Source organism: Amblyomma americanum, chromosome 1 (genome assembly GCF_052857255.1).
Source record: "Amblyomma americanum isolate KBUSLIRL-KWMA chromosome 1, ASM5285725v1, whole genome shotgun sequence".
Classification (NCBI taxonomy): domain Eukaryota; kingdom Metazoa; phylum Arthropoda; class Arachnida; order Ixodida; family Ixodidae; genus Amblyomma; species Amblyomma americanum.
Genome location: NC_135497.1, coordinates 49,061,743 through 49,205,307, shown reverse-complemented (window position 1 = coordinate 49,205,307; position 143,565 = coordinate 49,061,743). Strand labels below are relative to the sequence as shown.

The window sequence follows — 143,565 nt, the reverse complement described above, 5'->3', positions numbered from 1 at the left end:
AGGCGCTTGGCAGTGAAGGTTTCATGTTCCAGGTCAACCTGCAACTTGTCCGCCACTGCTGTGACTTCACGTAGCTCCTCGCACGCTGTCTGACTGTTTTGTTTCTCCTCTTTGAGCGCTTCTTCGGCAGCATGCAAGATGCACTCTAGCTTACGTTCTTTTTTCTGAAGAAACCTAAGCATGCAGGAAGCAGAGGACGCCACATTTCTAAGCTCATCACGTTCTGCTTCGGCAGTGCGACGGGAGCGTTCAGTTGACTTTAGGTCTTCGATGCCACGCAGTAACTGATTTTCAAGATCCTCGAAGATCATTGTAGTCTGCCCAGACTTCTTTTCTGACTGTGGTGAGAAGGTTCGAGTTTCTTTAATATCACGCTGCCGGTCCCAGGTTTCATCTGGCACCGGCTGTCCTTGCTCAGTATGGTGTCTTGCACTTGCTGCCATCTTGAGAACAGCTATTCGCCGCCAGGCTTCCTTTAAATCTTCTTCGAGCGCTTCACATTTTGCAGTGAGGTTCATTCGCTTGATTCTCTCGTCTGACATCTTCTCCATAATCGCTGCGAGAGGCATCCCCCACTCCCCACAGTCTTTTCTCACCTGTTGAGCCCTAATTTTCAGGTCTATGTACCACTTTGTTCGGCTATCAGTGGAATCAGCAGACTGTGGCTGAGTTCCATCACGGGTGCCGTCTGTGGCAGAAGCCTCATTCAGAGGCGGCACGAGCAAGTCTATGCGCGAAGTGATTTGTATGTGCTTGGAGCCCTCAAGATGCCGGTCGACTGGAACTTCTCTGTCGAAGAGCAGTGAGCCTGTCCTAATGCGGCCTCCAGCCTCGTCGACACCCATGTTAAGCAGCTCAGGGCCCTCGAACTCACGGGCAGAGCTCAGCCACGTTGGCGTTTGAGGGGAGGTGTCATTGAGGTCCCTCTCGTTGACTTCTGTGTGCTGTTTGTCGCCCTCCTCTCGTGGGTCCCGACTCGCGTTCCCACACTCACTCATTCTCGGCGAAAATGCTGAGCGCGGCTTGATGTCGTGTTCTCAAGAACGCGGGGCTGAGGTCAAGGAGGTCTGAGAGGGCACCGTGTCGACGGCGAAGAAAGGTTGACTTGTCGCCGTAGGTAGACGAAACACCAGCTTGTCTCTCGAAGCTGGCAACAATAGCAACTTTAATGGTCACATGACGGATACTTGCTGTTATCGCTTCCCTTGAAAAGGCACACACCTACCGGGGAGCGGTAGCATATTATTTTACTTTTTCGTCGTTTGCATTCAATGCATCTGTTCAAAGTTATCAACTCCAACTATTTCATCACTAATGATCTCTTCATTCCAGCAACTTAAAAAACTTATCAAGGAAAAATATTGTTACTTCCTAATTCCATTTACTTAATTTTGACCCTTCCTGAATGTCTAAGAACAATAAAACTCAGGAAAAATACGCAGGCGCAGAGAGTAGTCAAGGGCAAAACTGACTGCCGTATTTTGGCAGCAGTGAGTTTAGGCTGTTTTGGCTCTGGAATTATATTTTGCATGTGTTTATCTATCTTTCAGCAATGTTTTGAATTTGTGAGGCAGGTAATTCTGATTGTCCCTCAGGGCAGCATCTTACGACCTCTTCTTTTTAACATATATAATAATGTTACTGGAGCGAAAAAAATATATTTACAAGCATTTACAGCAACAAAGATGACGGCACCCGAGATAGCTGCGAGCGGCGCCGAGCGCACCGGGAGACCTTCGACGTCGTTGACGGAGCGAGTGGCCGATTGCGAGGACACATGGAGAGCGATATCATAGCTGACGTAAGACTCTCTAGGCAGGTCACGGTTCGCCACAGAAGTCGGAAAGAAGACAGGCGGGAAACGGCGCACAATAAACGAGGACGGGAAGAAGGTGACACGGAATCGCGCTGACTAACGGCTGATAATTGTTATTGGAGCACTTGGAAACAAATATCAGGATGGAAAGAAAGATGGCGCGAAAAATACATGACCGACACTAAGATCACATCACATAATGACAAGTTCTTGCCTGCATAACAGAGTGGCTGATTGTGACGAGTGAAATGAATAAAAACAAGACAAAGGACAGCATGAAGCACTCCTAGCCTCCAAGGTATTTCACTTTTTCTTTTCGGAGCGACATAGTAGGTGCGCTGACGCAGGTTAGGTTAGGTTAGGTTAGGTTCTGGTGGGATTTTGATTTTAATGCGAGAGCTTTACTACACCAGCCAGCGAGCCATTTCGGCTCGTCGCGCCCTGTGCGGTGGCGGACGAACGACCTTGAGCCACCATCGCCTAGCAACGCTGCAGCCGCGCTCCAACAGATGGCGCCGCCGTCGACGATGCTGCCGTCGCCGCTCGCTCCACCAGGTGTGCTCCGCTGGGGTAGAGGGAGATGAGGTGTCGCCTCGCGGGGATTATATATATATATATATATATATATATATATATATATATATATATATATATATATATATATATATATATATATATATATTTATATATATATATATATATATATATATATATATATATATATATATATATATATGCGCGCTTTCAGTGTATTGTAGCCGTTATGGAGAGCGCGAAAGAGACGCACCAACGACAGAATAAACCGAGGAAGAGAGAACGCGCTCAAGAGATGCCAGAAGAACGCGCCGCGCGACTCGAGAAGCGTCGTAATGAAGATGCGGCTAGAAGAAGTCGTGCCACGTCCCGGAGTGACCCTTCAATTGCGGGAGACCGGTTTGAGTTCTAGCATCGGAATGAGACGCTGTGTAGACGACGTTCAGAGGAAACGAAACTTTCGCAATTCAGCTAGGGTTAACCAGAGCTAAATCACAGTCAAATTTTTGTTCCTTATGTCTGTTGGGAAACGTCTGTTTGTTCCTTATGTCTGTGTCCGAGCTTCGCTCGAGGTTCGAAGCCTAACTTTTCTAGTATTTATAGCCCCGATTGGCTACGCAGGAGTCCTTGTTTTTGTGCTACTCTGGTGGTCTAATGAGCTCGTCTAGTATGTTTGAAATCCCCATGTTAAGAATTTTCTGGGTGGATGTGTACGGTGCGAGGCCCAGGGCAGTTTTGATGCCTTTCGATGGGCTCCGGACAAACTTCGACCACCTGGAGATCTTTAACGTGCACTGACAACGCATAGCCCCCGGCCGCGGCGGCCGCGTTTCGATGGAGTCGAAACGCAATGGAAACCAAATTGAAAATTGTTTTTTTTTAGGAAAGAAAATGGCACAGTAACTGTCACCACTCCGCGGACACCTTAACCGCTACGTAAGGAACGGGATAATGGAGGGACTGAAAGAAGGAAGGAAGCAAAAGGCGCCGTAGTGGAGGGCTCCGGAATAATTTCGACCACCCGAGGATCTTTTACGTGACTGGCAACGCACAGCACCCGGCCGTGTTTGGATGAAGGCGAAACGCAAAGGGAAAAAAAATGAAAATTGGTTTTTGGGAAAGGAAATGGCGCAGTATCTCTCACATCTCGGCGGACACCTGAACCGCACCTCAAGGGAACGGTTAAAGGAGAGGCTGAGAGAAGAAAGAGATGCCGTAGTGGAGGGCTCCGGAATAATTTCGACCATCTGGGGACCTTTAACGTGCACTGACTTCGCAGGACACACGGGCGCCTTTTGCGTTTCGCCTCCATAGAAACGCGGCCGCTACGGTCGGCGGGCAGTGGACGCCGCAATCGCACTTTGAGGTAGTACATTTAAAGATTACTCAAAGGCTTTTTATTCCATTATTCTTCAGACAATGCTTGCTAAACTGAATTTCTATGGCTTCCGTGGCGTTTTTCTGTATATATTGAAGTCGTACCTATCATTTCGTAAACAACAAATCATAATGAACAATAAACTATCCGACATAAAATCCGCTCCAGCTGGAGTTCCACAGGGAAGTGTACTGGGACCATTACGTTTTATCGTCTACATGAATGAAATCGTTCTCATTGGCCTGCTACCAACTTTCTTATTACATGCTGATGACTCCAGCCTATATTCTCCTCTACCAGCAAAAACGCTTGACCGAAGAAGCAAACAGGTTCTTCAACCTTTTAAATACCTGGCCCATGCATAACTCATCAACTGCCGACATAAACAAAACAAAAGAAATAAATTAGTGTGCGATACTGAGCTTTTACTTAAAATTGGGCCAGCGACTTTGGAAGTTGTCCCTGTTGTGAAAAGACTTGGAGTCTTATTTGAAAAGCATTTATCGTGATTATCACATGTGGATAGCACTGCTGACAAGTTATCAAAAATATCTGGTATTTTAAGCAAAGTACGCTCTCTTCTTCTGCAAAAGGTAAAACTAATTTTTTTTATAATTCAATGTTTGCTTCTGTCCTAAAATATTATTCTGCTATCTGGGGAAATACTTTACACCCTAAACTAAGCAGGCTGCATATAATACAAAAAAGAGCAAGATGAAGTATTGCTAACCTTACACGAGAAGTCACAACTAGACCTTCTTTTAATCCCTTAGAATAACTCCAATACCTCAACAATACAGTACCAGTCTAGTAAAGCGGTAAAAAAGCATTATCTACCAACATTTCCTTATGAATATGGTTCAGCCAGAACTTTGAGAACACACTCATGCCATACGAATTCCCGAAGAATGGCTCATATGCACTGGTATGTTTTTCCATCATTACTAAACTCATTTTCTTAATCTCATCAATTTTTATGTCTGAATATTGCTGTGCATTTTTCCTTTTCTTTTTATGTAAACAGTGTCTAGCTGATTATCTCCTCAAGTGAAATTAATTTTTTTTATGTTGTTGCCAATGTATATGCTAAGGCTAAGTACCAATACTTGAAACCTTGTACTGGGGGCAGGCGCACAATCAAGCTGCAGTTTGAGCTTTATGTGTATACGCCCCTAACATCTGAATGATGTAAACAAAGATTTGAATTTGTTATGCATGATGAAAAAATGAAAGCAAAATGTGCCGGCACTGAAAATCGGAGAGAGCAATCGAATATCTAGTTTTTCGGGGAGCATAGTTTCTCATGACCGCTTTTGCTGTCTGCTTGGACATGGCGAGTTTGACAGTTTAGATGCAGAGACTGACAGAGCACTCCGTTCACAAACTGAACGTTAGGGAGACAATAGCGAGCTACGTGACCGAAACGAATCAACATGTGATCATTGCAACGTTTGTTTGCTACAGTACGAACGATGACATTGAAATTCAGTTCTCTGCTGCTCGTGTAGGTCTGTTCACACTACGAGTGGCGCAAGCCAGTTCACTCAAAGCACCACGCATTCCTACTTACTCCACCCCCGCCAGTACTCACTGGTTTATTAATGCCAGAAAATGTGTAATTACACGAACTGATAGGTTGGTACGCTAATGAAATGCTATTACCACTTACTGGCAGGCAGGCCGAATAGCTGCATCTGCATTGAGAATTCCAACCTCAGTCGGAGAGGGGCACTCCTTAAGTCCTAGCGTTTGTTCTATCTCTGGCACAGTTATGCATCACTTAAATAAGTTGACTTTTTTACAGTGCATTGGAAGTGATTTCAGTGGTGCGATTTTCTACAATGCATGCCCAAGTTTACAGTCCCGTGCATGAGGTGCGTTCTTTCTTCTTACAGTGCTCTGGCTGCATCTTTGCTCGCTTTGCAGTTGGGTAAAAGTCTGTCTTGCCGCTTTAATTCGTGCCGTGCAAATAAGATTCGTATTTTTGTACTAACGGCATGTTTTTTTTTCAGGTTGTGATGCCTACACGCTCCCAATATTGCTGAACCTGTGGGGTGGCGAAACAAAGTTGTGGCCAAATTTGTGAAGTCCTGCACCGTGTGTTCCCCAATTAAAACAAATTTGCCAAAACAATTCAACAGCTTAATCTCTTAAAATTATTTGGAGAGTATAGTTTGTAAACCAGGTGCCGTGCTTCATTCCACATTGCAATTAAGCATAGGTAGTAGGCTTCTTTCTGTCTGCATTTCATTTACAAAGTGCGTTGACGCATAAGATTGTTGTTGGCGCAAGTATTTTCTGTTCACCAAATAAGCAAACTGCTAATGCAACTCGGAGCCGGCAATGAGGTGGAGAAATAGACATCGCAGACGCACTGAGACCTTCGCAGAACATGGTGTGCGTACATACCTGTGCCGTTTTTATCTACTTTCGTCGACTACTGCCGCAACCGGCAATACAACATTGATGTCTAGAGGACGCTGGCATTGCTTACAATATTGCAGCTTGTGTTATGCACACACAAACACGGACTTCAGCGGTGGCTAAGCAGCCGGACATTGTTCCACGCGTGGGGTTAACAGTCCAGGGGAGGGTGCCAACAGTGGAGTGTCGTGCAGTGCACGTGTGTGAGAGTATTTCACCCTCTCCTGCGTGCTCTTCGTAGAATGGTGTGTACGTCAGGTTGCATTTCATTGCGCACGTTCTTGCGGCGAGGCGGGTACACACGGGCGGCGACGAACCACCTTAATTCGTGTCGTTTGACGTGGCTTTTGTCCCATGTCTGTGACGTCTTTGCTCAAAACATAGGGTGTCTATGACGGAGCTCGTTGATAGCCTACAACGCGCTCAACAAGACATTGCCCCGCTAGCAGCAGATATGAAGAATGACTGCTCGTTAGCAGGAGTCAACCTCAGCTCACGGGCACAGGGAAGGAACATGCGAGCAGTGCTTTGTACAAGAGATGCTCTCCATGCGTCCATTGTACATGATGACAGTATATGTGAGGGAAAGTGCCTAACAGATGGGCCTTGAAGGTTGCGTTTCTTCAAAACTGAGTTTACTAGAGGTTGAAGCAACCTGCACCCATGGGAAAGCAAGAGCGTTCGCAAAGCTCGAGGGAGGAAAAAGAATCCTCTGAAATCTTGATGGTGAAGAGTGCACATACTTGTACAGTGCTTGTCGATATTACTTATCTTCTTTTCTCAACCATTGATTGGCTGTATTTTCCTTTCCCCAATCGTTCACTGGTTATGTTTTCCGTTCCCCAATAATTTATTGGGTGGGCGTTTGTGAATTTACCTAAGTGGTTATTGTCCCCACCGAGGGTGGAGACATAAGGTTCAAAACCAGGTGTTTCGGTGGGAATAAAGGGCAGGTTTCTTCAGGTAACACTACGAGTCAGTCCAATGAAACAACTTTTCTCCTTGCTTGCTTCTTTCTTTGTTTATTAATAAAAAGTTAACCTTTCCAGAAGTGTCCTTGAACAATGTGATTGAGCAATATCGAATCTTCAAGATTACAAGCCTCCTTTAACCATAATCAAAAACTCCCTTTCCCTCTATACGATCGAGAGGGAAAACCAACTGCCACGGTCAAGACAGGATTTGCTACGTCTTTCTGCTCGAGACATCCGACGGAGAGCGGAAAGATTTCTTTGTACATCGGTTGTGGCGGTTCCTTTTGTTGTTTTTGTGTTTTGTCACGCCTATAAAGCTTCATTTCAGTGAATAAAAGTTCAGTTGATAGTCTGCGCTTGTGTTGTGTCTCCTCGTTCGCTGTTGTCCTCGGTTTTTTGCGCAGCCAAGTATGAATCCACACCAACTAGCCCAACTTTCTGTTCTTATTGACGCAGGAAAGCTTCGGAGAATGCTGGCCGAGACCAACCGGACGCAGGAGGCTCAAGTCAGCGAGCAGCTGAAGAAGACAGGTGACCTGTGAGTCGTGGAGGTGCTAAGTCAGTGAGCAACGGAAGGAACTAGGTGTCCAAGTTGAGGAGGTTAAAGGCGAGAACCAAGCAACCAACAAATCAAAAGAGGCAGAAGTTAGCAAGCTGCTGAAGGAACCAGCCTGTTGCATCGAGAAAGTTCAAGTTAAAGAACTACTGGAAAAACAAGGCGGCACCATCGGGGAGGTTCAAATGAGAGACCTGCTGGGAGGCAGGGCTTAATTCACCCACATCGAGAAGCCTGTCGTTGTCACTCAGGACGGCGAGATCGCCATGGCGGAGGAGAGCAACCAGTGAGGTACGAGACCTGTCTGCTTTCTAAAATTCACCATGTCAGGGTAACAGTTACATGCTAGAAACAATAGCATGGAAAACGGAGATGACTGCCGCACGATGATCAGGAGGAAAGATACGACGTGTAAAGATACAGCAGAAGGAGGCAGAAAAGCTCCTTGAAATCGAGAATTTGAAATTCCTAATTCAGCTGGAAAAGATAAAGCTTACACAGATGCAACTGAAATTAAACCAGGGAACAAAAGCTGATGGCAAGATCCTGTTTGCGGCCGTTCAATGTTCTGACTGCATGAGATTTGGTCATTTGATGATTCAATGTCCGAACACAAAGCAAGCACAAGATGTTCCCATGATTGTCATTTTAAACATGGCAGGGCCAACAAGCTTGGCCATTCTTTGGCCAAAGACCACTAAGCATGCATCTTGCTACTGCTGCAGCCAAGTCCAGTTTATTCTAAGGGCACACGTTTGCCAAAGTAAACAATTTGTTCTTTAATGCATCTGCATGCCCCTTGACTTAATGCCATCTATGCTGTATGAAAATATCACTTGACAGAGTCGCCTTTGCCTTGTCTCTAACTGCTTGATGTCGAAATGAAGACGGTGCATTAAGTTTTCATACTTTCCTAGCCTGCTATCGAGTAGCAACCACATATGTAAGTGATCGCAAATATTGGGCTGTTTCCCCAGATTGTGCCAGCCACCCAGAGATGTTGCACAAATGCGGGTTTGATCCTGTGCCAGACTTCCTTCTGCCTGACAAGAAAGTGAGGTCCAAGACTAGACCTGATTGTTCCAGACTGGTCAAAGAAACAACTAGAAAGAAACCCCTTCACACAGAGCAAGCTTGCCTCATGGTTGCATCTCTTTCTCATCCTTTCAAAACAAAGAAACTAACATTTACCAGGCATGGCTGGTGTGGCATAGACACCGCACCGCCAGACAGTGGCCACCGAGAAGTGGTAGTGGTGGTGCTTGCGGCTCCGGTAAATAACCATCGATCAGCCCTTGTGAGTGTGGCGTACTGCATCACAAGGATGACCACATGTAGGAGCTAGTGGCATTAGATAATGAGCCCCTTTACAACACCCATTATTTTCGGGCTTTTACTGGAACTTTACTCTTGACAATGACTACAGAGCACACAGCCAGTACTACAGTGGCTTCTTAACGTTCCAAAGAAGCACATGAGAGGAAATCGCTAACGGTGTTTGCTCAATAATAATAATAATAATAATAATAATAATAATAATAATAATAATAATAATAATAATAATAATAATAATAGGTTTTGGGGAAAGGAAATGGCGCAGTATCTGTCTTATACATGGTTGGACACCTGAACCGCGCCGTAAGGGAAGGGATAAAGGAGGGAGTGAAAGAAGAAATGAAGAAGAGGTGCCGTAGTAGAGGCCTCTGGAATAATTTCGACCACCTGGGGATCTTTAACGTGCACTGACATCGCACAGCACACGGGCGTCTTAGCGTTTTTCCTCCATAAAAACGCAGCCGCTGCGGTCGGGTTCGAACCTGGGAACTCCGGATGAGTAGTCGAGCCCCCTAACCACTATTGCTCAAGGCTTCTGGAGGCAGATTCAGTACAAACCACAGCCGAGGCGCCGCGGAAATGAAACTACTGTTGCACAGACACCACGCATAGTGCTTCATGCTGGTGTTTGTAGCGGTAAGGGTAAAACATTCTAGTGGCAGCCATTCTCACCTCCACTCTTTTCTTCATCAGAAGAAGGCACACTGCAGCAGCTGACACTTCTCAATTTAGTGAGCTCATTGCTGAAGAACTGCGAAGCCAGCATATAATCATTTCAATAATGATTGCAAGGCGCCTGAACGGCTTTTTTGTAAAAGACCTCACCATTTGCAAAAGAGTTAATTCAAAACTTCCAGGGTAATAGTGCCACACAATTTGTCTTTATTGACTGCTATTTACAAAGTACCATCCAACTCTAAGCATTCCTTAGGTTGGCAAACATTAAAAACGAAGAATGCACACAAGGTTAGAACTTCTCATGAAATCTACCTTAATTTTTCCAGTATTAACAAACTGTACCCTCTCTGCTAAAATTAACCAGGAAGCTGTGGCCATGGAAGCAGCTGGCTACCAGCGGATACTCCCTGCAGCGGTCGTCAGCCCTTGGCATCTGCGAGGATAACCTGCGTGACGTGAACTTGTGCTGCCACTATTCTGCTCTCAATAAAACTAGCCTCCTGATAAAATGAGAGGTGGTAAAGACAGCTTGCTTACTTTGGGCAAAGAAGGTACATCCTAAAACTTCGCTTTGCCTCTGAGAAGAGTGGTTGTGCATTGAAGAATAATGCAAATCTGGGCAAGTTCCTTCTGCTTAGAGAACATAGCACAGAAGAAAGAGGGTAACACAAATTAAGGTAGAATGGGCGCTAACTTTTAGCAGAACATTTACCCATAAGAGAAAGAATAATATTTAAACCTCGATTTATCAAAGTGGGTAAAACTGGCAGTTTACATCGTAGTACTGAAATTTCGCTACATCGAAATTAGTCACTTAGCATGCTAAGAATCTGCCAAAAACGCGCTGAGGATAGCTCACGGGAAAACAACTATTTGTGATTAAAATGGTCCTTTATTTCTGCCATTTCTTCACCAGGAACAACAGCGTTATGCGCGTCTTGCTTATGTTGCGAGTCCCCAAGCCGTCTCAGCACGTCTATCTCGCCTACCATCGTAGCATGGCCAAAGAGGGCGACGCACCCGTCTTGAGTTTTGGTTATAAGACAATAGCCTTTAGTGGCGCATACTGCGGTGACCGTCCGTCCATTACATCGCCACCTGGGCCACGTGACTTATTTGCTGTTACCGTTCGTTCGTTACATCGCCGCCTAGGTCACGTGAGAGAGCGCCAGCTGCTCATCTCCTCTGTCGTGAAATGAATTCAAGCACGGCAAATTCAAACCAGCGCGATGAGTCGCAAACAGCTTTCGCCTTCCCGCACTTAAGCTATATCTAAGTGCCTCCAACAAATTTTGCTCTTATCACCATCTTGTAAGTGCTCCGACCACACCACGGACACAGTGACGTCTTCAGTCGCTGCCGGGGACGGGAGCGTTGCGGCAGGCCAAGTCGACTACCCCCACCGCTCCTTACTCTCCTTTTTTCTCCATGTCGCCAAGAGCGAGAAGACTGTCCTTGAATCACCAACAATTGAAATAAAATCAGGCTGATCCTGCTCCTTATGTTTTCCTCCGTAACCGCGTGTGTGTGTCTTCTTGCACATACGCACATCGTGTGAGTGAGCAGCGAGGTTGGCAGGTGTGAAGCACACAACTGGCTTTACAGCTGACGGGTGTGCCAAGCACTAACCGTTCCAGTCCTTTTTCCCAAGCTTTGGGCAGCTGTAAACGCGATAAACGCAGTGCGCTCCCATTGAGCACCGGCAGCGTTTTGTTGCATTCGGTGCCAGTTTTGGGGTGAAACATCGTAACTAGCGTTAAAAAATACAAAGGCAACGAAAAGATACTGATGGGGCACATGCTAGACATCAACGTGATGATAGAGTTGATGTCCAGCATGTCTCATTTTTATTTTTTTCTTGTCCCTTGCATTTTCTAGCGCTATTTACCATGTTTCAGCCAGTGAATCAATAGCGCCAATTAGCCAGTCTTTCTTCTTTATTCAATTTTGGGTGAGACAGTGACGGCCACAGGCTGATCTGTCAGACTGCCGAGGTTGCGGAGATGCTCGGCCAGCCTTGCTCCGGCTACCCCAGATGCCGTGGCCAGCAGTGCGTCTGCCTATGCACTCTGTATGGGAAATCCGGGCATGCAGGTCTCATATATTGCGTACACGCTCTGATGATTCGCGCTTCACCACAGGCTCCGCTCAACCACGAGCGCCTGCGATAATTTTTCGGCAGGTTCGTTTTCAGCCAGCAATGAAATTTCGTCACATTGAAAGTGCAGTACAATCTACATTGTTATACTGAATCTGAATATACATGACGTTCTATGAATGCGAAGTTAAGAAAACGAGAATATTTCGTTATATCGAGATTTAACAGTATATACAGGCTACAATGATGATGTCATATGTGGCTATGCTCATAAAATGCTCACCTAGGGCACAATCCCATGCTCCTGCAGCGCGATGGATAGCTCACTAATGCACGCGGTGTAAGCCTCATAAACATGAAAGGCTTCCACTAGTTCCCTTAAAGCGCTTACTGTGCCGGGAACACAAATGTAAACAGATCATCATCATCATTATTTATTATACCCTTAACTCGGGTGTGGTATTAGATAAAGAGGGGGGAGGTTACGAATGAAAAGAACACAAAAATTGATGACCAAAATAGAAGCACAAAACTCAAAAGGCTCAAGTACAAAACCACACTTCGAATGATGCAGGCGCTGCAATCAAAACGAAGAGGAAGCAACAATTTATGACTTCAGATGACACATCAGGCATTGTTTAAATCTAACAGGAACACGTTCGATTACAACATGTTCAGGAAACTCTTTCCATGTCCCAATTTCTCCTGGTAAAAAAATATTTGTTAAATGCGTGTGTAGATCCATGTAAGCGCCGGATGCTGATAAAGTTGAACAGACGAGATGATGTACGTGTGCACTGGTGGCACTAGTAAAGAATCACAGAGATTGGGGCAGTTGTGGTAAAGTTTATGAAACAGACAGAGGCAGGAAATTTGCATCTAAGGGCTAGTGGGCTGATACCGAGAGATGACTTAAATTAATACTGTTGATGCTGTAGCGAATGTCATAGTTTGAAGATTTAAAACAGACAGCGCGATTCTGGATGGATTCAATTTCGTTAATGAGGTGCGCCTGATTAGGAGACCAGATTGTCAATGCGTATTGGAGCTTCGGGCGAATGAAAGTTTCGTACGCAAGTTTACCTATGGATGGCGGTGATTGTGAAAGTGACCTTCTTATGAAGCCCGGCGTGTCAGCAGTGTCAGCAGCTAGTTTTGTGACATGCTCATTCCATGTTAGTTTATTGACGATCAGGTCGCCTAGACTCAAGTTGTGATATGATAGCTGAGTTAAGTGAATATGCATAGGAAACGTTGGAACCTTTACCTGAGACGTGCATAAATTTTAATTTATAGTTACGTCCAGTTCTGTCATCCAATCTGAGCACCAATTTTCAATTTTACGTAAGTTGTTCTAGCTGGTCATCGTGAAAAGAAATGTGGCGGTACAACATGCAGTTAACGGCGAACAGACCAATGGATGATGCTATATATGCCATAGGAGGGGTCATTTACGAAGATTAGAAAAAGCAACGGCCCGACGTTACTTCGTCAGTGGCGGAATGATACTCTCCGAAGACTGTGCATTGGAAGCGGTTTGTGGGGAAACAGTTAATCCAGGATAAGATTAGTGGACCAATACACAGGCATTCAAAGAATACGCAGGCAATTTAAACATTAGCCTTTAGTGGGAGACATCATCGAGTGTTTTCGAAAACTACAGAAAAATTACTTCGGTTTGGAAAGACGAGTCAAGGTTAAAGTTAAGGTCAGAAGTGAATTAACAAAGTTGGGTCTCGCATGAAAGGCCTGTGCGGAAACCGTGCTGACTTGCAAAAAAAAGAGAGTTATTTTCAAGGTGGTTAGCAACATTGGAGTAAACGATGTGTTCCATGATCTTACAGGCAGTTAATGAAATACGGCGATGATTGGATGGATTCCCGATTTGAACACAGAAGCTTCTCTGCTTAGTTTCCAGTAGTCCGGAATCGAATTGCTAGCTAAGGACTGGATGAATATGATCTTTAAGATAATGCTGGAAATAATTTTAGTAGACTGAAGTACCTTTGCAGGGATATTGTCGGGGCCGGGGCTACTTGAGAGTTAAGGCTGTCAATACGTTTTACGACTCCTTCGGAACTGATATGAATGGAGGGCATCTGGGCGAAGTTTAAAGGGGGCAGGGTAGGTCTGCTGAGGGCAGGTTCAGGTGTGAAAATAGAAGAGAACTATGAATTCATAGCATCAGAACGATGATCGTTTGGTACAGGGAAGCTGTCATGATTAAATAAGGAAATGTTGTGGCTTTTACTTCGTGAGGAGTAAGTATATTCCAAAACTTTAGGGGGTTGGTACGGAGGACGCAGAGTAGGTCCTGCTGATGAAACTTTTCCTTTGAGCGTCTTAAAAGTTTTGTGTACTGCCTCACGCAAGTATTTTTCCCATTTGGGCTTACAATGTGATGTCCTGGCTGCAAGAAAAAAGCGTTCTTTTCTTTCGGGATAGCTTTCTCAAAGCGTTCGCATACCAGGCTTTTCCTGTATTGCTATCAATATAAGCGAGAGGGACGTACTTGTGAATCAGAGATAAAAGTTTGTGCTTGTATAACAAGCAGTTTTTGTTCACAGATTTTAGTGGCAGGTTCGCGAAAAGAATGAGAAAATATTTCTGTTAGTTGATACCAGAAATGTCTGCCCATTTGTAGTCGCGCATGTATTTCGGACAGACGGTTGTCGGACAGGGTTGGGGAAGGATAAGTCGAATAACAGCATTTTGTGATCGCTCACACCACTGACACATTGCACTGACTGTACCAAATCTGGAGTGGTGGACAAGACTAGATCCAATGTGTTATTATTGCGAGTTAGCGTGCTGACTTTTCAGGAAAAGTTAAAAGTAAAAGCGGGGCAAAAAATTCTTTGGACCGGCAGGGGGATGCAGATAAGCTGATCAATTCAATATCAGGAAAGCTAAATTCGCCACAAAGTATATAATTGTCGTGAGGAAAGCGAAAATTAAATTCAAGAAAGACCTAGTGCAGATCGCTGGTGAAAGAGGCATCAAAATTCGGTGGGCGGTAAGAGGCAATCAGTATATTTGTGCTTCCAGGAGGCGAAATATTTACACAGAGGACTTCACTGCGGTAGCCAATATCAACAAGTGAAGGAAGGTGAACCCGATTTTACCAGCACGAGAAACCCACCGCCCCTACGACCAGCCCCATCGAGCCTATGAATGGCGAAAGATGACATGTCTTCAAGCAGTTCGTCATTACTGCTGTCCGGAGTCAGCCATGTTTCGGTGAATACCGCAATATCACTCTGATTGTTTTTTTAAAAAAGCTTCCACAGTTTCCTTCTTTGGGATGAAACCGCGAACGTCAGCGAGCACTACAGGCATTGTTCAATAGATACGCGGACGCACTGATGGGAGCTTGGACTTGTGTATACAACGCCAGGACCGGGCGCCGGTTCGTTCGCGGTGACTGCTATGCTTTTAATTCTTGCACGGACTCGGAGACACCGTCATAAATGTACACCTTGTTGCCAATACCGAGCTTGTCAAAATGCATCTTGAAGTTGGGACACCTCTGCTGGTTGGCAGCTTTCAACGAGCGCTAAAAACGCGACGAACGCTTCGCGTCATCTGCCACTTCGCTTCGATGCGCGGCCGTGTCGGACGCGGTGGCCCTCCAGAGAGCGCAACCATGCGCTCGAGTTACAAGAGAAGAAAGTTGCTAGTGACGCGTCAACAGGACCAGATGGTATTCCGATTATATTAATAAAAAAGCTTGGACCAAAACCCAAGCAAACATTAATAGAGGTAGTGAACAAAATGGTAGTGGATGGCAAAGCCCCCAATGAATGGCGATCAAGTAGAATGAACATGATATACAAGGGAAAAGGGCACAAAGCGGACGTATGCAAATACCGTCCTTCAGAAACGCACTGCGATGAGTCTCGGTTAGCCTGAGCAGCTGTCTGTGGAAGGAATTTAGCAATGAAAGGGGAGCATGCCTCTAGCGTGCGAAGATGCGGTACGCGCGCGAGCTTCTTCGCTGCTATCGCGGTGGCCTCATTAATCCCATAGAATCATCGCTGTATTTGAATCTAGAAATTGTGTATTTTAAGGTGCAGGCGACAAGAATAAAGCGGATGGCAGAAACAAAATTGTTGGAGCGAACCCACGCAAGCGCATTTCGTACAGCGCTGTTTGTGCCGTCTGCCCCGGCATGGTTTCGTTTTTGTGCTATCGTTCGCGCAAGCGTCGATGTAACTCTGCCAACACACGCACAAAAAATCAAGTGGTTTGTAAGTCTGTTGGCGTTGGCCTGGGTGCTTCCAGAAGTCGCCGAACGCAGCTGCGAACAAGTGCCTATATAGAGTACGTGTATAGTCTCGCTTTTTCTGGTCGGCGTCGCCATTACGCGCGCATTGAACGAATTCCGGGAGGGTGTAAACTACCATCGTGAGATGACTATCGCGACGTACGACCAGGGAATTATGCAACAATTGCAGTATGCAACAGATATAGGCGATCGAGTTTCAGTTGTAGGGGCTTCTGTGGCAGCTGGACTATCTGGCTCATATGAAAAAAAAAAACGTACCGGGAAAAACGGAGCAACCGCGAACGTAACAGCGGGTTCTACGGAATGCTTGTTCTGCAAAGGGAAAATTAATCCTGCCTCTTTTCATTGCGAGGGCTAGAAGCGCCAGATGCGGAATTCCATCTCATATCGATATCACTGTTTCGCTGTGCCGCATGCAAGCACTATGATCAGTGCATTTGGTGACAAAACCTTTTATGCGCGATCCTTCCTCGAACACACGCTCACACAGTGAATTCTCGTTGCTTCGTACTCGCTTTTATAGCTCAAACTTTCGGTCAGTCTATTAGAACTGCATTAAGAGCGCGAAGAGTGAGCGCGTGTGTACGGCGGTGGTTTTGTAGCCGTGCTCCCTTTGAGCAGTCTTATATATAAATTTGTCGTTATAATAAACTTTTGAGATTCGCGACAAGTATATTGAAGATGAAGACAATATATCCAACGGTTATTACGTTTAGGGACAAATTGTGCGCGCGCAAAGGGTGGGAAATATATACACTATTGTGCGTTTTTATCGCTGACACTTTCAAAAATTTCCCCGCCTCAACCGCTGGCTCGTTTGCGGTGAAACTGCACACAGATCTTGCGTATTATGGTAACTTTTGTATCGTAGCAAGTTTGACAATGGTACTTACTTAGTTGAGCCGTGCATGATGCGAAAACGTAATCGTCTACGTAGAGATCGGCAACCAAAACCCGCAAACGACGCTTTTTCGCTGAATGGCCGCAGTGGCGCCATCTGTTTTGGGCACTGGAAGCCGTCACGACTAGGCCGCCGAGGCGAGCATTGCAAACAATATTCTTTAAAAGGTAAAGCCTCGTTAAATCATTTGTTCTGATATTTTTCCGCTTAATTAGTCGAAAATGTTGTAAGCGCTTCAGTAGAAGCAGACGAAACGACAGGAACGGCATATTCAAACGGCCCGCGCTCCTTGCAACGCTTTCCTCGACGGCCTTGTCGTGACGCTTTGCGCTACCGCGAACAGATGGCGCCACTGCCGCCCTTCAGCGAAAAAGCGTCGTTTGCGGGTTTTGGTTGCCGATCTCTACGTAGACGCTTACGTTTTCGCATCATGTGCGCCTGAACTAAGTAAGTACCATTGTCAAACTTGCTACGATACAAAAGTTACCATAATACGCAAGCTCTGTGTGCAGTTTCACCGCAAACGAGCCAGCGGTTGAGGCGGGGAAATTTTTAAAAGTGTCAGCGATAAAAACGCACAATACTGTATATGGCCACGTACCAATGCTCAGGTATTGGTTTGGTTTATGGGGGTTTAACGTCCCAAAGCGACTCAGGCTACGAGAGACGCCGTAGTGAAGGGCTCCGGGAATTTCGACCTGGGGTTATTTAATGTGCGCTGACATCGCACAGTCCACGGGCCTCTAGAATTTCGCCTCCATCGAAATTCGACCTCCGCGGCCGGGATGGCACCCGCGTCTTTCGGGCCAGCAGCCGAGCGCCATAACCACTCAGACACCGCGGCGGCTCTGGTCAGGCATTCGACGTCTCGATACTTCAAACTATTAAGTGACCGAAAATTTGTTCAAACTATGCTGATTAGAAACAAAGGGTAAAGGCGCAGCTTTGTCGCACTGAAATACGCGATTTTGACGGAAGCGAAGTGCCAGTTTGTAAATACCGCAGGTTGGAATTAAGAGATTTCCCTGTCTGTGTACAGTACACACCTTACATACCCCTCTGGCAATAATGGCCCTCAGCAGCTGTGATAAGTTAGAAGAAAAAAATTAATCTGACATTAACAGGTGATGCAACTTCACTCAACCACATAGCTCAAGCCACTGTTCTGCTTGAGGAAAGATAGGACACAACAGTAAGAGAAGACCATAAATCTATAATAAGAGAAGACTATAATATAAAAAAGACTATAAAAGCTTGATATTACCCAGTTTGTGCACCCGAAGCACAAATCATGAAAATCAGGTCAAGTCCAGTTCCTGCTCAAAAAGTGCCTTCAAGAGGATGTAATTTTCCAGTCCAACAGTCTGAAGCTACCGTATAGAAACTGGCAGACGTCTTGAACCTGAAGGCAATAAATTAACTGGCCGTGTGATGGTTTCCATGTCATGTTGCATGGCATGAATTACTGCGGAAGACATCGTTTTCTTTATGCTCTTTTACAGTGCAGTTTCGGGTAATGCCAATTTCACAAACTGCCAGCAAGAGCCCAGCACTACAGAATCCGCCTCGTTTGCAGCGAGTTGCAATCCCAGTAGCACTGCTAGGGCTGTTATCTTTGTAAAATACCTACGATGAACATTCAATTCAAAGGGCCTAGATTATAATGCTCAGCAAGAGCTTCTCTAGCACTGTCATCGCTCAAGTGCTGAATGAGGTGGTGGTATGGGTACAAGCATCCCACTCAGTGATGATGCAATTAGAAAAGTCACTACCCTCCTGTAATAAAGTTGAAACTGGCCCCTCCTATGCAATAAAAGTAGGCACATGCAGTGCCCACAATCATCCTGTTCATTCCCTGATTTACATTTTCAGTGGGCTTCAGCAGCCGTTTAAGTTGTCTCAAAGCAGTATGTTAGTGAAATTTCTTTGTTTTCATTAGCTTTGTGGAGCATTTTCTGCTGCAATGGCATAAACAGGAAGGCACTATGCGGTTCTGCAGGAACACTTCAGACTGTGATGCGACACACGGCAAGCACTTACCTCAAATATGAGTAGGTTACTCAGAGGAAACAATGTGGTGGTTGGGTATATTCTTAAAAAAATAAAATTACTTTGTAACACGGTTTTTCCATACGGCCAACGAAGTTGTTACTCATTTATTCATACACTTCATTAATTACTAACAAGGCGTGTCAGTAGGAATACTTTATTTGGCAAGGAAGTCCTGGCCGACGTGGGCCTAATGCGACTGCCTGTACGCCAAGGTGCAGACTTGTGGGCACATTCTTGAGCCAGTAGCCTGGAACGGGGAATAGGAGCCTTGGACCAGAGAATGCCGCGCCATGCAAGGTCGGCTGCTGCAGTCCCTCCACTAGTATCAGTCATACACAGGGTTGGATGCCATGAAAAGAGAAAAAGTATGCAAGCTCAGAACAATAAAATGCAACTAATAAACCACTAAGAGAAACCCACAAACAAATACACAAGTAATGGAATGCATATGAAGGAAAAAAGATAAAGACATCTCCCAACAGGCTACAGCAGCAGCCCACGCACTCCTGTAGTGGCTTTGCGTATGGACACTAGAAAGATCCTAAAAAAAAAGGATAAAAGGAACATTGTTCAAGATGTGCCAGAGAAACCACACACAAAAAGAAGTGTGTACAATGCAGAGACCAAGAATGAATAAAAATAGTCAAGACAAACAATGAAAGAGTTTCTGAAAGGCTTCTGAAGCTGGCACACAGGAGGTCACAAGCTCCATATGTTAAACCCAAAACCTTAAAGGGGCGAAGACATCAAATTTTTGGTTGGAGTGTTCTTAGTTTCAAACATTGCATACTCCCACCCAGCATGTGATACGTGCTCTGCTATTCAAATATGCACATTAAATATTATCGCATTATTTATACTGAGCGATTTCGGTTTCTGAGTGTCGGGGTGCATTATGACGTCACTCCCAAGGAAGAGCAGCAACCCTGGTCATGTGGGCTCCAAAAGTAGTGACACAGGAACCGCTGCATCATCTGGTCTCGTACACATGCTGTGCATATCAGGGCCTTTCGAAATGCCGGCCAGTACTGCGATATGCTTTATTTTCGACTAGTTCAAATTATAAAACAGATATTTGAAATTACAACGCAAACATGTTTCCACAAAATGCAGTGATGAAAAGACACATGTCATTCCTCTTCATAATTTATCGCATCCTAAAGCTTATTGAGCATCTCAATGAATGAGGAAAAATCATGTAGAATGGTACAATTAGTCTGAGCCATAACTGTGTTCAGGAAAAAACATGACAGCTTGACTTTGTAAGTCGCTGAACAACAATCTTTCGACTGTTCATTTCTCGGCCTTTTGGCAAAGATCATAGCACTGAAGCGCGGCCTCGTGGTAGAGCATCCGCCTCACATTCGGGAGGTGCTGTGTTTGATTCCCAGTGCCGCCGGGTACCCACCGGTTTTATTTTATTTTTTTATTTTTATTTATTGATACTGTCAGCCGTAGGCCGTTACAGGGTGAAAACAGATACATATGTAAGTTATGTCACACAGCCACAAGTATGAACAGTGCACAATTCAAAATAGTCAAATTGAAAACGACAGTCATCGCAACACAGCTGTCCTGCACTGCAGATACAGACCTAAAGCACAAACGCTAGCGGGTAAATATTTTAGCTTACAACCATAAAATAGCAGTAGGGAAACAAAACGTATGAAAAGAAAAACAAAATTACAAGGATGTCTATTCAGGTAAGTGACGGTACAAGCAATTTTCAAATTGGGGGAGATTGTCTATTTGCAGAAAGGTCTGAGGCAGGGAATTCCACTCTCTTATTGTTCTGGGGAAAAAGGAGTATTTAAAACAGTTAATACGGGCCATCATGGGTGTAATCTGGTAACTGTGGGAGCTTCTCACAGGGCGACACGAACGCTGTTGCAAATAGCAGCTTGTGTTTAAGTTGAAGTGATTATTGCGCAAAAGATAAAGAAATTTTAGCCTGGCGATCTTCCTTCGTTTCGACAGTGAAGGAAGTTGTAATTCTTGCAGCATGTCAGTCACGGAATCAGTATATCTATATTTTGACAGAATGAACCTGGCGGCCCTTCTCTGAACTTTTTCAATCTTATACGTTTGATTTGACTGATACGGATCCCATATGACGCTTGCATATTCCAGTGTCGGACGTACCAGCGCGAGATAGGCAGTTAGTTTTGCTTTTGTGGATGCAAGTTTCAGTTTTCTTCTAAGGTACCACAACTTAGTTTCAGCTTTTGAACATATGTTGTCAATATGTAAATTCCAACTTAGATTAGATGATATAGTGACACCTAAATACTTAAAGGAGTTGACACATGTTATATTCCGCCCATCTATTTCATAACCAAATGAAAAAATATTTTTGGTTTTGTTTGTCAGTGTAATATATGATGTTTTCGTATAATTAATTTTCATTCTAGAAGCTGCGCACCATTGATTAATGGAGTTCAACACCAAATTTAATGTGAGCTGGTCTTCTGGCTTTGATATGATTGAGTATATTAAACAGTCATCCGCAAATAGCCGGACTGTTATTTGAGGAGGAAGTGAGACTGCGATGTTGTTAACATAGCATAAAAATAATATGGGCCCCAGCACAGACCCCTGAGGGACACCTGAGGGTACACCCAGGACGTCAGATTTCGCACCGTCTACCTCCACATACTGGGTTCTATTAGTAAGGTAAGCTTTAATCCAGTACACAATATCTGTGTTTATGCCTAAGTCAATGAGCCTGTTAAGAAGTTCATCATGGGGTACACGGTCGAATGCTTTAGACATGTCTAGGCAAACTGCATCCACTTGGTCTCTGTTGTTTAAGGCTTTTGAAAAATCATGCAGTGTTTCAACAAGTTGGGTAACAGTAGAGAGCTTCCGCCTGAAACCATGTTGATTGGTATTTAGTTTGTTCGTGTCCTCAAGATATTTGGATAAGCAGTTTGCCACGACGTGCTCAAGCATCTTGCAACAGGAGCAGGTGATAGAAATAGGTCTGTAATTGTCGGGAACATGCTTGCTTCCAGATTTGTGTACTGGAACTATCCTAGCCTGCAGCCAGTCATTTGGCAAGGAATGTTGCTTCAGTGATGCATTGAATATGATAATTAAATATTTTGCGATCCATTCCGCGTATCTTCTTAGGAACTCATTAGGAATAGAATCAGGACCGGAAGACTTTTTTGTATCTAAATTAAGGAGGAGGGAAAATATTCCTTCATGGGACAATGTAATAGCGGGTGTGTCAGACGGTTTGGAGCATAATCCGCTTATTGAATTCTGGGGCATAGAGTTAGAAGGGCTAAATACAGAATGAAAATAGGCATTACATCTGTTAGCGATTTCTGATTTATCAGTAACAACACAACCATCCACTGTAAGAAACTCCATTTTTTCCCTCGAGGGTGAAAGGTGACGCCAAAAACGCTGTGGGGAGGTTTTCATAAATTGGGTGAGCTTTTCGGAAAAATACCTATCTTTTGCTGTCAATAACTTCTCTTTAAGTATCGAAGATAGGTGCGAAATTTCATTTTGATTCCTTACTCTGTTGCGTTTTCTCCGCTTTATCCTTCGCTTTAGCTGGATTATCTCACGATTTATCCAAGGGTTACGTTTCTTTATCGTTTTTTGACGTTGCGGAACAAACTTTTGCAGGCAGTACCTGATTATATTTTTAAACCTCTCCCACAAAGTGTTGACGTCATCCTCCCCGTGGTAAGAATCCAAGGTCATTTCCAAGTAGTCTATGATGCTGACATCATCAGCATTCGAAAAATCGTTAACAGAAATAGTTAGCCTTTTCGTTTTTTCCGGTGGTCTAAGCCGTTTGAAAGAAACTAAAACAAGGTTATGGTCAGAAAGCCCTTCCTTAACGGACACATCATATTCAGTTATTTTGCTGTTTACAAAAACCAAGTCCAGTATTGATTCCGTACTTGCTCCAATCCTTGTTGTGCGTTTGACAATTTGCGTGAGATCATTATTAAAAGCAATGTCTAATATGACCTCACAGTGTTTAGCATCAGTTGTGCCTGCATCAAGTGACTCCCAAGATATACTAGGCAAATTGAAATCACCGGCAATGATCACACTTGCGTTTCTAGGTACATTATTTGAAACGTATTCTTGTAACGATTCAAGAAATGTAATAGGGGCACTGGGGGGTCGATATACTGCGGCAATAACACAAGAAGAAACACCAACTTTTATCCGGCACCAGATGCTCTCCGTGTTAGGGCAATCCTTCATAAGAACAAATTCGATTCCTTCTTTAAAAATAAGCGCCACACCACCACCGCGCGTGTCACGATCCTTACGTATCATTCGATACGTAGGTGGTACTATCTCACTATCAGTTATTTCAGGACGCAACCATGTTTCTGTTACTGCAATGACATCTGGCTGGTAAAGCATGATAATGTGTTCTAGCTCAGTAGTTTTATTCAGGAGACTGCGTGCATTCAAATTTATCAATGTAAAATTTCTTTCTTTTGTCCCAAACTGTCATTCGTTTTTATTAACAGTAGCAAGCGTGCGTTCTACCCTCACGCGGCAGTGGTTGTCGTCATCCCAGACAAATTCCTCTTTATCAATAAAAAGCCTGTCATGCTCGAGCCGAATCTTTGCGCCATTGTCCTTCTCATGCTGTGCACTTGCCCACAGTTTCTTACGCTTATGTAAAGTCGCCTGGGAATAATCATGTGATAAAGAAGTATTGCTGCCCTTTAGTTTCTTGCAGTTCCTAAATAAATTCATTTTTTCATTGTAGTCGAAGAAACGAACGATCACTGGGCGCACCTTGTCCACACCCCTCTTTCCGAGCCTGTGTATCCGTTCTACCGTGTTAACTCTGACACCAAGGCGTTCGTGGAACACATCGTCCAATACTTTCTTCTTAAGTTCGACGCTAGTTTCACTATCAGTTTCCGATATTCCGAATACGAGAAGATTATTTCGTCGGCCTCGGTCTTCCATCTCGACTATTTTCTGTTGCTGTGAACGGATAGTTACTCCCAGGTCATGCACCAATGCTTCTAGTTTTTCTTCTTTTTTGCGCATATTCAATAAATTGCTCTCAATTTCTAGCATCTTCTCATTCACTTTATCAAATTGCTGGGAAAGCAAACTCTGGTTTTCTTTAACTTGCCTCATATCCTCAATGAGCGCTTTCTGTCCTTTCAAGAGCTCACTGAACATTTTTTCGACAGTATCAGGCCCAGGATTTTGCTCAACATCACCAGCAAGTATCAACAACAATGAGATACATTCCAGTACAAGATCAACACACACTGTGGGGCACGGCAGAACAATAATGAACCTATCATCACTTCTAAAACATTTTTGTTGTTTACTAACCTGTAAGAACAGGACAAAAGGTTCAGCTGGCTTCATTCTGAAGGCCTCGCCGTGCCCACACGAATGCTCGATGAAGACTGAGCTTAAATAGCCAGTGCGGTCCGTTATCATCGACGAAGTTGTAGTCCCAGGGAGCGCATGCGCCAGTCCGTTCCATGCGGTAGCTTTCCACGCAGGCAGCCGCAAAAGATGACCATCGTAGCTGTCGGCAACATAGCACGTACTTGAGGCGTCATGAGATTTCGCCGCCATGGTGCTCAGCTCATCTAGGGTGAGATGCTTGGGAGAAGGATCTTCGACCAAACCGTTGCCTTGACGGATCAGAGATAAGTTCCGGCGTCAAACAACCCTAAATCCATCTGGTGCGGTAGAAGTCCCATCTTTTTTTTTTAAACCAGTCATGCACACCTGCCGATGCGTGTGAGCCAGCCACAACGGTAGCAAGAAAATACCGCTGCACTTTGCTCGAAGGAGGTTTGTGAGCGGAGAGAGCTATGGCACATCTGTCTTGAGGCTAGAGAAGTGAACGTTAAGTTTTGTAACTGGCACAAGGCGAGAGATTTGGACTGCGGGTTTTAACCACGTGGTGACATTTTTGTGTCCGCATTTGACGGGAATTTTGAGGCGCAGGCTATCCTTCCTACACAGTGCACCCCTGCAGAGCTGAGCACTAGGCCGGGAGCCGCCTGTTCCCATTGGATTAATTGGCTGGTGGACCGGAGGCCGCGGGAATCGTACCCACGACCTCCCATAGTCGAGGCGAGCACTCAAGCACGAGCCCACGGCTGCGGTGGAGATGCTCTTGTCACAGTTCAGACACTGAAAAGGCGTATGACGTGATTTGGCATTGTTGAGAAACATTAATGACACAAAAAATCGATGAACAGCAGCTTAAAGGGACACTGAGCAGAAATTGAAGTTGGCTTGTATCGATAAAATACCAGCTCCTGATCACAAGAACGCCACTCTTACTGAAAACAAAGCTCTTGTAAGGTAGAAAATAGCAAGAACCAAAATACAGGTATCGCCGCCACAGGTCGATCTCGCAAGTACAAGCGTGCTGACGTCATAGGACAAGAGACGCCACCTTGGAGGAATTGTCCTGCCTAGATGGAGGTCGCGAATCTTTGAGGCTATCGAAGGAAGGTTGCACGGTTCAATATTAAAGTAAGTTTTGTTTTAAAACCAACAGTGCACTTTTATCACACAAGGAAGACAGACAAAAGGCAACCTGAATGTTGGAAGCAAAGAAAACTGATGCTTGGCGGCGCCACAGGCAGCCAGGAGAGTTTCGATTTGATATGGGGCTTTGCGTCTATGCGCTTTGCGTGCCCCGAGGCTTTGTTTTTGACGTGCCTCGATTTACGAGCGCCGAACAGCAGAGGAACTCCAAGTGCTAGTTAACCTTTGAAGGAGCTTGTTAAGGCTGGTCAGGTGATCGCCACAGCCGATGAAAAACTATGATGGCACGATGGTCGGTGATCGTAGGAGGCCGTTCACAGTATAAAGAGCACTTGTGCTCTTCGCACGCTCGCTCGGCGAAACATTCCCGGCTGTGCCAGGCAACTTCAAACTACTTAACGGAAATCGTTTATTAGGGACGGGAGATAAGGTACAAGGCAGTTAAGAAAAATTGCTGACGGCCTAGTGCTGTTAGATTTTGCTATCAGATTTTGCTAACAAAAAAAATTGATAGAGCTCTTCTCAGTGTCCCTTTAAGCTACAACAAGAGTGAGAGCATTAACAAGACGACCTCTTCCACTCTCCCTTGTGACACCTCCAGCTGTGGAATGCTGCCCCAGATGCAGCATTCTTGATGGGACATGGCCCACTTAACTCTTGTGCATGGGTTTCACCACACTGGAATCCCTGGCCGTAACGGACCCAGAGATGCTGACACATTTCAACTAGGAATCCGTGCAGGAATTTCAGCAGCTGTTTCCCTTCTCACTAGATGAAAAGTGCCCGGGCGATCCGGAGTCCTAGATTTGGAAGTCTGTTAAAATTATGCTCACAAGTTCTTGCTTTCTTTTAATGGTTCATAAGAGTGGTGGCCATATGTGCTGACATTACATGTGCTTTCACAAAAGAAACAAACAACTCTACTTTGAAAAAATTCTGGAAAATTTCTAAACGGAACACACTGCATGCTTTCAGGGGCTCCATACACTGCTGATTGTACTGCAAAAGAATACTTCAGGCTTTCAAGAAGGAACCCTTGAACAAGAGGGCTGAAAGGTTGGTTTGCTCATCACTGAGAAGCACTGCCTTTTACTGCCTTTTCAATGAAGGCACACTCTGGCATCCCTTTCGATAGCAGCAATGCCACAGGACAAGCATCAAGCGATTTCCACAAAAAGAAACAGCTTTTTACGACCTCGTCATCACAGCTCGAACCGCAGAGAAACTAGCCTCTATTTGTTTCTGCAACAGCCTACAAGATTGACGGGGCCTGAGAGCAAGATTTACAGATCGATTTTGATGCCACACTGGAGTGGCGTGGCACCTCGCATCAGTATACTGAAAGTGCATGAATTCTGCACATTACTATGACTACGGCTTATTCCACAGAAAATACTTTTGAATGTAGCTGTGTCTATTCATATGCACCAGACCAAATTTAATGAGCAGTGTGGCAACCTGTACAGAGCGAACCAGTATACACAATGCTCACTTAATTGAAGACAAGAAAAAGACAGCTAGAACAGACAGGCTGCCATGCCTAATACTCATTAGAAGCAAAAATATGTCATGCCAATAAGAACGGACCGTGTGCTGGACACTCGCAGTATCGTTAAAACTCGCAGCAGACCTCTGCGTTAATTTCAGCCTGTCCTTTTCCGAGACTTGACCACTTTCTTGATGGTATCCCTCACAACTCGCCGATTTTTCCAGGTAAACGAAATTCCTCTTGACAATTGTAGGTTGCTAGACACCCTTTAAAACCGTCACAGCCCTTCAAAGAAATACAGTAGAACCTTGCTGTTCTGTTCTTGGTTCGTGTAATCTGCAGTATCACAAAACGAAAAATTATGCGTGTTGTGCTATTTTTATTCACAATACAAATTCTGGATAACTTTTCGAAGCGATTCCCTGGTATACATGTCCATAATTTTGCCAAATTGTGACCATATGATGCATTCAGAGACCAAGAGAAAATACCAGCCAAGCTAGTCATCATTTTTGGATGCTTTGCCCACACGCACCTGAGCACTGCGGAAGACGCCGCTGCTGCCCTGCACAAAGGCAAGGACACAAAGCATCTTAAGAGCAGCTGCGGCTCTTCCACAATGCTCAAGTGTAAGGGGACAAAGTATCTGAGAACGGTAAGAAATAGTTGACGGACTGGACATGCCATGAAACTTCACCCCCATGGAAAACAAAAATATGGAAACAACTTGCAAACGCTAGATAGCAAGAACAAATTACTCACGTGCAACACGATCGCACACTCCTCCCGCCGACCGGCCGTAGTGCTACTAAAGCAATGCTCAACTCGGCTCAAACATGAACAGGAAAAAAAAAAAAAGCCGATGTGAAGTTTTTTGGTCAAACCAGATTCGACGTCATGGGTTGAAATAATGCTTGCGTTATTTCGACCTGGTTGTAAGCGAGGCAGGATTGGCTGTGAGCGCCCGTACGTCATGTTCGGCGATGTGTCGCGTTTGTCAAGAAAACTTAGCGAATGTTGCAGATTGTTGTTACAAGTGATGTTTTCTACGAGAAAAAAATAATTTCGAAGCACAGACATTGAAGTACAGCACTTGTTGTCATGACAACGATGGGACGCCTGCACAGGCGCCTGCTTGCAAATGGTGCCTCTCTGCCAAGGGTCAATGCGCGCCGCTCGGTTGACTTGCACCTTGTGCACGGTCTTTTTACTTCGCTAGCTCGGCAGACACAAACGGTAAGTGCAGTTCCATTCATAAGGTCTGTGGCGCGCTCCTTTTCTTTCGCGAGGAGGGAACGGTGCATTGGAAAGGTGCTCAGTGAGAGTTGCACGACTCAGGATGCCGTTTCGCAGGTTGCTCGTTCACCACGAGAGGCCACAAGAGAATAGGTTCGAGAGCCCAATTATCCCAGCCCGCAGGAAGCACGGTCGCTCAGCTCGCCGAGAGTAGTTCTCATCTAAGAACAAAAGGCCTGATCCAAGTATTATGTAAAGCACGCGCAATACAGCAGCATAGCACTAAGGTGGGTTAATTTCTGTATATTTTGTTCCATGCCTATGTATGCATAGTAAGCTGATTCTTGGATGCACGCTGGCTTCGGCAGTGTGGTCACTAGGGTGCACGGCCAAGATTTAAAGTTGTCTCTTTGAGGCATAACCCTCTTGATTGCGCTATGCGAAATGCATCGAAATGTAGCGAAATGTAGTAGCAGGTCTGAGCATAGCTAGAAAAAGGTGGGGGGGTGGATATGGCAGACATGTATGACAATAAACCTGTATGTATATTGTGTGGCATCTGTCGCCGTCCATTCTGTGATGTGCGACGTTATAGGAAGTTTACGCTTAGTCAGGCATGTTATTGTCTTTTCGTCAACTTCCTTGACAACTATTTTGTTTTGAAAATAAAAACTCAACTTCGGCTTCGCGTGTGCCTTCTTCACGCGACACCACTGCTCTATGGTGAAGCCACCCTACCAAGTTATAAAGCCATCATGTTGCAGCGTCAAGAAAATGGTTCTGAAATTTTGAAAGAGGTCAGAAGTGCCCGTTTTTGTAGCGTCCGCATGTGGGATATGGGTGCGCCGGACCGGGGACCACCACTGTCCACACCGGTTCGTAAACATAGGCCCTGAAGTTTAATTTCATAACAAAAATGAGTATGGCTGCAAAAACAAAAATCTGCGTGGATTTGGAAGGATTGCAAGCACACCTTTGCAGAAGAACTGAGGATTGGGCGAGTTGGTGGTTATCCATCGCATTAAAAACCAGCGTTAAAACACACACAAGAGGACGAGACGAGAGACACGGAAGGCGCTGAACTTACAACTGAATTTTATTCGACAGTAAGAAGTCAATTTATACAATACACACACACATGTAAGATTGTCCCGTCAAACGCAGATGTACTGTAATCACCCAAATGCGATAAACCCCCCCCCCCCCCTAAAAAAAAAATTAAACAAATTTCCAAGGCACATGCGCTATCATCAACCCTGCTACCCACAATGAAGACACCAAAAAAAACATTAAACAAATTTCTAAGGCAGGTGCGCTATCATCAATCCCGCTACCCACAATGAAGGCACTTCATTGTGGGTAGCGGGGTATATATGTAGCCTTCAGCATCTGTCATAATGTGTTTCGGTATATATATGACAAAGCGTGCCTGGAGTCCTGTTCATTCTGTCAGGAATTGTTAGGATGCTCAAATACCCGAGATGCAGTGCGTGCAGTGAAATAGTCTCTGCTTTAATGCCTGTAATGACTTGACCCGAGTTTATTTGGTTCTGTATGAGTCCGACAATTTCTTGCATTTATTCTTTGCTGTGAACTTCTTTGTTCAGAGTCTAACCATGCGGAATACCCTTCAAACCGGTCTTGGTTGCTTCGGTTGTGTCTTTGCATTGTTGTTTTATCATTTCTCAGGGCAAAGTTCTCAACAGGCTTCTTGAGTGACGCACTGCGCTCCACTGCTCCACACCCAAGGCATCTTACATTCTTAATGACTTCATCATTAAATGCTGTAATGCTTCTGTGTCGCCAATGAACAGAATGGTTGCTAGCCATAGCAGGTGAGTTGTGATCATTTAGAGCAAGTTCTTTTCTCCTAGACTGCTCATTAACTAGGTCAGGTGCACTGTGGTCATTTTCTTCAGTAAAGGAAAGACTCCTCATATCTCCTGCTTTTCCAGTGCAGTAGCTTTTTTATGACTTTTGATAGAGCTTCATTGCTATGTATTGAAGCTTCATACTGATCCCAGGAGCTATAGTCATGAGCATAGTTCCATCAAACCTGCTGATTTCTGGTCTAAAAAGTTTGCCTATTGGCCTCGCTTCTCTCTGATGCATCCTGAGAGCTTCAATAGCGAACTGATGCACGTGGATTTTAGTTGGTAGCATGTTGCAGTTCCGCATTCCTTCGCATCACATTAATCTATAACAGATGGAGGCGCAGCTTCCAGCTGCTTTTGGAGCTTGGCTCCTAGCTCCCAGTCATCAGGCGCTCTTTGTTTTCATATTCCGCATTGGGTGGGGATGCCTCTATCAAAAGAATGGTCAGATTAACATGCAGCTCAACTACGGATTTGGATAGGGAGGATGGCGGGTTGCCAAGATTTCAATTACTGTTGCAATGCCAGCTGAGTGCCGTGCACGACAAAGCTTTTCAAGTTGAAGAGAAAAGTGCACAGGTAATGCTGGTACGAAATACCGTCAGTGCTCGGTGTTTCTGTCGCTCCAGTGCAGAAACTGGTTGTCTTCTTCTTCAAGGACGTCGGGTCCTGGCTGCAGGCAGTGTAAAGTTCTACACTTTCAGTGTTCTCGGTAGCAGCTTCTGTAGTGGTCTTCAGCTCTCCATTCATGCCTGCAGAGTTCTGGGTTTTTGGTACCATCCTTCTGGGAAGTGACCATAGTTCAAGACCCACAAGGGACACCAAGGCAGAGCTATTGACTGGAACCTTAAATGGCTACTGAAGAGAGATGATAGGGTACGTTAGAAGTGCTAGCTGCAACGAGAGCTTCACCTCTTCTGTGATGTTCAGTTCATCGGTACCAATTTCCAACTAAGCTCTCTGCAGTGAGTGCCTTTGCAACTGGGGCCATGTGTCGTACTATTTTCTGCCTTGTCGGCGCTGTGCCCACCTCTCTTCCTCTCTCGGTGCTTCTCTGTTCTCTCCAACAATTGTTTCTTTTGTCAATTAAATTAGTCTGCACAGATCCTTCGATTTGTCAGCAAAGTTTTCACCTCTTGGCTTGACCAAGCTTACCTGCCAGCTGGTACATCTGGTCATATTTGGCATAACCATGGATCCAGATTGTTCAGGGCTATGAACCAACCCCATTACAAGTCTTGGGGGAATGTATGGTGTGTGGATAAAAATGTCCACTATTTGTTTGAGCTAGCATGATGGGTGCATTTCGAGCATATTTGATTATTGTGGTTGGCTCAGAATTGTGCCTTTACTGTGCAGGACGTGGATGAAAAATTTGCTCGGGATTCTCTCCAAATTCGGCTAGCTGGCACTGAACCAGAGCTGGTGCAAGCAGTGCTTGCACTTGGCAAGGTGAGTGCACTGTGTCAGCTGTTACATGCATTGCATTTATATTTATTTATTTATTTATTTATACACAGTACCTACAGCGCCCTCATTGGGGCATTATTGTAGGGGGGAAACATCATAAATAAGAACAAACATCTAGTACATAATAAATTAGGCAAATGATGCGGTCTACACAGAAAATACAATAAACCCATGCACACGGAAGCAAAAACAAAGAAACAAACAAAATAAAAACCATAGTAGAAAGGCCAACATACCCTAAACACACACATACACACACAAAAAAAAGATACATTTTAAAATACAGCACTGCTTAAAACATAATACACTCGGACAAGAATTATTGCACTTATATTGACAGGTGGCTTTGCAAATCGGTCAGAAACGATGTAGGAGGAGCGGTAGCGACCCGCGAAGGGAGACAGTTCCAATCATGCACTGTTCGTGGGAAAAAACTATATTTGAATACGTTTATACGGCAATTGTACTCGCGCACCTTAAGTGGGTGGTCAGTGCGGGCGGAAATGTAGCTGGGTTCACTAATGTATTTCTCTTTTGGAATTCCAGTTTTATTATTAAGCACATTATAAAAGAAAGAGAGTCTCAAATATTTGCGCCTGTTTTCAAGTAATGGCCATCCCAACTTCTCGCGCAAACCAGAAGAACTTTTTTGGAAATTGTAATCGGCGGACACAAACCTAGCAGCCCGTTTCTGGACGCGCTCCAGCTCCTCAATATTCAGTTTTGTATGCGGGTCCCAAACCGCGGAAGCATACTCAAGTATCGGACGTACAGTAGACATGTATAATGTCTCCTTCAGCGTAAGGGGAGCGTCCTTAAAGTTACGTCTGAGAAAGTTTAATGTGCGACTGGCTTTAGCAGATATGTAATTTACGTGTGTATTCCATGATAGGTCAGTAGAAAAAAAGACTCCCAAGTACTTATAAGTTGAAACTGCGGATAATTCAGTGCTACCAAGGAAATAGTCTGTTTGGAGGAATTGTTTCTTTTTTGTAAACCGGACCAGATTACATTTGGAGATGTTTAGCGCCATATTCCAGTTGTTGCACCAAGAGAATACAGAGTTGAGGTCATGCTGTAGTGAAATTGCATCTGCTTCAGAAGAAATATTGCGGTAGATACAACAGTCATCAGCATAAAGTCTGATTATACTTGAAATGTTACTAGTGAGGTCATTTATAAAAATGAGAAATAGAAGAGGGCCCAAAACCGACCCCTGCGGAACACCTGAAGTTACACCCACACTTTCCGAGCTGACACCGTCGATAACCATGCACTGTCTCCTTTCCGCAAGATACGCCTCAATCCAGGATAAGAGTGAGGTAGGAATATTTAATTTTGAAAGCTTCTGTAACAATAGGTTGTGAGCAACTAAATCGAACGCTTTTCGAAAATCTAAAAATATACAATCTACCTGACCGGCGGAGTTTAAGGAAACAGAAATGTCATGTGTGAATTCCACGAGCTGCGTTTCACATGAGAAGCCGGACCTAAATCTATGTTGTGTCGAACAGAAAAAACTTGTTTTGTAGATGGCTAATTAACTGAGTATAAATAACATGTTCCAGTGTTTTGCACGACACGCTCGTCAGCGATATGGGCCTATAGTTACATGTTTTAGTTTTATCACCACTCTTATGAATCGGAACGACATTGGCACTTCTCCAGTCAAGGGGCAAAGAAGAATTCTCTAACGATTTCTGAAATAATGCAACGAGATACGGGGCAACTGAAGCTGCACAATTTTTCAAAACGTAATTGGAAATGTTGTCAGGCCCTGGTGCTGATGTAACTTTAATTTTCTGTAATAAAAGCATGATCCCCCGTTCAGAAATTTCAACGTCATTCATTCTAGTCAGGGTGCTGGAAAATTGAAAGTCAGTATGTGTATTAATGGGATCGGAAAACACCGATTGGAAATAAAGATTGAAACTTCTCGCTTTACCTTTTGAATCCCTTCCAAAATCAGTTGCGTCTAGTATATCAGGCGCAGAGACCCTGCTGTTTCTCTTATTTTTAACATATTTCCAGACTGCCTTTGGGTTTGTATTTAGTTGTTGGCCTAGTGTGCTGAAGTATGCCCTTTTCGCTTTACGGATTTCTTTCGATAAGTTCTTAGTTTTGCTTTTTCATCTCGGAGTACAAAGTTAGTGCGGGCGTATCACAATATCTGCGAAAGAGCCGTTTCCGCCGGTTGATCATTGCCCGCAGCTGTCTATTCATCCAATGCATATCGTCACGACGCTTGGCTGAAATCAAGCGGGATGGGATGAAAGTCTGCGTCAGTGACAAAATTTTAGTTTTAAACAAGTTCCAGAAGGAATCAATATTCAGGGATGGCTGATGTGAAAGAAACTCAGGAAAAAATGCGTCGAGTTCCTGTGATAGCGAAGCATAATCCCCTTTTTCATAAAAAGACACTTTGCGTGGTTGGGTGTGGTGGGTCTTCACAGCATTACAGGATACTTTTGCTAAAACTACATCATGGTCACTTATGCCTGGCAGCGTTATGACAGACGAGACTAGGCTAGGGTCATTGCAGAAAAACAAGTCTAGCACATTAGCACTGGTAAGGCCGAGTCTGGTAGGGGTTTGAACAAACTGAAATAATGAGTGAGCACCAATTACTTCACGGAAAGCGGTATACAAGAGGGATGCAGTGCGAATTATTGGTTTAAAACGACCATTCTACGCTGGGCATATTAAAATCACCGGCAAGGATAATATGTGTTGCGTCTAAGGCTAATAATGTGTTGCTAAGTTCAAAAAAAGGCTGTGCGCAGGTTGAACCAGGCGTCCTATAAAAAGAGCCAATTGCCAAAGAAGTACCATCGCCCAGCCGTACCCTGCACCAGACAGCTTCAGAGGAATCGTTGTCTAAGTTAACAGACACGCTTCTCAAACTGCTATGAACGAGGATGAACACACCACCACCGCGTACATTGCGATCCTTCCTATACGTGGTATAGGATGGAGGAAATATTTCACCATCACTTATGTTGCTGTCCAGCCATGACTCGGTTCCAATTACCACATGTGCGCTCGTCATTTGTAAGAGTGAGAGGAATTGGTCAGTTTTGTTTTTTAGACTGCGGCAATTAACAACAATACAGACAAGTTCATTTTTAATAGCAGTTTGTGGGCTAGCTAAAAGCCTCGGTGATGGCTATTGGTTTACACAAGTGATATCGTCTGTTTCAATGTTGTACATATAGGCTTTGTTGTCCAGGTTTAGCTTATTAAACCGCAGTTTCAACTTTCCGCCGCGTGCCTTAGCAAACTGCATGAGCTTTTTTCTTTGTTGCCGTACTTTGGCCGAATAGTCCTCGCTTATCGCCCAGTCAGTATCTTTTAGTTTGGCAGCATTTGAAAGAACACGATTCTTTTCTTTAAAGGACAAAAATTTAACGATCAGGGGTCTGTGCTTGTCGGGCGCATATCTTCCTAGTCTGTGCGCTCTTTCAATGGCAGCGGCGTCAACGGAAAGTTTTAACTTTTCAGCGCAAAAAGAGATAATTTTAGTCTCAGACTGTTCCCACGATTCGGTTTCTTTGTCATGGATGCCGTAGAATATTAAGTTGTTTCTTCGTGATTGGTTCTCCAGGTCATCATGCGATGACTCGAGGGCCGTGCACGCGACAGCAAGTTTCTGGGAACTTTGAGATTAAATAGTTGTCTCTGATTTCACTTTGAATTGTTGTCACTGTATGCCTACTCACCTTTGCTTTGCTGTGGCTGCATAAAAGCATTACAGAAAACATGCTAACAGCAGTTTATTATGAATGACATACGCACTGGGAGTAGTGTGAGGGATAAGTGTGACAGCAGTTGGCAAAGCAGTAAAAAAAGAAATGTTTCTGTAATTCAAGTCCGATTTTCTTTTATTTGTTTGTGCCTTTTCCCCTACTTAATACTGTGTTGTAGCCCCTCGGTTCAGGTTCTTTGATTTTGGCTGCATGGTGGTAGAACTAGCCAGGAAAGAGAATTACAACCCATCTGTAAATTTTCATCCTTTGGGTAATGTTTCAGTCATGACTACACGCCAGTTGACCTGTGGGATCCTTTTGCAGTTTCTTTCAATCTGCAGTGGTTCTTTGTTTCAGGATCTGTGCAAGTTTCTGGAGCAAGGAGTTGTCCTTGGCACCTTGAGGCGACTCCTGTTTGAGCCCACAGAGCAGAGCAAGAAATGGTGTGTGCAGAATGTCCCCTCTCTGCTCCTAGCATGCGTGTATTCTTATAATTGTCCTGCATTTGATCGACGCATGGCCTTTGCTGGTTTGCATATTTTTTCTTTTTCTCTGGTTTCTTTCACATTTTTTTTCTTTTCCATGATTCCATGAGGAGTTGTCAGAATGGCATCATACACTTTCATTCGATTGTGGTTGGTTGTGATTGAGCCTTAGCGTAAGGCATAACTTAAGTCAGCCTAAGAAGTTTTTTAACAGGCTTTGTCTTGTGGTGTGTTTGATGCCTGAGGTCTGCACGTAGGTGGAGTTTCAAATATGATACATTCACCCCACTTCTTCATGAATAGGGGAGAAGGAGATTGAAAGAAAGCAAGGAGAAAGTTAATCAAAGTGGCTCACATAACTGACGAGTCAGAGCCCATTTTTTGAAGTAGCCATTCTTTTTTTCAACTGCCATCGTGCTTGTTGTAGGTTTGACCTGTGCACTGGTGTTTGTGTGTGATGACCTGTGCTCGTCACTGGACGAGGGGCAACTTCTCACAATGGTGCGTCCATTCTTGATGCCGACAGACGCCTCGGAGGTGTCTCTTGCTCGACTGGCGTACGCAAGCACGGCCTTGCAGCGGTTGCCAGAGCTCAGCAACGTCACTGCTGACAGTGAGTGCAAGTGCTTTACTTTGCCACGGTTACGAACCTGCGAGGTCTTGATTATCACCTGCAGTAGTTGTTGATGTGTGTAATGAAGGGCTCCAAGGACTGGGGTAAAACTTTTGAGGTTTCTTGGATCTTGGCAGTGCTTCCATGTTCCCATGACGAGGACACTGTGTGATGCCTTGCTGCATTTGCCGAGCTTTTATGCTTCTGCTTGTGCATTTTGTTGAGTGCAACATGTTTGGCTCATGTTTGGCACCTAGCACAGTCTACTAATGTGCCAAACTGTACGACTTTGAACATAGTACTTAACAGGAGGCAACAGAAGGAAGGAAATGCCCTCTGTTTTGCAGTGCAAGCTCATGAACATTGTTCCTTCATTCAGAGAAGGATCTGTTCCAAGGAAGCTGCACCTGCCATTTCATTTCTGACTCTTGTTGCAGAAAAGATAACGGCCGCTTTGGAGACTGAGGATGTGGACACCATCGCGGAGTTGCTTCTTGCTGATCTTGGGGAGGCTGCTGGAAAGATTGACCAACCTCTTACTGTGGTGAGCTAACAATTTTTTTTTCCCAAGTACAGTAAAAGCTCATTGCTTTGGCCTCCATTAATTCGGAAATCCGGATGATTCAAACTGACGGCTCTGTCCCAGCGAGTGTCGGATGCTCGCTAATTCAGACGCAATGGATCTCACACCGGTTAAATCAAATGGACTTCCGAATGGAGGCTGTGTCCAGGTATGAATGGTGCGGCAGGAGATCGTCGAAATAGCTTTACTCAAACCTGAATTTCATGCTGCATAGTCGCTTGTTTACCTCTGACTGCGTGCAATGGCAGGCAGGACGATGAACGGGTGGCCTCATATCAGAGAACAATTTGACAGCATAAGTTCTCTTTGATTTGGCTGCACTAGTTTCATGGAGTTCTGCAATGTTGGTGCCAGCATGCAGCATCAGCTCCAAGTGCAGCTTGCCACTGGCTGCTTCCAGAACGAGTGATAGAGTGCAGGCCTGGTTGTCTGGTAGCCTCGGTGTTGCCTTCAAATTACAGCCAGCTGCATGCTGGCAACATCAATGGCCACCGTAATCTCATACCACATGATGAATTTTCAAGCGGCAAAACATAGTGCAGTGTTGCATGTAACCAGGCCCAGGAAATCTTCGTTTTAAAAAAGTTGTTGCATGTACAGTCGAGCCCACATACAACGGACCCAATTAAGACGAACTTTTGGTTGTAACGAATGAGACCTGCGCAACCGTCAAAATATACATTATTTCAATGGCACAAAATCACACGTATAACAAACGTCATTAAGCCCTGCTGATCGGTTACAGCGAACGGACGGCGCTGTGATGCGAGATAACCTGCCTCCAACCCCTTTGTGCGCCCGGCATGCGGTATGCTTTCCCAAGCCTCATCACGAGCGAACTGCCCGCCCTGTTTCGTGCCGCACTTGAGCGAGCTACCCTTTCGTTGCCGACGCGACTTCCAAGATCGCCCTCCCGCCCCTCCTCGCAACTCCACTCCTTTATCCTCACCCTCTTCCAAATCCACGCGTGGCCTCTGCGAACAACGCCGCCGCCGCCAGTATCGATCGCGGAGGCCGCGCACTGTGAAGCAGGCTTTCCGTGGGAGCCAAGAGGTGGCTGCACTGACACTCACGGACGCCCCTTATTGGTCTCTCCGATGGCGCTGTGCGTGTGTATCCTTGGCTTAATTGGCTTGATTGCCACCTGTGCATGCTGCACGCCCACCCCGTCACGCGCTTTTGTCACTCTTGTTGCGGTGCGGACGTTTCGTTGGCTTAGTTCAAATCTTGGGCCCAGGTTGTAATTCGGGATGGCGGACGGGAACACCGAGCCCACTTCCATTGTGTTCAGCTGTAGAGATTATGAAAGCGGCCTGTGCGGTGGTGACGGCCACTGGCTAGCAAAACTGCTTCCGCAAGGGCGGCTTCGTCGACACAGTGTCTGATGCCGAGCCTGATTCTTCGGAAGATGACCAGCCCAGCGGCAATTTGTGGCGGCGTGTCACCAACTCCGACATGGGGGTCATGACATTGGTTGGAATGATTTTATTTCTGTTGATGACGCCGACACCACGGAACAGTGCACGAACGAGGGCATAGTTTCTGAAGTGCGGAACGAGAGTGACGCAGAGGAATCAGATGAGGATGAAGCTTCGGAGCCAGCACCCATAAGCGTGCCTGTAGCAATGAGCTACATAGATAGCCTAAGACAACTCGACTATGCCAAGGGCCTCGGCGATAGCACGCTTCTGCTTAAAATAATCTGGAAACCTCAATCATCGGATCTGCGCTGCAAAAAGAGACGATCATCGCGGACTTTTTCGGAAAGAAAAATTTTTTTTTCGTTTGACAAGCAGCTGTCTTTAAAGCTCTGGTCCACTTACTACGAACTTCGGGATATAACGAGCGGACGCCATGTGATGCTCATGTTTGTTATAAGCGGACTCGACTGCATAGCACAGATGATTTACAAGATGCGCTGAAATGCTACCCATGGGACTTGACTTGACCACTTAGGTTTACAGTTCTGATGCCACTAACAGCTACTTGCCTCCTGCTTTCTAGACAGAACTATCAATAATTCACTAATGACATAAGCCATCCTTTGTTGTCATTAAAGTTGCCACAGTGGCTCAGTGGTTGTGGTGCTCAGCTGCTGACCCAAAAGGTGTGGGTTCGATCCCAGCTGCCGCTGTTGAATTTCGATGGAGGCAGAATGCTTGAGGGCTGTGTACCGTGGGATGCCAGTGCACATTAAAGAACCGCAGATGGTCAAAATTATCTGAAGCCCTCTATTACGGTGTCCTTTATTGTCTGAGTCACTTTGGGAAGTGATCGAAAACAAGCGTAGTGCTTTACAGCTGCTGCCTTTGCTTTGATGCACGAGTTTTTGTTTGTTACTGTTAAGTTTTGTGTATGACGTGTGCTGCACCATTTTTATTTGAAACCTTGCAGAAAGCCCATGTGGATTCTAAGGCAACAAGACGATGCCATCTGCGCTACTTTGGACCTTCTTGCCAACATATTTGGTACAGTTGTGGAGCACTCGGTCAGCAAGGGCAGCAGCCAATCAATTTCGGCAGCTGATGCAGAAGTTGTTCAAGGTGCATTCCTAGCCTTCTTCCTTGCACGTGTGCATGCATGCTTGCATGCTTGTGTGTATGTGTCCTCATTTTACATAGAAACACACTCATGAGATGAAATGCAAGTGTTCAATTACTTAGGGTTTCAGAGGCTGCTTTAGCCAGTTTTGGGAACTGTGCGTACATAAATCTTAATACAGGGTCATGTGCGGCACATCGCACAAATGAAAGAATGGAGGCGTTGCAGAATAAAAAAAAGCGCACAATGTGCAGTTAGTGAGCTGTGTGTCATCCCATAGGAAACATGTTATTCTGGTCATCTAAACCGATGTTAACGAGTTTGATTTAAACAAATTCTTTAAGTTTTGTAGTTCAAATAGGATTCAGAATTCGCCTTCATGATTGCTGGGGCGACGTGCAGGTGAGCATGAAGGCATTCCGAAAAGTCAAGCAGCAAGTTGTGGCGCATGTGAAATTTCAGTCACAATTTACTGCAATGTCTCACAGAGGTAGAGAGAAGTCAGAAAAGTCAAATGCATTCCAATCTTAAAGTCTGAAGAATTGGTTAACAGTTGTATTGCAGAATAAGCTTTCAAGTTAGTTTCGTTTTGCGAATGCTTCTTTGAAGCAGAACCCGCATTTCAGAACTCGTTCATTTGTGGGAAAATTTGTTGCATTATATTGTACAGTATCCTTAGAGGGTGTTGGAAGTATTGTATATATGTGGGTAAGGACCACATTTTTTTCCACCATTTTGGCAGATTTCGGCCTTTACCTGAAAGCAGAATTTTACTGTTTCGTCATCTGACTATAGTCTGGGGTCTTATAAGAAGTTTGTTTTAGCAGATGTGCCACTATAAAAGGCATATGTGAGAATGCTAAGTGTATCCAAATATATGTTATATGAAAGATTGAATAAAGTGGCCATGCAATGAGAGGACAATTGCAAATGGAACATTTATTGTGGTTCCCCAGGGCTGCCGGGTACCCACCGGAGATAAAATGAGTACAAGTTTTCTGCTGGTCTGGTGCTCAGCTTCTTTAGGGTGAAATGCTTGGGAAATGGGTCTTTGACCCCACTGTGAGTAAAAGAAAAATAAAACCTTGTTCCATGGCACTCGGCCACAGCTGCCCTTGCGCCATAAAAATTCATTCATGTGTGAAGAAGGAGGGCATCCTGTATTTACTGAGGGAAAGAAGAGGTAGCCGCACTGCCATCGCTCAGACCGACTGCCTGCTGACCTGAATAGACCAGAGACTCGGTCACCGCCGTGGTTTCGCCGCCGCCTCAGCATTAACCTAAGCCCCCGTTACATTCGGTGGAGGTTCGGTTTAGCATCCTCGTACCACCCTGGACCTGTGCAACCTCACGCTACCGACCCCCGCTATGCCCGCTATGCCTGAAGCCGCCCACCACCAAGCCGTGCAGGTTGGCTCACTAGGCCTCTGTTCCGGCTCCCTCCGGCAGCGGGACCCGGCACTCTTCAGCGGTACTGACAATCGTCACGCTGAAGACTGGCTCACATCATACGAGCGGTTGAGCACATATAACAATTGGGACGATACCACCAAGTTGAACAATGTCTTCTTTTATTTGACTGGCGTTGCCAACCTGTGGTTTCGAAACCACGAAGCAGACCTCTCCACGTGGACTGCTTTTAAGGCGAACCTCACCGAAGTGTTCGGAGGTCCTGCTGTGCGCAAGCTACGCGCCGAACACCGCTTGCGCGAGCGCTCTCGGCAGTCGGGTGAGACGTTCACCAGCTACATTGAAGACGTGGTCAACCTATGCTCGCGTGTCAACCCCCAGATGTCCGAGGCGGACAAGATCAAGCATATTCTGAAAATCATCGAGGATGATGACTTTCAGATGCTGCTGTCGCGAGATCTCCGCACCGTTGCCGAAGTCGTCAGTCTCTGCCAGAGCTACGACGAGCTGCGCAAGCAGAGGCTCATCACTCGCCAGCACGCAGCAGCGGTTGTCGAGTCGCTTGCCGGCCTGTCGGCTGCACCTGACCGCTCGCAACTGTTGGCGCACATCAAAGATTTTGTGTGTGAGGAAGTTGCAGGTCAGCTGTTGCTTCTGCCATCCCCCTCCGTGCAATCTCCATTCCTGGCGCCCGACCTTCCCACTGCCATCAGCGAACAAGTGCCTGAGGCCCTTCCACCGGCCCCTCCGCCTGCACCAGCACAGCTGCCCGCACCTGTCGCTGCACCCCTGACCTACGCTGCCGCCGTCGCACGGCCGCCTAACTACCGCCCAACCTACGCTCCACCTCAAGCGTCTGTGCCTCAAGTTCCTCACGCTCCGACGCCTTTTTTGCGACCGCTTCGGCAATTTGGCAATCTCTGGCGTACTATTGACAATCGGCCTATTTGTTACTCTTGCGGACTGCCTGGTCATGTGGCCCGGCTTTGCCGTCGTCGTGCGCTGATCTCCCCAGTTGCCGGTTACTGGCCTCCTCCCAGTGACTACTCACCGCCAGCCGAGACGCCACAGAGTCGCCCACTTTCCCGTGATCGCACCACCTTCTCCACCCGGCGGTCACCTTCTCCTCGTCGCCGCTCCCTTTCTCCCATGTGTCGGCACCCGAATCTTTCGCAAGAGGAAAACTAGACGCCGCAGTTCTTGAGGCGAGAACTGCGCCACCAGCGAAATGTCCAAGGCCTCAGTTATGTCCCGCAAATCTGATCGCCGTTTCCGTAGAGGGCGTTTCTGTTCTGGCGCTTGTGGACACCGGCTGCCATGGCCGCCTCCTTTTGCCGCTCGTTGCGAAAAGTGACGACCCCACTTTCTGGATTCTCGCTGCGCACCGCAAGCGCGCAGGCTATTGCGCCGTTAGCGGCGTGTACGGCTCGCGTCGTCATTCAGGAAATTCTCTACGTGATTGAATTCGTCATTTTACCAACCTGCTCTCTTGAGATCATCTTGGGTTGAGACTTCCTGTCCCGCCATAACGCAGTCATTGATTGTGCTCGTGCTGAACTTGAGTTCTTTGCGCTCAGCGGTTACACGCCGCTCGATGCCCCTTCTGCTACTCCTGCCAAAGCCGTCGTTGCTGAAGACACTGAACTGCCTGCCTGTTCTTCTGTTCTTGTGCCCCTCACTTCTGACCTTGTTCGCGACGGCAACATACTTTTTACACCATCGCCCCTCTTTCTGTGCCGCAAGTACCGCTCCATACCTTATGCCGACCTCACTCTGTCAGCTCGCCTTAGCGCGTTGTTCGTGACCAATCCGTTTACATATGCTTCCGCTGTGCGTCGCGGTGAGTGCCTGGGTACCATGCAAATCATTGACTTCATTCTCTACCGCGATGAAAATGACGATTCCCCATCCCTTGACGTTAGTGCCGTCAGCCCGCCGGTTCCTGCACCCGACACTTCGTCTCCAGACGTTTTCCTTCCCTCCATCGACGCCTCTCTTCCTGCACCTCAACGAACTCAACTTCTCGCTCTGCTTCATCAATTTCGTTCCTCCTTCGATTCACACCAACCCGCTTTGACCCGCATGTCGACTGTCGCCCACCATATTGACACCGGTGACCACGCCCCACTGCGTCAGTGCCCATATCGTGTCTCAGCCACTGAGCGCCAAGTTATTAAAGACCAAGTTGACACCATGCTTCAGAGTGGCGTGATCCAGGCCTCACACAGTCCCTGGGCTTCTCCCGTGGTCCTCGTGAAAAAGAAAGATGGCTCTATTCGTTTTTGCGTTGATTACAGCCGCCTGAATAAGGTCACATGAAACTCTTTCGCGCATTGATGATGCTCTGGACTGCCTTCAAGGAGCGGAACTCTTCTCTTCTCTCGACTTATGCTCTGGGTACTGGCAGGTCCCCATGGCAGCTGACGACCGCCCTAAAACCGCATTCGTCACCCCTGATGGCCTGTATGAAATTACCGTCATGCCTTTTGGCCACTGTAATGCTCCGGCTACTTTTGAGCGCATGATGGACAGCATTCTGCGTGGCCTGAAATGGAAGTCGTGCCTGTGTTATCTCAATGACATCACGATATTTTCGCCCGACTTTGCCACTCATCTATCCCGGCTGAAGCACGTCTTAACATTCCTTACGGACGCTGGCCTTCAACTGAACTTAAGAAAGTGTTGATTTGCTGCTCCTGAGCTGACAATTTTAGGCCACGTTGTGTCAAAAGAGGGCGGCCGCCCCGACACCGCCAAACTTCGTGCTGTGACTGCGTTTCCAAAACCTACTTGCATTAAGGAACTGCGCAGCTTCCTAGGCCTCTGTTCCTATTTTAAACGTTTTATTCGCAACTTTGCGGCTATTGCTGCCCCTTTAACTGAGCTTCTCAGCAGCAATGTGGATTGTTCGAGTTGGTTGCCTGCCTGCGACGATGCCTACAACACCTTGCGCAGTCTCCTCACGGCACCACCTATCTTGCGTCACTTCGACCTGCAAGCCCCAAGTGAAGTACACACGGATGCCAGTGGCATTGGCCTCGGGGCTGTGCTCGCCCAACGCAAGTCTGGATTTGAGGAATATGTGGTTGCTTATGCCAGCCGCACCCTCACGAAATCTGAATCCATCTACTCCGTGACGGAAAAAGAGAGCTTGGCCATTGTCTGGGCCCTTGGAAAGTTTTGACCTTATCTCTATGGCCTTACGCTGTAAGCAACTGCCTCATCACTCTGCTGGACAGTTGCAGCCACTGCAGTGTCCTCCTCGCCCCTTCGACTGTGTTGGCATCTATATATACGGCCCTCTGCCATACACCGCTGCGGGCAACCGCTGGGTCATTGTTGCCATTGACCACCTGACCCGTATGCAGTAACCGCCGCGCTCCCAGCTGCTACAGCTTGTGAAGTGGCGTGCTTCATTTTGCAGCGCTTTATACTTCGCCACGGTGCTCCTCATGAACTCTTCAGTGACAGAGGATGCGTATTCTTGTCTGATATCGTTAAACCTCTACTCGCCGAGTGCAATATCATTCATCGGACTTGTACAGCCTACCATCCGCAAACAAACGGTCTAACTGAACGATTTAATCGCACTCTGAGTGATATGCTAGCGATGTACGTTGCTGCCAAGCACACGAACTGGGACCTCGTTCTACTCTATATTACGTGCGCCTACAACACTGCTACTCAGTCCACTACCGGTTTCTCCCCATTTTTTCTGCTCTACGGCCGACATCCATCCGCTCGCGTCGACACAGTTCTTCCATACCGCCCTGCCTCATCTGAGTGTACAACTATTTCTGAAGCTGCCCAGCACGCCGAAGACTGCCGCCAGATTGCACGGTCGCTCACGGCAGACACTCAGGGGCGCCAGAAACACCGCCATGACGACGGTCAGCTTGATCCGGATTTTCCACCTGGTTCACTTGTCTGGCTGTGGATTCCTTCCACTGATCCCGGCCTATCAAAGAAACTTCTTTCGCAATACCATGGCCCCTACCGCGTCCTGGAGCGCACATCCTCCATGAACTACCTTATTGAGCCCCTCACACCATCTTCCGATCTTCGCCGACGTGGTCGCGAGACTGTGCATGTCCAACGACTGAAGCCATACTATGACCCGGTTGTGTTGTCGCCACCCTGAGTCACCAGGATGGCACCTTTTCTCCCCGGGGCCATTGTGAAGAAGAAGAAGGGCATCATCCTATATTTACTGAGGAAAAGAAGAAGATTCTTGGCCTATCCCCCAGTGTGGGTATGTGCCATCTTTTGATAGGCTAACAACAACAACAACAAGAGGTAACCGCACTTCCATCGCTCAGACCGAGCGCCTGCTGACCTGAACAGATGAGAGACTCGGTCGCCGCCGCCTCAGCATTAACCTTAGCCCCCGTTTCACATGCAACATTTATTGTGGGATCAAGTGAGCAGATGAGTGGGGGCATGAAATAAGCTCTGATAATTGTACTTGAAAACGGCACCAGTCTAATTTTATTTTTGCGGCATCTCTTCCTCTCTCTTCCGCAGCGACTGATATTTTGTCCTTTTTTGTTTTTGCTTTCCCCCTAGCTCTGAGCAAAAAAAAGCACAACTGCATGATTAGGCATGCACATGTGTCTGACATCTCAATCCTTCCCTAGTTGTACAGCTAATTCTATGAGCAGCTGCACCACATGCCTTTCCGTCTGGCTCAGGCAATGCCCCGGTGATGCCGATAGTATTTGGCCGCCTCAGCACCTTGATAATGTGTGTTGCAGCTCCGTATCAGTTGAAAAATTCACCTCTCAACTGTTTCAGCCCTGAATCAATGAGCAGCTCCACTTCGTACCTACACTCCTTTTAGTCAGCAGGGAGGCAGCTTGCGGCATGTGGCTTGTGCGATGCCAAGCTCTGGCCGTATCAGATCCCTGCGCCATGCTCAGGCAGGAGTGAAGGTACTGCACAGAAGCTACCTTTTAGAGTTGCGCTTTTTGGCGTGGAAACATTTTTTTTTTCGCTTCTAGGAGGTTTTGCGCGGACATTCTGTGAGTACTGTTGTGCAGAATCGCTGTGGTTCACAGTTGCTGTGAAACTATTTTTTATTTATCTGAAGGACATGCACAACAGTTCGTGTTATGTGGATTTCTCTTGCATTGGATCCTATGGGAAACCAACCAAATGATCACACATTGTTCACCTCATCTGAGAATTCATCTCAACTGAGTTTGTTTCAAGAGGAATTAACTGTAGTTCATTGAACCGAGAATTTTGCTGTTTCAGTGTTGGCAATGCTCCTTGTAATATGATGCAATTAGGTCATTCTGATGCCTTTGCCTTTCTCCCCTATCTTTTTTTTTTTTTGCAAAGGGGGTAGGGCATTTTGTGCTGTAAGCACAACTGGGTTCACCACTCATGGTGTGTAGGTTCTGCATACAATTGCAGTGCCCCTATTTTTTGCACTTAGAAAGTTTTCTCCAAGAAAGGAAAAAGGAAAAGCACAATCCTTCGACACAGGTTTGCACTGACAGGTTTACACCAACAGACTTCTGATAAGGGAAGTGGAGTACTTATGATGTATTCCATTTTCCTCTGTAATGCCCTACGTCCCTGAGGGTAAATAAATAAACAGAAAAAGAATACATATGTAAATGTTTACTTTAAATGAATAATTGAACAAAGAAACAGGTATGTTGCTTAAAGGCCATGCTGGCATTCGTGATTGTTCTGAGTTGAAAACAGATATACTATATCTCTAAAAGCTGAACTGAGTCATTTAGTTTGTCATTAATATTTGACTTCCGTTTGATTGAACTGGGAACATATTTGCACTCCTCTGCCATTTCTGGCTAAGCCCGTTGTTCTGTTTCAATTTCCTGCTTTCCCCAGATGCACTCTCCGAGCCTTAAACACCAGGTGCACTTCCTGGGTGGCCTGTGGCTGTTGCACCTGGATGCCAGCTGTTGTGCCGTCGCCAGCAGCAGTCACCAGGGGGCATCACCCTCCCAAAGGAAAAGCTTCAGTCTCTGGCTTTCGCTGTTTCGGCCCAGCTGCTGCAGACAGCTGAGGACATCAAGTGGATCTTGGTCGAACAGAATCTTGGTGGGTATGGTGGCCTGTACAGCAAAGAAAAATAAAGGAAGCATGTTTGAATTGTGAAAAGGGACGGGAATCATGGGAGTGCTTAAGGGATACACTCGGTGGTTGGATGAGCTTCTTGTAATCTAGGTGGTTTTTGACTGAAAAAAAGAATGTTGTGCACAGTAAAATGTTTACAGAGAAATGAAAAAGTGGTGGCTGGTTGCAGTGCACACCTTTTAACTCCCGTGATGCGCAGTGCCAAACACCGAAAGTCATTGATCGGTATTTTTGCAAGAAGTTACATAGTGAGGGTGTCAGAAGCAGTGCATTGTATGGTGCACAAGAAGTCTGGCAGAAATATTCTGCAAAAAAGGAAGACATTGGTAGTCAACTCTGCTGAAATAAAATATAATCAAGAATTGTGGATAGGTATGGAGAACACAGAATGCAGAGGCTTACTCTCTGCGTGTGTAGGTCACTATTGCTTCTTCTTCATTTATTTACTCTTTTTTTCGATTTTTGAAGCTAAAAATGTTTGATGCCATCCTGCGTTCCCACACCATGTGACCTTATCTAGCACAGAATGGCAGCCGAATATAGTAGACTACGAGCACCACTAGCGAGAGTTACAACTCTGTTTTTTTGTCCGCATGTGCAGTGCCATCGTGCTGTCACTACTGTCGCCAGTACAAGGGATCCGAGAGGTGGCTGTCAGCCTGGCACAGGCGGCATTGAACTCGTCTCACAAGGGGTGCAGCAGGCCCCATCTTCTTTTCAAGGAGATCGACCAGCATGCTGCAGAAGTGGCCGCTGACACGGAGTACGTGCTTGCTAACCCGAATGCTGGTGTTTCAGGTTCAGTGATGACAACAAGGGGAGGTCAGGGGTGGTGCTCGCCACCCCAAGCAAGTAATTGGTTGCTTGCTCCATTACCCGACAAGAATTTGGTAGAATTTTTTACATTAAATTGCAGCTAGTAAAGGGACATTGCCTTCACAATGTGTTCTTTTCATTTTATTTTTATGAGGAGCAATGCTACGTAAGCATCATGCCTACCCCAAGTTGAGTTAAATTGATGAAGTTGGGGAAATGTTTTTATTGGAACGGACGGTTTAACCAGCACATTTTCGTGAAGTAGCATTTGTTGTTTTTTTTTCCTAATTTGGCACTTGCCTTTGATGTGAATTTTTTTTTCTGGTCTGTGGACGATTGCTCCTATGTAGAGTGACAAATTTCTTAGAATGATGATCCACAAATATATACCTTATAATCTCATGTAAGGGCTGCACCCATGTATGGACCACACCTTCAGTGTTGAACTATATAATTGAGAAAAAAATGTGGCTATACTTTTTTTTTCGTTCGTGTATGAGCCGCATCTACAAAATTCACTCCCAAATTTAAATAAAAAGTGCGGCTCTTACACAAGTTTCTTATACAGTAGCTTGTTACAATGCTTGTCTTTAGGGTCCCTGCAGGTGCATTGTGCTGAAGTATGATCAAACTGAAATTCAAAGAAGGTGCCAGAATGAAAAGAAACTGAAAAGGTAAAAAGTACCGTGGGCATTCGTGTAAGGACTGCTCTTTATCTTTGCGATTTTGACGGTGTGCAGCCATCACATGGGGTGGCACATTTTTTTATGACGTATTAGCACTTCCGTGGTGAATCTTTTAAGTACATAATGCAATAATTAAAGGTATGGATGGTACAGTGCACAGTAGCATGCTATTGTGTTGTGCTTAACTGGTAGCATGGTTATGCCTTTTATGATAAACGCGACTAGTTTCAAAGCATCTTTGCTGCGACTTCTATGCGAAGCATGCCCAACCGCTAGCGTCTGAGCCAGGCGGGCAGCATTTCATTGCAGGGAAGTACGGCACTAGCATGGGAGCACCCTGTTCCGACTTTTGTGCAGCTGGAGATAATACCAATAACGTTCTGCCTTTTTTGGTGTAACACCCTGCTCACAAGTAGAAAGTGGGGCAGTCTGACGAAACAATACGTCATCAGCATGATCGCACTGGTTGTACAGAGTGTCGTAGGCAGGTTTCACCATCTGTTGGCTCCGGGTGGAATGCACCATGTGTTTAAATGACACATGCGTGAAGTGAAATTCTTTTGGCTGACTTTATTTCTTTCTAAATTATTGGCTGCCAAGCCGTGGTTGCGGCCCTTGCACTAACACAGCCCTTAAACAAGTATATATGTCAAACGAGCAAGGCGTTGATTAGTGCCGGGACAGCACAGTGTTCCGCAGTCCCCGACTGGGGCTGCTTGAAAAATTGGCCATCATTTATGAACAGTAGCTGTTGATGAAGTGTCTGAAAAGCCTTGCTCTGTGTCGTGCCTGCATGCAGGGAGCTGCTGGAGCTGATCGTCACGTCGAGTCGTGGCCTGAAGAAGCAGAACACACTCCTGGTGCTTTTGAACCACCCTCAGGTTCCTGTGGCGATGCAGAATGGCGTACTCCAACTGGTGACGCACGTTGACTCCAAGGTGTGCGGACTGTTGATGATGACGATGGGGGGCTCTGGTTTCGTTGGCAGAAGGCCACTGCGACAAAGGTGCACAGTGGCTGTCATGTTTTTGGTCTGCACAACGTGGGAGTCAAAGACCGTTTTTTTTTCTTTCCTAAGATTTCACCCCAGAGAAAGCTGAGCACCAGACCAAGGAGAAACTTGTATCTGCTAGAAAACTGATGGTTAGTGGCACTGGGTACCGAACACTCCACCTCCTCTGTGCTAAGCAGATGGTCAAGGCCATCACTGCAGTGTTAGTTTTTTTTACCTATTTTGCTTCTAGGGCTTTTGGTTGTGCCACGTGTGTTAAGGTTGATGTAATGTCTTTTGTGTAGCAAAGTGTTTCAGAATGGAAAGTAAGAGAGCTTTGCTTTGACAGCTTTCTTTTGAGATTGGTTGAGTTGCTCATTGCATTACTTCCTTGTCTCAAAAGTAGTTTCATTGGTTGCGTTGAGATAATGGTTCAGATAGTAGTTTACAAGACATAGGTGTGAGTTGCCTTCCATTCATATCGCCAGTAAAAGCAAATGGCATGCCCCCTTTTGCAGTTTAACTGTACAAATCAATTGTATGCAGCAAGGTGCAGTAAATGCCACTTGGAAGTGTCGCAGTGTTTGAACTTTTAGAATGTGCAGGCAAAGTCGTATCGGTATCAGATTTTTTTGTCAATTTTTATCTGGGTGCCTGAGCTGCCTGTTTTGCGTATTTCTGGCCTGGTGAGAGTAGGTAATGTCCTGAAGCTCCACCCGAGCACTGAGAAGCACTGCAGTGTAGAACTCCGGATAAATTTTGACTACCTGCAGATTCCTTAGCTGGTGCTGACATTACACAGTATACTTCAGCTGAAGTGAGGCACTCGGGTATCTGTGCTTGTGGTGAATAGATACCTTCACATTTAAGGGTATAATTTAGCATTTTTATTTTATTTCTCAGCTTTAGGTTGTTGCAAAACACTGGGAAGCTGCTTTGTATTGACATTTTTTTCTGCTACAAAGCTCGCTGTAAAAGCTTTCGCCATTCGCACCACCACTGACAGTGGCATTGGTTGCAGCTTACAAGACGTGGGTGCAGCTTGCCTTTGGTTCATTTTGGTGGTCAGAACAAATGACTTGCCTCCTTGTGTTGGTTAATTTAGTTAATTAAAGCTGTATAGACAGCTAATTTTTGGATGTGTGTTTTCTTCTTTCTAATGATGCGCAAGGCATTAGTATACGTGGAGTACCACATGGCATTCACCTACAACTGCTGAATAATTTAAAATCTCATTTCTCTCTCATGCTGTTTTAGTTTCACTTTCAGTGGCCGAACGATTGCAACTTGCAGTTTCAGTTCACACAAGGCATCACAGGAAATGCGAAGTATTCACTGCTTCATCATTTTAATTCGCTACGTTAAAGTTGGTCTACCTCAAGAGCTGGAATGACAACGCTTGAAGCAGCAGCAGTTTTCTTACATTTTTTTATGCCTTACGCATGCGAAACTGACATCACAGAGCTGCCGAAACTCAAATCAAAAGAGCATGGGAGGAAAATTATATTATAAATTATTTAGCTGCGGAACGGAAATACCACGTGGTGAGCCATCTATAGTAATGTCCTACACATCACTGCGAAGAAGACAACATGCCACCAAAATGCGTTGTCTATACTCTTTTTAATAGACGTGACAGCTGCGAGATGCTTTAAATGCCGCAGCATTTGGCTACAAGGTGGGATGAACAGAGATATTTTTAATTTTGAAATGTATTGAAGCTTCAAATACTTAGAAATGTGCTGCGTGAATTGAGTTTAATGGCAAATGCAGTTCAGGAACTATTCAGAAAGCAGCATTGTCTACCTTTACTTGGCAGTTTATTAACCTGGTGAAAAAAGAGTTTAATGTTCAGTATAAGAAAATCATTAGTGGATACTTTGGTCTGTTTTGAGCATGCTTGAAGTGGGTGTAGCATATGTATGGTACTGACACAGTGAGATTGTCATTGAGCAACTCTGTGTGTTTGTGTACATCTGTATTGTTTGTTGTCAAGATGGCTACTCCCGCTAAATGGACTTTTTTTTGACGTGATGTAACTTCTGAAGAGGGGACTTATTGACGGGGGAGAAGGGACTAGCGCACAAAGCAGTTAAGGCAATGTAGGCAGGAACCACCGACGAATGCCAGCAGCCTAAGCTTGAGTCTCGTGCGGAGGCGACCAGCGATGGTGATGAAATGTGGCTTGGCTGCATGGTCTTCATCATCTTCCTTGCATTCCCATAACATTGGAGAGTGGACTTCAACATGCTATGCTTATGGAGCATATGAACAAACATATTTTTTTCTTTATGAGCGCTTACTGCCTGAAGACACAAAAAGGAGAGTGATTATATAAATGGGAACAGGCTTGCTGATCTAACAAGTAAGGTTTACAATTATTTGTTACTAGTGCCCAGGTATGCTATTTTGTGCACTTATTGCATGGGCCCAGACTAGCAACTGGCTAAGGGTCCAGATGCTTTTGTTGCCCACTTTTGTAAATGTGTATGTTCCAAAGTAAATAAAATTGAATTGAAGTGCGCAAGGTACTGATCACGGGCTCCCTGTGTTCAAGTAGAGTATGGCACTGCTACATCACAAGTGACAGTGGCCCTGCTTTGGGGTAGGGTGCATCACATTCTTCTTGCCAGAAGCACCTGCCTCCTTTCACTGTTTGCTTCATAGGTGCATGACTGACTGCCACCCTGCCACCCTCAGTGGGCGAGGGAGCAGCTACGCGATGCGGCTCTTCAATTTCGTCCGTTTCTTTGCCAAGGTTACTTCATGTCTCCAGCTTGGCGCCTTGTATACTTTGGAAGCACGGGAATGCAACGACTCGCCAACAAGTTTTGTCAGCTTTCACAGTGAAGACTTTGATCACCACTGGCAACCCTGCTGGACCGCTTCCTCGTGGATCAAGGCATCCGGATCGACTATGTCATCAACACTCGTCGTCGATAAGAACTGCTGGCGTGTCCCGGAACTGTTCAGTGGTGCGGCTACGTGATGCGGCTCTTCAATTTTGTCCGTTTCTTTGCCCAGGTCAGTCTTGACTCTTGTCTTTACGCAAGTAAATCGGACAATGCCTGCTTGTTGCTGCTCCCACGCCCGGGAATACTTTTGTCTTTGTTATGTGAGTGCGTTGTTGTTAAAGAGCTGCTTCTGCTGTCCGGTGATGTGGAAGAAAACCTAGGACCACTATGCAATACCGGTTCCCACGATGCAGGAGATGACGACGATGCACAGCAGAGGCAGCTAAGTGATATGTGTGGGTTGCTACAGGATATGAATATTCGAACCGCCAAAATAGAGAAAGACCAAGTCTACTTAAGGGGGGACACACCTCTTAGAACTTTTTTCCTTATTTATGGGTGGATCTGATTGAAACTTGCACCATTTGTATATTTTTGCATGCTAATTTCAAATATCTGATTAGTTTTGTTTTAGATGAAATAGTTTTCAAAATTTCACCTAACTCATGTTGCTCATTTGGAGGTGGGCTAATTACTAAACACTCTGTGGCATGATGAGAATAGACCTGCCAGAGTGATCTAGAAGGATCATAGAGTGTAACAAGACAAGGATTATTGTGCTAGAAGAATTTCAACCAAAGTTACTCCTAGTCAAACTTTCGTGACAAAAAGCCCAAGTTGGCACCCAAGATTGATAATTTTGTAAATGTTGCCTTGTAATAACTGAACATATTTTAGTCTTAATGCATTGATGTAGTATCAGTGATGAGGAATTGTAGTTCATGGTTGAGGACATAAGTATTCAGTGCAAATGAAGAGAGCTGAAATACTAAACAATCTGGAAAGAGAACATTTTACGATAGGGAGTGAGGTAGTGGAAGTGGTAACAGTACATCTAGGCCAGGTCATTCACATGTCTCAGCCAGGTCGTGCGCAAATGCAGAGCATTTGAGAGAAGTGGGTGCGAGTAGATTGGGGTTTAAGGCCTTTGGCATGCACACAGAAGTTATGAACAGTGCCTTGCAGTATGCTCAAAAAGAATTTTAAACTGCATTCCTTCTACAAATCTCTCGGGCAAAAAGTGGTACACTAAGAAGTTTAAAATTGCGAGGAGTGCAGTCAACCACTGAAAGAAAAACAGGGTTAATGCTAAGATATGGAGGAGAGAGCTGTGTGAGTTGGCAATAAATGCAAATCAAAATCAGAGCTGAAATCTTGAATAGACTTAGGTAGGACATGCATTTTTAAAAGCTGACTGGCCTTTTGGGTTATGGAGTGGTTGCTGGCAGCAAGAAACTCTGCTCTTGCCTTCATTTTATGGACATATTGCTTTGTGCTTTAGGTGCCATAGCCTGTCGTAGGCCGCATGTACTTGTAATGAATTATCTGCACAAATATATGGCATTCGTAGACTAGGCAAACTCTAATACCTCATCAATGCTCACTCTCTCTGTAGTGAACTTTGTAAAGTCTGTTAGTCACCACTTTGTTGCATGTCACCCCTTCACTACAACATCCCTCATAGCCTGAGTCGCTTTGGGATGTTAAACCCAAATAAACAAAACTAAGCATGTCACCCCAAATGGGAGCCGCGGTTATGGTACTCAGCTGCTGACCCGAAAGATGCAGGTTCAATTCCAGCTGCAGTGGTTGCATTTTAATGGAGACGAAATGCTAGAGGTGCAGGAACTCTGTGATGTTAGCACACTTAAAGATTTATCCATTTCTCTAATATCTAACAGCCTGCGCCGCTTTGTGCTTTTAAACCTCATAAAACCAAGCAAAATTAGTGGCTACATAATTTTATAAAATTTCCTTAAGTTTATTAATATTTTCTAAACATTAACAATTTTCTGTACCTCTACTCCTTCATCTTTGCCTCTCTTATTCCCTCCTTGCTGAGTAGCAGGTCAGTGGTTTTGAATGCCAGTGAAATATTGTTTTTCATTTCATTTGAAAAACTCTCTTGCTCTATTGCTTTGTTAGTTGTATTATGCAGAAAGATGTGAAGCTTAGATCCAAGAGCTATGGCCTAAGTAGTAAGTTCTATATTCAAGGATAGTCAGTTTTATAATAAATCATACTTACATTACTTATTACGCTATTTACGCTGACTTCCTTTGTAATGGGCTACCTGGCATAGAAGTGCTGTGACCTGCAGCAGTAAACATCTTTTCAAGGCAAATTTCTCAGTTACATGCATAAATAGATTGGGCAAGCTCATGTGCTTGTGAAGCTCATAAACTTGCATTTGTTTTCATAAGCTTTGCTGTGATGCACTGACTCAATGGAATATGCTACAAATCTTCACGGCAATTAGATATGCCTAATATAGTGAGACATTCATGTACTCAAGTTTGGCTTAGTACTCTGTGCTCAAATGAGTTGTTTAGCTGGAAAAAATAAAGCAAGGGTGGCAGTGTTTTCTAATGTCCACAGGGCATTCTTGCAAACTCCAGTATGCGTGTCATTCCTTTCTTTTCATGAAACATGAAGTCTTCCCTTCACGCTCATGTTTGAAACAAAATGCTGCATGCTTCACCACAGTAAAATTGAAGGCCATTGTGCTGCTCCACAAAATGATATCTGGCTGCAGCTGTAGTTGTGGTATGGAAAATTGGCTAGGCTATATTTACACATATTCATCATGGTACAAGCCATTTGCATGCCACACAAAAATGTTGATAGTACAATATCTAGCAGTATTGCTGTGGAGAGTACGGTGCTAAAACGAGAATAATGATAAAGAAAGCAGACAATATATTTTGGCAGAGGCATCAAGATTGCTAAATTTTTTGGAAAAGAATTTTTGGGACGCTCCTCAGAAGGTTAAGGAACTTTTATACTTCACTACCATCTGACCAATTATGGAGTATGCCAGTGCAGTGTGGGACTCTCTAGTCAGAACCTATTGTGATATGCTGGAACGCATTCCGAATCGTGCGGCGTGGTTTGTCAGCAACAGATATACTTTTAATTATCGAAATAACAGTATCAAGCAGGACCTGAACTGGGACTCTCTGGAGGAGTGCCGTTTACGAATAAGGTTAGCATTCCTTTACCACATTTATTTCAAGGAAACTACTATTAACCCCGAAACTTGTTCGCTGCCACCTCATTTTGTATCCAGAAGGCACAACCGCGACTGCAAAATACATGAGATAAAATGCGGTACTAATGTGTTCAAATTGTTTTTCTTTCCACATGAATGTTGTAAGCTGCCTCAATGTATTGTTGAATGCCAGTCCAAAGCAAAGTTCCGAGCACTGTTGTTGGAATTGTGATGTGCACGCATGCTCAGCTGCTGTTTTTCTGCTTTTCCTCTTGTCCTTCCCTGAAGAATTGACTGATGTGAATGCGCTGTTGACACTTTTTTATCACCGACCATAGATTCTTTCCCATCCTGTACAAAAGGTTGGCACATCATGTAGGATTGATTGTGTATGTATGTAATCCCCCCTGAAGTTATGCCTTCGTGGCACTGCAGAAATGTAAATAAATAAATAAACAGCTGATGATGTGCTAGGGCTGCAGGATTCCAAGATTGAGAAAAGCAGTGGGAGGCCCTGAGCCAGGTAGAATAGTGAAATTTGGCTAGTAGCAGACAGGGATCATGCAGCTTGTGGAGGGCAGGAAAATTGGAGACTTATGCAAGTGGCTGTAGACTCAACTGCACCATCTGGGCTTGTGATGCAATGTGTAAGGCCCTTTGGTTCTGGATAAAACCTGGTTTCTTCCTGCTGTTGAACCCAAAAAGATTCTTAAAGACCAAGTTCAGCCCAATTTCTGTGCAAATGTGCCTGTAAGAAAGTGTGGTTTGATGGTGCACAAAGCTCAAGAACTGCTGAAGTGTGGTGGAAGTCACATATTTCTTCTGACAAATTTTTTAACAATTCTGGTTATTTTATTTTCCTTTTAATGTTTATTGTTTGTCGATTTGCTTATAATTTTAGGATAAATTGAACACTACATGTACTGACTGGTATTTCATTGCAATAATTATACCCATAGTTATGAAGCTGTGTTCGAAGGTAGGTGTGCATTTAGTATGCATGCTTTGAATTTCAGTGATTGTTTCTGCACTGCAAAATGGAGGACAGGTCTCTGCTGTGTGAGTTTTTTGCAATGGAGTGAAAGTAACTGTAGCAGCGTTTGTTACTGGGTCACCCGCCCAAACGTTCTCCCACAGGACCATCGAGCTTCTGAATACCTGTGGCTCAAAGCTCAAAGCTCTGATTGCCCTTTCCGAGGTTTTCTGCATTAACCACTGCAAGGCCAAGGGCTCAGAGCTAACAAGCATTTGAAACCATAGAGCTATACACAGTAGTGCTGGGACCGTGCAGCAAGTCAGCGTTAACGAGGTCGCGATAAACGGGAATTACTGCAGAAAGCTAGTGTGAAAAAATAGTTTAGTTGTGCTCACGGAAAACGCTGTTTTTTTTTCTTAGTCATTGAAACAAAGCAATGCATATAAAGTTTGATATCTTGCTGATCCCTCAGATTTTTTTTCCAGCTAAAGACCAAGGGTAGCATGGAAGTCGTACAAGTCAGCAAGTTGCGTGCGATTTGTGCCAGTGACCTGGAGCAGGCTGGGAAATTTGTGAATGGCCAGTGGTATTCACTCAGTAAAGCAAGCTTTTTCTGTAAGTACAGTTTTTGGCGTGGCATTGCTTAAGGATGCATGTATTAAACTGACTACTCTGCACCTACCCATGCTTCAAGAACAGTGAAGTACATGAAAAAAACTTGATTGGCGAAAAAAATTTGCTGCTTCTGGTATGTTTTCCCAGGAAAGTATTTTCCATTTAAAGGGCTCAGTGTGCTGTGAAAAACCTTAATAATGTGCTTGCTGTTGCCTTTAGTCAAATTTCTCTTTCCACATCTTTGTTGGCCTGACCTTGTAGCTTGTCTGCATGAGATTGCTTGAGATTGGCTGCTACCTACAGTTTGCTTTTTGTTGCTTTTTATTGGTCGTCACATTCTTTGCTTGGCAGTGTCATGCGGTTTGGGAAGTAATCTGATCTGATTTCTGCGTTGGCCTGAAGTTCAAGCTTTTAGATGTGGTGGCAGGTTTAGTTCGCTGTAACTTGTTCGCTGTTCACTTGTTCGCTGTAACTGCAGTTTCACCATGAGGGTTAGTCCTTGTTTATTGTGATGTGGTGTCATTTACTTCGTGCATAAATTAATGAAGCAAGCGCTATTTTTTTGTAATACATGAACACTCATTTTAATTGCAGCCATTATAAGTGTTCTTGACACTAAAATGGCTGTCTTCTGGCATTCAGTATTACATCTTAAAACCAGCCTGAAGGCAACACAGAAGAGATGAGCACAAGACGAGGCTGGTCTAACAACTGAAGTTTTATTGAAGGCAAGCAGCAAAAGAAGACCTGCAAAGAGATGCACGCGCACAAACCCCAAAGCAGTGAGAGGGCGAAAAACAATCGAAAGGCACTGCCATACTAGTAAACGATCTAAAAAAACAAATTCCTGAAGGTTCACCGACGGCTTAGCCACGCACATGTCCTTAGCCTTACCGATATAGTAAGCCTCAGCTATGTCCGGACAGATTATCACTTCCATAAACCACTGATGTACCGCGAAAATCGGGCGTGCAAAGAGACAGGTCGTCCTCCGATTGCATTGACGAGGTTGAGCGTGCAGTGCCAGGTAAGAATTCGCCTTCCCTCCTATACAGTGAAGGTGCTCTCAGTCAGCCGCACATTCAGACATCTGCCTGTCTGCCCATAGTAGTTTCAGCTACAAGGCAGTGGAACGTGAAAAACCCTTTTACTTTTGCAAGTGGTGAACCTTTTTTATCTCCTACTGTGCATAGCAGATGATTACCGGTAGTTTTATCGAGCCTAGTTTGAACGGTGGTGCAAAGGGCTCCTACTTCGCTTTTAGCTATCAAGACAACAGCAAGATCATACTTAAATTTGGTACGATTTGCTTGAGATGGTGCGAAATGCCGTGGAGGTAAGGTATGGAGGGCACATTTTTGTGCTGCTCCACTACGTGAGCATCATCCGAGTGGTGTTCCTTTCCCTCAAGCGAGTGAAAACACACTGACAGGTGCACGAGATGGGCAAAGGGGAACCCAGCTGCCATTGGCTTGGAAACCTGCTCCGAGAATGAGCTCTCAACACTGTAATGGCATGACTTCCGTAAAGCGGTCGTGATGCATGCGATTGCCAACCCGTGCTTCACCAGCCGCAAGTAGTTCAACTCATAGCTAAGAGGTTTTCCTGATCTTAGGCTATGTTGCCAACACACGTGGTCATCTACAAAGTGCAGGTCTATATCAAGAAACTGCAAACGGTTCTGCTTAGTGAAAGTCAGACGTAAAAGATAGGCTTTGACCGCATGCCTTAAAGATTTCTAAAATGTCTTGTGGCAACTTATCTGAGCCCTCCTTGTCCATGAAAATTAGGTAGCCATCAACATAACGAAATGCTACTATGCCGAGGTCTTCCAAACAGAGCTTTGATGCCGTATCGACTCTGTACAGAAAAATGTCGCGGAGGAACGGTGCGACCTGGGACCCTCTGCATACGCCTGATCTCTGATGTAAATACTGCCCTGCCAACTCGCAAGAGTGGAGTTCTGTGGAGATCTAGTTTCTTGTGGACAGCAACCTGGGCATGTGCTCTGCAGTGCGCATCGACATGGAGGACCTGTACTATTCATTGTCACATGATAGACTGCTGAGGCATGTGCAAGACTGCATCAGGGTGGACAATGAACAGGCTTTTACATAGTTGCGTGATTTCGGTTGCTAGCTTCATGGGGCTGTTGTCCTTTTACCGCAAATCTGGATTTGTCAGTTGTCAGGGCGTTATTTACACCCAGGTCGTACCTTTGATCAGCAACACTTTTTAATCTAAAGTCGATAAGGCATTAGAGCCCTGTTTGGAAGACCTCAGCATAGGAGCATTTCGTTGTTTTCATGACTACCTAAATTTCCTGGGCATGGAGGGCCCAGAAAAGTTGGCACAAGATGTTTTAAAAGTCTTTAAGGTGTGCAGTCAAGGCCTCTTTTTTACGTCAGAATTGTCTAAGCAGAACCATTAGCAGTTTCTTGGTTCAGACCTGCGCTTTGTGGACGACCATGTTTGTTGGGGCTACAGCCCAAGATCTGGGAAGCCTCTTTTTAGGTACGAGTCAGGCCACTCGTGGCTAGGGAAGGGTGGTGAAGAGGTGTACTTGTCTCTGGCTAAGGCCAGTAAAGATGGAAACACTTGATGGGTGTGCAATCGCATGCATGACATCAGCTTTACTTAAGTCATGCCATTTCTGCTGAGGACGCATTCTCATAGCAGGTTTCCAAGCTAATGGCAGCTGGGTTCCCACTTGCCCATCTCACCAACCTGTCAGCGTCTTTTCACTTGCTCGAGGGAAAGGAACACATACTCGGATGATGCTGATATACCTTACCTCTACAGTATTTCACACAGTCTCAAGAAAGTCTCGGCAAAGTGTAATGTTGCTGTCGTCTTAACAGCTCAGTGCAAGATAAGAGGCTTTTGCGTGGCCATTAAAAAAAGGCTTGATAAAACTATCGGTAATCATCCACAATGGACAGTGTCACGTATAAAAAGGTTCACCACTTGCAGAAGTAATAAAGTTTATTGTGTTCCACTGCCTTATGGCTGCAACTACTATGGGCAGACAGGCAGATGTCTGATTTTGCACCTGACTGAGCACTTTCAATCTACAGGAGGGAAGGCAAATTCTAATCTGGCACTACACACTCAATCTTTTGAACGCAAATATGAGGATGACCTATCTCTTTGAACGCCTAATTTCCGCAACACATCAGTGGTTTACGGAAGGGAGAAATCTGTCGGTAGATACTTGAGGTTTACTACATCGGTAACGCTAAGGACACGTGTGGCTAAGCTGTGGGTAAACTTTCGCCGTAAGGAATTTGCTTTTTTAGATTCACTAGTATGCCAGTGACTTTCGATTGCATATCCTCCTTTCACTGCTTTGGGGTACTGTGCGCACGCATGTCTTTGCGGATCTTCTTTTGCGGCTTTCTTTCAATAAAATTTCAGTTGTTAGTCCAGCCTCTTGTTGAGCTCATGTCTTCTCCTGTGTTGTGTCTTCTGGCTGGTTTTAAGTTGAGTCAGTACCAGTATCAGTATATCTCTATTGGCTACTACCTGATGCTGTCACTTGTATTTTGCAATTTTAAGTTATAGGCTTTTCAAGAGCGCATCGAATAAAGGCTTTTCCTTTCTTGCAAAGCTGCAAGTTGTGACTGCTTATTTCACATTTATTGAAATGCCCTTCGTTGAGATCTGGCTGTGTACATGTGCCTCAGGTGCTTGGTTTTAAACATTTTGCCTCTCTGAGAAGCAGCGCCGGCATTCGATGACTGTAATTTGCGTGTTTGAGGCCAAAAGGCGTACGCAGGCATCCTTTGCATGCAGATCAAGATGATCTTGGCCCTCTCCCGGTTTTCAGCTGGAAAACTAACTGGAGTAGTTTTTCATTTGGGGTATGACGGGGGAGGTTGAGCGCAATTTTGTAGGATTGTCTAATTAGAGCATCCAGGTCATCTCTTTCTCTGTCTGTGAGGGTGACGTATGCTGTACAGTAGATGACTCTGCTAAGAACGAAGGCTTGGATAAGTTTCCTGGTCTCGGCTTCTTTAATTCCTCCTCGCCTATTTGCAATCCATCTGATGAGAAGGGAGATTTGGTTGACGGTGTTTCTCAGTTTCTTAATTAGTGTGTCGTTTTTTGGTTCTCAATATTCTTAGTGTTTCCACTTCTGCGATGGCTGCCCCTTCCGCGTAGATTTCGATCTGAGGTGCTTTATTCTTTCTCTGACGCTTTGGGTGTAGGATGAGGACTTCGGATTTTTTGGCGGGACACGGAAGTCCCGCTGCTTGTGCCTCCTCTACTACTATATCTGCCGCTTGTTGTAGCGTATCTTGTATCGTGCCGATACTCTCCTTAGTGGTCCAAAGGATGATATCGTCCGCGTACAAAGAGTGTTCTAGGTCTGGGATTTTGGCGACTTCGTGTGCCTTTTTGTTGACGGTTATATTGAATAAGAAGAGGGACAGGACAGATCCTTGTGGCATTCCTCTGTCTCCTAAACTGAAGGTGTCGGATTTGATTGTGCCAATTTGAATTTTAGCCGTTCTATCGGAGAGAAAGTCTTTGATGTAGTTAAACGTTCTTTCGCCTGCATTCAAGGGGCTTTCCGAAGCACTTGCGACTTTATCTTTCCTGCTGATTTTGTCAGGTCACTAAGGGATTAGGCGTAACATTCAGACACGCCATCCAGATGGCGTCCAAGTATTGTCACTTTGTTTTTACTGGCGCTGCGGTTTTTAGTGACTGCAAGTTATTTTTGCGTGTGTGTGCATAAAGCTTACATGCTTAGGTAACATTGCGTGCATTTGAAATTCCAATAGAATTTTTGCTTTTTTTGCATTTTTAAACACAAAGTAAATGAAAAGTATTTCTAATGCCTATAGGAACAAAATGGCAAACTGAAGAATAGCCGCTGCGTGGCAACTCAAAATAGTTTTGAGCAGGTAGCAGCGCTACTACTTATCTTTGCGCTACATATAAAAGAAAAAGTGGGGAAGCGCATAGGGAAGTGCCAGCAAGCAAGGAAGTGAAGCGCATGAAGACAGTTCTCAGTCGACATTGGAGCTGCGTTCGACAGGCTCCAAGGAACACGAGCAGGCAAGTCGGCTAGCTGTCACGAGCAGTCAGTTTGGGCAAAGCTGTCCGCTGCCACTCCACTGTGTGAATTAATTGAATTGATCGGTGATCAATTCTTATTGGCTGGAGGTGTCATTACTTCCTTTTCTTCTTCTGCTTAGACTGCACAAGCTGCCACTGCCGCCCGCCGTTCGAACTTTCGCCGGGATGAGTGGTGAGGCTGCACATGTCGATGCTGTCACCGGCCGGAGCTACATGTTCCGACGCGGAGCCAGCGGCGTGACGGTGATCTACTACCCGTTCGACAATGCCGAGCACGGGCTCGAGCCAGAGTTTTGGCTCCTGATCCTGGCTGACATGAAAGGATGAGGCTGCAAGGTTCCCCAGGGTGTGCTCAACAAGCTGCTCAATTCGCTGAAGGGAGACGGCGAAGAACAGCAGACCGTGTTGTACCACCCTGAGGGATCACAGATCGGTGCGTTCAAGCTTTAGAGCAGCTTGTTTTAATTTGTACACCGAGCACTTGTGCCGATACTTTATTGTCGTCTTTGCCTGATTGTACAAGCATTAGAACGCCACGCTCAACAGATTTTTCGACTGCGGTGATGCTTTGTAACCGTACGGCAGTGAAACGAACGTACTACTGGATTCAGGACATAAGTACTTGTCGTGGTGTTATGTACTTGTGCCAGCGCAAAAGTACTCAGTTGTTCACTTGCATGCATTAGTGTGCTATAGCAGGCGCTAACATCATTCTGCTATTTTTTCACTTTAGTTCAGCCTACAAAAAATACAAAATTCATCAACTTGGAATTGTTGATCACTGTCTTGATCTAGCTGTTTCCTGTTCAGAACAGTGCAGCCACTCAACAAGGCTGCCATTTATGTCATGATGGAATTAACGATTTTTCATTGTACCAGCATTGAAATGAACATATTATGTGATGCAGGATATACTTATTGACTGTTTTGTTCCATGCTTCTGCTGTTTTATAAAATTGCAGTTCTTGAATCAGTCATTGGTGAGAGAATACCTCTGGCATTCAGTGAACTCTGTTCAGTCTGTCGTGCCTAAAATTCACTAGTGACGTGACACATAAAGTGAGTGATGTTTCTAGTTCAGTATCCTTTAAACAAAAAAAAAAGTGGTAGGGGTTTAACGTAGGTAAACCAAGTACACGTGTGAAAGCAGGGGACACTTAAGTGCCACTCTGAGGGGTTTAGTAGGATAATGCCCATATAGGCAGAGGCGGTAATTCTCTACTTAACATTCATAGATGGCGGCGTACCACTACTAGCGCAGTGGCGCAGCGGTTAAGGGATGTGCCACTGCATTGACAGGTGTCTGTTTCTATCATAGCCACCGGTAGGGATCGTGCGACTCATGTTGCTCTTCCCGAGCAACCTTTTGCGGCCAATCATTATTTTGACTGCCACGGTGGACAGTTTTCTCACAATCCAATGCGCAGAATGTGATGTTGCCACAAGCTTATGTGACCTAGGTGGTGAGATGCCCTCCTCCCAATGGCTACAGTTGGCGCGATGCTTCTCCAAACTTACCTGAGCTTCATCCTATTGGCTGCAGCTTGCGTGATGCTGCTCCGAACTGACCCGAGCTTGGGATAGTACAAGCACAAGACAAGATTCTTGCTAGGGGTTGGTACATGTGGAATAGTGCTTTCGCACTAAAAGCATGAGGGAGGGACAATGGCTGTCAGTGACTGAAATATGACAGTGAGATGATATTAATGTTGATAAATATCCAAGTGTACTTTAGTTTTACAAACTGAACACGGACGCTCAAGTAGCTGTGCTCTGGTTTACAATACACACCGATTAATAATTAATTAAAGAATTTACTAGCTGAAGACATGCGTGACACTCTCTTCTGGTACAGCAGATTGACTAAACATTTACAGATGTGTGGCCAGCTTTATTCTGGTGTTTGGATATAAAGCTATTACACTTTCGGGTACAAGCCGGTAGACTGTTTCTTTCCTTTTTGTCTGTCCCAACATAGTATTTGTGTTGGATTATGAATGATCTTCCCTTTCAGTACAAATTTAGCCTCGCATTTAAACACTCTAGACAATAAAGTTTTTGCTTGCACTTTTTCTTCTTTCAAGTCATGATTTAGACATTAGAATACATAGATCACCACCTGGTACTCACCTGTGACTGCTAAATTTATAACTGAATTTCTTCTTGGCCCTGTTTAAGTTTTAGTTTCATCAACCAAATGATGGGTGTGACAAGTAGGACACATGAGACACGAAAAGAACGGCAGTTTAACTGCTGATATGTTGCTTGTTGTCATTCCAGCTCTTGAAGCAAGCTGGTTTAATTGTTTTAGTGAATTAAAACTATGTATCAGCATTTATATCACAGGTTTTTTTTCGTGCCTCATGCTACCTAAGTGTGAACCCCATGTCTCAACACTCGTTCGGTTGATTAAAGTGAAATATCATGAAAGAAGAAATTAAGATACAAATTACTTATTGCTAATAGTTGTCCACATGGTGGCATAAGTATTCTAATGTTTAACGCATCATTTGAAAGAATAAAACGAACTAATGCTGGGTGTCTATAGTTCTCTAAGTCATAATGGGAACAAAACCCAACACTGATGGTGTGCGGACAGTTTAACCTCATTGAAGACATTTTGGGTGCCTTGTACAGTGCTTTTAAATGTAGTAACTCTGATAACTTCCCTGAAAATTTCCCTTCAAGAAGCTGCCCATAACAACCTGACTAATATACATATTTTTTTTCCATTCAGACATTGGCATGGATTCCAGTGGTGTGCCCCTTGGAGATTCTGGTTATTCTCTGGTTCAAACTATTGATTACTTCTATCCATCTGTTGAAGACCCCTACATAGCTGTAAGTGCTCAACATTGTAAAAAAATGCTTACCTGCATTTAGTAACCTGGTGGCAGATTGTATACTCGAACTTCAACATCACAGTGCTCTGCTGTCACTTCAGTCGACTGTACAAAAAATACTAAGTGTTATTTTTTTGCAGAAAGTTATGTGTCTGTAGTTTTAATACCAGGCGATAAAACGAAACAAAGCAGCATTAAATATATATTCTTGTAGCTGTAAGAGTATCACCAAACTTTTTCTATAATCTGAGTTTCTAAGTGCTAAGTTTGTTCACTTATTGGCTAGTCTGGATAACAGGTCACTTACTGAGCAGTCTTATTGGGCTCAAAACCACACTATAATTATACTTTCTATAAGCGTGTAAATAAATCTGATTGTAACGATGTGTCAATACGATAGCAGCGTTTGTTACCTTACGTCGGCGGTTGTTCTAGAGCCAGCCAGCAGCGCGCGCTCAGCGATAGCACTGCCGCTACTGCGTTGACACATCTTCGTTGTTACACAATAATGAATCAAATAGGTGACAGGCCTCATGTTGGTGTCCTTTGCTGGCACCATGTGTACAGGATGTTTTCTTATTCATTGTTTTTGTTTGTTGCAGGGCAAGATAGCGTGTGCCAATGTGCTGTCTGATCTTTATGCACTTGGCATGACCCGCTGCGATAACGTGCTGATGGTAATGGCTGTCAGCACTAAGCTCACTGAAAAGCAGAGGGACATTGTCGTGCCTCTTCTCATCAGGGGGAGTCAAGGTAGGATCGGCCCCTGCTGCAGTAAAGCCTAAGATGTTTGCATCAATGTTTTGAGGTGTGTGTAGGCCATGGCTGCCTATCAGAGCTAATGTGAGTGTGAGGGCACTAGTTGTGTGAGCTCTCAAAATTTGAATGCAGTCTCAAATTTCTTTTTCAAGTTCGTGCGCTTAGCATGGTGAAGAGATAACTTGAGAGAAGATCTACAAGAGATGTCCATGTCAGACAGCAGCTGTTCAAGTGTTTCAGCTTTTAACTCTTTTCACTGCCTGAGTTCATGCCCCAGTACTGAAGTGATAAGCATGGTGCAAATAGCTTAAATGGCATTTGTTTCTCCACAGGACTTGGCTGAACAAGCAGGCACAAGGGTCACAGGAGGGCAGACTATGCTCAATCCTTGGCCTATGATTGGTGGTGTGGCATCATCAGTCTGCAGAGTCTGAAATCATCTCGTGAGTGCAGTAATCGTTTCTCTTTTTTTTTCTTTTTCCAATGAATTAAGTTTTCCATGCTATTTTTGTCTGTGTTAGCATTTATGAAATGCAAAATGTGAGCATTTGAGGCTCTGTCTGTTGGGTACTATGATGAATTTTTCCAGCATGAGCGTCGTTTTCAAAGTTCAGATAAACCTTACTTAATACCCAAATAATCACCACACTGATGATGTAGTTTGCCCGTGGAAATACCTGACTGTACAGCCAAAGCTCATAATTTGAATTTCTGGATAATTCGAACTGTACGACTGGGTCTGGCCATGCTCCACTGGGTCTGTGTGAAACAAAGCCCATTAATTTAATTCGAACAACCACCACCGTGCCTGGAGGGCGGGTGACGCGGTGAACCAAGAAACATTCCCACTAGGCTTCACCACCTCTTTGGAGAAGTGGGCAGGGTTAAAATGGCGTGAGAGGCTGGGTAAACAGGGGAGGGGTTTCTCTCTGTGCTAGTGGTAGCAACTAACTGCATGACCTCTGAGCCGGCTTGCTTGTATGTGTTGGTCTCGAATGCTTCAGTAGCTTGCTGTGTTGGGTTTTGCTGTTGAGAAATCGATCACATGGCCAGCGACGAGATGCTTACAGTGAATCAGACATGTCGCAGTGTCTCCAGCACTCCAAATCCGAAACCATGCGGTCGTGCGCGAAACGACGACGTGTGCCAAACGAATGAGTTGGAGCTTGGCTGATGTTTGCTGTGTGTATTTGTCTCGGTTTTTCAGTGCCCTTTGCATGTGATTGGTTGCGGCCGGAGCAGTCAACCTACACGGTGTACCGCATTTAGAATTGTCTTCCGTTTGCAGTAATTACTGTGCCAAAATGCTTGAAGAGAAGGTTGGAACCATGCATGAAGTCAATGCCAGAGCATTATCGAAGCAGGATATCACCAAAAAGCACTCTCATTGGTTTGGCAGTGTGCGCCTTGAGCCTGGGGAGGCTGCAAAATCGGGCAATATACGTGTGGTCGCTCGGTTTACCTTTGCTTGTCGACTTCAATGCTTACGCAACCTCGCGACTCACAAGTGTGAATTTGCAAGTCACAGAGGTTGCACTATATGGTTTGGTCAAAAAGCGCCAGACGTGAGACGGTAGTTCTTTTGACCATGCTCAGTGGTGGTTGTATGCCTTTTGCAACTTCAGTGGGGCCCTCCGCTGCGGTAGTTTGGATGCACTGAATGCTACGCGCCTCTTCAGTTTTGAAGGTGAAAAAAGGCCTTCAGATAAAAGGTAGGAGGTGATGAAGGAATACTTTCGGACAATGAAATGGCTAATCTCGCTACCCGACTGCTTCCCAAATGCATATTCTGTTCACTTTTGTTTGTTCGAACTTCAGTCAATTTGAACTGTCGTCGTCCCCATCGAGTTCTTATTAACGAGCTTTCACTGTACTGTGCAATTCACTTTTGCACAAGTTCAAACCATGTCTTATTGGAGTTGTCATTATATCAAGTGCTATCCCGCACCCACCAAAGATGTTCTGATACTATTTTGCACTCCACTAAGTCAACGCTTATGCTTTTTGCAAGTAGAGTACTTGTAGCAAAGGCCCAGCAGGTCAGTCGCATAGACAGTGAAATTTTGAAAATGGCAATATAATGTAAACAGAAAAAGAATTGCAGCAAAAACCTTTGAACATATGCCTTCCCCCAGAGCAAAGAATGACAGCAATAGTAATGCTATGCCTGTCTCAACGTTATCCTTTTAGAAGGTTTGCTACAAAAGTAGTCACTGTGTCATTAAAGGCAAGCTATTTCAGAACAACAGGAAAGGCCCTAGACAAAAACTGGAATGTTCATCAGCCTGGCCATTTAACCTAATTGCTAAATGTTATGCTCCCTTTACAGGCCAGACAATGCACAGCCTGGAGACGTGCTGGTACTGACCAAGCCCCTTGGCACCCAGGTGGCAGTGAACGCTCACCAGTGGCTGGAGAAGCCGGAGCGCCATGCTTAGCTGGGCAAGGCTGGCATCAGTGAAGAAGATGTACGCAGGGTCTACCTCCATGCAATAGACTCCATGGCACGTCTCAATCTCAATGGTTGGTGCTGATTTGTTCGTGTCTGCAGTTTTTTTTTAGTTGCCTATTTGCTTATGTGCTTATTTACGGCAGTCTCTGCAATGCCTTCCTGAGGTATTGTAGAGGTGAAACATGTGCACTCACAGAAAGAGAGTGGACAGATACTAAAGTGCATACAAACTGTGAGCAATGCTTTAAGAAGGTGACAACAAAATAGTTGATAATTGAAGTACAGCGCAGTGGTCAGGGCAACAATAATAAATTCGTGTCCCATGATGAAGACAGCTTCCACTACAGTATTCGTAACATAAATAATGAGATGAGATATGGTATAGCATTGAAAACGAAAAGTGCAGGACATTAGTGCAAACAAATAAAAAGAAGCTCCAAGAATTTGATCACGCACTTTAGGAGATGTTGCTGCACTTGGTAGATTCTGCAAAATATGCGAGAGCAAAGGACATCATGACATGTTAATGCACAAAGAAATTGGGGAGTTCATTTGGAGAAAAAGAAGGGATGGGCAAGCAGGGAGAAGGTTAAAAAGGCAGAAGTGAAGAAGATAAGTTGTGAAAAGATGAACGCAAGAAGAGTGATGCTGTCGCAGCTAGGCAAGAGGTGGGAGAAAAGGAAAGTCGTCTTGTTGAAATATTGGTTAAGGGCCTGAGGCTTCCCCCACCACCAGTTGTTTGTTTTCTGTTGTGAAGCATCCAATCCTTGTGGCTGTCTCTTTACTACCACAGCCGTTCAGTCCAGTGTTATGCCAACAAATAAGGAAAAGAAAAAAGAAAATAATTAAAGTCGTGTCTGGATAGTACAAACAAGGATACAGGTTAGATTAGATTGGAAAACACTAACCTTGAGAAGGTGGTGGGGCTGGGAAGTACTGTATTTTGCCCATCTGGTTTTTGCTTCCTTGTTTATTACATGGAAATATCTCAGCTTGTTAGCAGCCCATGGGAAGGGGGACAGTGATAACCTGGCGACCAACATTAAAGACTGCAGTAATTGAGTTACTACCACCTTACAGGGTATGCTGGTAGTATCTGTGCAGTCTCACATTTTGCAAGTGCAAGTATGTGTGTTCCACTTACTAGTACTTCACTGTCTGCATGCAAGAAGGCTACCACAAAATTGCAGACTTTTGACGAGGAAAACTTTTCATTTTGATCAAAGCAGGTCTTTATCAGACCAGCTACATTTCTTTCCTTTTATATCATGAAATGAGAGGCATTGTACGACTATTCATCAGTTGTGTATTTTGTGACCAAGTAGGCATTGACTTTCACTTCGCTCCTGCTTGTGCAGAAACTGTGTTAAAACAAATTTTTTGCCTTTGTTGTTCCAGGAGCTCGGCTGATGCACAAGCATGGCTGCCACGGTGCTACAGGCGTGACAGGCTTCGGTATGCTCGGCCACACCCAGAACTTGGTGCAGATGCAGCAACGCTCAGTGCGGTTTGTGATCCACACGCTGCCCATCAGAGCCAATTTCCTGCCCTGCTGGCCGCCACGGGCACCTCCTTCAAACTAACGCACGGGCATTCGGCCGAGACCTCTGTTGAGCCACTGACTGACAATCAGTCGAATTTTTTTTTCTCTATTGTAGGATTTCCTTCTCATGTCTTTCACAGCTTCTTGAAAATAGCTACAACACAATTTTTCAAACTTTCACCGTCAGGAAGTGCTAAAATGTATGCAGAGTTTAGAGTTACATGAAAGTGATGGTGTTCCTGTCGGAAATCCCCAGTTGTTCCTTGGAAAGATATGTTGTCTCCTTTTAGGTGAAACTCTTTTCAGATTTTTTTAATGTAATTCAGATGCTTTGCTCTGAGTAGTACCAGGAGAAAAGTAAACAAAATTGACAGGACAATCATGAAACCTGATGCGAGAACGCTGTAATAGCAGTTGGATTTTCGCTCAGTGATTACTTTGATGCTTTTACTTTAATGAATGCTTTTACTTAAAGCCGAGTGCAACAGAATTTTTCTAGAGGGTGTCTATGTTGGCGGCCCCCTAGCTAGTGGGGCATGGTGAGGCTGTGGCCGGTTGGGGATGCTTCTGGAGGGCAGCTGACTTTCCCACTGTCTCTTTGGATTTGATTTTACTGTTGCTCTTTTTGCTCTGCTGCTGCATGGGCTTCTGGTGTGTGGAGGCAGGCAACGGGTTGGTGATGGATGCGTGGTTCTTGTGGAGGGTGGAGTAGGGAGGTCTCTGGCACTTGTCGAGGCTTCACATAGAGAAAATTTCTTGTCTTCACACAGATAACGCTGCCCTTAGTACAACTGTAGCCAAAAATTTTTTTTTACTTAGCAATGCGAACTTCCTGGAAACGGCAATAAATGGCAACAGCGACATGGCATGTGTCCTTTCCACACGCTCTTTGATAAATCAGAGCATAGCGACGGATTCATCGCATGACTTAGTATCTTGGATCACCCACCGGACACCCAAGATGCAATGAACAAGTTAAAGCATCATTTGGGGTGTTTTCTCAAAATCTCTTGCCAATATATTAGCATATGGAATTTATTTATTTATTTTATTTATTTATTTATTTCAGTACCTCCAAGGCCTCTGGGGGCATTAGTGGAGAGGAGTGCATGAAAAATATATAATCATAACACAGGAATTGCAGCAATTTTGCGGCAATACAGGAATTGTGGTAAAACAGCAGCAATTTCATTTCAAATTTATTTCATAGGTTGCACTCGTAAAATTTATGGCGTTAGTGAGTTACAAGTTTCCTGTTTTCCTTTCTCATGTGGACTGCTGATGTGCCTTCCAAAGGAGAATGCCGAAGGATCGTGCAAAGAAATTGAGCAGCAGGAGGGATACCCAGCGTGGATCATAGAGGATGTTGTTGAAGGGGAGCGGGTAGCAAGGCTGACGGACTCTCTACGCGTGCTCGAAGTGCCTTCAGCCGACAAGGAGTCCTAGCTTTGGTAACACAGGCTTGTGAATAGGGGACAGGGAAAGAATTGGTTGTGAGGAAGGTTTCCAGCCTTGCAAGGAGTTTTGAAAGAGTGAGCTGTGATGTTTTTACTGATGGGGTACCTTATGGCTGTCATATGCAACTACGAATGCCACATACACGAGTGGCGACAGCTTTGGTCTTATGCTGCATGCCACTGACATGAACGTTAGCTAAATGGACTCCAAACAAACATTTTGTGTTGTGTTAGTGATATTTTATGCGCTTTATGAGCACACCAATATTTTTGTTAGTCATGAAAGATAGTCTTCTACAAGCATTCGTTATGTAAAATATTTTCCCCTTTTATCATATAGTAGTGGTTTTGATGGTTTGTTCAGTTAAGAGACTGGCTGTTCCTTGAAGAGACCTTCATGAATCTGTGCTGACTGAATATTACGGTGGTTTGGAGGATGGTTTGTCTCCCGTGGGCATCTCTCACAGCCTCTCATTGCTAAGCCTCAGCCATTTGCCATGCATTGGGAATAAAAATATTTTGCAAAAATTCTGGCTCTTGTCTTTGCTGAGAGTGTGTGTGGGCACACTGAAGCTTTACCCATCAGTATCATTAAGAGCAGACATTACTTAGCACCATTAGATACAGGTTGCTTCATCCAATTTTATGTGAAACGACTTTTGAATTGAATTTTTGTGAAGACCTAATTTGCTCGTTTTGTCACGACTCATATAAACAGCACATTGCAAGAAATTGCTCCCCTGAATAATGTGGTTAAAAAGAGCGCTAAGGAGCTTGTCACTTATCCTTTCCAAAATTTATTCCTCAGGACTTTACCTGATTTTGTGAAATATTAAGCTTGAGGAAAATTACTTGTTTACAGCATCTCATTTCGGAACATGAACATTGTGCTTGGTCCAGTGTCTACTTTGGGTTCTGCACATGTCAACAGTGCATATAGCGCTCCTGCACATTACTGCGTGGTGGACGTAAATGTTAGGCAATGCAGCATGCTGTAACAAAACAGATTCAAACCAAACTGCACATGATGCTGCCATCAGTGAGAGTAACAATGGGAACCTCGGTTGCAAGTGCATTAAACACTTGAAGGTTCCCATATCTGATCATGGGCTTTGGTTGCTGTAGCATGTGGCGTTGTCTTTAGCGCTGTCTTGTTGCCACTGCACGCCCCAAGTGATTGTGACGAAGCTAGCGCAAGGCGCCGGCTACGTGCAAGGAGTGGTCGCGTGATCATAGGTGAAGTCCATGGCTCTGTTTAACAGCTAGCACTTTCAAACGTTTTGGACGCGGCGTGGCCTTCCTTCCGTTTGCCCCATGGCATGCTGCAGCAATGAGCTCCCGAGACTCTTCGATGCCTGCTGCTTGTACTTTGATGCAGGTGTCACAGTGCACGGCTATCAGGAAACCTGTTTCTTCCTTTCTTCTTTCACTCCCTCCTTTATCCCTTCTCTGAAGGTGTGGTTCAGGTGTCTGCCAATATGTGAGACAGATACTGCACCATTTCTTTTCCCCAAAAACCAATTTCATTTTCATAGTGGTTAGGGGTGTTCCGCTGCTAAGCTTTAGGATGGGGGATGAAAAGAAAATTTTGTTTTTTGAAAGGATAGCGTACCATCTCGGTGAACACCTCAACCCTGCCGTGGGGAACACCTCAACCCTGCCGTGGGGAACGGCAGAAAGTATATAAAGAGTGAAAGAAGGAAGAGAGAGGTGCCGTAGCAGAGGCTGCCTGATAATTCAGACCTGGCGGGGTACTTTAATTTGCACTATAAATTGCCACTTGTTATACGGGACATGAACGTTTGAGTGCAGTGAGGCCGTGCAGGGGCTCAAGGACCTGTGTGTCCTAAATGTTTTGTAGCGGGAGCTACACTAGGCTACCAGTCGAGCATTTCGTGGTACACGCGAGGGGAAAGTTGTGCGTATGCGCCGATACCATGTTACATGGGAGAGGCCAATTGTGCTCATGCGCCGTTACCATGGCAACCGTGAAGGAGTGAGTGGCTTCATCGCTGCTCTCCCTCCTTTATTCCTTCCCTTATGGCTCGGTTCAGGACCACGTACCATCGGCAAGGACCGTATGCCTTGCTATGTGTAACAAAATTTTCTTTGCTACAAATCATTACATTTTGACTTAATAATTCTTTTTAATCCCCACATTATTATTAGTAGTATTATTATTTATTTATTTCGAAATCAAAACTCTTGTCCTTTCTCTGCTCATGAGGTAGAATCCACCGGTGTTGCATTGCCGCGTGTTTTTCGTTTTTAATAACTGAGTGCAGGCGAACAGCCACCCGATTCTTGGCCGATCCCCCAGTGTGGGCATGTGCTATCCTTTGATACTTTGATAGGCTAACAACAATGACATATAAACTCGTATGACATCATAATCATCATCATCAACATTTTCATACACACGTAGAACGGCTGCTGCCAAGAACGCTCGCACGTTGTGTCACGGCAGCTGGCGGATTGCGGCCGGTAGGCCTATCGCTTGTTCTCTGGATGGTCCTGTGCTCAAGCCTTCCTGGCTGCGCTAAGGCCCTGTCACGACCGGCGCCGGGTGGCCAGCCTTGCGTTATTTTGCTCTTAAAGAAGCTTGAGTTCAACGAGGGATCTTTGTTTTGCCTAAGGTGAGTAATTTTTGCTCCGCGACAGCGGCGCCCTTTATCGCGAATGCCTATTTAGCCTTGCGTGGAAGACTGCTCGCGCCAGCTGCAATGACCGCACAGTTTTCTTTAAAATATGCCACCAGAAAACGTGAGGCCAGTAGGACTTCGAGATGCATTGCAGCGTCCCGACAGCGTTCGTCTTCTGTTAGACACGCAGCACGTTTGTGGCTCCCGTTTCCCACTTACGTGCAGCGTTCCGAGCATGTCGCTCTGCCTCGGCTGCATCTATGACCCTTCCACAACGAGTCTTATGTGCCACTTCGCCTGTGGTAGCTCTATCATTACTGCTGCGGTTGGTACTGCACAGGAACGCAGAACGCTGCGTCGTCCAGTCACAGCAGGTTATCTTGGCACGCGTTTGTACCCGGTGTGGTGGCTCAGTGGTTAGAGCGCTCGGCTACTGATCCGGAGTTCCCGTGTTCGAACCAGACCGTGGCGGCTGCGTTTTTATGAAGGAAAAACGCTAAGGCGCCCGTGTGCTGTGCGATGTCAATGCACGTTAAAGATCCCCAGGTGGTCGAAATTATTCCGGAGCCCTCCACTACGGCACCTCTTATTTCACTCCCTCCTTTATCCCTTCCCTCAGTTCAGGTGTCCGCCGATATATGAGACAGATACTGCGCCATTTCTTTTCCCCAAAATACCAATTATCATTATGGGACGCATTTGTCGTTGTTTATAGCCCTTTTTGTGACTTCTTTTGTTGCCCCGAGTGATTAGGACCAAGCTAGCGCGAGTCGCCGGCTATGGGCAAGGAGTGGTCGCGTGATCGTCGGTTAGGTCCATGACTCTTCGCTTTAAAAGCTAGAGCTTTAAAAGGTACTGGACGCGGGCGGCCTCCCGTCCGTTTACCCTGCGGTGTGCTCTAGCAACGTGCTCCCAAACGAGCTGTCCAGAGATTTTCTTCGATGCTGTTGCCTGTACTTTGATGCTGGTGCAGCTGCGCACGTGATATCAAAACCCATCTGCTGCTGTGGCTTATTGGTTATGAAGAAAACTATTAAACCTTACGCCCCTAATCCGGGGCAGGGATAGTGCACTGACATCGCCTTAGCGTTTCGCCTCCATCGAAACGCTTAGGCGCCCGTGAGCTTTGCGATGTCAGTGCACGTTTAAGATCCCCAGGTGGTCGAAATTATACCGCAGCCTTCCACTACTGCACCTCTTTCTTCCTTTCTTCTTTCACTCTCTCCTTTATCTCTTCCCTTAGGGCGCAGTTCAGGTGTCCACCGGTATGTGAGACGTATACTGCGCCATTTCCTTTCCCCAAAAGCAATTTTCATTTTCATAGTGGTTACAGTGTGCCGCTGCTGAGTTCTAGGACGCGGGATGGAAAGAAAGAAAAATTGCGGGGGGAAGGAAAGGTAGGTTAAATCTCTGACATATCGGTGAACACCTCAACCGTGCAATGGGGAAAGGGAGAAAGTAGAGAGTGAAAGAAGAGAGAGAGGTGCCTTAGCAGAGGGCTCCTGATAATTCAGACCTCGCGGGGTACTTTAACGTGCAGTATAAATTGCCACTTGTAATACTGACATTGGCAAAACGTATATATGGAGAACAACCTATGCTTGCAGTGCTCAGAACATGTGTCAGTCAGGCATCGATAAAGGAGTGAGTGAAACAAGTAACTGAGAAAAAGGTGGCGTAGCGGAGGGCTCCGCCAGCAAGCTCGGCAAGCCGTGGCATGTCTTTTTATCTTTCTTCATTCAATTTCACATTCCTGCCTACGCACGCCCATGCGGCTCCATACTGCGTCTTTCCTTTCCTCCTTGTCCTCCTCGCAATTCCAGCTAGGGCTGCTGCTAAGTCTTGCACAGCAATACGAGAAAGTTACTGTGCACTTTCCTCAAAATACGCAGCCGTGCGCACGTGCCCGCATTCGAATGCCGCGTTAACGAGGTGTGTGGTAGTCCACGTCGGATATTGCGAAAGGTGTGTGCTGTGGGGTGCTCGGATATTCGCCATGCCGGCAGAAGTGAATATTTACATTCCGACGGGAAAGTCGAAAGCATCGTGATATCGAGCTGAACAAGAACACACCGTTAGCGGTGGCGAAGACGGAACTACTGAACTACTTCGACCGATATGCCGGCGCGTTGGTCGACCACGCGGCCATATCTATCGGAAGAAAGAGAGTGTTGAAAGAATTCGTATGCCGGGGGTGGGGGAGGGGCAGTCGGCTTCCGCTGAAACCCGTAAGCATAACTCTACAATTTTATTTATTGGAATGTACGTTGGCATGGCCCACCCTGCCAGGTGGCAGTTATTGGTTGATCGCGGGAGGTTGTTCAGCCAATGAACGCTGCGGCCTATTGCTGCAGTGCCGCGTGTCTGCCACAACGTTGTCAGCGCTAATTATTGCAGTCCACATCTCTCTAACCACCGCCGCGTACCTCAAAGCGCGAATGAGGTGTCCACTGACCCATAGAGCCAGCTATGCGCCTTTCCTTTCCTCAAAATCAACGTAGACTTCGATGTCAGTGGCAACGCTAATGAACAGCTTTGTATATCCTGGATTAGCTAAGCAAATCCTCGGCCAAATCTTTTGTGCTGCAAAGAGTGTGAACAAATGATAATCTGAGCCTTCATGAATCCTTGCCCTTTTGAAACTATAGCAATGGAAGCAGCGCCAGGCAGGAGAGGTAGTCGAACCGCATGGCTTGTTAGAATTTAGCGGCGCCCTGCTCGATGACAAGATCTCCGGTTCGTTGCTCGGGCTCATGCCAATGCAGACGAAAGTGGGAAAATGGTCTCAAGCTATGATTTCGGCGCTCACTGACTATGCGCTACGTAGCTGTTGTTCCGAACCACTCCATTGCGATGAAGAGCCGTAATCAACTAAGTCCTTGCGATTCTCAACGCGCTCGTCCTTCATCGGAAAAACGGTGCTGGCCCATAATAGACCTATTGCCCCTTGACGTATTTCTGGCCTACAAGCTTTTCATTCATCCGAAGCTTTCCGCGGCGGTGTGGCGCCGTTGTCGGCCCTGGGCAACCATTGGCGAGTGGGGCTGCTCGTGTTTTCAATTCATTCTAAGCATACCGATGCGATGCCGAGGTTCCCATGTGTTCGTTATTCACCCAAAGCACTTCGCTGCGGTGCAGGCCCGTAATCGACCTAGGCATGATGTTGCCCTGTACGGTAATCTTTCATCGAAAGCACTCCGCTAAGGTGCCGGCCTGTAATCGACCTATACCACCTAAACATGCTGCCTCGCGTGTTCGTCATCCTTCGGAAGCGTTCCGCTACGGTGCCTTGCTTAGGCCACCTAGACATAGCAGTGCCCCACGTGGCAGTCGTTCATCCGAAGCACTACGCTCCGATGCCGTTTCGCAGTCTACGTAGGCCTTAGACCTTGGTAGGTCACCTCCCTGATCGATGGACACTACTTGGAAGAAAAGAACCCTCATCCGACGCGCCGATTGCCCAACTTTCTGGTGCAAGAATCCCGATACCCTCTGGTTTTTGCAGAAGTCATATAGGGCGTTTTGCGAGATGTTCGTTGTTCGTCAATTGGCTAGACCCCTCTGCGATTCCGAACAAGACTAGAAGGATGCGGTGCTTAATGTGTCAGTATGTGGTATCGGTGTGTTAACCATATAATAATCGGTCTTTGAGGAAAGGAAATGGCGCAGTATGTCTCATATATCGTTCGCTACCTGAACCGCGCCGTAAGGGAAGGGATAAAGGAGGGAGTGAAATAAGAAAACAGGAAAGAGGTGCCGTAGTGGAGGGCTCCGGAATAATTTCGACCACCTGGGGATCTTGAACGTGCACTGACATCGCACAGCACATGGGCGCGTTAGCGTTTTTCCTCTATAAAAACGCAGCCGCCGCCACCTGGGGATCTTTAACGTGCACTGACATCGCACAGCACACGGGCGCGTTAGCGTTTTTCCTCCATAAAAACGCAGCGGCGGCAGTGCACGTTAAAGAACCCCAGGTGGTCGAAATTATTCCGGAGCCCTCCACTACGGCACCTCTTCTTCCTTTCTTCTTTCACTCCCTCCTTTATCCCTTCCCTTACGGCGCGGTTCAGGTGTCCAACGATATATGAGGCAGATACTGCGCCATTTCCTTTCCCCCAAAAACCAACTATTATTATTATTTTTAACGTGCACTGACATCGCACAGCAGACGGGCGCCTTAGCCTTTTGCCTCCACAAAAACGCAGCCGCCGCGGTCGGGTTCGAACCCAGGAACTCCGGATCAGTAGCCGAGTGCGCTAACCACTGAGCCACAGCGGCGGGTGTGTGTTAACTGCAATCACAGTTTTTATGCAAGAATGAAGTCGTGGTGCCCAACATCAGGGATGCTGTCACTCATGCCCATAATGCAGCTGCTGTATTCAGCCCTAATTACTTATGCAAAGCCTCTTCGCAGCTCGCACCAAAGGCCAAGACAGCGAGGAGCTCCAGGTCCACCCGTCCGTCTTCTGGTGTGACCGCTCAAGCAGAAGACATAGTTGAACTCAACTCAGAAGCCAGTCGGCGAGTTTGAAATGGCACAATAGTCACCTGCCACTATGGAGCCTACTGCAAAGCCGTTTCTTCCGGGGCCGATGGCACCGACGACCGCGTTTTGCGCTCGCGACCGGGAGGACAACTGCCGGGAGATGGCGCTGCGCGTCCATTGTCTGGACTCCGGCTGGGGCACGCCGACAGCGTCTCAGCTTCGGCGGCTTCTCGGTCTGCAGTGCGCCGTGGGCCAAGTGGTGGCCGGAGACTGTGGCGAGGTCGCAGTCTACGAGAGCCCCACTTGGACGGCAAACGTGACGCTGCAACTGGAGCGGTCACCCAGGGACTCGTTCATGCATATCGTACTTAAGTGGTGAGTGCGCGACAAGTACTTCTGGCTTTCCCCTTAGCCAGTCTTCGGTCGGCCTCAACAATCATATTGTTAGGCCTCTACTGTCGCGTAAGTTGAGAAACTCCTCATATGCGCTGACATGGGTCCAAAAGTCGGAGGTTAGCAGATTTGTGCGCACTGGAACTAAGGTGACTGCAGTGCCATTTGAGCAATGCAGATGAATTGTGAAGCACTGCTCAGAATATGGTGATCGAGAGGAAGAGGTTGTAGAGCTTCATAAACAACTTACTGCGCAAATTATTATCGGCATCTCCGTCTATTCAGTCTCAGAAATTAGGGGGGGCGTGTTTATGCAGACATTTCAATTCAAAATTTCTTGCCTGGTGCAATTAATGAACTATCGGTTTCTGCGGGCTCATAGCCGCCATATTGAGGTGGCTAGGGTGGTGAGAGTACCGCCATTTGTGTTCGAACATATGGCTTCTTAAGCTTGTACCAGCTCTTGGTTCCGCGCGTCAATTTTACATTCACTTCCGCAGGTGCGACCAATGCCAGAACGCCTCTAATAACGGCGCGGCTGCGGGCAAGTCCGGCCCGCCAGAATGGTGGCTCGCATCCGCGGAGCTCGAGGTGTTCTGCGACCCGTACAGCACCCAGATAGCCACGGAGCACAAGGACGTACCCGTAAACGCGTTCGCCCTCGGCTGCTTCCTCGGGTACAACACTTTTGTGGCGCACTTTGACAGCACCTACACCATGCCGCCTCCTCCATCGCCACTCTCGTCTGCCAAGTCTTCGTCCTCCCTCTCCGGCAAATCAATGTCTGTGAAGCGGGGAAAGAAGGGAAGAGCGGTCAAGTCTAGCTCCCCTTCAGATGGAACAAGCTCATCTGCGAAGACGCCTTGTCCCAACAGTGAGCTGACCTCATCTGAAGGCTTTAAGGTGAGATGATGTTCCTGTAGGGTGTTTTCTGACGGCGTCCGTCCAGAAGTTTGAGTTATGGCAGTGGTGGTTGCATGGTGGAAGGTCATGGGAATAAACTGCATTGCAGTCTGTGAGGACATAAAGTGTCGTATCCTAAAAGCAGCGTGTTTTTCTGCTGGGCAAATAGTTTCGATGATGCTGAGAGCCCCAGTCGCAAGAGGGATATGAGAAGGGTAGTCAGGACTTGTCAATGCATCATTTTTCTGGAAGGCAGTGGCAGCTCATAGGCACATTAAATCTAACCCTTTTTTCCTGGACAGGTTTTGGGTACGCGATGGCAAAGCAGAGCTTCGGGCCTGGTGGTCACGCACTTTGGCACATGGGCCCCTTATCCATTCATCTGGTTCCTTACATGTCTAGTTTGCTTGCTTGGCGCGCAGCCTAAATTGCTGTGGGGATTTAATTCTGTGGAGAGCGGATCCAGAAAGATTTAGAAACACTAGTGAGAGGTGAAGGGAGAGTGCTTTACACTGCGTGGATGATTTCAAACAACCAATTTTATGTACTCCTTCCTGTATCAATGACCTGCAATTCGTCGTCCAATTTTTCTTACGGTGCAGCGATTTGGGGTGACGCGGCTAGGTTGCATGACATCGCAAATGATGAGGAAATGTATCCTCAGTCTTAAAAGAGGACTCTGAAGGGGTTTGATATACTGTGCTTACAGTACATAAAGCTCTTGAAGGGCCTGGAACGTATTAGCCACGCTGCATGAATTGGCAAGTGCAAAACTGTACCAACATGGATAGGCATACTTAAAAAGTACGGCAGTTTCGCAGTCGGAGCGGAATAATTCGGTTTAGGCCCTTCTTCTGAATGCCTTCTCTTCCACCAGGTGACGCAGTGCAATGCGCACTTTGAGCACTGTTACAATGGGTTGTACCTGTACTTCGTGGATGTCCGCAAGCGTAGCTCCACGCTGTTCCGGCTGCTGGTGCGGTACTCGACCATCTGCCGCATCATTCTGCGCAAGACGTCGCCGACATCCACTATTGTCTACCTGCAGCTGTTGCACCCGCCGCTGCTTTACAAGGTGTGCGCTGGCAACAGCGCCACCAGCCAGTGCAACCGCGAGGGCGACTACCTGCCACAGGTGAGCAGCGCTATATCGTTAATTGCTTTCAATGGACTAAAAGAAAAAACCTGCCGACAAACACACTCCTGTACTCTTACGGTTTCCCCTTCCGCTACAGTTTCCTTTAGTCGTAGAGTTCTACATCACTGCGTAGAAGGGCAGCCGTGGGGCAACACGCAAAATTGCAGGACTGCAAGGAAAGCTGTATAGAAAACTGGACCACTGACTGCTGTGGTGAAGGGGATGTTAATGGGCGTAAAACGTATTTTAGGCGTCACCGGACTTCTGCTGCTTAAAAGAGCGTGGTGTAAAGCTTCACGACCACTACCAAGAGTGGACATACATCCTTTCGCTTCTGCGTCCTCTGCTCCTTGTGTACTTTCACTCTAACCGCCTAGCCTTTGTTTTCCAGTTACTGGTATCTGAATTTTTTTTTTCAACCATGTCCCGCTCCCCTTCTTTCTCGAGAGGCAGTAACAGACATCGGGGAATGGGAATCCACACAAAAATTCCAAAACGACTACGCCGGTATGCCAATAGTTTAATTTGACGGGGCAAGAGCCCATATATCCTTATCCCATTCACAGGGCATAGTGATAGTGTGGCAGTACAGTCGTGACCTCACTGTTTTTTGCTACACAAACATTGAAAGTTATGACAGTGGTGGCTCTAGAAGCTCCTTCTTAATACAGCCATTAGTGTAGATGATGGGCGCTGAACTTAGGTCAGTCATCATCATCAGCAGCAGCAGTAGTGTAACTGTGACAGCATAGGACAGAGGATTTTGCTCTTATCCCAAATTAACCCTGTCCTTTGCAGCTGCGATCACCTTATCTCTGCAAACTCCCTAATTTCATCCGCCCATATTAGTCTCTGCCTCGCACTGCTACACTTGCCTTCTCTTAGAATCCACTCTGTTACCTTAAGTGACCATCCGTCATCGTGCATTCGCATTACGTGCTCTGCCAATGGACTGCAATGCTATTCTTGATTTCTTGATTTCAACAAGAACATCAGTAACCTGAGTTTGTTCCTTGATCCATGAAATAATAATAAATTGATTCGTGTCAGCCTCAAAATAAGCCGCACTACAGCTTGCTCACCCACCACCTTTCCTGTCGCAGTTCGACCTGTCCGACACCACCCCGTGGGACCGGGCCGTCGAGTTCGGTGAAGGACCCTTCAAGTGCGGTTCCGACGTTCTGGGCAGAAGTCGCATGATGCGCCTGACGCTCAGTGGACCACGCCACTGGGCACCTCTCTGCAACCTGATCCTGCGCACGCGCAAAAACGCGCAGGTTTTTTACGCGCCGGTGCGCGAGCTGCTTGCGCGCGAGTTGAAGGCAGTGGCCAGGCCCAGCGTGCAGGACTTCGGCGTCGTGTACGCCTTGCTCAGCGTCTGGTCCGAGAGCTTTCAGGTAGGGATTTAACTCATTGCGTGGATTTCTTGTAAGCTCTACCCCAAGAACAAAGGTCAAAAGCTGACGAATTAGAAATGTTCCAGGACGTCGGCGTGAAACCTTCGATCCTCTTGAACATTTCTTGTTCTTGTCACTTTCAAACTTCTCGTTTTCTGTAGAATAAGTTAAAAGACATACAAAACAGACAGTACAAGACACCCTTTGCGTGTCTCTATACCCGTTGGAATTGGATCAAGTACATCACATAATTTACATGTACAGGACCTCCAAGATTAATGTCAAGTACGTTCTAAACGTAGCTGCCGCATGTGCTCAGTGGTTACGGTGCTCGGCTACTGACCCGGAGGACCGGGGTTCCAATTCCGGTCGCGGCTGCCACGCTTTAGTGGGGGCGAAACGCAAAAGCGCCCGTGCGGTGTGCGCTGTCGTTGGTCGTTACAGATCCCCAGGTGGTCGGAATTACTCTGGAGTCGCCTACTTCAACGTCCCTGATAGGCTAAGTCGCTTCGGGACGTTCCCCCCACACCACACTATACCATTTTAAATGCAGAATCAAAAAAGATTATCACGAGTGAATGCATATTGCTTCCAAAGTAAGGGTTACTCCGATGGGTCGGATCTACGCTATTGACGGATGAAGATGGCCTTCGTTCGGGGATATTCTGCGTTGGCGGTTTTGGCATATCGCGCTGTGCCATGACCTGGCGTAAATATAAAACTGCGTCACTATTCCATGCGCGCATTTTTGCGGACCTACGGTGTCATTTTGGGTTTCAATTGGGAGCTTCCCGAAGCGAAGTAGAATTAAGCGGGCGTACGACTCGAACGGCGCTTGAAAACTGCACTGTCGAACGCGGACGAGCAACACCTGGATTACCACCTTTGCAGGTCACCGATGAGCTGGCGATGGATGCTCAGAGCTGCCGGGAAACGCTCCTCGAGTTGTCTGCGCGCGCCGAGGAGTGTCCCCGTGCCCTGGAAGAAGCCCTCTTCGAGATCTATTTCTCGCTTAGCCAGGGAAAGGTGAGAGCCCGGTTTTTCAGGCTGGCTTTAACAACAAAAGCTTAAGGGCCCTCTTGACGTCCGCAGCCCGCTCGCCTCGCACCTGGCCTGGCGTTCAGTAAGATTTGTTTTCTGAACTATGTTAAGTAAGCTTTTATTGCAGAATTCTGTACTGAAGGCAGCAGCAGAACAGCGGTTTTCTTAGAGCGAAAGCTCGACTCTTCCCACAACTCCCAAGGTCAAGTTTACTGCGCGTTTCACCTTGAACCGGCGCAACGAAGGCGTAGCAAGGAACGTCATAATACGTAACTCGCTGTGGATTCGCCACAGCTGCGCTCGCTCCGGGCCTCTTCGCTGCTCTGCCACGTGTCTAGCAAAAGGTTGCAAACACAGTTGCTTCGCAGGCGCTTGGTCTCTGTCTTGCCATGGATAACGCGCACCAGACCGACTCCAGGGCCAAACCATATGTACCCTTGCTTAACAATTTCTTTCGCTCGTATCACTAGGTTAAGCAAGCGCTAAACCTCTGTTAGCTTTTTTTTAAAATTGAAGAGTGTAACTACAGATGTGTTTTATGTAGCAGAGCATGTTCAGTTCGTGCCCATGACAACACTATACGCGCTCGTGTGCAGTAGTGGAACCTGTTTTTTTTTATAGTGACGGTAAAATTAGGCCAGTGGCAACGTTAGGAAGCCAGTGTAACGAAATATAAAATTAAATTGAAAGAAATTACATTCAAGTTTGCAATATCCTCTTTCTTGGGAACGCGCGACCGACCAGAAGCGATGGACCTCCTCCACCATGCGGTTTACTGGGAAGCACAAAAAACGGACTAGGGACAGATTAGGCGACACAGAAACACGTTCACGAGCGCTTGTGTCCCCTATTCCGTCCCTCGTCCGTTTTTTGCGCTTCCCAGTAAACCACATGCATAAACAAATAGCCCGGCAGGTTGTTCTCCTGAACTCCTCCTCGAGTTTCCGCAAGATGAACACCTGAGAGGCACCTGCTTCTTTCCCGATGAAGTTGTTACAAGTGTAGTGCACTGTTGGCATCAGCATTCCGCCTCATTCCTTCACGGCGGCTTGCAGGCTATGTAGGGCAATGGTAGCGGAAGTGGGGACTACCAGAGACTGCATCGAAAAGTGGCATGCTGCTTTCTTAGCAAAGTTTCACTTGAGCCTTCCAAAGATGTTGTGTCTGCATTATTGTCGGCACTTTGCATGCCGTGACCAAGCTTGCTCACGAGAATTTTCGTTAGAAAATTCAAAGTCTGGTTTCCTGTGTCTTCCCAGCATATCGCAAAAAATGTGGATAACGCTTGCTTTCATGCATGGGAGCCACCGTTGTCGGAAATTTTTTATTGTGTGCCTGATCGTCGGATAAATAGCATTGGAATGTGTGCACGCTGATATTAATATAGCTGCTCTTTGAACGGTTGCGAACAAATGAGGGGATAGGTCGTTCTATCTCTTTCACTGTGCTAGCGTACGGTGCATACGGACGTTCAGGGAGCGCTTATTCAAAAGGTCTAAGCGTAACACCACGCGGGCGCCTGGGAGACCTCTGATGTTCGTGCAGAGCTGCATGACATGGTGTAGACTGCGCTGCTTTAAGGTGGCTACAAGTGCGCGATATTACAGAACTGAACGAGGAGCTCAGTTTGATACACAAGGAACTCGGTATTAAGACATGTGATCGGTTAAAGAATTCATGCAGAAATGCAGTATGCTAACTGTGTGATAATAGGGGCACACAAATAAGTGAACGGTGTGTAGCTTAGCAATTTTGTGGAGCTTGATCTCAAGGTGTCATTTTAAGCGGAAAGTGAGGAAAAAAATTCACTTTACACATAAGAAGTGCCGGTGAACCCTGAACATAATCGTGTTTTTAAATTTTTTTTCATTTCTTCTCGGACTACAGTTCCTTTCAATGCTTTATGTACATCAACACTATTGCCTCTTTTTCCTACCGATCTTTGTGCAACGCTTCTATATATCCAGCATATCAAGAACAGTGTCCTTGTGGCGCGGTACCGCGCAGGTGTTCTGGTTCCGCAGTGCCCTGGAGCACCTGTACTTCCGGTATCGGGCGCACCGGCAGCGCATCGACGTTTTCACGGGCTCGGTGATCGCCCAGGAGCTACCATCCCACATGGTCAAGGTGCGCAAGGTGATCCTGACTCCCACTCGGCGCGTCTACATGCCCCCTCAACTTGTGTGCAAGAGCCGCCTGCTTCAGCACTGCGACCCAGATTACGCCCTGCGCATCGTCGTGCGGGACGACGATTGCAAGCTCATCTCCTTTTCGCTGGGTGCCTGCAAGGACGACTTTCTCAGCGCGGTACGCTGTTGGGGGGTTCATGATCGCCCTGTGAACAAGTAGCTGTAGCGTGCTTAATTTTTGCAAAAATGCAGTATCTGAAGTCTCAAGGAAAAAAAATGGCTGGCGGTTTAGCATTGCTAAGCACAAAAGACTGTGCGAAAGCACTGTTTTTTTCACATGTACACCACCGCCACGTAGCTCAGAGCGCTGTTGAGGTGTCCTCTTACTCGGGGATCCAGTTATGTTCCTCCCTTTACTCAAAATTGGCATTCTAAACATGCCACCGGTTTTGAGAGAAGGAAAGGCATGTAACTGCCTCAAATTGTAGGTGAACAGCGCCGCCTATTCACAGTGCGACTGGCGTGTCCACTCACCTAGTGAGCCGGTAATACACTTGCTACTGAAAGGCTTCACACGCACAGACACCGCTGATACCCGAGGATTGCGGATACTTCCTTTCGCACTGAAGGGCACAGGGAATCAGAATGCCAGGCGACAAATCTATATTGGCAGTAGTGCTACATTTCAGTCTCACATTGATGAGCTTCTATTTGCCTATTTTAATTTGATTTCACCGTCGCTTTTTCGTTCCGCTGCTGTATGGATTCATGTAGCTGAAGTGCAGAGGAGGGCACATAACTGCATGAAGATATTTGATAGGAACACTGAGGAAAATGATGCATTTGATGGGATCCTTGAAATGACAATTTAAACCGTCCATTTAGTTCCTCTCTTTTACCATGGGCTTGTTTTCTGTAGGTGATCAAGCCTCCGCTGTCGTCGGGCCTGAAGATTGGTGGCCGCCGGTTCATGTTCCTGGGTTGCTCGACGAGCCAGTTACGCAGCCACGGCGTCTGGTTCTACGCGCACGACAATCAGGGCCGCACCCCGGAGCAGATACGCGATGGTATCGGCGACCTCTCTACCATCGTCAGCGTGCCCAAGTTCATGGCACGGCTTGGACAGGTCAGAGGCCAGTCACGTTCTTGTTGAGAGAGGTGACGGGAAAAGCGACTAAATCGCACGAAAGTATGTGAGGGAATCTCTTCTTCACGTTTAGTAACGGAGCTTTTGTTTTCAAGAAGGTTGAGCCAAGTGTCTCTGCCATTCACCATCATTCATCACACTTTCATGGCCAGGTGCATTGCGTTAATCCATATATGTTTGGATCGCATTGTAGCTATGTGAGCCCTTCATTGATCAGCGGTCCGCAGGGATCAGGCGCCATGTGCAGTGACTCATATCTGACTGTGAAATTATCCACATCATAAGTTATGCCTTGCGCGTTTTCGAATCGAATGTGGGAGTGTTAAAATGCTCCAGAGGGGGAATGGAAAGTAAGACTAGCGTTCATAAATAATTACGACACTGCACGGACTGTGTCCGGAGATCTAACCAGGCAAATCAGCCTCCTTTCGGAGTACCAATGCCTATTATGGAGGTGTTGTTTCCATTACACACTTTCTACTGCTGAGAAGCCACTCATTAATTTTCTCTATATTTGCGAAAGGTTTCACAAATTTCACAACTCCCAGCTGCACAAACATGAATTCTGTATCACCATTATTATAGCCAGCCAGCTATGGCAAAATGGCCCATTCGGGAGACCTCTTTTCCTGCATGCAGGCTTTTTCGCAGTCGTTGGGTCTGTTAACGGTCCCGAGCCAAAACACGTCTGTGGAACCGGACATCCGCCACGCAGCCCCTGGCCGCAGCAGCGATGGTTCCCATCGCGAGTACATCTTCAGCGACGGCATAGGGCGAATATCGCACGGCCTGCTGCGCAAGGTATGTATATTATCGTCCTTATCGACAACCAGTCTAAACTTACAACCTTTGCTAATGTGTCGCTCAGGTCACCAAGACAAGCGTGGCTGTGCCGGCGGCGATTTTGCCCGCACGCCAATTAAGTTGCTCCCGCGCGGGTAGCGACGAAATTCGCTGGTGCCAACACGCTCCCGCGCAATTACTATGCCTCGACATGATTCGACTAGAGAAATTGGCAGCATGCCAAGTAGCGGCAGGGCTTTCTGAAAAATTCATTGTTGTCACACCGCTGCCAACGCTCATACATTCGCTTTGGACACCCGGTAACTGTCCTGTGTGACAGAGATAGGGAGCGAGAGAAAACATTACCTCGAGTCAAATCCGCACTTCAAAGTAGTCATCCTCCGCAGTGTGTCTGTCCGTCGGCCGGGATCCCGAAGGTCACGGAAGCAGACAGAGCTTGACCGATGGTTTCACTTTGCACTTAACGGGGGGGGGGGGGGCACAGTCCTGCGAGTTTTTTTTTGTTAATAGCAGAAGCCTTTTTTCATGCCTCGCGTCTCCCACAGCCATCTCATCCGATCCAACTTCTTGACAGGAACAATATCCCAAAACTCTGCCGCCCATGATAATGCTTCGCTTCTTTTGGACAGGAGGGGCCATCGCATGTCTAAATAATTTCGTGCGGGTCCTTGAAACCCCTGAAAACCCTGGAATTTGATAGGACTGTTTTCAAGGCCTTGAAGGTCATAGAAGTTTTGAAGATGCTTGAAAACCCTTGAATTTTAAAAAATTTTATTTTTAATAAACATTAAGTGATTGTATATAATAAAATATCAACCCACCTGAAATCCCGCTGCGATTTTGTTAAAAATAGAGTGTAAGTTTCGTACAGTCAAGTAAGCGCGTGCCTAGCGGACGCTCGTGAACGTCTAGCCACAGTGACGCTGGCTTGTTTACCGTTTCCTCTCAACCATTTCCTGCGTACTTTTTGGCTGCGTTCCAATACTCTAGACGTCTAACACGACGTCTAGTGTGACGTCTAGGAAGCAGTCTACATGTCCATGTATTGGAACTCGTCTACTGCTCACGCCGCCTCGCGGCATAATAATGTAACTAAAGCTTATGAACAGTTGTACTACTATTTTTCACAAAGTGAGCAATAACGATAATTAAAAACGTGTTTTCAACAAGTTTACACATTTCTTCTGCAATGACTTTGCGCGTAAACCGGACTGGTGGATGTGCCTATCGGTCAGTCTACTTGTAGCAAACGGGGCCGCTCTCCGAAGACGACGCTAAAGAGATATGCGATTATTCTTTTATTATTGATGCTCAACTGTACATGCTCCTCGAACGTGCTCGTTCAGACGGTCCTGTAAACATAAGAAAGAATACGAAAGACTGTAATCAATATGCGCGAAATGCGATACGGCTAATGTACACTGCAAAAGGAAAACACATACGTGACATTAAACCTGCTGTCTGCCCTACGTGGCACTCGGAGAGAGCGAGAGACCTAAATACAGCAGCGATCTTTAATCCTGTAAGACTAAAATCAATTCGCAACATGCCGGTGTATTTGTTCTGAGAGTGTAGAGATAAAAAAGAATGCACGCGAAAGAGTTGATGCAACTAATACAGCAACAGAAGAACACATTTGTTAACCGTCACGCCAGCCGTCTTAACGCCCGTCGAGGAAACCAACGACAGCGACCAGTATTCTCTAAAATAAAGGTGCTAATTAAGATCCGGCATCGTCAGATGCCGGATCACGTAAACAGACCTACAGCGTCCGCTGCTGTAGCAAAGCTCTCAACTGCACGATTTTCTCCTGCGTGATTCACTTCTAGGAATCGCACGTCCACGAAGATTAATTAGCCACTAGTTTGCGTACCAAATAACATAATAGAATAACTCACATTTTTCCTTTCCTATACTCCGTGTACAGTCCGACGCCCGCAAGAGCACGACTCGCTCATCCGCGTACATCAGCTCCGCCATCTTTAGACAGCAAGTTAGCCTGCATCGATGTGGACTTCGGCGAAGCAGTCTTATGAGACTGCCTCGCCGAGAAATGGAACGCGTCCCAAGATGGCGGCTGTCCGGCTAGACGTCTAAGTAGCCGTCTACTTGGGAGTATTGGAACGCAGCCTTTTTGAGCGCTTCTACGACAACTCCCTTGGCAGTGGTACCTTAGGAGTGCACTACTCTTCGGGGCTCGAGCGGGGGTGCTGCGCACGAAGAAGTGGCAAGCCCGGTATCCGGCCAGATCAATGCGGACATCATGTGCACAATGTGTGGGCAGGATGAGGATTCGATAGAACATGTTATTCTGTTGTGTAGATCACTCCACCCCTGCCAACCGAATACATGTACCCTTCTGCAGGCGCTAGGTTTCGACTCAGGTCAGCCGACAGAGGGCGGAACGACCGACAGCGAGGTGAATGAGCAAGAAGCCTTTTCCAAGGCCAGAGCGGTCGAAACAACTAAACGCCGCCTTGAAAATTGGAATAGGCTCAAGTGATGGGTGGTGGTGACGACACGGCGGGGCAGACTCTGTCGTAGCGTCCCAAAAAAGTTGGCTAGGACTTCAGTGTAAGGTCCTCCGGTTAGAAGCCCCAAGATCCAATATAATCTAATCCACTTTCCAGTTGAGTAGATAAATGGCCGCCATTGTGTGTGTGGTTGCGCGGTCGAAGCGTTACATTTTGTGCGCGTTTAGCGCTTGCGTGTGCGGTTGTATCGTCACGTCTTGAGCACGTGTAACGCTTATGCGCGCGTGTGCTGTTCCATCGTAACATTTTCTGCGCGCGTAGCGCTGATATGTGTATGCGCGGTTGTATCGCGAGATTTATTGCCCGTGTAGTGCTTGGGTGTGCGTGTGCGGCGGTATCGTGACATTTTGTGCATCTGCAGCGTAGTGTGTGCCAGTCAACGTGCGTGGAAACAATACCCGGAAAATGCAAATTTCAGAGGTCATGGCTGCACAACGACGACTAACGAGAGTGGCTTGCGTCGGACATGTCAAATCCGCATAAGGCAAAATGCAAAGTTTGCTGTAAGTGTTTCGACATCACTGCCATGGGGGAGTCGGCACTAGAAAGCCATCTAAAAAGTGCAAAGCATAGAGAGCACATGCAAGCCGCCGGGAGTAGCTGTATGGTAAGGAGCTTCGTGACGATATCTGAATGTCAAGCTAATGAACCACAGACAGCGCCATCGCAGTCGTCAAACTTGATGGATGCGTGCAAGAAGCATGGACTTGTGATGGACGCAGGGCATTTCACAGCGGATTAGCTGTGATGCTGTACACGTAGCAGGTGGCATTTTCAATGTTCCCATCACTAAGGAATTGAGAGCATCTGTGACTTCTCCAAAGAGCCAATACCGTGCCTTTTTGAAAACACATAAAAAGCAGGAGCGCGAAGATGCGAAACAGCGGAAAAAACGGTGCATTGATGAAGAGATTGAAACTCTCAGAAGGAGGAAAAAGAAACTAGAAGCCGTAGTTGCAGGATTGACAGCTTCAGCAGAATTGTATGCAGAAAAAGCAGAGGCAACCAGTGGCCTGACTTGCATCATGAAGTCGGACATCCTAAGGAAGACTGCCAAGAGCAAGCAGTAGGAGGTCTTGGACATAGACATAAAAATTGAGGAGAAGCGAATTGGTGCCACCTAAGGACTGATTGAGTGTTTGCTTTGCTTCATTAGCGAATAAATGTTTGCATCATCTAACAAACTGAAAGTGGTCATCCGTGTAACAAACAATGATGAGAAGTGGTTGAAAAAGGAAATATGCTGTTGCCATCGTTTTATCCGAAGACAAGTTTCTTTGTTAAAATATTGGCTCCAATGACAATCCCCTTTTTCAGTGAATTCTCATCATTTCACACCTCTTTCTACCGCTGAACATCTGTCTTATTTGGATTTCTAACTGCGAATGTGGTCCTTGAAAATCACGCAGAGGGCTTCGAAAGTCCTTGAAAACCCTGGAATTTTTGTCATATACACCAGCATGAACCCTGTCTATTGTGAGCAGTGGACGTGTCATCAATGTCCAAATGCTGCCCAAGTCCAATGTCTAGTCATCCACCATACATGAGATACGTTTCTGCTCCATTAACTACAGAAACCTGTGATGCATAGGACGGTATTTTTGCAGCGATATCTGTATACGAGACTTCCTCTGCGGCAGGCAGTGTCGCCATCGGTGGTGACTACTATGTCCTGACTAAAACTCGCCTCTTTGCTGTTTAGAAAGTCCAGGGACGGTGCTCTCGGCAATGTGTCCTTTGTGGTTATGATGACCCAGCGGATCTGGCCATTGTGACCCTAATTACGTGAAACACGAGCACAACGCCAGGAGAAAGCTTGTACCGGTACGGAACTGGTTATCTTGTAATCCCGCAGCTCCCGCATAAGACAAGGTCCTGGCGGTTTTTCCTATTTTTGTTAAAATATAATGTATGGAGTGACCTAAGTACATAGCCGTTCGTAGAAGCCTTCATTGTCCGCCCTTCCGCAGGTCCACCACGCCTTGGAGCTAGAGGAGGGTGAGGAGCCGTGCGCTGTACAAATCCGCTACGGTGGCTGCAAGGGAATGCTGTTGCTGGACCCGACGCTGAGCGGCTGCCGCATCGTCTTCCGCGAGAGCATGCGCAAGTTCCACTCGGACCACTCCGACCTATACGTGCTGAAGACGAGCAAGCCACGTGCGTTGTCTTCATGTCCTATGACCGCGACCATCGACAGAAAGCGCTTAGAGAAGCAGTTGGACACAGAGACACATAATTCTCCCGTGCTCTCTCCCGCAGTCCACTATAGTCGGATGCAACTGAAGAGCGAATCGACTTTTTCCTGTCAGTTAAAGGACTCCCTTCCAGCCATTGGCGACGGCCGGCTCTCATGACCCTGCTAGCTAGACAACGCAAGGAGCGGCGTGACAATGCAGGGAGGGGACTGTCCCCGACCAAAGAGGGATGGACAATCTCTTTTCATCTGGCGCTTCCCGCATGTCACGCTAGCAGAGTCATGGAAATCTGCTGATGCCATTGGCTGGAAGTGGCTCCTTTTATGGGAGAAAGCCGCTTCGTTCTTCAATTGTATCCGACTGCAGTTACGCTGTGTCCTAGTGGGCTTGCGCTGGGCTCCTTATGAGCATCTTAGCGAATTTTCAGGGATCCCTAGTTCGGGGTGCTGTTCCACGCTTACAATGAATTGTCGTGCAGAGTATCCCACAATTTCTGTTGAAGTGTAGTGCCGTTTTTTCACGTGGCCACGAACAGTCATCGAGAAAAGTTTACGTGAAGCAGGATTGTAGACGAAATTTTCCTCTGGGTCAGATAAACCTGATAACTGAAAGGCCAGAATACGGGAGGGGTACTTATTTTCTACCCACTGGAATGAATACCAAATGAATGGATAGCGACGAAAGACTGCTTATTTGTGCGAAAATTTAAATGTACATTTGCCTCTCAGTGTTGCACTTACACAGCGGACTTTGAGCTTGAAATTTTGGCATTTGTGCACTGTTCTGTACTTGGCTCCTCGCTACCACAAGTAGACAGAAGGCATAGTCATTGAGCCACAGTATGTTACAAAGCATGAAAGGGCACGCCTTCCTTCTGCGGTGGACGTCGCTGATTCATTAGTGAGGATAATCCGTGACATGCATTGCAAATTGTAGGAATAGATTACTGCAACAGAGTTACATTTTGAGCGTGCTGCCGCGACAGTATATTTACGCCCGTGATGATTTACCGTGCTCCTCACAGGCGTTCTTTACCTGAACCGTCCCATGATCACCATCTTGGAGCAGAGCGGCATAAAGGCCGAGGTGTTCCTGATGCTGCAGAACAAAATCCTCGATTCCTTCATCGACAGCATGATGGATCCCCATGAGGCCGCGCATGTGAGAAATTTTTTTCATCTTCGCAGCTTTTGTGCCATGTGTGGTGTCAGTGCACTGTTCTACGTATAACTGAAGCTCATGTACGACAGCCGATCCCATACTAGACGAATAACTGAACCCTATATACGACAGCTGATCCTATTTTAGTCGAATTACTGAAACCCATGTTCGACATCCGATCCCATTTTAGTCGCATTGAAGGATGGATTCAGGGTTTTGGAGACAGGGTCAACGACCTATGAAGTGGGAAGGTGCTTGTAAACTGATAACGAAACTGTGCGCCTTACTAATTGTGCAGGTTCTCCGTTACTACTGCGCCTTGCGTCTCCCGTACAAGGAGCTGGCCGGCGTGGGCATCGACCTGACAGTCGAGCCCTTCTTTCGGGCTCTAGTTTGCGCCGTCAACAAGAAGGTCCTGAGTGAGTGAAACACATGAACTTAACCGCTTTTGTTCATTTTGTCGTCGGGGAAGAAGTGTAGAGAAGCAGCACCCTGGCCCTGACTTCGTCCTTTTGCCGATTAATTACGCTAATTTCCGGGATCTTTCAAAGTTATCTCAAATTTCCAATTTCTTCACCGGATCCTCCTTGTCAGTTTTGTGCGATGTTTAGCGCAAAAATAAGGTTCTTATTATGAGGCTAATGTTAATGTTACGGAAAATAGATTAAATGCTATAGGTGACACCATCGAGAACCTGTCGCTTGCATTAACCAGCCTATTGTGGTAATCGTTACAGTCGTTCCCTTTGCATCTAGCATAACCACACATTTCTGGAAGGTAGTATCTGGTCTTAAATGCCTTCAATCAGTGTCACAGTGAACAGCAGAGATGTTTTGCACCCGCGTACGAGCCTCTTAATAGCCCACAAACGCATATACGGCAGCGAAATGACGGGCTTAACATTCAGCGAATTGACGACAAAGATTATGGTCAAGTCAAAGATTGCCCATAAAGATCAATGTTTCCTGAGGCAAAGAACTTCAGCTCGTAAGGCATTGAATGGCCCTCAGGGAGCTTGTCTGAACTTCTCTACAACAGCATGTGTGAACGACGAACCCTTGCCTCTTCACGCCAGATAATGTATACACCTTTTGCAGAGGAACTGAGGACCAAGGCTCGTATTCTGGTTCCTCCGAACTACGGGCGCACCATGTTCGGCGTGCTGGACGAGACCGGCACGCTCGAGTACGGACAGGTGTTTGTCCAGTACTCGAACGACATGCTGCGGTACAAGGTCAACGACCCTGCGACCATCCTCGAAGGTATCACAGCAACCTATTTTCGTGCTAGCAAGCATAGCGCAGCATTGTCTCGGTGCGTTTAGGCAGCACCTTTAGTATTTTATTCGAAAGGATCCATTAATGTGAACGTGGTTGAAATGGTAGGGGAATAAAGTGCCCGAGTACATGCTTCGAAGGCATATGCAAACGTGCTGCGTGTTCGAGGGCTGTTGTCGCAGAAATATAGATTCTTGTAGTCGGATCTAAAAGTAGAATTCTCCGACGGTGCTACCACGTTATTGTAGTCTGTATACATGAACGCACGTCTAGTTTTCTCGTGTGCTGATTCTGACCGAAATTATCTTGTTTTGGCCTCGCTTACGAGCTCCTTCTCTGGTTACGGCATTCTCATATCTGAAGCCGAAGCTAGGACTTACTAATGCTGAGTTGTCCAAGAAATGTCCCGGATATATCTTGTGAGATATCCGTGGTTTGCACGGATCGATGCTTCTATGTTGGCAGCACCGGATACGCAATAGATATATACAGTGGTGAGGTACCCGTGCTTTGTGCGCAGCTAATCGCGGTAATCTTGAGGAACCGGCATCTGGAGCCGAAACAGCATACTATACTCGCCGCCAGCTTAAATGCCTATCTCTCTCTCTCGTGAGAGCGCGGTAAGACTGCGCATGGGAAAGCCTTGCGCGTCGCCCTCGTAGCTTCACTGCATAGCCACAAAAAGCTGTCCGCGAGTATATCCATTTTATTCATTGGCTTGGAATGAAAGGACTATTCTATTTTCGTTACATCGCACAGAGGAGCCGAAAGGTTGACGCATGAGATTGTTTTTTTTTTTTTCACCTGAATTTTCAGCCGCACTTTGCATTAAAGTCACTGAGTATTCCATGCACGGTGGGATACGCAGGCGACGTGATCGTGACCAAGAACCCGTGCATGAACCCGGGCGACATCCGGAAGCTGGAGGCGGTGAATGTGCCGCAGTTGCATCACGTGCGCGACTGCATTGTCTTCCCTCAAAAGGGGGAGCGGCCACACCCCGACGAGATGGCCGGTACGCACCCTTCCTGGCGCGCTCCCTGTTGACACTGTGCTATGCGGAGACGGATGTAACCGTCGCTCTCTGTGCTTGTGACGGATAGCGTGCCTTAGTTTACGTGCGCGTTAGGTCAGGGCTCTGCCAAGGCCAGGACTCTGCGGGCTTTGACTGATGTATGTTGTGAGCACAGTCACAGCGTGAGAAAAAACGTACTGTGAGGTTCCATTACCTGAGGTATAAAATATTTCTCAGTTTCTCATTTCGGCGTCGCAACTATTCCTCCACTCACTGATCTCCGTTTAATTGGGTCATTAAGAAAGGACCTTCGCCATCACTGCTTTGACAGACGGCCGGACGCAGCTTGTTTCCAATGGTACCCCTTAATGTGGTCTCTACCTGTGCTTAGGTTCTGACCTGGATGGTGACGAGTACTCAGTGCTGTGGTACGAGGACCTCATCTTCAATAACAACTGCAATCCTATGCACTACCACAGCGACCCGCCAAAGGAACGAAAGGCGTCCATTGGGGTGAGCAATATTGCTTATTTTGTGGTCTCTTAGTCTGCTTAGTCTTAGTCTGGGGGTGGGGTTGGGGAAGGGCTACATAATTCTGGATAAACTATTTTAGGTGCTATTAGTCCAGTTGTACCGACTGCAGTGTTGTCTATAATGAAATATATTCGAAATTTTTCAGCTACATCAACGGTCAGCGGTGGAATACGACGAAATCTGAATTGTCGCTGTATTTTTAACATTGATCACAAATGGGTTGTAATGGAGTATTAATTTGCTAGATGCGGCCTTTTGGTTCGAAAAGAGGCTGTAGTCGAGTTTTGGTTCCATTGTACAATAGACTGTAACAGCGGTGAACCTATTGTCTACGTTCCGAAATTTTACTTCCGTGTAGAAAGCAGAAATAAAGGACTCCTGGCAGCTCATTTTTCGCTCGCAAGAGGCAATGCTCTTTGCTCAATGGTGACATTACCTTGCAAACCTTGCGTCTTCTTGACCATTTTAGATTGAGAGCGGTGGCTTGACCATCGGACTGTGTCCATAGTTGAATAAGACGAGCTGTCGGGCTAATTGTATCATGTTGGTTAACCAGTATGTGTGTCTTGTTGAGTATTGAGGTTTACTAATATGTGTGTCCTGGATGTTAACCAATATGACTGTGCGCAGCTAAGTCGACACAACCGAACCTATCCAAGCAGATGATTATTCGCTAAGGAAATCATCCAAAACTTTCTTATGAACAAACTTGTCTGAGTTCCGGCGAGATGTGAGTGAAGACGTCAAGAGAGTGTGCAGCATGGCTCACTTTAAATAATGACACCTTTGTGTAAGAAAACAAGCACATGTAACGCATTGCCGCGGCTTTGCTAGTATATACGTAGTTGACTGGGAGGGGACGGCTGCTAAAAGTCTACATTTCTCGCCGGCTCAAAAGTAAAGTGAGCAGCACAGGCCTAAAAGGTTCCCGCTTGTGCTCATCCCCTTAAAGGTGCCACCAAATATTTTGCACACGTGTAAAGACCCTGACCTTCAGTTTTCAGACGAATGTAAATGGACGGGGCATGAAATCTGTATATCCTCCATCTCACGAGAGAACTTGCCATTCGTTTACGGTGGCCACAGGTCCAGGACATGGTGGACTTCTTTTGCCAGTACATCAAGGGTGACAAGATCGGCCTGATTGCCAACGCGCACCTCGTCTGGGCTGATATACTGGACAGCGGCATCAACTCGCACCGCTGCCGCGAACTGGCACGCAAATGTGCCGTCAATCTTGACTTCGCCAAGTGCGGTGACCTCAAGGGCTTTCAGAACTCTGAGAAGCCACCCATGTACCCGGACTTCATGGAGAAGCTGGACACGAAGAACACCTACTGTTCGCGCAAGGTTCTCGGGCAGCTCTACCGAAATTGCAAAAAGGTATACTTCCGCGTTTGCCAACTTGTGGCTCAGGCGACTGCAGTTACTCTTATGGCGAAAACGGCGGAATTAAACAAAAAACTCTGCTTGCGAGGATAGTGCAGTTCATAATGCACACGTCTCTTCCGAAACTCGTGCTTGCTCCTGGCTTGTGTTGTTTGGCGCTGCCTTTACTCCCTGACTACTCACTCAGGTTTTAGATCTCAGGGCCTCATCTGTGACTGTTCCAAGATGTTTAGGTTTCTCGTTTTCAAATGAGCGACAGGACTTCTGAAAGTGTCGATGTTTGCTTCAAAGCTGGAATCTGCAAGATCCCAGTTTGAAAACACTTGAGCAACGTTGCATCAACCTGTAGCTTAGGGCCACTGGAGCTCTTGCATGAACCTGTCGGTCTTTACGCAGGTTCAATTTATAACATCATCAACTATGACAGAGCCGTGAAGCTTCTGACATGAAGGTTATATGTTTTCATGAATGATCGCATGTAGATCTTTGCATAAACAACTAATTTGTTGCGGCCGTGCTTTTTACATGATATTTAGCAATATATTTGATGGTCGGAACTGAATACGTTGCTCTATGTACATAGCACATAGTATATTCGAGATATACCCCATGGCTGCTTCTGGCGATGTACTTTGTACATTTTGTTCATCGACAGTGACGAGTAGAACTGTAGCGTTTGTTTGTATTCGAGATGCTCAAGAAGTCCGTTGAACTCTGGCGGCCTGTTTGGGTTTTTCGTTCTGTGTGTCATTGCTGGAGCACCAATCATCAGGGTGCAATTAATGAGCTTCTATACTACATGCCAGTGTTGCTAGGTAGAAGCGTTTTGACTTGTTTAACCTGCCCTCGGTTGCTCTCTACCGACTACCGTTCAGTATTATCACGGGGAAAATCTTGTCACTTGTCGCATCTAGCAGTAGTTATGAGGTCTCAGGACCAGTGCTCCTCGACTATCGGGGACCAAAGTAACTGGCCTGTCCCTCGCGCCGAGGATCGACACCACCAGTGCGCAGTCATGCGCGCTCGCATGCAATGTGGCATGGTGGTGAACTTGAAAAAGGAGGCCAGTTAATTTTTGTCCCCGATTGTACGTTCACGGATGCTGTTTGCATTGTTTAGTCTTGATGTGCTGAATGCGCGCAACACACTGTTGTGTCATCCTTGTGTGGTTCCGATGAACAGGTTGAACTGAGCACCGAGTGCCTTGAAGTGGTGGAAGAGAGCCTTCCGGACCCCCGACTGCTGCTCGAGGGAAGAGAACAGTTCCTGAAAGAAGCCACGTCCGCCTATAAGCGGTACGCTTTAATGCCTCTGAACATTACACTATACGAAGTGTGTTGCACTAAAGGAGATGGCTGAAATTGCATCCTTTATCTTATTAGGCCAATGTGCTCTGACTACTGTGGGGTAAAAATGCGGTCATAAAACCATGGAAATCACTTGTCGTATTAGGCCTCTCTCAGTTAGTTGAAGCACAGACTGCTTCGGAGCCATGGGTTGTGAATAATCTGTTTTTGCACTGGCGAGGCCTGTAAGGAATTAAAATAGCACGTGGGGAAATATTACCCCAATTTAGTGCTCACAGTTCTATTTCATTGACAAGGTTTTGTTATTTAACAGTCTCTACGGTAATGCCAAGTCTCTATAATAGCAGGCACCAGCAGCTTCATACTGACCTTACCACAACTGCTTCAACGAAGGGTGCTGAATATTTTCATAATGACAACTTTATATACCATGGAGAGTACACAGCTTCTTGCAACATGTTGAAGGTCTTAGGCATTCAACAATTAGCGCCTTCTTTTATCCCCCGGCAGGAAACACGGCGTAACTCAATGGGAATATATTAAGCTTGTAATATTGTGAAAACTGGAGAGTCCTGAGAGATTCTGCTCGAACATAGTTATTATCGTGGCCGACTCTTTCTTCTGGCTGCAAACTCTGACCTGCAAAAATGCTTCCTGCGCTCATGCCAACTATTTCCGACAGCCGTAGAAAAATAATGGGATGCACCGAACGACCTAAATTTCCTTGCTCATTTTTATTTTTTATCTCCACATGGTTGCAGCCGTCCGAACTAGGACCGTTTGTTAAAAATTCCCGTGCTTGCTCGCATCACTTGTACAGTTAAGTGACAGTACCTTATCGTTTTCGGTTGCTTGCATTTTCCATTACTTGCACCACCTGCACAGTTCATTGGCAGTCCACCATCATATTCCGTTTGTGTCAGCTTCATAGTTCAGTGATAGTACCTCATCCTTTTTAGTGGCCTGCTTCACCTTCACAGTTCTTCTTTACCTCAGTAAACATGGCACATACCCACGCGGGGGGGGGGGATTGTCCAAGGTGTAGTGGCATAATCAAAGAAATTTCCACGGGAGATTACGACAAAATTTTAGCACCAAGCATGTATTTTGAAAAATGTATCAATCAAATTGACGGAAGAATATTTAAAGTCAAATAACACAGTATTTTGGTGAGAAAAAGAAGAGCTCGAATAATATTAAAAGAATTAGCAAATCAACCTACCAGTTGCAATTATCTATTCATGGAGAATCCCAAAAATTGAACCCAATGCAAATCTTTTGGCGCTCGCACCAAACGATAATAACTTTGGCAGAGATAATGGGAGCCCTAACCTGGAGAGAGGGACCTCCAGGTAAATCTTTCTCTGAAGTGCGAACTTTGTACAGTAGAGGAGAAAATGGTCTAAACAGATTCAACCTCCCCGCATTAGTCACATGGGTTTTTTGGTGTCAACCCACACCTGCATAGATATAAATTCAAATTGGGAATCCTGCACCGCAACCGCGTCATATTTACTTACACAGCCTGGTTTTACATGAACGGACTTTCCAATTATATGCTAAGTGCTGATAATTAGTGTTATTTAGTAGGGAATCACGTAACCTGGCTGATATGTGTTGGAACCACTGAAACCTGGAAATCGCCAGCAGGCTGACATTCGGGGCATATAAGTGTCAATGAGCCGTCAGGAGCCGACCTTGCTACGTAATCAGCCACCTCATTTGAATGAATACCTGTATGGCCAAGGACCCAGACAAAACGGACATCCTTCAACGTGCATGGGACAAAAATCGCAGGAAACGGCTCAAAAAATCTTTTTTGAAGTTTCAAGGGAGACAAACTGACAAACAATCAGCGAGGATATTAACGTCAGACACATGACATGGAATTTTGTGCAGGCTTATTCCAAGAGCCAAAAATTCCACAAAGAATATAGGAATATAATCTGGGATGCGGGCAGAATAGTTCCATGCCAGAAGCTGTGAAAAGATGGCAACTGCAGCTTTTTGGCAGTTGACGGAGGCGTCGGTAGAAAGCACCGTATGATAGGGGTATTCCTCTATGTGATCAGAGAGAAGACCATTTAAAATGTTTGCTGGCATGTGTTTTGCATGAGATGGGAAGATGTGGTCAAAATGGAATTCCACAGCTGCCGGCGTGTCGTCAACCCACTGGAAAGAACTGCGATCAACAGCAATCGGTGTTAAAAAGTTCTGTACTAACATAATTTGTGGCATTTGATACCGTGGCCAATGATGAGAAAACAATACGGCCGGCTGAGACACAAAAATAGGAGTGCTGACATTAGTCACCGGGTCCATCGACTTGAGGAAGGCTCGCACCGTGAATATTTGAAAGCGGGAATTTAAATCAGGGATATGAGCTTCCAGATGAAGCAGGGCGTTTGAAAATTATTTTGGGAGGCCAAGGCAGAGACTTAGAGCTCGCCTTTCTAGTAATATTAAGGATTGAATCTTGTAGTTTGCGCTACCAGAGAACAGAATGCAACCAAATTCAAGTATAGGTCTTACATAGGCTTTGTATAGTAACAATAATGTTTCGCGGCGCATCCCAAACTTTTTATTGGCGATTCTTGTCAGCCGGCCTGGAGCGCGTTCTCCTTTAAGAAGGCTCCAATCTAATGCAGGGTGATCAGTAACACCTAGATATTTTACGGATTCCACTTGTGGAATCAGGTTAGAGTGATGGACTAATGAAATGCGCAAAGGCGTGTCTGGAGGAAATACCAAAACGCTGCATTTGTATACATTCAGGGTTAAATTATTACCCTGCAACCATACTCTAAGAGCATCCAAATATCCCTGCAGAATCTGGTAAAGCAAATGAATATCCCTGGACGAGGCGAAAAAAGCTATGTGATCTGCATACATCACAGATCAGGACGAATGGACGAATTATATCAGTACGAATGTTGATGCCACTGAGCAAAATATTAAAAAGCAGCGGGCATAGCACCGATCTTTGCGGAAAACCTCTTCATTGATAATATGTATTAGAACATAGGGTTCACTCAGTGCAATAAGGGTATATGTCCTTGAGAAATTCAGATATGCACGCATAAATGCAGGTTGGAGGTTGTTACTGAGCAAGTCTGTTAAGCAAAAAAGTATGTTCTACGCTGTCATAGACCTGTGCTACATCAAGAGTGCCCAAAGCTGAAACTTCCCTTCTGTGTAGCGAAAGCCGAATTCTGCTCTCTAGATCCACATGTGCGGACCATATAGAGCATCCGCGGCGAAAGCCAATCTGGGCTGAGCTGAGACCATTGACGTCATGAATATGTTTTGTGAAGTGACTGTGCACTGTTCCTTCTAATAATTTGACTAAGTTTGAAGTCAGCTCAATTGACCAAACATTATCTAAGACGTATCCTTTTCCTGAATGTTTCATGAATAAAATCACATCCGCTGTCTTCGAAATGTTTGGAATCGATGCATTTTCCAACGAAGCATTGACCATATCTAAGAGGTCGCTTGTAAAATCTTGGGGTAAAATTTTAATCGTACCAACAGTGACACCGTCTGGTCAAGGACCTGCAGGATGCAACATTGCCAGGACTGAGAGGAGCTCTGATGCATCAACCTCGGTATAATTCGAAGATGGTGAGATTGTGCACAAAGGGACGTTTCTCTGCATCTGGAAGCGTAATGGCAATCCCTGAGCAATACGCTCCACGGTTTCCTGAGCCTTTGTGGTGATAACACTGTTGAACTAGTGAGGAGAGAGACTGCTGAACTCTTGTTATGCGCCATGAATCTATACAGGGCCTTCCGATTGCGAGGATTTGAAATTTATGTGTTTAAATTTTGGTTATGTTCCTTCTTGGCTTTTGCAGTTCTTTTGAAAGATGCTGAGAAGAATTTGTAACTAAACCGGTTAGCTGGACTCTGGTTGCCGAATAGCCGGTGCCAGGCCCCTTTTCTGCGACGATAGGCCTTCTCACTTTCTTCTGTCCACCAAGGAGATGGCTGTTTATTAGAGACTGCTGTGGGTACAGCGAATATTGAGAGGTCTACTGCATTTTACAAAAATGAAACCGTCTGCTGAGCTCTGTCTTCCCAGCTTGTACTATAGAGTTAAATGAGGAAGACGTCAGATTTTTATAGATATGGTGGTTGACAATTTTATGGGTTACACAACTAGCTTTGAGCGGAGATAACCGGATAGTGAATGTTATAGGAAGGTGATCACTAGATGTACCCGAATCCTCTGTCGACCAGTCAGTCACCTCTAGCCTACCTGCTGATACTGTTAAGTCAATGGTAGAGCGAGAAACCCCTCGCATAAAGGTTATTTCTCTAGAATTGCAGCAGCGTACAGAATTTGCAGACAGCCACGACCAGAGAAGCTTGCCACAGGAATCAGTACGACTTCCCAGTCACCATGGTGAGAGTTAAAATCCCCTGCGATGGCTGCACTGCTTGTGCCTGTCACCAAGCTGTCTAAAGAGTCTGTCCTCTGTGCACCTAAAGGAAAATAGAGGTTAGCAATTGTAATATCGACGCAATGCGGAAATAAAATTTTGATCGCTAGAAGGTCACAGTCAGGGAGAATTTTCTTAGAGATAGATGCCTGATGACACAAATCTTTAGATAGCATGGTTACCAATCTGTCTCCCCTGCCAACATTTCGATCTGACCTGAAAACTCGAAAGTTCCTCATTTAAAACGATTTACAAGGTGATAACCAAGTTTCTTGTAGAAGCACAATATATCAGGTTTATGTTTGTGAATAAGTATTTCTAGATCTGGAAGAGAAGACAATACGGATCGGCAATTCCATTTAACACTTTAATACCTGCCATGATTAATGACCAATTGAAGAGGTAGAAACCGTCTCTTTAAGGATGTAAACATGGGGAAGAAGTTTGGGTGGTCCTTTTTTAGCTTTCATCTGTGGAGAACTAGAAATATTGACGAGGAAGGAAGGCACTTGAGCGTAGGGCACGACATTTCGACATCTGTGTGCAGGTGTCAGTGTGACATGCACTGCTAGGAACAGAGATGTTAGGTGGGACCTGGGGTGCATCAGGAGGTGATTTTGAGTGGTCCTGCACAAGCTGAAACAGATGCAGACGTTGCTGAAAGGACGGTTGTTGATGGTGACACAGATTGAACTACAACAAACTGAGCCACCGCCTCAGAAAATGTGTTCAGCATTCGCTCAACCACATCATTTAGGGCTTTTTACACTGTGGTCACAGTTGAGGCAGTCAAGTTGGACTCAATCTCCCCAACAGAAGCGCGCACACGACTAGCGTATGAGACTCCTGTTAAGAGCAGCGTAGGCATCGACTCTAGAGCACCGGTTCTCTTTGATAATGTCCAACAAGCTACGCTCTTCACTACGTTTTGCGCAATTGGCATCATCAGCTGAGTGAATGTTGCTGCAGATGCAATGAGGCTGCTCTGAGGTGCAGTTATCAGCAGAATGACCTTCTCCTTATAAACGGCAAGGGGTCTCCGACTTGAATGCTTTGCCGCTATGCCCGAACCGAGAGCAGTTGATGCATTGAAGAGGGCGGGGTTCTAGTGGGTCCACAAGGTAAACAATTGGCCAGATTTTAGTTCAGAAGGGCAGGAAGAGCCAGCAAAAGTTGTTATTACAGATTCAGCAGCAAGACGTGAGCCATTTGCCTCTCTACTACAGCGGTAGACTGAAAGGACCCCAAGTCCTGCATCCGGAAATTCTAGAATTTCGTGCAGAAACGGTGCTGGGTCAACACCACGTACGATACCATTGAAACATGCAAGTTGTTCAGGAATGAATGCTTTCACCGGCAATGAGCTGGAAATTTTGCACTAAAGCAAGTTAGCAACACAATAGGCGCCTGAGGGCTTGCACACAATGCCTGAATGGCCAAATTGACGCATTTCAGATATCTGCAGATAATGGACTGTCAATGGTCTTAGCTCCTGTTGACTTAGTTTGGGGGTTTTCATTTTGTTTGCACCCTCACCGATTGGGACGAGAACCACGGGAATTGCATCAATGCCATTTTTTGGAAGGACTCAAGCGGCAGGCTTTGGGCTGGCAAGCTGGCAAACCAAGCTGCCAACCTTTCATCTGGGGAGGTCAACGACATCTTTCAGCAAAACGCACCGTCAGATTCACATGAACTGTGCCTTAACCTACACCTTGGCCAAAACCCCCTCACATAGTGCGGGCTCACCAATGATGAACAAGCCGGAACCACCAGGAGAACCAGAGAACAGCAGCTGCCAGCAAAACACATCAGCCAAGCAAACTTCTTCCTCCCCGTTTCCAGTCACAAATCACAGTTCAGTGACAGTGCTTCATCCTTTTTCATTGCTCCAGGTATGCAAAGAAGATTCGGGCACTGCTGAAGTCGTACCGGATCGAAACCGAAAGCGAGGCTTTCTCCGGGGCTGTGTCCAAGCTCAGCAAATATATGAAGGAGAACGACCCTACGGACATGGCCATGGTGCTCGAGAGCCAGGTCGAGCATGTGGTGCGCCGAACGCGCGAGGAGTTTTTCTCTGAGCAGCTCGACGAGGCTCACGAGAAGCTTAAGGCCTCCGCCTGGTACCAGGTGAGGCGTACTGCGCTTTCAATCTGGTATTCAGCTGTGCTATCGTCAGTGCATATTGAGGGAAGCTGGGCATTCGAACAAACGAGCCGAAAAAAGATATGGCTCATGAACGCAACGATAAAGGCTGCCGCTTTATAATCTTGACAACGGTGTTGTAGTCGTTTCACTTTCTTTGTCCTTCGCTTTGTTATTTAGCCATATGTAGAACTTAATGGCCGAAATAACATCTCAGGGAGGAATACCAGCACCCGCAGATTTAACGCGGATGGTGAAGCATGTGGCTTGGAGGACTGACCCCAGTGCCACGGAGCGTTGGCCGTTATGTCTGAGACCATGTTGCACAGTGTGTTTGCAGCGGCTGACGATAACGGGTGGCCATAGGATGGCCTGCCGTCTCTATCGTCGTTAACGGTGCTGATGTCACTCGAAGAGACACGCTCGATAAATCGTGTTAAGCTTGCGGGCGGTGTCACAATGCAAGATAGGAGATATATCTGTATTACAAATTAACTTTCATTTGCGGTTGAGTGTGCGTGTCTGCGTGTGCAAAAGGAGCCGATGTCACATCACGCCTTTAAAGGTGGAGGTGCAGTGTCTCCGCAAAATTTTCAGCGTTTTTTGAAGATATTTCACTGCGATGCATGTTTTGCCAAAGGTCCATGGTCTTGCTTCGGCGTGTTTCGTTCGACGCGACTCCATACTGAACACCTTACGGCGACTAGTTTAAGGCTAACACCTTGTGGAAGACACATTGTAAATGTATTATGCTGTGTCGGGGAGCAGGTGACGTACGAGCTTCAGTCCTCCGAAGGTGGCATCCAGAGCTTCCCCTGGGTGGTGTACAATGTGCTCATGCGCATCGTGGTCAACACGTCCTCTTGCCTCCCTGTGCCGGCATCGCGCAACAGCTTCTGCCAACGACTCGGGGCGCTGCTGCTTGGCCTGCTGCACCCTGGTGGCGGCGACCAGGACGGCACACAGCACGGCGACACGCAGGTGCTGACCAACCTGCTCAGGCTCATGTACGACTGGATCGACTCCAGTCGCGAGTTTCTCTTTGTCAAGAACACAGAGGAGTTGGGCGTCTACAAGAGTATCATGCGCGAGGCCTGTTTTAAGGTGCGTGATGCCAGCAAAAAAGCTGCGTTGGGTGGATTTCCTGGGCTACGAGACCAAAGAGTAGACCTACAAGCTAGAGGGCTTGGCTCCTTTATGTGCTTCGTGCATAAGGCTCTTTTCTGCATCGCCGTTTGCTGGCTAGAGTTCGCCATCCAACGGCCGTAAGAAGCGGGGTAGAGGCAGCAATGTGGTTCTCCTGTTTCAACAAAACTCAGTCTGTTTTTTAAACATAAACGTAGCATACAGCTACATGTGGCAGCTTTGAAAGGAGGCGCCATGTGCTGTTGTATGGGAAGCTTGCGAAGTGCTGGCATTTTGTTTCGTGTTCTGATATCACAGCTGCGTCGATGGTCTACCAGGATGATGATGACGACCTTGTAACTCGGTATAGGCGCCAATTTGTGTTGTGTGGTATGAATATAACGTTTTAACATAGCACCCATGTACTGCGCATGTAGCGGATGAGCTGCACTTGGCCAGCGGTAAAGTAGACGCACCTGCATTAGACAATCGGCTGGTACGATCACGACTGGGATAGTACGTCTCCGCTGTCATAACTGAGTAATAACGAGCAGTCATTCTACACTGACGATTTCTCCTGCCTTATGTTCGGCTTTTTTTCAAACAACAGGGAAATGTGCACGATTGGGCACGTAACCTGGATTGAGGTTTATTTTGTGAAAATCCCGAGAGCTTAAGTAGGCTGAGAGGGTATTTACAAGCTCCTTCAAGACATTTCGCACGCTCCCAGTATGAAGTGAAGGCGACTCTATGTGGTAACACAGTAAGCGAATGTCATCGCTCTACCAAGAAAAACGTATTCGTAGATAAATGCACTTAAATATTGTGTGCCATCCTCAGCGTGGGGGAGTTATCGGTGGAGGCTCACTATTCACCTCCCATCACAGGTGTCCCGCTCCATCTCGAGGGACATGCCGCCGCACAAGCTGGTGATCCTGTGCCTGCGCTTTGCGTGCGCATGGTGCCTCAAGATCTTCCAGGGCGGAAGCGACGGGGAGGTGATCTCCAAGGAGTGCCGGCGCCGCTACCGGCTGGGACACCTGGCCCTGATCACGCTCAACCGACTTTCCATGTCCGGCAACCTTGCCTACCTTCGCAGGGCACCCGAGGGGTGCCCCTCCACAGAGCTGATCAGGTTTATTTCACACCTTTCTTCTAAACAGGAGTGACGTCGCTTGAAGAACTGAATGAATCCAGTGACGTCAAGGTGCATTTGCCCTTAACGCTGTGACGTTACCGAACTCGCCTGTGAAACCTGTGAACAACCAGTGTTTGGTGCTTTCCGGTGTCGCCGACATCATCAGGAATATGTCCGGGTTGGCCAGGCAATCCTGACATCGAGGCGCACTTAAGCCTCAGATGGAGATTAAAACTGCCTGTACAAAATTATTTGCAAATAATTATTGTCTCTGTGCAGCGGTGGGTCGAGCTCATTGTCATGATTACTAGGCCTGCGGACCTCTTTCAAGGCAAAGAAACTGACAGAATTTTTTCTGTTACCCTTTAAAGGGGAGAACAATCAAAATACGTAGCAGACAGCTTCTAAAGATTTCCAGGCAGCAGCGGAGGCATCGATTCCTGTTTTGAGCAAGGGTACTGCTGGGAATTCTGTACCAGTAATGCTCCTCTCTCCTATTGACTCAAACCCGGAATTGGTCGTTAAACATTCGCGTCACCTTTGTTGAGGGCTTACGTTGTGCTCATGTTCTACGGAAACTTAACGTAGAACACCACTGACACAGGAAAGACGTCCGTGAGTCTGTGAACATTTTTCCGTGCGCACCGCTACATGCTTACGCAGTTCACAAGGAGTCTAAGGAGAGCAAAGATGTAGGCCAATTGGTGAGGCCTAGTTGCTTGGGAATACACTGCACATTCATTAGATATTGCATCAATCGGCCATAATCGTCTATATTCATTACCCTCCTCAATGCCTTGCTTTCATGCTTTCCTTGAGGTGTTTTCTAACGAAACGCTAACGAACCGTGCCATGAGCCCCAATTGGCAGGCTGTGTGACTGCCGTTTGTTACGTGTGTACGTTACCTGCATGCTTGGAGAAGTGCTATAAAATAGGCATACGCCGTCTCAGTGCCATTTATTGAGGAAGTTAACAGAAACAGCCACTGCATGTTTCGCAAATCCAACCTGCGAATTTACAGCTTTTTTAAAGCACCCTTACTCGCAGTGCATCGATATTTGTATTCACCGCAGTATCCTGAAATGCGTTAATAGTAGTCTGTCAACCTGTTGGCTGTCCCCAGGATTTACATCAACCGGGAAGACGAAGAATTCTTCGAAATCCTGCGCCGCTACGAGGACATCATCAAGAAGATCATGATGGACTGGTCCGGCGTTGAGGACATCCAGTGTGACCTCAAGACGGACCGTATGGACGAGTGGTTTCTCCAGCTAATGGTCACCGGGAGCCGCTGGGCGCTGGAGCGCCTCAAGGAGATCGTTGTCTACCCGTCTTTCCGCGAGGTGCTTTTGCTCGCGTTCGAGCGGGAGAAGAACGCCATCGGTGGAACACTAGAGTGATTGCCTTGATGCTTTGCACCGGCAACAGAATTTTTCTTGAAGGTGTCTAGGTTGGCAGCCCCCTAGCTAGGGGGCATGGTGAGGCTGTGGCCGGTTGGTGATGCTTCTGGAGGGCAGCTGACTTTCCCACTGTGTCTTTGGATTTGATTTTACTGTTGCTTTTTTGCTCTGCTGCTGCATGGGCTTCTGGTGTGTGGAGGCAGGCGGGTTGGTGATGGATGCATGGTTCTTGTGGAGGGCAGAGTAGGGAGGTCTTTGGCACTTCTTGAGGCTTCACATAGAGAAAATTTCTTGTCTTCACACAGATAACGCTGCCCTTAGTGCTATTGTTGCAAGCTTTTTTTTTTACTTGGCAATTACAACTTCCTGGAAACGCCAATAAATGGCTACAGCGACGTGGCGTGTGTCCTTTCCACAGGCTCTTTGATAAATCAGAGCATAGCGACGGATTCATCGTGCGATTCAGTATCTTGGATCACCCACCGGTCACCCAAGATGCAATGAACGTGTTAAAGCATCATTTTGGGTGTTTTCTCAAATCCTCTTGCCAATATATTAGGATATAGAATTTATTTATTTATTTATTTATTTATTTCAATAACTAAAAGGCCCCTTGGGCGGTAGAAAAGGAGTGGAGTGCAATAATAATATATTTATCATCATAACACAGGAATTGCAGCAATTTAGCAGCAATAGAGGAATTGCGGCAAAACAGCGGCAATTTCATTTCAAGTTTATTTCGTTTGTTGCAGTGACAGTTTATACCGTTGAAATGTATGGCATTAGTGAATTGCATTTTCCCTTTCTCGAGTGGTCTGCTGATGTGCCTTCCAAAGGAGAATGCCAAAGCATAATGCTAAGAAAGTGAGCAGCAGGAGGGATACCCAGCGTGGATCATTGGGGATGTGGTTGAAGGGGAGCGGGTAGCAAGGCTGACGGACTCTCCATGCGTGCTCGAAGTGCCTTCAGCCGACAAGGAGTCCGAGCTGTGGTAACTCAGGCTTGGGAGTAGGAGACAGGGAATGAATTGGTTGTGAGGAAGGTTTCCAGCCTTGCAAGGAGTTTTGAAAGAGTGAGCGATGAAGCTTTTACTGATGGTTTACCTTATGGCTGACATGCAACTACGAATGCCACATACACGAGTGGTGACAGCTTTGCTCTTATGCTGCATGCCACTGAAATGAACATGAGCTAAATGGGCTCCATACAAACATTTTGTGTTGTGTTTGTGATATTTTATGCACTTTATGAGCACACCAATATTTTTGTTAGTCATGAAACAGTCTTCTATATACGTTTGTTGTGTAAAGTATTTGCCCCTTATTTCATATAGTGGTGTTGGTTTGTTCGGTTAAGAGTCTGGCTGTTCCTCTAAGAGACCTTTATGAATCTGCGCTGACCAAAGATAACGGTGGTGTGGAGGATGGTTTGTCCCCTGTCATTGCTTAAGCCTGTTTAGCCATTCGCCATGCATTGGGAATAAAAATATTTTGCAAAAGTTCTGGCTCTTGTCTGTGCTGAGAGAGTGGGTGGGCACACTCAAGCTTTATCCATGAGTATCATCATAAAGATCAGAGATTACTTAGCACCGTTAGGGACAAGTTGCCCCATTCGCCTCTGTTATGTTGTAAAACGATTTAAAGTTGCACTGAAGAGGAATCTGAACTCAGCTTTTTACCACGGGAACTCTATCTACACGTTCTGGGCATTCTTAGAAACTTCTATTTATTGTCCTGTGCTTCCAATTACCCTAATTAAATCAGAAGTAACGTACCGGCTCGCGCCTTTTTTGAACTCAGCGCGGTAGGGAGGAGGAGTCAACTAACGCGTCGAGTCCGCGGCGGCTTGTCTCTCTGGCATTGGTGGAGTGATACGTAAATCAGAGTCCACGTGTATCTTTATTTCCGCGGGCCTAATTTTCGGGTATATTGTCTGTGACTTAAACTGTTTATTCACAAAAACATAAAAACTAAATAAAAGCGAAAGTGAGCTGCCACTGTACTCACTCAAAGGCACTCGACGCGTTGGTTAACTCCGCCTACCTAGCGCGTTCAGTTCAAAAAAAGGGGGGAGCCGGGACGCTTAATCCGATCTAAGTTTCTAATAATGCCCGGGATGTGTAGATAGAGTTCCCGTGATAAAAAGACGAGTTCAGATTCCTATATTGGGCACCTTTAATTTCTGTGAATGCCTAATTTTCTCGTTTTGTCCAGAATCACATAAACAGCACATTGCAAAAAATTGCTGCCGTGAATAATGTGGTAAAAAGGAGCACTAAGGAGCTTCTCCCTTATCCTTTCCAAAATTTAGCACTCTCGAAATATTCCGGTATCGTGAGTTTGCCTGAATGTGTGAAATATTACCCTGAGAAAAATGACTTGTTTACGGTATCTCATTTCGGAACATGAACATGGTGCTTGGTCCATTGTCTACTTTGGGCATTGCGCATGTTAACAGTGCATATAGCACTCCTGTTCATTCCTGCGTGGTGCACATAAATGCTAAGCGATGCAACATGCTGTAACATGGCGGATGCAAACCAACCTGCACATGATACTGCCATCAGAGTATCGATGGCAACTTCTGTTGCAAGTATAATAAATACTGTTGAAGGTTCTCATGTATGATCATAGGTTTTGGTTGCTGTAGTATCTGACCACTGCGGCAATGTTTGAGAGTTATATCCCAGCTGCAATAACCATATTTCAAATGAGGCAAAAATATATTCAAAAACCGGGGGGCACTCAAGCCTCACCATAAAGGTATAATGCGCAAGCTAATGGATCAATGCCCCATATATACAAAACTGGGCATCCTGTACTTAGCATTCATAGAACCCTGGGAGTACTCATACCACTCCTGGCGCAGTAGGGCAGCGGTTACGCAATGCGCCACTAACCTGTGAAGGCCGATGCTGCCACTGGTGGGACATGTGCGATACAGGTTTCTCTTCTCAGCAGCCTCTCTCGACCAATAATTAATATAATTGCCACGGTGGGCAGTTTGTGCACAGTCCTGTGGGCATGTTGTGATGCCGCCACAAGGCGACATGACTTAGCTGACCCGCCCACCTTCTAAGTTGCTTCTCTGGAGATTTTTCGCTTACTGTGGCCGATGCCGACGTCGAATGCCACATGAACTCCCTAAAGCTATCGCGTTAAAAGCACCTGTATTCTTATATTTCCGTGCACACTGCAAAACCCCATATGGTCAAAACAGTCTGGAGTACACCAATACATCTGCCTCACAACCGACTGTCTATTTTGGGCGCATAAAAAGGCAGTGGCCAGTAGCCTTCCCCCATCTGCTAGCAGACCCTTCTCGTCTGCCGTCAGTGAAGAAAAGTACTCGTTATTACAATGTGCACGGGTGTAAAATCTCTTTGTTCATCTGCTCAGACAGCTTTTGCTGTATGAATCGTCTCTGGATACATTCAAACACGCCAGCATACTACAAAGACCGACATGCATCTTGCCTTCAATGTAAAACTTATATTTTACATCCACATGGTATTTATTCAATCTTGGCCCACGATGTAAGCGAGGCCCTATGCAGTTGAATGAATCCCTGTGCAGTGTGAACGCTTCTCGCGGTCGCTGAACCCAGCGATTGTCATGTGCCCTCTGGGCCTAACCGGAATCATCTGGGTGCTCGGCGTAGCAGCAGTCCTCTGGGACGCGGCGGTCGTTGATAATAATAATAATAATTGGTTTTTTGGGGAAAGGAAATGGCGCAGTATCTGTCTCATATATCGTTGGACACCTGAACCGCGCCGTAAGGGGAGGGATAAGAGAGGGAGTGAAAGAAGAAAGGAAGAATTAGGTGCCGTAGTGGAGGGCTCCGGAATAATTTCGACCACCTGGGGATCTTTAACGTGCACTGACATCGCACAGCACACGGGCGCCTTAGCGTTTTTCCTCCATAAAAACGCAGCCGCCGCGGTCGGGTTCGAACCCGGGAACTCCGGATCAGTAGTCGAGCGCCCTAACCACTGAGCCACCGCGGCGGGTGCGGTCGTTGACGACGACGCTGACTCAGACGGGCTGAGGTTCGCCGATAGCCTCTTGATGGGCCGGTCCAGTTCGTTGAGCGCGTTGTGCAGCTGTCCCAGCAGCACATTGCGCTGGCCGCAGTTACCGTTGTAGTCGTCCATGTCAACGGTCACCACGGCGATACTGCCCATACGCATTCGCTTGGCGAACAGCACCTGCGCGGTATTTGTCGACCATTAACTGCCTTCCAGGCGTAAACACAAACCCGGAAGGCGTACCCGTCCGACGGCTCACTCACTTTGGCCTCGGCTGCTGAGCCCAAGGTTGCGATTTTGAATCCAGCTGTGTCGACCGCATTTAAATGAAGGTGAGAAACGCTAAACTCTGTGGCAGCTGTTAGCCCGTTTCGCGCATGTGGTGCTTCCACGTGGTTTTACTGGCCATGTGCAAAGTTTAGCTACCGCTGCGTTTAGCTTTTTTATGGATAGCATAAGAGTCCCATGTCCCCGCACTCACCAATGGTGTCACACCTTGCGACCAGCAAGGTAAAAACTGGCACCTTAGCATATGCTAGAGCCACCTGCCAAGAACATAGAAGAGACAGCTGCGGCATGCCACTGTTGGCAGACGGCAGTGCAGAAATGAGCATCACCCTCTCCTCTTCCTGGGGAGAGGTGAGAAAGTCAGCAAGATGACCGCTGTTGGAAGAACCTTGTCATATGCCACGGCTGGCAGGTGCAAAGTCATGCATGGCACCTCACAGTGAGGTTCTTATGTTCCCGCATTGTCACAGCTTATAACGATTAGGTGTCTAAATTTTCGCAGCTCAGCGTAAACGGCAATTCTTTAAATGGTGTGTGTAACTAGTACAACTTAACGTGTGCATGAGCTTCATTTGTCATGAAGTGTTTTTACACCCCCACAGCTGCTTTGAATGCGCTGTCGATCGTACCGTGCGTTTACCTCATTCCACATTAACACCGGTTCTTCCGCTACGAACAGCACACCACTGCGGTCACTGTAATGATTGTAAATGTCTCCTGTCTGTTTTACTCCCGTGCAGTGGCGACAGCGCTCTCTTTCTCGCTTCTATCTTCTGAAGTGCTTGTTCTTGACGCGCCGTTTCTCCTCTCCCGCAAACTTTCAAAGCGCGTCTCGCCAGCCGCCTTGAGCGCGGAAGGTGGTGTGCCTCTCTTTCTTCCGCAGTGGTTAACGGTGTGGACGGCGCACGACGCCATTTTTTGGTGGTCTTTTTACCGACAGCTCTCGCTGTAAACCGTCTGCTGTGCGACTGGGGGCCGCGTTAAAGAACCCCAGGGAGCCTAAATTTATGGAGCCTTCCACTGCAGTGTCCCTCGTAGCAAGAAATGAGACGCAAACAAGACAACTGAGCCACAAACAGCACTGTAAGAAGCTGCTAGCCAGGGGAAGCTCAATGCTGGCTCCTGTTATTGATTTCGAAGGTGCGAAAACTTTTTGCTGAAATCTTAATCAACCTCGCTTGTATTTACTCTCCAGGAGGTAATATGTTGGTTTTATTTGTGTTTCCACCTCAGCTTCCTTCTTTTCATGGCTGATAGTATAGAGTTTGGGACTTTAAAGCTCGTATAACTCAGAAACGTACCTTCAGGCCGTGAACGCAGCACAGTGACTTGCGCTTTCAGTTATGTGATGTGGCATCAACGTGTCAGCAATGCATTGGTCATGTGAGAGACGACGTGACAACCTAACTTTGTCTATACCCAGCTTAAGCATATCGCAATAGTGCGTGAGGGTAATTCCACTCCTGAACAGCTGCTCCAGCATACGTCCGCGAAAGCTTTATGGCCGTAATTCTGCGTTGCGGAACTTCAGATGTTACAATAACAAGACAGGGGTAAAGAGCACGGGGTATAGGTTACAGAATGCAGGTGACGATAAGGGAAGAATTGTGTAGGTTTTCGCTGTACACGTGGTCTCAAGCACGGCGGCCACTACCTGTGACGTGAGTGCAAGCCACCGCTCCGGAATGTGCTGATGCATGCGCCGCCCTGATTTTCAAGGCGTGCTTCACGGATATGTTTTACAGGCAAGCAGTAGATTGAGTGCGACGCTTCGCAAATCAGAAACATTGCGAGCTAGGATACGCGCACAGACGTTGTTGAGAATGGTGGCATTGTTGTCGTAGCCAATCCACTGTCCTTTGTCCCGGTTGACGGCGATCTTGCAGTCGGCTTCCTTGTTGTACAGTGGCACCGACAAATCGGAGCTGAATTCGAGGCAGATCTGCGCACGCGTGCACCGCATGCACGTGGTCAGTCGGCATCTTGTGTGCATAGACATTGTGCAAAAGCGCCGTGAGTGTGTGTAACTGTAGCACGTTTATTATGGTTGCATCTGGTAATACAGTGTTTAGCACCGCGCCGTACGGTAAGCACGCTAACTACGGTAATTCCAACCGCATGGATAATATGGCTAAGCAAGCATGGCGGCGTTAACAACGACAACGCTTTAACATATTCACCTCGCCTATGCTCTCTACCTAGTGAAGAGAAGTGACTTTGCCATAAGGCAGGCTATATCAGCCCTAGAATTGACAGTGCAAGGAAAACTACCGTTGCGCACGCATCTTAGCCGAATTATAGACCGGACGAAACGAAACCCTCCTGGACACAGATCCTCTACGGCCATTTTAGAAAGTGACAGTCGAACCTTGTTATGACGAAACGGTTTATAGCGAAAAATTGAATACAACTAAGCACTGGCGATTCTCCTTGGGAGCGCGGTCAATATGGGCTATGAAGAACCACTTCGTTAAAACGAGGTTCAGTTGTATATCTATCGATGATAAGTGCCATTTGCGGTGGTATTGTGAAACGTGCGAAGAAGCGATCAGTGGCCAAGGCGACGACCAGGATCGGTGGCTGCGTAGAAAAGACGCGACATAAGCACCTCGAAATAGACGAGAAGCCCGCGCTCGTCGATGAACGGTCTCGGGGGCGCGGGTCCACGGACGCTGGCTCGCAGCTCGTAGCTCCCAGTGTTGCGTAGCCTGTAGGCGTAGCCGAACAGCGACAACTCCAGGGCTACGCGCTTCCGGGAGCGTAGCTCGCCGAGGAACGCCTCGCTCGCCTCCACCTGCGCGTCATGCATGCTACGTTGGATCAGTGCGTGGGTAAAATTGAAAATTGGTCTTTCAGTAAAAGAAATGGCACAGTGATTGTCTCGCATATCTCGGTGGACCCCGGAACCGCGCCGTAAGGGAAGGAATAAAAGTCGGAGTGAAAGAACAAAGGAAGAAAGAGGTGCCGTAGTAGAGGTCTCCAGAATAATTACGACCACCTGAATATCTTTGACGTGCACCGAAATCGCACAGCACACGGGCACCTTTGCGTCCCGCCTCCATCGAAACGTGGCCACCGCGGTCTGGTTCGAACCCGGGAAATCCGGCTCATTAGCCGGGCACTCTATCCACTAAACCACCAGGGCGGAAAGTGCGTAGGTGCAATCCTTTAAACCTGCGCTTGCACAGAATTTCTGGGCTAAGCGATGTGGCGGATGGGCCACCTGCCACTTACTATATGACGGACATCGCTCGCCCTTTCCGTTTGCAGTAACGCATTAATAATCCGTGTGAAACCGGAAATCAGGCATCCACAGCTGAAACAAAATTTGTTCCTCGACTAATCTGTTCGTGTCGCTTGGAAGGTATGTAAGGCGAACAAAAAACAGTTGAAACGTATCCTGTTTTTCGCCTGTGGTGATTATGGCTCTGCAGTATGGATGAGCGCACATTGGACTCCCAGAGATGCCTCTGACGCTTAAACTGTATTGCACAGTGGCTGCTTCGATTTCTTGCCAGCCGCTCGACCGCACTATTGTAGCAGTGCTAGTGGCCCAGTTGGAACCAGTCGACCGACGCGTGCTCTTTCTTTTCGTGCACCGAAATCACACAGCACACGGGTGCCTTGCGTCTTGCCTCCATCGAAACGCGGCCGCCGCGGTCGAGATCGGACCTGGGAACTCCGGATCAGTAGTCAAGCGCCCTAACCCCTGAGCCATCACGGCGGGGCAAACGCGATGTCAGTGCGCGTTAGATTCCAGGTTGTCGAAAATATTCCGGAGCCCTTCACTACCAACCTTTTCCTTCCTTTCCTCTGTCAGCCCCTCCTTTCCCGTTAAAAATCCCAGGTGGTCGTAATTATTCCGGAGCCCTCCACTACGGCACCTCTCCCTTCTTTTTTTCTGGCAGTCCCTCTTTTATCGCTTCTCTTACGGCGCGGTTCAGGCAAGATAACCGCCGGTCCTTAAGGATGACGGTGTGGATTCGAAGAGAAAGTAAGCGTAGCAGGGGGCGGCAGAAGGTTAGATGGGGGGATGAGTTTAAGAATTTTGCAGGCAAAGTGTCCTTGTGTCAGGCAAAGTGCCCTTGGCAGCAGCAAGGGCAGCCCGACAAGACCATCTAAATCTTGTCCGCTATCATTGCAGCATCAAGAGCGTGGCCAGTATTTCATCGGTGTTGGAAGCAAGCGTCGGCAAGGAAGGCAGCCAGCGTGACGACAACAATACGCCGGTGACGTCACGTCCACCAGGGAAGCGCCTGCTACAAAAAGGGTCGCGTTTCCACCGAGGAATCACTTGGTAGCAGCAAGGGCAGCCCGACAAGACCATCTAAATCTTGTCCGCTATCATTGCAGGTTAGAACGTTTTGCATACAGTGAAATTCCATTTCTGTCCTTTCTGCCCAAACTGCTGCCAACGCCGTTGCTTGTGTGCACTGTTTTGTTGCATTTGAGATGGGTGAATGTACTGAACTTAGGAAGGAAATGCGCGAATTTCAAGCAAAACTTGAACGGGATCTAAGAAAAGAGCTAAGGGAAGTAAAAGCAAGTCTCGAATTTTTCAACAAAGAATTCGAGGACAGCAAGAAAGAACGTGATGAGCTCACAAAAGTAAACAAAGAGCTCCAAGCGTCTAATGAAAAGCTATTAAAGTCTGCGAAGCGCTCAAAACGCAAGTTTTACAGCTCGAGGATCGAGTGACTTTCTCGGAGCAGTATTCAAGGAAACGGAACCTTGAGATTAAAGGGATACCTTTCTCTGAAGATGAAAACCTTCCTGATGCTCTTGATAAAATAGGGGAGGTTTTAAAGGAGCCTATTGCGAAAGGCGACATTGAAATTTGTCATCGCGTTCCTACAAAAAACCCCCACGCTGTACCGAATATCGTTGTGCAGTTCAAAAGCCGTCCCAAGCGAGACGCTGTGCTCCAAAAAGCACGTAAAATGCGCTTGTCAACTAAGGACCTGGGTTTTTCACCGAGCTCGCCCCTTTTCATCAACGAGCATCTTTGTTCAGCGCTAAAGCGAGTACTTGGCATGGCTATTGAACAAAAGAAAGCAAACGGGTGGAAATTTGTCTGGACAAGCAATGGTAGGGTTCTTGCTAGGAAGGAAGAGTCGTCATCGATTCTGTACCTTCGCAATGCTCAGGACGTGGAAAAAATGGTTTAAGCGTCTTCACTTGTTTACATTTGGCATCTCGCCTGTAAAATGGCGGAGTCTCCATTCGACATAAACACCACGTTTAATACATCGAGAAAAATTGGCTTGAGTTCCTTTCATCTGAACATTAGATCAGCAAGGCATAAAGATGAGCTTACTATCCTTCTAAATGAATTTGTTTTTGACTTCGACGTAATAATGTTGACAGAAACGTGGTATTCAACGGATACATAGGTATACAGGCGTGATGGATATAATAGTTTCTTCCTAAACAGACCTAATAAACAAGGTGGGGGGATTGAAATCCTTAGCAAAAATAATCTAGAATGTGAAATAATTCCTGAACTGTCTCTGTTGACTGAAGATTTTGAATGCCTATGCTTGAAATCGAGAAACTACATTTACTGCGTGATCTACCGACCACCAAACGGTCATTTCAATAATTTCATTTCCCACATTGAATTGCTATTCAACTACGTGAATGTAAATGATTTGGAATTATTACTTGCGGGTGATTTCAACGTTGATGTGCTAAAATCTTGCCCTGCGCAGGAGACCTTTCTTTTGACAGTAGAAGCAAATGGTCATGCTATCTTTACTAAAACTGCAACACGTGTTACAATGTACACAGAAACTTTGATAGACCTTTTTATCACTAACATTGATGCAAAAAAGTAATATCAGGAGTTGTATGTAACGACATGAGCGACCACTTTCCCATATACCTTTTTGTTGAATGTGAAGATAAAAGAACGCATGCGCAAACTTCGACGACAGTAATTGTCCAGAACATCACCCCTGTAACCTTGGAATCTTTCTACTCGAGTCTTGTAAATGAAAACTGGGATGTTGTATTCCACTGTGACACTGCAGATGAGGCGTATGAAACATTCATATGCATTTTTAAGCGAATTTACTGTGAACATTTTAGAGAAATTATTTTAAAGCCACATCATAACAACCGAAAGCCCTGAATCAGCCGTGAATGTTTAAGACGAATAAAAAAGAAGGCTAGATTATATAACAAGTTTGTCAAAACGAGGTCACTTTTAGATTTAAAATATTTAAGCAATATAGAAATAAGCTGAATTCCTTCCTGAGAAATGAAAAGAGGCGTTTCTTGCAGCATCAGTTCCAACAAGAATCCTGTAAAGATAGTGCAGACGTATGGAAAAAACTAAACAAGTTGCTAAACAGAACACCATCGTCGCCAGTTATCAAAGATCTCATTTTTCAGGGCCGCCGCATACATGGTAGAGAACTTGCCGAAGAATTTAACAAATTTTTTAAAGATGTTGTCAGCAGTTCTCAAAACCCTCAATCTCTGAGCAGCACAACTCCTAGGAATAGCCGCAGCATTTATTTTGATCCGACAGATGAATGCGAGGTATGTAATATATACAACTCGTTGCAAAATAGCAAATCACGTGATATTGATGGCATACAAATTATTCCAGTTAAATATGTGCTGAACGTAATTGCCCCCCTAATGACTTATATATATAATCTGGCGTTATCAACAGGTTGCTTTCCAAAATTAATGCAGATCTCCAGAGTGATTGTACTTTTCAAGAGTGGCGATAAATACGATATGTCCAACTATCGACCGATTTCTATTCTGCCGATTTTTTCTAAGGGCCTAGAAAGAGTAATTCATAAAAGACTCATGAACTTTTGCAATAAACTTAACCTCATTAATCCGTCACAGCATGGTTTCCGCCCAAACAGGTCTACTGAAACAGCCTTACTAATGCAAAAAGAGATAATCCTGGAGGCACTTGAAAATAGGGAGATGTGCATAGGTGTTTTTGTGGATTTCTCGAAGGCTTTTGATCGTGTAAACCATCAAATACTACTCAACAAGCTAGAAAAATATGGAATCCGTGGCACTGCAGCTTGTCTACTAAAGTCCTACCTACAGCATCGATATGAATGTGTAACAATAGATCAGCATGTTTCAACTCTTCAACCTATAACCACTGGAGTTCCACAAGGAAGCATTTTAGGACCGCTACTGTTTATTGTATACATAAACGACATAACAAATATCAGTAACCTTCCAAAATATGTTCTGTATGCAGACGATACCAGTCTCTTATTTAGTGGCAATAATATTCCATTGCTCATTTCAAACACAAACAGTGTGTTAGAAAAGTTGAAATCGTGGAGCGCAGCAAATTCCTTGATAATAAATAGTAAAAAAACAAAAGCGGTACTTTTTCATTACCGGCAGAGTGCCGTTACATCAGATCTTAGGCTAAAAATAGACAACTCTATTATAGAGGTGGTTGACACAGTAAAAACACTAGGAATTTTCTTTAACAAGAACATGAGCTGGGACCCTCACATTAGCTTCTCTTTAACCAATTTATCAAAGTGCGTCGGAATTCTCGCGAAATTTCGCTCCTATCTACCCGTATCGATTAAATTAATAATATACAACACATAATTCATGTCGTATGTTAACTACTGTTTCCTTGTCTGGGGCTCTACTACTCAAACTAACCTGCACAAGATATACATGCTGCAAAAGAAAGCAGTACGTTATATAGCAAATGTTGACTACCTCGCACATACCGAAGAACTGTTTAAGAGATTCAAAATCATACCCGCTCATAAGCTATACGAATTTTTCTTAGCCATAAGATATAAAAAATCCATTTCTCACGGTGACAATTTCTTGACAGCATTGTCATCCCTCGAAACAAACTCAACGCCATACTCGTTTCGAAAACACGAACGTTGGACCATTCCCTTTTGCCGTACAGAACATGGTCGACAGATGATGCGTCATGCAGTTCCAAGGTTACTAAACAAATTCATCTTTGAACGTTTTTCTCTTGAAACATCTAGTACACAAACTCTAAGAAATCATTTTTTGTAAGCTACTGTATTCCCTTTGTGTGAAAAGTGTGACACGAATGACTTTTGCATCTATGTTAACACCAATGTATTGCGTATTAATGAACATGTACCAAGAGTTTATATCGATTGTTCTGAAATTCCTGTATTATAGGTAGCGTGTGTGGATTTCGTACTTTTTAAAAAAAAAAAAAGTTTTGCCCTTGCTGTACGCCATGTAGGGGGGCTCGGGCTCCCTCAAGCGAAAATCGTTCGCTTTTTGCCTGAGCCTGCCCACATCATAATGATGTAAATAAAACTGACTTGACTTGACTTGAAGCTGGGAAAGGGCAGGGTTAATTGGAGAGACGTGGGAGATGCCTTTGCCCTGCAGTGGGTGTAGTCAGGCTGATGATGATGATGAATAAATTGTTCAGCCTTTGCCTTCTGTAGGCTCCTTGCTGTCAGCTCGATGACATTTATTCTGGCGCTCATTGATTGCCCGGTTTACCCGATATATTGTTTCGGACAAGAGGAGCATCGAAGCATGTCGATAACATTAGACGATGCGCAGTTAAAGCTTGCCTTTATATCGACCCTGATGTCGCCTGTCGCGCCTCTAACAGTATTGCCGCTCTTTAAATGATTTCATATGTCTTGCTGTGAGGACACATCTGCATGCCACGAAACGAGAGAATTGGCACTAAGAGCTATCGCTGCGAAATCGCATTCTGAGCCCCTTTGCACAAGCACTCATCTATCAATACACGCCATCATGATCCAGCAGTACTGTTATCTTCATGATATTTATTGACATTAATAGCCATTGTAATCATCGACATCATCGCTTTGTCTGCTTGCCGGAAAAGCTGCTCCCGGTAGCTCGCGGTGTGTGGCAAAGGCGGGACACTTGTTTCTCTTGTCCTCTCCGTGTCTCCTCCCTTGGTTGGGTTCGGCATGAGCTTATAAGGAATGCTACGGACATGCACCACGCATTAGATATGTGAGAGACTACACTTGGTTCCTACAGGCGGGGCTAGGGCATCGGCGCTCGAGCCGAATAAGGCGAGCGCTAGGTTTGAAATGTATTCAATCTAAACGATGAATTGCAGCAGAAACCGGCGCGGAAGCGAGCAAGCAGGTGGAGAAGTAATGGTGGCGATGTGGCGCCGTTACCGGTGCAGCCTTTGTCCAAATTTTAGAGCACATGGGGTCTGCTTTTAATCTCCGTACAGGGGCTTTTGTAGCGTCTGTGTAAGTCCGAATTTTCAGAAGAGTGAGGTCTAGAATTACTATTCTCTCCACGAGGCCTGTTGATTTATAACAATGCACACTTCATGCATCAAAAGAGCTTCCTTAGCTGTAAACAGTGCACAGCAGGTATACTTTATGTCTGAAATTTACATCATTGCAGTTAGATCCAGTTGATGCCATTTACGCTCCACATTTTTGTGTGTCGACAGCAGCCACTTGAAAGATGACTGGTGAAAGCGTTACCAGCACATACGTCCTAAGGTGTGCATGGTTTTTGAGTTTCCCAGATATTGTGGCGCTCCAATTTTCAACACTTTTCTCCGTCAAACTACCACAGAATAGACGCAGGTGCCGGCGATTAAAACGGCTTTCCTCTGTTCGTAACCTCTTCTCCTCAGGCAACCCCTTACAGTGCTGCTGTCGTCTTCATTGCGGGAACTGTCATGTGAGCTCGTGTCCTTTATAGGATTGGGTCATGCATAGCGATATATGCGCACAGGAGTGTTGCATGCGAGAAAGGCTGCATGTGGTTGGATATTCAATAGAGATTGCCGCTCGGACTCTACCCTGCTTCACTGCAGCAGAATAGGTTCACTGTTGACTGAGAAGCTGTGGCTGCCAGGAAGCAGTGGCACGGCTTATCATCAGGGCCGCATTGCGCGCGTATTTTTTGCAATGTAAGGAAACACTTAATCTCGTGTGCGACATTTATCAATGCTCTTCCGTTTCTATTGATTTTGTTATCAGAAGTGCCCACCGGAGAATACTATCGCTGGAAGCCTGCATACTTCTCGGACGAAACATGGCGCGAACTCCCGGATGACGTCAAGAAGCGCTACGATGGGAACGTCGAAAAAGATGGATCAATAAAGGAAAGGAAAGTTTGTACTCGTTCTAAAAGTTAAATCATATTAATTATAGTTTCTCATCGCTGCTAGAACCTTAGTTGTGTTAGCGTGCGACTGATTTGTCGAGAGCTGTATCATCATTGTAAGATTTGTAAAATCAGGCGTGCAGTGCAAGCATCATTGTTATTGTGGGGTAGTTGAATAGCATCGTGTTTCTAGCATGCCAAAACAGAAACTGGAGAACAGTTGGCTGCGTTTATGCTTCTTTATATGCGTGCTTTTTGGTTTTGTGTGCTTTTGTCTACAGGAAGCCTAGTTGTGGCACTCGGCTTGGAGATGCTATGTGACCAGGCATTGTATGCTCCGAAAACTTCTTATGCCACAAAAGAGTGCGATAAGATCCGGCGACTTGAGCTGCAGACGCTGGCTGTAACTCGGTGGCTCGGCATCCTGTCTGCTAAGGTTGTAAGCAGGAGGAAACGTTTCTCCGTCATCACTTCTGCCAGCCAGGAGTAGTGGTGCAGTAGGAAGCACTGGGGAAGGACCGAAGCGGAGGCGGGAGCAAGAGGTAGCGAAAGAGGGGGACGGGGGGATTCGACATGCTCGAAACGGCAGTAATAGAGTGACTCTCCGCTTAATTTGTGGTCCCGGGTTCGTACCCTGGACCAGGACGAATTTTTCTTCAACCGCGAAGTTCCTGAGAACACTGTATAGCTTTTCTTTGTAGTGGTATGGCTGTGCATGGGTGGATGCCAGTGAGTAATGCACCCTTATTACAAATATACTCCACCTTGGTGGATTCCCCTAAACATCTGATCAGGTATATGTGTGTGTTGTTAATCGAACTCTATGCTGGAAGTTTCGAATGGGAAGCACGCATAGCGAACACGTCTAAAACTGGCGCTACCAGCGCTGGTGCGGATTTTGTGGTTTCGGACATCAGTATTTCCGCTACTGCGACAAGTCTTGTCCAAGTGCCGTAAGGCGAAGCTATCATTCTGCCTTGGCGCGTCCGACCCAGTGACACTCAGTCGTCGCAAAATTATTAGTAATTAGGAAACTGGCACCGCCGAATGGACCTTGTAGGCAACGTGCTAAAAATAGGGTGACGCTAAAGCTATCCCTTCAGGGTATGACGCCACAGCGTTAATGGTTATTTGCTGCAATCTTTCGTAATTAACGCCTCTTTCTAATCACACATACTCATTAGCATGCTTAAGCAGGCACACTAGAACACGTGAAACACATGAAGACACTCGAACTCTTTCCTTAACCAAGTAGAACGAAAGTGCCTCTTTGGCCTAGGGGTAGCGTATCTGACTTGCAACCCATGGGTCATGGCTTCGATTTCCAGTATATTGCAGCAGTTTATATAAAGCATAGTTAATTTACATTCCTACGTGTTACGATGACATTTCAGGCATGCTAAGGCCTCATAGCCAAATATAAATATGGTTTTTGGCCGTTTCCATTTCATAGGGGAACGTGTGACCTTCAGAACGCTGCCGACCAATCCTTAATTAGCGCAACAACGCGCACGGCTTTTCTTCTGAACGTTTGCTTTGCACTGTCGCATTAGCTCTGATTTCCTTTCTTTTTACTTTTGTCTCAGTGCCATTCAAAGTAACTTCATGGTGTACAAACAATGAGACATTTGGCAAGTATAGTATTAAATGATGTGCTTATGAAGAGAAGGATGATCGGTGGCATCATACACAACATAACAAAAGTCATAGTTCAAGAAAAATACTGAATGAGAACCTCAGAAACAGTATTATTTACACACACTCTCTCAGTTTACTTGCCGCTCTCCACTCTAACAAATGCAATCACTCCGATGCACGGTGACATCATACACAACATAACAAAAGTCATAGCTCAAGGAAAAAATATAAAACTTTGCTGGGTGCCGAGTCATCTCGGAATTGACACAACGAGAGAGCAGAACTCTGCGCTTCAAAGGCTCGTGGCAAGCAAATAAAAAAGGAAATATTCTCTTTAAGGATTGCATGAACTCGGTAAATTGTAAAAAAAGCAAAAAATGGCAGTCCGCTTGGGACAATGAAGCGAATTACAATATACACTTTGTAAAACCAGTTTTATGAGAATGGAAGTCCTGCACCCGCTGAGAGCGTTTCAAGGAAGTGATTATCTGCCGTGTCCGTATAACACCCACACATCTAACACATAATTTCCTACTGACGAAATAAGAGAAGCCCAAATGTGAATTATGCGAAGATGAGCTAACAATAAACCATGTTTTATTTTCATGTAGAAAACTTGGAACACTGAGGAAAATGTATTTTGAAGTTTTTTACACTGAACACAGGCAATTTCACCCTTAGGTGAAATTCCACTCTTAGGTGAAGATGCACTTGCTCACATTTCACATATTTTTATGTTTTTAAAGACAGCAGTTTTCAACAAATTGTAGATCTGATAATATTGAGTAATTTATAAGAAGAGACATTTTTAACCACACCTCAGCTGTTTTCTCATTTCTGAGAAGAAGGCTGTGGTCTTTATTCGATTGGTTGGGAGCCTCAACGTCCTTGCACATGCAATGATAGTTGCAGAGGTTACTCGACTTTCGTTAAAGCTTTGTCTTTTCTTTGGCATCACTAGGTAGAAAAACAAACATTTTAGGCCGTCTACACCACCAATCACTTTTTGCAAATTTTATAAAGTTCTGCAGAAAAATTTTCTATACCTTGTGCTTGGCGCATGATGGCCATAGCTGACTACGTGCCATTAAACACAACAATACTTTTTCTCGTCGCCGCATCATGTACGGGCTGCCATATCATCCTGTTACTGTACGGAGTGTCGCGCTTGACTGCTTACTTAATGAGGCCAGTTACATTGTCACAGGACTTTCGGGGTACACACGCCTTGATGCGCTCAAGAGCTTCAGCAAGCTCAATGACCGTTCAGAGCTCCTCGACATGCGCACGCACACGCACCAAACGCGACTTCGCGGCACAAACGCAGGCGGATCCTCAGGCACCATGTACACACATTTCCCACTTTGCCGAGCAAGACGCCACAGCAGGAAACCACGCCACTCACTGAAGGGAAGCCACTTCCACTAAATATCGATGCGCATCTGCGAATGCGGCGCGGCGCTCACTCCCCTCAACTGAACGTGTTCTGTACACGGACGCTGCACTTCCTGCAGACGGCAGCAGCCACACTTGCTATGCGACTGCGTGGTACGGCCAGACAACAGAGAATCAGGGCCGATCCCCCCCCCCCTCCATACATCGGCAGGAGCGCAGTCTAGTAGCTGAGCCAAACTAATGGCCATTTCAGACTATTTGCAGTCGGCTTTCGCACTTTCTTCTGAAACTGAACCCATTCACCGTCGTGTGTGCACGTACTCTCAAGCTGCCTACCGGGCATGCGCCAGCGTTCTTTATATGGACCCTATAATGCAGAACATAAGGCATAACGCATGCCTGCTTCGCGAACGCGGTCAGCATGTAATCATCCATTCGGTAACATGCGCACTTCGCACTTTCCGCGCACTTCGGTATCCATGGAAACGAGAAGGCTCATAGAGTATAGCACGCGCTGATCTCTCTCGCACTGATACTCCTCGTTCCGTCGCTACAACACCTGAGGTAGCAGATCTGATCGCGGAGAGGCCTGTGACGAAACCACTTTGCGCCGCCTTCCTCACTGCTGTGGGCAACCCCCTCTCTATACCTGCGCTTGCTCTGGTGGTATTCACGCGAAGAGAATCGGTCCTGCTGCGGCGGATTCAAACAGGCACCATTCTTAATCCTATCTTGGTGGACCGTTTTCATTGGGACGGCAGGATGCCACCTGTATCTGGTTCCTGGTCGAGGTGCAACTGCGGTGCGAATATGAACTACCTGTTCTGGGAATGTCCTCTGTACACACCACCTCGCCTTCGAGTGCTGGCCACGTTTAAGCAGGAGCCGTGGACTTCTTCCATCTGGACCTGGGCCTGCCCCGATACCTCGTCTCCAGATTGTGCCATCGAGCTCTGGCGGGCACTCCTCGTGTTCATCCATGACTCTGGGGCGTAGCTGGTTGACGAACGGCTCCGCAACGCTCTCGAGAGGCACACAGCCTCCACTTAGCTGCCTCCAGGAAGTTTTAATAAAAAGGAGGCAGCCTTACCCCTTCTCCTTAACAACATTCCCTTCCACCGTAGCGCCTTCGGCGCATTCTAATGTGGAATAAACATGGGCTTCAATCAGTTAGTCGCGTTAATCATAGCATGTACTGAATCTATGACGGTTACTGATGGCCAGCTACAAATCTTTAACTGCAACCAGGCGCCCATCTGTTTCGGCAAAACAAAAAATTGAAGAGACAGGTAACGCGAAAGCGTAATGGATTACTTCCCATATATGCAAGCGGTCATTCTCTACTTTACATTCACAGACCCCTGGTAGTCCTCATACTCCTCCTGGCGCAGTGGTGCGGCGGTTAAGCGATCCACCACTGCCCTACGATGGCAGGCGCTTCCATGTTCTTGAGCCTTGTGCGCTATAGGTTGCTCTTTCCGAGCAACCAATAGTTAATTTAACTACCACCTGCCACGGTAGGCAGTTTGCTAACAATCTGGTTGGCAGGCTGTGAGGACGCTGTAAGGTCACGAGACCTCCCAGGCCCACCAGCCTCCATGGTTGCTTTCTGGGCACCATCTGCCGGACCAATGCCCGTGATTTTAGAGCGTGAGACTACTTCTCGCGTTTTGTAACCCTGGGTAATGCGTTATAATGGCAAATCGTAACCTAGTGATTGCCGCGGTAACCGACGTGGTTACGTAATGGAATAAAATAAGAGATAAAGAAAATTTATTGAAAAACACGAATACGTAGCTTACAAGGATTCAAATAAGAGTCGAGCAAACAGAGGACACGGGGCATGCAGAGGTAGTGCGGTACAGGAGGAAAAAGTCTCGAAATCAAAAATCACAACTTTGTGCAAGCAGATCTTATGGACTTCATTCATACATTTTGAAGGAAAGAAAATGAAATAAACTCCCGCGGGAGCCCCGGCCACAGAGCATATTGAATTCTGCGCAGTCAATGGTCCTTTGAGCTCTCACATAAACAAGGAGAGACGCAGGCCTGTGACTTCACAAGCCAAACAAGATTAGCTGTAAAAACCTACAGGGCAATTGAGAGAAAGGGTTCGCCTAAAGTGTAGCAAATGCATAGATTAATATCTTGCCCCTAGTGACACGGCACACTTCCTGAGTTTGATGTGTGGCATCAACCACCTGCGGAGGAAGCTGTGCTCTCCAAGGGTAAGGAGTTGGCTATCTAGGTAGCCCCATAAAATCACCGAGAGATGGACGTGCTACCATCAGGAACACGAGCCGACGTGGTTGGCGCAATTATACGGCAGCATTCCTGTTTTTCCAAAGGATCAGACCGATGAGCCGCATCAAGAGGCTCGAACTTCCCGCGCGGTTTTTTAGCGATAGCTACAATACGCCAGCCACTTCGCGAGGTCAGCGTGGCACCACTGGTCTGCCAGCTGTGCGCATGCGCAGTGACGTCATAGCCCGCAGCTGGTGTGCTCGCCGCTGTGCCGACGGCAGAGCAGACACCGGCGGCCTCGTCAGTTGTGCGCATGCGCGGAGTGAGGACAGAGCACGCAGCTGGTGTGCGCGCCGCGCGCGTACATTATGCTAGCATTGCTAGCTAGCATTATGCTGGCATTTAATATCTGATTTAATATCTGCTACGGGTCCCATTTGGGCCCAAGATATTAAACTCATTTTTGGAAATGTGGCGGAGTGCTTGAAGCTTGCATCACCTCTGCCACAGGTTGGCCTAGTATTGCATTGCCTCCGGTATCGGCCTGGGGCATAATAGCGCGCGTCTTTTCTTTCACTTTTTGCTCTCCTATCTTTAACTCTCCTACTTTCAGCACGTGGCAGCGATTGTGGCTCAACTAGAGCTAGTGGGCAGGCCTGTGCACTTTCCTCTACATTTTTCCTGACAACAACAGCAAGCAAGCAAGCGGCGCCATGGCTGCCGTGGCAGCTGCCGGCGGCGTGGCGCGCCGGCGAAAGCGAGTGGGGGCGGAGTGGAGAGGGGGAGAGGGTGAATCCATGTCTAGGGACGAAGATGGAAAAGGAACTCCAAGCTAAACACAGCGGCGAAAGACTGACTTTGCAATTCGACTGAGCGAGTTGCACTCGGCCAGCTGTAGCTATCGCGTAACTCCAGGTTTAACCAGAGCTAAACAACAGCTATTTATTTTTCCTTTGCGCGACACAGGGATGGAAAAAGCGCGTGAATCTAAACGGCTCAGTGTGCTAGCCACAACACACTCTTCAAGGATATTTGTTTGTGCCTCAGCCTGAGCACAGTTCATGCAGCGCGAGTCTGGAACCAAGCGCCAGGAGTGGAGCCTGTCTTTGGTGGGGAGCATGCCCCACTCGGCGCGCCACCGGAAGTCCCTCTCCGCGTGCGGTAGGTTGCTACAAAGGGCGTCCGCCGATTTCGGGTCAGGCGCGCCCGTCTGCCGAATGCCCAGCGGTGAATCAGAGAAACAGAGGGCCGCACGAAGTCTGGATGCACTCATGGCGCGTCAAGCCCCACCCGGAAACATCTCTTCCCGAAGCGGCGTAGAAGGCAAGAGGAGTGAGCGCCGTTGGTGCGCTGATGCCGAGACCGCGCGGTACCAGGACCCGCCGCCTACTTCCGAGCCTGTACAGCAGTAAAGGCGGCCCCACATAGTCCAACTGGTCCACAAGTTCTGCTGTCCATTTTACGCCCGGCAAAAAGTATTAGACCGATTTCACAAAGCGCACTGCGCCTGCATGCGCTTACCGGAAGCGACCAAGCCGCCATCTTACCTACAGTCCTTCTCCGCGCCACCTGTGCAGCAGCCCGATTCATTAGTGCTTTGAAGCGCTTTTGATTTGCTTGCAGTAGCTTTCCTTAGCGGTATTTAACACATTTTGCTAAAGGAACCCGATGCGGGTGCACATCTAAGATGGTAGCAGCTGTTTCGACGCGGGCAGCTCGTGTGCGCAGCATGGCCGCTGCAGTTGTCAGCTTGCAGTGGTGCAGGTCTTGATCAAAACCCGCTTGCCCCACATTCCCGTGATCTACCAGACCAACTTTGTTGCGCATGCCGATACAAGCGTTTTAACCTGTTCAGACGATGTTCGTGTTTCTGGCCACTTGATTTCCCGGTAATTTCCCGACTGTCAATATGGCAGATACGTCACGATTTTTGTCTACTTTTTCGTTTGTGCTTCTTTACTTAAAAAATAAATGAAAGACACTTAGTTTTTCTTTTTATTTTAGCGACAACCTTATTATACCGAATAAGCAGAGTTTTAACGTCATGTTTTACTGAATTCTCTGTGATATTATACAGAACGAGCCCAATCTAAAGCGTGAGCTTCCTTCCGGCCGCCGGCGAGTGCACTCGCCGGCGGCCGGGGTCTCTCACCAGGCCCTTTGTTCTCGCCCGTCGGCGTCCTCCGAGGCCCTCGCTTCCACTACGCGCGCCCTACTTCGGCCCGCTACCTTGGATTACTCAAGAAACCCAAGAAACCTTGCTGCGCCTCATATTCTGTGGTCCTACATCAGCTAAACTCCTACGCCCCTGCACTGCAGTGGTTTACCCAGCAGACTTTCCCTCCTCCTTCGAACGGTTTACCACGGTGCAGTGTCCGCGTGTGTCTGCTGCTCGGACATCTCCCTGTGGATTCTGGACGAACGGGGACTTTTTCGCGCGCACCTCGTGTGCCTGCTTTCCCCTCCTGCCTCAATGGCAACTTTGTCCTTCGGGGCTTCCTAATATCCTCTTTCCCTCGCGCCATTCTGGCCCGCTCTCATTCTCCTGCCTTCACAGCACTCCTTTGCGAGTAATTTCTACTCCCCCTACCCGCGCGCCTCTCCGGCCCGCTTTCCTCACTCGGGCGCTACTTATGCCCCCTTATTGCGGTTTTTTCCCGCATTCCACTTTCACGGCTTCTTATTCAGTCGTCCTCCTTTTCTAATCTCAATTCTGCCCCTCTGTGGCTATAGCGTGCGGGCAGTCCGCTTTTCGGCGCATTTTCCGGGCGTTCTCGTTGTTGCGCGTGCGCCCAGGGGTTGGCCGCAGTTGACGGCACACACGGGGTGCGTGCACGCGTACTTCGCTATCTAAGGGCGGTAGTCTGCGTTGTCGCGTTCGCGATGGGAAGCCCCCGGACTCATCCGCTTCTGCCGCCACCGCTTCGCTCCGTCGGGCGCCTCGCTGCACTTGCCCTCCCGGTCCGTTCGCCACGCTGCGATTCTGTTCGCGCGCTCTTTTCGCACGGGGCTATACTCTCTTCTAGATTTCCTCGCTCCCTTTCTTCAGTGCGCGCAACTACACTGCCCGCCATCCGCCCACGTGGTACTCCCAAATTTTCCTGCCGTCAAGGCATTCCCTGCGGGTGTTCACACCTCGCCCTTTTCGGCGCGCCTCAACGGCCCGCTTTTTCTTTGTGTCCATCAGACCCCCACCCTTCGAGCGCACTTCGTGCCCTCTAATTTCTCTTTTGCGCCTCTCTTGTTGCATTTCCTTGTAAAACTTACGTCCGCCCTCTAAGGCATTCCCTACTCGAGCGAACCGCCCATCTGCTCGTATTGTGGGTTTTCTCGTGGTGGCGTGGGCTCCACGGGGTTGGCCGCACTTGTCAGCAAACACGGGGTGCATTGACACGCCTACACTATCTATGGGCGGTAGTCTGCGTTGTCGTGTTCATGGGCAGGGACCCCCGGACTCATCCGCTTCTGCCGCCACCGCTTCGCCCCTTCGGGCGCCTCGTTTCCCGTGGCCTCCCGCTCTCTTGCCGTCGGGCTGGTTCGCTCGCCACCCCTTCCCGCCTTGGGTCGACTTTGTATCTCTTTACGGGCATTCCATGCCCCCATCCCCTTCGCGGCATCCTACTTCTTCCTTTGCGCGCAAATTCCTTGCCCGCCATCTGCTTATGCGGTACACCACCATTCAGGTGCCTCCCCATTGGCCCAGAAGCCTGCGCCTCCCTGCGGTCCGCGCGCCTCAAGCCACGCCCCCCGCGAGCTCAGTCGGCTCCATCACCCAGCCGAGTGCGCATCGGCGCTCTGCTCTCGGCTCGGCCTCCCTTCCCTGCTCGACTGCGGGAATTGCGACTTCGCCTCGGCGAGCACGTACCCCTCTATTTCTACTCTCTTTCCTTTACCGTCCCCCTCCCCCAGCGCGGCGCAGCGACCATTGCCTCGTTCCAGAGAGAAATTACTGCACGCGTCGCGTGGCCCCAACTTTCTATTTTTCCTTCCTTCAATAACATCCCCCCCCAAACTAAAGCGTATATACCGTTTATAATTATGCGTGAATAGTCAGTTGTATTCGTGGCAGCTCAAATGAGGGTGAAGAAAATTTATGCTTTACATTTTTTTTACTCTGCATTAGTCACTCAATACCGCAATTGAATCAGACAGCGTTGTTTTGGGACAAGTCGTTCAGCAGTGCGTCACTGCATGCATTTCAGCTGCGTTTGGTAATGGGGCGCGAAAGGTTGATATTTGGTTTTTTAGGCTACTTAAAACATACCGCTCATCTGTATGTTTAGGTGAGCTTTTATTATACGCGTAGAGTACATGAACAAAAATCGTATTTTGAAGTATTTTGAATGCGCGGCGTTTCGACTGAAAAGTGATTAGTAATCTTGCCTCCATGTTCGTTTCATGAAACTTCATGAAGTGCCGCGAAGGTGAAACTGACCTTCCCTAACATTAAAGCTCCTTCAGAAGAACTTGACGGCAAATAAAAGGCTCTTCTACACCTAGCGCCACGCTTAGTATATGAAAATTCTCGTGGTCCTAACTTTCACTGATCTCGAGGGACTAGAAGCTAAACACTGGCTGCCTCTCTGACCGTTTTCAACACGCTCCTTGTGTAGACCATTCTTTCCTTTATGGCTACAAGAAATCCAGTGCGTCTGAATAAAAAATGCAAAAAGATACTATCACTTCGTGGAGAAGAGTGCTCAGTCTTGCTGAATTGATGACCAGCACACAGCACAACATGTTCACAAACACGCAACTACAGCCACTCATTCAGTCTTCCTTGAACAGCAACTGCAGACGCCTCGGATATTTCTGGGTGAATTGCGTGATGACACGGGTGATAAAGTCGGTATGGTTTAGTTTAGGGGGTTTAACGTCCCAAAGCGACTCGAGCTATGAGGGACGCCGTAGTGAAGGGCTCCGGAGATTTCGACCACCTGGGGTTCTTTAACGTGCACTGACATTGCACAGTACACGGGCCTCTAGAATTTCGCCTCCATCGAAATTCAACCACCGCGGCCGGGATCGAACCCGCGTCTTTCGGGTCAGCAGTACAGCACCGTAGCCACTCAGCCACCGCGGCGGCTACGGGTGATAAAGTCATTTCTGTGCTTCATTACACGCTCTCGGTGCACGCTCATCCGACAAAGGCCGTCCAGCCTGTTGTTTGTCATCGTTGAGCGTAGCCAGGTTTTCACTCTCCTCATTGTCCTGAAGGAGCGCTCGACTGTACATTCAGTACTGGCAAAGCCAGGGCCACCTCAATGGTTTTTGCAACACCGGGTAATAATGTCTTTACCTGATGTAGAAGCTCGCAGTAAGTTATTTCTGATGGCTCCCCAGTTTTGTTGCACCACATCTCGTACCAAGAGATGGCATCTTCCTTGAAGTTGTCGATGCCGTTAAAGCATTGGAGTTCTTCGGCGAGGGCAGCGAACTCAACATGGCTCAAGTGCTTCATTTTTAATGGATGCAGCTGGAGAAGTTTGAAGCTTCTCTCATTGCTTTCAGAAAAGCGGCGAGCTAAATAAGCAGTGAGTGAGTCCAAGTATGGCACATATATTGCCGCACGCTAGTATTCCTCCGGCGACTGAAAACCGTAGTTCTCTCGGTGGGCCTGACGAGAGACTTGTATTGGTACAGGTATCACCACATTTAAGTGATTGGCTGCCTCCCTTGCTGCATTCATGATGCAAGATAACTCTACAGCGTTTGTCCGGTGGCCGCGAAAAATACGTTGCAGCTCAGTGATGTGGTCATGCACAGAATGGAAGCCCATGGATACACCTTGCAGAACGTTCGTAATTGGTTCGAGCCGAGCGCTGTACTTTCCTACAGTGTGCAAGAAGACGATGAAAGATGAGATTTTGTTGCGCAGTAGAGGATGTGAGCTCGTTGTCTAGTTACAGCGTTCGAGCATGATTCCGTTGACGCGAGCCTCTCCAGTGCCGGAAATGCATAAAGATAGGACACGTGAGTAGTGTGGGCAATTTGCCCATCGTGTGCCCGCGGTGTACCTAGCCACAAAGAGACGATTCTTGCCGGGCAACAGTTATTACGTGTGCCAATTGCTGCGGCCGTCATGACGCTGCCTCAAAAGATTGTCCTCGCCTGACAAGGGAAAGTGCGACACTCTAACAAATGACGAGACAATTCCAGACACAGAGAAGCTGCCGCTAAGGTGCGACGACGTCGTCGCCCTCGTCACAGACCTTCTAAAAGTGTAACGAGCATTGGAAAGGATCTTCCAAGAATTTCCGCAACTTGTCCTGCCCCTCCGCATAATACTTTAAGGATTGGGAGCAATATGACTGGCAAGACACAGACGGCTGTCGCAGACGGGCCTTGGCTATCCCTGCCTGAGCTACACAGACCCGCAGTGACCAAGCAGGTATTGCGAACTCAGAGTCCCAAGACCATTGCTAATCAAGCACAAATCACAACTCCGGTCCAAGACCGGGACCGGCAAGTGACTTGGCCATCGCTACCGAAGCACCCACCCCGGCACCGCGCACCCAGTGTGTTGAGCCTACTGCTGCTGGTCGGGTAGTAGATCAGCAACCGGACCAGGTCGCAGACGAGCAAGTGATTGCAATGCTAAAGCCAATCGTGAATGCCATGCGTGTGCTGCTTTTCAGCATGCACATGCCAGCTGCAAATATTGCACTGCAGATGCTGTATTTGTTGAATCCAGTGCTTGCAGTTGTCCAATAGCTGGCACAACGCATCCTCCAGCCTGATCCTTCAGAGAATAAGTCCGATGCTTACGTTGTCATCAACATTATCAGCTTCAACGGCCAGCAGCCTTTCTTGAGACTGAAACGTCAGCACTGCCTTGTGATGGAGGGCCCTCGATCAGTTAATTCCACTCAGGTCGCAGCAGTCGGCAGCCGTCAAGGTGTGCTGGCTACATCTGCGGCGGCCTGTTACTTACAGTGCTTGTGTCATTGCCTGTCGTGATTGCTACTGACCGCATTTCTCTACTTATTCTTTTACGCTCCCCTCATCCCTCTCCCCCAGTGCAGGGTAGCCAACCGGAACATTTTACTGGTTAACCTCCCTGCCTTTCCTCGACCACTTCTCTCTCTGCATTTGTGAATTTTCCAGGTAGCACCAAAACATTATAGCAATGTTAATTTTTGTTTGGTCGAACATTAACTCAATGCTCTTAATGTATTTGTAAGGCCGATGCTTGTTTGGGCTAGATTCATTTTTATTAGTGTATGACGCTTTCCCCGCAGAAGATAGAGCAACGCCACTCTGCCGGAGACGAGCTTGCCAAGGATCCACCCAAATGGTTTCTCATTGTACAAAGATGCACGTGCTGGGAAACATGTGGCCGGTGGGAAGGTGGTCGGAATCATTTACTGGCTGCCGCCGTTGTGGCGAGGCCTCTCAAGCCAGAGGGGCACTCAGCCGAATGCACATTCCCTATGGTTGCCGGTTCGGTGGCCGGCGTACGAACATATCCTGATTATAGCGAGCGACGAAGGCGAAAACAAGATGCCCTGTGCACTGTCTGCCTCCGTGTCGCTATCTCTCTAGAGATCAATGAAACAGACACCCATCTCAAGACGGCTCGATACACATGCTTGCCGGTGACCCTGTATACATGCAACAGGTCGCCCTTCAGCAGAGCTAACGATGGCGTCGTTTGAAAACGGCGGAACGACGCGTGCCCGGACGCTGAACTTCGCAGGTGTGACCCAAAGCATGGAAGCGGGGCTGCTTTTACTCTTTTGGCTGAGCGCACCGCAGCCCCTGGCGTGCGGCGCTTTCAGGGACGTTTTCGCCATTAACGCAGCCATCACTCACGGTCCGAGTGAGGAGGCGCGTCGCAGTAGCACTCAGGGCGAGGATGACGGCGGCGGTGTGCGGGGGGGGGGGGGGGTGTGAACTCGGATGCCTTTTCAGGAAAGAGGGATCTTGTATTTAGTTACGGTGTACGAACATACTGCCCCGTGTATTTAGTTTTAATTTGGTTTGTGTTATTGGCCGGGCGCTTGGTTTGAGGCTGTAATGTGGCGGCCGCTTCGAAAGCAGGATCTGCTTGTTGTCGGTCTCCTCGACTGCCTGTCAGGTCGCTTACTCGCTGGTCATTAAGAGCGTCCTGGCGTTTGCCCGCGCCCGTTCTCGAAGAGTGCCGGCTATGCTTTATGGCCGTCATTTTTCCCTCTTTTGCCGCTCCATATGATTTTAATCGTTCTCTCCGAGGCCTAGCTATGGCGTTCCTTTATACTTGTTTTCATTACGTACAGTACGGAAAAAGCGCGCGGGTCTCCATTTTTGGTGTCTCTCAAATACTTATATGAGAAAAACGTTGCTCCTTCCCCTTTCTCCGGCAAATCATACCGCAGACTCACTGCAGCTGTTTTCATGGCAGTGTGGCTTTGTGGGTATTTACACTGTATAAATTCGTCCGAAGCGCTTGACAATCGTTTTCATAACCAGAAAATGAAGCAAGGCATAGATTCCTACATATTACACTCTTCCATTATTAAAAAACCTTATTTAATTGATTATCCTATTTTGATAGGTGTCCATACGCAAAATTTATTTGCGGTTGCATTTATGTAGGACCAAAATAATTATATGGTCCTATATCAATTTGTTGAAATGGATCGCATATTGACACTATTTGCCTCGGCTTTCAGTGCACTACAAGCGTACAAGCTTTTTGAGGGGCGGATTCATATAGGCTCGGTTTGGGTGCCGGGGTGGTCGAAATTTCGTCATTTCGGCAAGGAGTGTCTACAAGCAAATGTGACGCCACAGGAAGGAGCCACACTTTTCTTTCTAAGCGTGGTGCCCTAGACTTCTTCCTAAATGTAGCCGGCAATTTATGAGACGCGGAAGTTCTCGCGATAATACCACGTGAGTCTCTAAGTTCAAGATAGAAAACCTCAAGCGTTCCTCTCAGAATTGTTCGCTAACTTGAGCCTGTCATTCTTTCACTGCCATGCCAACACCAGCAAGATTACGTCATAGTGTGCAGAGTGCAAAGTTTGCTTGTACTCAAAAGTTTGCTTGCAAACATTCGCACAAACTTGCTCAAGAACAAAAAAGACCCCTCCCTCCCTGCCCCAAGAAAAAAAAGGCTGAGGGACGTCACAGCAAGCTGACTGCTTGCAAATTCATACACGATATAGAAACAATTACCTTTGTCGTTCCCAAAGGCAAGTCGCAGACTTTCGGCAGGGAATCGGTGTACTACGCAGCAGTGACGAACCAAACATTCCAGCGTTGCAGCCCGCTGCTGAACTGATCGCACTTACGGAATGCTCCTATCGCCTCCAACTTCTGGGCAATTCTAATATGCTGCAGCATGTTCTTCCGCTTAGTGAAGACCTTGTAGCAGACGCTGAAACGTCTATAACGATCAGGATTGTCATGATGTGTCACGGTCACCGCGATCAGGTTGATGTTGACCCTCGTTGGGACACTGTCGCCAAGCGGGAGCATTGCTGGCCGGTGGCCATGTCTGTAGGTACGCTGTAAGTAGGTACGCAAGCAGAAAGCGCCCGAGCCACAGTATATGCGCGGTCCAGCCTTCTGGCGACGACTCATGGTGCCATGTCCAACAAAACTGTGAGCCGTGCATCAGAGTTCAAGAGATTTCCAGCTTGCTAGCCCCTGTCAAGCCCTTGCACAACACTATTGGTGTCAAGAATGCATCTAAAATTGATGCCCGTCCGTCAAAAATGGATGTGGATTAGCTCAGCTAATCCAGGATATGCAAAGCGAAATCTCTCGGCTTTCATTGTGTTCATTGGCGTTGCCATTGACAACGTTCTAGATTTTGAGGAAAAAAGGCGCATAGCTGGCTCCCTGGGCCAGTGTACGCCGTTAATCGCTCTTTGAAATACGTTACCGTGGTGATAGAGAGATGTAGGCTGCATGCATTAGCGCTGACAACATTTTTAGGGAAAGGAAATGGGGCAGTATCTGTCTCACATATCGGCAGACACCTGAACTGCGCCGTAAGGGAAGGGATAAAAGAGGGAGTGAAAGAAGAAAGGAAGAAAGAGGTGCCGTAGTGGAGGGTTCCGGAATATGAAGCATTATATACGCCGCAGCGTTCATTGGGTGACCAACCTCTTGCGATGTCATTACCTGCCACCTGCCAGGGTGGGCGCGCTGCATATATCCAGTGTGCGGAACGCTATCAGAGCAGGTTTTTGGAGTTGCACAACAATTCCACGTACATGAAAGCGAGGTTTAGCTATCCACTCACCCAGAGAGCCAGTTGTGCGCCTTTTGGGAAAATGAATGGCCTCTGCAACGTTGTCAACGCCAAAGAATCTCGAGAACGACGGCGGCTCACTTGTTTTCTTTGGTTTTTGAGTAAAAGAAATGGCGCCGCAACCGTCTCACATATGTCGGTGGACACCCGAACCGTGCAGTAAGGGAAGGGATAAAGGAGGGAGGGAAAGAAGAAATGAAGGAAGAGGAAAGAGAAAGTTGAATTTTGAGGAAAGCCGCGCCGCAGCGGTGGAACGCCCTAGTGGCGCATGCGCTGACTAGCGACGCTTACCCGAAATGCGCTGCTGACTCGCATACTGTTGCTTTCGCTACAAAAACATTGAAATTACTGCGACTCGCATTATTGGATGCCTAAATTTGTATACTTATCTATATTTGAAACTGCGACACGATACAAGAGCATTCACGATACAAGACACGATACAAGAGCATTGCAGGCAGTGAACAAAAGGAGCACTCGAGTACAGTGGATTAAGTGACCGTTTCTGGCACTGAAGATGAAACTTGAACGCCTGTTCGGCCTTATTGCTTTTCTTTGTGCAGGATATGCAATCTCATCCAAATAGAACTTGTTACACTGAATACGAAACCTGCAACGCTAGGTAGTCTATGAGAAGACACTGTAGTGATATCGAATTCGAGCTTGATACCGCAGCCGTTCCTTCATGCCGTGCTAGAGAACATGGAAATGTGCGCTTGTTGTGAGCGTAACTTCTCTTTAACTAGGTAATACATTCAAGTTGTGCATAGTAATTTCAAGATGGTTTTTTGCGTTTCTTCGGAGGGGCACCGGACCTCTCCAAACTTGAATTCGACGGTGTTGAAGGAGCAGACGATGATTGACGCCAGATGATGGAGACAAAGAGGAAATATATTTACAGGATGTACAAGGGCAAACTGCGTTACAAGTTGAGTCACACAGACGGTCAAGCTGTAACTGACAAAGACAATTCTCACACAGAGAAACACTCTCTACAAGCCCTTACTCATCGACGCGAGGTTAGAGTCAAGGGTTGCAGAATTACCTGCCACTGCACGGAGCCTCCAGCTCAACTAGACAAGACTGCCCTCCAATGATTTTACATGCAATACTAAAGCTTATGCAAACAAAGAATTTAGGGCGGTCATATTTCGAGTCCCGCCCTAAGCTTCGATAACCAATGGAGGTAGCCACAGCCCCTGAAGGTTGGGCCCAACTTCGAGCCCGGGGCTTGGCTAGAAAAAAAAAGAAACACATACAGAAAACATTCTGAAAACTCTCCCTGCGGAGAGTTCTCGCCCTTAGTGCTTGATGCTTTCCCCTTCCCTGCCGCACCCGCGCGTCGCCTCTCGAAGGATGGAGCGTTTTTTTTTCCAGCTAATTGGCGGGACCACTAATCCACTGGCTCGCCGCAGGAATGTGAGACTGCGGAGACCCGCGACGCTTCGGTGCCATCGAGCATGCCAAAAAAAGGGGCCCATCGCGGAATGCGAGGTGGTTCGCATTCCGAGGTGGTTCGCATTCCGCCGCCGTGGGAATGCTGCCTAAGACCAAGCGGCACCACGTGCTCGTTGTGTGCGCCTCGCATGCTTTCCTGTTGCGCTTAACAAAGCCAGGTGTCTTCGGCCGTCACAGCTGTGCTGTCAAGCAGCCAGTGCCTCCTGCGCCTTTGCCACTGCTTGCGGGGGAGGGGGAGGCGGCACGCGGATAGGGGGAATTCGGTGCTTCACTGATAGCTCTCCAGGTAGACCGGAGGCCCCCAGTGACTGCAAGCTAAGGGAATGAAAAAAATGTACGCGTTGATGAAGCGCGGCCTTACAGGCATGTGGCGCACTGACACAGCTGAATCACAACTCAACAACACCTTAGTCTGCTAACTTAGCTGTTAGGTAGAGCAGCTTCAAAAGCAATCAGTATAAATACGGGATGTGGCTTTTTGAATAACCACCTGCTGCAACTGCGCCGTTTTGTGTTTTGTCCTCGCCCGATTTTCACGAAAAATGAAAATGAAATTTGGTTTTTGAGGAAAGGAAATGACGCAGTAACTGTCTCACATATCCAGCTGCACTCCCGAATCTACGCCATCTATAGCCTGAGGCCACGGCTTTCACACGTGCTACATTCACACGCGCATCAGGAGTCAACAGCATGTCTCGTAGCCAGCCTTCGCCACGCACCGCCACTGTATTGCACGTTTTTAATGCGCTACGCGTTTGGAAACCTGGCCGAATTAGCTGTGAGGAAAGTAAAGGACCAGTAACTGTCTCACTTCTCGGTTGGCACCTGAACCGGTCTGTATGGGAAGGAATGGAGGAGGCAGTGAAAGATGAGAATGAAAGATGCGCCATTGTAGAGGGCTTGAGATAAATTCCGACAGCTTCCTGGGCTGCAAGCTGGGAGCTTCGTAAACACGGTCAGGCCATATCATGTTCAGAAAGATGAGAGAGAAAACGATAGTGCAAGCACTGTGGGACGAGAGGGACCCTCAACCACATAATCTGGGAATACGCCAGCTCTCAAGGCGCTAAAGCAAATATATATAAATTAAGAGAAACCTGGGAAGCCAGGCCTGCTGCGGAGCGAGGTATCTGTTCATCAGCCCGCCGCTGTGGCTCGCTGTGACCCGCCGCGGTGGCTCAGTGGTTAGGGCGCTCGGCTACTGATCCGGAGTTCCCGGGTTCGAACCCGACCGCGGCGGCGGCGTTTTTATGGAGGCAAAACGCTAAGGCGCCCGTGTGCTGTGCGATATCAGTGCACGTTAAAGATCCCCACGTGGTCGAAATTATTCCGGAGCCCTCCACTACGGCACCTCTCTCTTCCTTCCTTCTTTCACTCCCTCTTTTATCGTTTCCCTTACGGTGCGGTTCAGGTGTCCAAGGATATATGAGACAGATACTGCGCCATTTTCTTCCCCCAAAACCTATTATTATTATTAATATGCTCCACAGCAACAAGCCATCCGCCTGGCGGAAGAAGCCGCGAGGAGTCAACACCTCTTTGCCTGCTTCGAATCGCGGGGGTCCCGGCCCCGTCACCCAGGCCTGCGTGCCGGGGAGGGGGAGTAGGGGGCCTCCTTATCTGGTGGAAAATAAAGTTGGTATCATCATCATTATCGTCATCATCTAGACCTAGCTGCGTGCGACATTCACTGTATGCGATTCCAACGAGAGATCACTTTTACACGACGGAGCACATAGCAGACAGGTTTGAGGAGCGGAATTTCTGCAAGCGTATGCAAATTCAGGACTTAAGGATGCCTCTACAACTTCCAATGCGTGCGCTGTCTCCTTTCCTTGGAGTACCTCGTGGGCTGGAGTCCAGATTAGGTTAATTAGCTCTGCCGGTGTCGGGCCGGCATTCAGAATTTTGACTGTTTCGGCACATACCCTACCTGCGCTGTTGTTCCGCGGGTAGCCGATTTGAAATCAGTTATAATCACTCGGCCATTCTGTTGAGTTAAGGCCAGCGTAATGGCTACCTCCTCAGCCGCTGTTGCGTTCCACTGTCGGATGCTGCAGCATGAGACTCGGCCTCCACCCTCCCTGGTTGCTAGTGCTACGAAACCTGTTCTGCCTTCGTATTCCGCTGCGTCCGTGTAAACCACGTCCTGTCTGTTGGCTAGTTTTTACAGCTAAAGCTTTACTGGCCGCGAACTTGCGATTTCGCCGTGGCGGTGCTCCGAGGAGGCACATGACGTCACAACACGCACCTCGCCGCGGGACCGAACCGGTCTGGCCGGGCGGGCGGCGGCTGGCAGCGGCGCACTCGGCGCGAAAAAGAGGCGTGCACTGAGTCTCCAGCCGCCGAACGCTTCGGCGGTCAAACGCAGTTGGAGTATAGAGGGTCTCGCTTTGGCTGACGTGACGTCGCCGTGCAGCGCACGTAGTACGTTGTAGTATAAACGCGCCTTCACAGAGCCTGCTCTTAACCGCTAACCAACGTGTACGGTTGCGGCATCTATGGGAGCCACTGAACCCTCCCCCGCACACTCACTGAGTAAAAAGATAAAACCTGTGCCGAGGCTCAGAATCGAACCGGGACTTTGGCGTTTGAGGTAGGGACGTTACCAGTCCGCCACCAGGGCTCAGGTTTTGACCATGAATAAAGGGGCATCTAGGGAATGCACTCTTTCGATGCAGAAGTCTCCGCGCTTTCGCTACGTATATCCAAACAGAGTTAGGCCATCAGAAATTTTTTCTACAGAACTTTCGCTCTGTTCTTTCCTCTACCCTCATGGTGTACCGGATGCATGTTCTTTGGTTCTGGTGGGATTTTGATTTTAAAGCGAAAGCTTTACTACACCAGCCAGCGAGCCATTTCGGCTCGTCGCGCCCTGTGCGATGGCGGACGAACGACCTTGAGCCACCGTCGCCTAGCAACGCCGCAGCCGCGCTCTAACAGATGGCGCCGCCGTCGACGATGCTGCCGTAGCCGCTCGCTCCACCAGGTGTGTTCAGCTGGGGTAGAGCGAGAGGACGTGTCGCCTCGCGGCGGTTATATATAT

The 143,565-nt window shown here is 46.7% G+C and overlaps 3 protein-coding genes, 2 long non-coding RNA genes and 3 pseudogenes across 5 annotated transcripts; 5 read left to right on the top strand and 3 right to left on the bottom strand.

Annotated features, from left to right (window-relative positions):
* Nucleotides 1-19,172: 19,172 nt before the first annotated feature.
* LOC144112774 (uncharacterized) lies at nucleotides 19,173-28,155 on the bottom strand. Its single transcript, XR_013310461.1, has 2 exons — nucleotides 27,811-28,155; nucleotides 19,173-19,353 (listed from the first exon to the last, which is right to left on the bottom strand). It is a non-coding gene; the product is annotated as an uncharacterized LOC144112774 (long non-coding RNA).
* A 22-nt stretch (nucleotides 28,156-28,177) lies between these two features.
* Nucleotides 28,178-49,558, top strand: LOC144112772 (uncharacterized). Its single transcript, XM_077645588.1, has 10 exons — nucleotides 28,178-28,284; nucleotides 28,402-28,571; nucleotides 31,518-31,610; nucleotides 35,732-35,817; nucleotides 36,386-36,472; nucleotides 36,910-37,016; nucleotides 39,450-39,625; nucleotides 46,896-47,081; nucleotides 47,719-47,880; nucleotides 49,419-49,558. The coding sequence occupies exons 7-9, from the start codon at nucleotides 39,457-39,459 to the stop codon at nucleotides 47,793-47,795; spliced, it is 432 nt and encodes a 143-aa protein (XP_077501714.1). The 5' UTR covers nucleotides 28,178-28,284; nucleotides 28,402-28,571; nucleotides 31,518-31,610; nucleotides 35,732-35,817; nucleotides 36,386-36,472; nucleotides 36,910-37,016; nucleotides 39,450-39,456; the 3' UTR covers nucleotides 47,796-47,880; nucleotides 49,419-49,558.
* A 15,474-nt stretch (nucleotides 49,559-65,032) lies between these two features.
* On the top strand, nucleotides 65,033-71,447 carry LOC144112773 (inactive selenide, water dikinase-like protein; annotated as a pseudogene).
* Nucleotides 71,448-78,586: 7,139 nt separating this feature from the next.
* LOC144135783 (uncharacterized) lies at nucleotides 78,587-109,401 on the top strand. Its single transcript, XM_077668211.1, has 20 exons — nucleotides 78,587-78,855; nucleotides 79,374-79,776; nucleotides 80,654-80,911; nucleotides 82,018-82,311; nucleotides 83,203-83,337; nucleotides 85,360-85,659; nucleotides 86,401-86,607; nucleotides 87,268-87,429; nucleotides 91,937-92,123; nucleotides 93,186-93,322; nucleotides 93,621-93,741; nucleotides 94,420-94,584; nucleotides 95,468-95,614; nucleotides 96,006-96,127; nucleotides 97,235-97,531; nucleotides 98,720-98,832; nucleotides 105,185-105,419; nucleotides 106,203-106,538; nucleotides 107,447-107,694; nucleotides 108,822-109,401. The coding sequence occupies exons 1-20, from the start codon at nucleotides 78,587-78,589 to the stop codon at nucleotides 109,096-109,098; spliced, it is 4,413 nt and encodes a 1,470-aa protein (XP_077524337.1). The 3' UTR covers nucleotides 109,099-109,401.
* LOC144132669 (uncharacterized) lies at nucleotides 88,713-89,513 on the bottom strand. The gene is made up of 2 exons (XR_013314890.1): nucleotides 89,331-89,513; nucleotides 88,713-88,784 (listed from the first exon to the last, which is right to left on the bottom strand). It is a non-coding gene; the product is annotated as an uncharacterized LOC144132669 (long non-coding RNA).
* A 2,147-nt stretch (nucleotides 109,402-111,548) lies between the features above and the next one.
* Nucleotides 111,549-116,222, bottom strand: LOC144135624 (chitinase-3-like protein 1). The gene is made up of 4 exons (XM_077668207.1): nucleotides 116,022-116,222; nucleotides 115,227-115,355; nucleotides 113,088-113,305; nucleotides 111,549-111,579 (listed from the first exon to the last, which is right to left on the bottom strand). The coding sequence occupies exons 1-4, from the start codon at nucleotides 116,220-116,222 to the stop codon at nucleotides 111,549-111,551; spliced, it is 579 nt and encodes a 192-aa protein (XP_077524333.1).
* A 10,067-nt stretch (nucleotides 116,223-126,289) lies between these two features.
* On the top strand, nucleotides 126,290-127,624 carry LOC144135498 (uncharacterized; annotated as a pseudogene).
* Nucleotides 127,625-129,194: 1,570 nt separating this feature from the next.
* On the top strand, nucleotides 129,195-129,371 carry LOC144116650 (U2 spliceosomal RNA; annotated as a pseudogene).
* The last annotated feature ends 14,194 nt before the right edge of the window (nucleotides 129,372-143,565 follow it).

Coding starts and splice junctions, on each gene's coding strand:
- LOC144135783 (XM_077668211.1), top strand. CDS start 78,587: ATGGCACCGACGACCGCGTTTTGCGCTCGCGACCGGGAGGACAACTGC. Junction 79,777..80,653: donor CCTCATCTGAAGGCTTTAAG/GTGAGATGATGT, acceptor CTCTTCCACCAG/GTGACGCAGTGCAATGCGCA. Junction 85,660..86,400: donor AGGACGACTTTCTCAGCGCG/GTACGCTGTTGG, acceptor TGTTTTCTGTAG/GTGATCAAGCCTCCGCTGTC.
- LOC144112772 (XM_077645588.1), top strand. CDS start 39,457: ATGTGGATTCTAAGGCAACAAGACGATGCCATCTGCGCTACTTTGGAC. Junction 39,626..46,895: donor CCTAGCCTTCTTCCTTGCAC/GTGTGCATGCAT, acceptor CTTAAACACCAG/GTGCACTTCCTGGGTGGCCT. Junction 47,082..47,718: donor CTTGGTCGAACAGAATCTTG/GTGGGTATGGTG, acceptor CCGCATGTGCAG/TGCCATCGTGCTGTCACTAC.
- LOC144135624 (XM_077668207.1), bottom strand. CDS start 116,222: ATGCATGACGCGCAGGTGGAGGCGAGCGAGGCGTTCCTCGGCGAGCTA. Junction 113,306..115,226: donor ATGCCACCATTCTCAACAAC/GTCTGTGCGCGT, acceptor AATACCGCGCAG/GTGCTGTTCGCCAAGCGAAT. Junction 111,580..113,087: donor CCCGCCGCGGTGGCTCAGTG/GTTAGGGCGCTC, acceptor TGCACCACGCAG/GAATGAACAGGAGTGCTATA.